The sequence below is a fragment of the Anomaloglossus baeobatrachus genome, chromosome 7 (genome assembly GCF_048569485.1).
Source record: "Anomaloglossus baeobatrachus isolate aAnoBae1 chromosome 7, aAnoBae1.hap1, whole genome shotgun sequence".
Classification (NCBI taxonomy): domain Eukaryota; kingdom Metazoa; phylum Chordata; class Amphibia; order Anura; family Aromobatidae; genus Anomaloglossus; species Anomaloglossus baeobatrachus.
This window is the reverse complement of record NC_134359.1, coordinates 304,296,010-304,417,905: the sequence shown is the minus strand read 5'-3', so window position 1 is coordinate 304,417,905 and position 121,896 is coordinate 304,296,010. Positions and strand designations below refer to the sequence as shown.

The following is a 121,896-nucleotide window of genomic DNA, read 5'->3' as shown; positions in this document are numbered from 1 at the left end:
TACAGATACTGAGGATTACACCCAGTATACAGGACAGGAGAAGTGGCACTGTGCAGTGTATATATACAGAGTAATACAGATACTGAGGATTACACCCAGTATACAGGACAGGAGAAGTGACTGTGCAGTGTATATATACAGAATAATACAGGTACTGAGGATTACACCCAGTATACAGGACAGGAGGAGTGGTACTGTGCAGTGTATATACAGAATAATACAGATACTGAGGATTACACCCAGTATACAGGACAGGAGAAGTGGTACTGTGCAGTGTATATATACAGAATAATACAGATACTGAGGATTACACCCAGTATACAGGACAGGAGAAGTGGTACTGTGCAGTGTATATATACAGAATAATACAGACACTGAGGATTACACCCAGTATACAGGACAGGAGAAGTGGTACTGTGCAGTGTATATATACAGAATAATACAGGTACTGAGGATTACACCCAGTATACAGGACAGGAGAAGTGGTACTGTGCAGTGTATATATACAGAATAATACAGACACTGAGGATTACACCCAGTATACAGGACAGGAGAAGTGGTACTGTGCAGTGTATATATACATGACAGGAGAAGTGGTACTGTGCAGTGTATATATACAGAATAATACAGGTACTGAGGATTACACCCAGTATACAGGACAGGAGAAGTGGTACTGTGCAGTGTATATACAGAATAATACAGATACTGAGGATTACACCCAGTATACAGGACAGGAGAAGTGGTACTGTGCAGTGTATATATACAGAATAATACAGATACTGAGGATTACACCCAGTATACAGGACAGGAGAAGTGGTACTGTGCAGTGTATATATACAGAATAATACAGATACTGAGGATTACACCCAGTATACAGGACAGGAGAAGTGGTACTGTGCAGTGTATATATATACAGAATAATACAGATACTGAGGATTACACCCAGTATACAGGACAGGAGAAGTGGTACTGTGCAGTGTATATATACAGAATAATACACATACTGAGGATTACACCCAGTATACAGGACAGGAGAAGTGGTACTGTGCAGTGTATATATACAGAATAATACAGATACTGAGGATTACACCCAGTATACAGGACAGGAGAAGTGGTACTGTGCAGTGTATATATACAGAATAATACACATACTGAGGATTACACCCAGTATACAGGACAGGAGAAGTGGTACTGTGCAGTGTATACATACAGAATAATACAGACACTGAGGATTACACCCAGTATACAGGACAGGAGAAGTGGTACTGTGCAGTGTATATATACAGAATAATACACATACTGAGGATTACACTCAGTATACAGGACAGGAGAAGTGGTACTGTGCAGTGTATATATACAGAATAATACAGGTACTGAGGATTACACCCAGTATACAGGACAGGAGGAGTGGTACTGTGCAGTGTATATATACAGAATAATACAGATACTGAGGATTACACCCAGTATACAGGACAGGAGAAGTGGTACTGTGCAGTGTATATATACAGAATAATACAGATACTGAGGATTACACCCAGTATACAGGACAGGAGAAGTGGTACTGTGCAGTGTATATATACAGAATAATACAGGTACTGAGGATTACACCCAGTATACAGGACAGGAGAAGTGGTACTGTGCAGTGTATATATACAGAATAATACAGATCCTGAGGATTACACCCAGTATACAGGACAGGAGAAGTGGTACTGTGCAGTGTATATATACAGAATAATACAGGTACTGAGGATTACACCCAGTATACAGGACAGGAGAAGTGGTACTGTGCAGTGTATATATACAGAATAATACAGATACTGAGGATTACACCCAGTATACAGGACAGGAGAAGTGGTACTGTGCAGTGTATATATACAGAATAATACAGACGCTGAGGATTACACCCAGTATACAGGACAGGAGAAGTGGTACTGTGCAGTGTATATATACAGAATAATACAGATACTGAGGATTACACCCAGTATACAGGACAGGAGAAGAGGTACTGTGCAGTGTATATATACAGAATAATACAGACACTGAGGATTACACCCAGTATACAGGACAGGAGAAGTGGTACTGTGCAGTGTATATATACAGCATAATACAGATACTGAGGATTACACCCAGTATACAGGACAGGAGAAGTGGCACTGTGCAGTGTATATATACAGAATAATACAGACACTGAGGATTACACCCAGTATACAGGACAGGAGAAGTGGTACTGTGCAGTGTATATATACAGAATAATACAGATACTGAGGATTACACCCAGTATACAGGACAGGAGAAGTGGCACTGTGCAGTGTATATATGCAGTATAATACAGATACTGAGGATTACATCCAGTATACAGGACAGGAGAAGTGGCACTGTGCAGTGTATATATACAGAATAATACAGACACTGAGGATTACACCCAGTATACAGGACAGGAGAAGTGGTACTGTGCAGTGTATATATACAGAATAATACAGATACTGAGGATTACACCCAGTATACAGGACAGGAGAAGTGGTACTGTGCAGTGTATATATACAGAATAACACAGAGACTGAGGATTACACCCAGTATACAGGACAGGAGAAGTGGTACTGTGCAGTGTATATATACAGAATAATACAGATACCGAGGATTACACCCAGTATACAGGACAGGAGAAGTGGTACTGTGCAGTGTATATATACAGCATAATACAGATACTGAGGATTACACCCAGTATACAGGACAGGAGAAGTGGCACTGTGCAGTGTATATATACAGAATAATACAGACACTGAGGATTACACCCAGTATACAGGACAGGAGAAGTGGTACTGTGCAGTGTATATATACAGAATAATACAGATACTGAGGATTACACCCAGTATACAGGACAGGAGAAGTGGCACTGTGCAGTGTATATATGCAGTATAATACAGATACTGAGGATTACATCCAGTATACAGGACAGGAGAAGTGGCACTGTGCAGTGTATATATACAGAATAATACAGACACTGAGGATTACACCCAGTATACAGGACAGGAGAAGTGGTACTGTGCAGTGTATATATACAGAAAAATACAGAGACTGAGGATTACACCCAGTATACAGGACAGGAGAAGTGGTACTGTGCAGTGTATATACAGAATAATACAGGTACTGAGGATTACACCCAGTATACAGGACAGGAGAAGTGGTACTGTGCAGTGTATATATACAGCATAATACAGATACTGAGGATTACACCCAGTATACAGGACAGGAGAAGTGGTACTGTGCAGTGTATATATACAGAATAATACAGACACTGAGGATTACACCCAGTATACAGGACAGGAGAAGTGGTACTGTGCAGTGTATATATACAGAATAATACAGATACTGAGGATTACACCCAGTATACAGGACAGGAGAAGTGGTACTGTGCAGTGTATATATACAGAATAATACAGAGACTGAGGATTACACCCAGTATACAGGACAGGAGAAGTGGTACTGTGCAGTGTATATATACAGAAAAATACAGGTACTGAGGATTACACCCAGTATACAGGACAGGAGAAGTGGTACTGTGCAGTGTATATATACAGAATAATACAGTATACATGTCAGAATAAATGATATTGTATCAGTTACGTACCGTGAGACTCCTTTGTCAGGCTGTTTCTTTTGGGCTGGTTTTCAGTATCTTCAGTTCTTTCACTTTCAGTTTTGGTCAGAAGGAGCGGAGGAAGATTCACAAACCAGACGATTGTTACAACAGAAGGTAACACGTTATTTACCTCCATGCAGGTGACATAGGACTGCAGGTGACATTTATAATATCTATACTCAGAGATATCACTGTGTTATCTGTGGTGTTACATAGGACTGCAGGTGACATCTACTACATTATCTGTACTCAGAGATATCACTGTGTTATCTGTGGTGTTACATAGGACTGCAGGTGACATCTACTACATTATCTGTACTCAGAGATATCACTGTGTTATCTGTGGTGTTACATAGGACTGCAGGTGACATCTACTGCATTATCTGTACTCAGAGATATCACTGTGTTATCTGTGGTGTTACATAGGACTGCAGGTGACATCTACTGCATTATCTGTACTCAGAGATATCACTGTGCTATCTGTGGTGTTACATAGGACTGCAGGTGACATCTACTACAGTATCTGTACTCAGAGATATCACTGTGTTATCTGTGGTGTTACATAGGACTGCAGGTGACATCTACTACATTATCTGTACTCAGAGATATCACTGTGTTATCTGTGGTGTTACATAGGACTGCAGGTGACATCTACTGCATTATCTGTACTCAGAGATATCACTGTGCTATCTGTGGTGTTACATAGGACTGCAGGTGACATCTACTACAGTATCTGTACTCAGAGATATCACTGTGTGATCTGTGGTGTTACATAGGACTGCAGGTGACATCTACTACAGTATCTGTACTCAGAGATATCACTGTGTGATCTGTGGTGTTACATAGGACTGCAGGTGACATCTACTACATTATCTGTACTCAGAGATATCACTGTGTTATCTGTGGTGTTACATAGGACTGCAGGTGACATCTACTACATTATCTGTACTCAGAGATATCACTGTGTTATCTGTGGTGTTACATAGGACTGCAGGTGACATCTACTGCATTATCTGTACTCAGAGATATCACTGTGTTATCTGTGGTGTTACATAGGACTGCAGGTGACATCTACTGCATTATCTGTACTCAGAGATATCACTGTGCTATCTGTGGTGTTACATAGGACTGCAGGTGACATCTACTACAGTATCTGTACTCAGAGATATCACTGTGTTATCTGTGGTGTTACATAGGACTGCAGGTGACATCTACTACATTATCTGTACTCAGAGATATCACTGTGTTATCTGTGGTGTTACATAGGACTGCAGGTGACATCTACTGCATTATCTGTACTCAGAGATATCACTGTGCTATCTGTGGTGTTACATAGGACTGCAGGTGACATCTACTACAGTATCTGTACTCAGAGATATCACTGTGTGATCTGTGGTGTTACATAGGACTGCAGGTGACATCTACTACAGTATCTGTACTCAGAGATATCACTGTGTGATCTGTGGTGTTACATAGGACTGCAGGTGACATCTACTACATTATCTGTACTCAGAGATATCACTGTGTTATCTGTGGTGTTACATAGGACTGCAGGTGACATCTACTACATTATCTGTACTCAGAGATATCACTGTGTTATCTGTGGTGTTACATAGGACTGCAGGTGACATCTACTGCATTATCTGTACTCAGAGATATCACTGTGCTATCTGTGGTGTTACATAGGACTGCAGGTGACATCTACTGCATTATCTGTACTCAGAGATATCACTGTGCTATCTGTGGTGTTACATAGGACTGCAGGTGATATCTACTACATTATCTGTACTCAGAGATATCACTGTGTGATCTGTGGTGTTACATAGGACTGCAGGTGACATCTACTACAGTATCTGTACTCAGAGATATCACTGTGTGATCTGTGGTGTTACATAGGACTGCAGGTGACATCTACTACATTATCTGTACTCAGAGATATCACTGTGTTATCTGTGGTGTTACATAGGACTGCAGGTGACATCTACTACATTATCTGTACTCAGAGATATCACTGTGTTATCTGTGGTGTTACATAGGACTGCAGGTGACATCTACTGCATTATCTGTACTCAGAGATATCACTGTGTTATCTGTGGTGTTACATAGGACTGCAGGAGACATCTACTACATTATCTGTACTCAGAGATATCACTGTGTTATCTGTGGTGTTACATAGGACTGCAGGTGACATCTACTACATTATCTGTACTCAGAGATATCACTGTGTTATCTGTGGTGTTACATAGGACTGCAGGTGACATCTACTACAGTATCTGTACTCAGAGATATCACTGTGTGATCTGTGGTGTTACATAGGACTGCAGGTGACATCTACTACAGTATCTGTACTCAGAGATATCACTGTATTATCTGTGGTGTTACATAGGACTGCAGGTGACATCTACTACATTATCTGTACTCAGAGATATCACTGTGTTATCTGTGGTGTTACATAGGACTGCAGGTGACATCTACTACATTATCTGTACTCAGAGATATCACTGTGTTATCTGTGGTGTTACATAGGACTGCAGGTGACATCTACTACATTATCTGTACTCAGAGATATCACTGTGTTATCTGTGGTGTTACATAGGACTGCAGGTGACATCTACTACATTATCTGTACTCGGAGAGATATCACTGTGTTATCTGTGGTGTTACATAGGACTGCAGGTGACATCTACTACATTATCTGTACTCAGAGATATCACTGTGTTACCTGTGGTGTTACATAGGACTGCAGGTGACATCTACTACATTATCTGTACTCAGAGATATCACTGTGTTATCTGTGGTGTTACATAGGACTGCAGGTGACATCTACTGCATTATCTGTACTCAGAGATATCACTGTGTTATCTGTGGTGTTACATAGGACTGCAGGAGACATCTACTACATTATCTGTACTCAGAGATATCACTGTGTTATCTGTGGTGTTACATAGGACTGCAGGTGACATCTACTACATTATCTGTACTCAGAGATATCACTGTGTTATCTGTGGTGTTACATAGGACTGCAGGTGACATCTACTACATTATCTGTACTCAGAGATATCACTGTGTTATCTGTGGTGTTACATAGGACTGCAGGTGACATCTACTACATTATCTGTACTCAGAGATATCACTGTGTTATCTGTGGTGTTACATAGGACTGCAGGTGACATTTATATTATCTGTACTCAGAGATATCACTGTGTTATCTGTGGTGTTACATAGGACTGCAGGTGACATCTACTACATTATCTGTACTCAGAGAGATATCACTGTGTTATCTGTGGTGTTACATAGGACTGCAGGTGACATCTGCTACATTATCTATACTCAGAGATATCACTGTGTTATCTGTGGTGTTACATAGGACTGCAGGTGACATTTATAATATCTGTACTCAGAGATATCACTGTGTTATCTGTGGTGTTACATAGGACTGCAGGTGACATCTACTACATTATCTGTACTCAGAGATATCACTGTGTTATCTGTGGTGTTACATAGGACTGCAGGTGACATCTGCTACATTATCTATACTCAGAGATATCACTGTGTTATCTGTGGTGTTACATAGGACTGCAGGTGACATTTATAATATCTGTACTCAGAGATATCACTGTGTTATCTGTGGTGTTACATAGGACTGCAGGTGACATCTACTACATTATCTGTACTCAGAGATATCACTGTGTTATCTGTGGTGTTACATAGGACTGCAGGTGACATCTGCTACATTATCTATACTCAGAGATATCACTGTGTTATCTGTGGTGTTACATAGGACTGCAGGTGGCCTCTACTACAGTATCTGTACTCAGAGATATCACTGTGTTATCTGTGGTGTTACATAGGACTGCAGGTGACATCTACTACATTATCTGTACTCAGAGATATCCCTGTGTTATCTGTGGTGTTACATAGGACTGCAGGTGATATCTACTACATTATCTGTACTCAGAGATGTCACTGTGTTATCTGTGGTGTTACATAGGACTGCAGGTGACATCTACTACATTATCTGTACTCAGAGAGATATCACTGTGTTATCTGTGGTGTTACATAGGACTGCAGGTGACATCTACTACATTATCTGCGGAGAATCCTTGTAGCTTTATATCTCAGCTGCCGCACTTTATGACCACTCCCTTCCTCTACATGAACTCGCTTTTACCGCTCTCCGATGTCGGTTATACATCTTCTATACTGACCACTCTGGTGAAGTTGTTCCAGTTCAAGCTGTGAACTCTCTTTCTGGAGAAGCTGTGAGCTCCCTTTCTGGAGAAGTTGTGAACTCTCTTTCTGGAGAAGCTGTGAACTCTCTTTCTGGAGAAGCTGTGAACTCTCTTTCTGGAGAAACTGTGAGCTCCCTTTCTGGAGAAGCTGTGAACTCTCTTTCTGGAGAAGCTGTGAGCTCCCTTTCTGGAGAAGATGTGAACTCTCTTTCTGGAGAAGCTGTGAGCTCCCTTGCTGGAGAAGCTGTGAACTCTCTTTCTGGAGAAGCTGTGAACTCTCTTTCTGGAGAAGCTGTGAACTCCCTTTCTGGAGAAGCTGTGAACTCTCTTTCTGGAGAAGCTGTGAGCTCCCTTTCTGGAGAAGCTGTGAACTCTCTTTCTGGAGAAGCTGTGAGCTCCCTTTCTGGAGAAGCTGTGAACTCTCTTTCTGGAGAAGCTGTGAACTCTCTTTCTGGAGAAGCTGTGAGCTCCCTTTCTGGAGAAGCTGTGAGCTCCCTTTCTGGAGAAGCTGTGAACTCTCTTTCTGGAGAAGCTGTGAGCTCCCTTTCTGGAGAAGATGTGAACTCTTTCTGGAGAAGCTGTGAGCTCCCTTTCTGGAGAAGCTGTGAACTCTCTTTCTGGAGAAGCTGTGAACTCTCTTTCTGGAGAAGCTGTGAACTCTCTTTCTGGAGAAGCTGTGAGCTCCCTTTCTGGAGACGCTGTGAACTCTCTTTCTGGAGAAGCTGTGAGCTCCATTTCTGGAGAAGCTGTGAACTCTCTTTCTGGAGAAGCTGTGAGCTCCCTTTCTGGAGAAGATGTGTACTCTCTTTCTGGAGAAGCTGTGAGCTCCCTTGCTGGAGAAGCTGTGAACTCTCTTTCTGGAGAAGCTGTGAACTCTCTTTCTGGAGAAGCTGTGAGCTCCCTTTCTGGAGAAGCTGTGAACTCTCTTTCTGGAGAAGCTGTGAACTCTCTTTCTGGAGAAGCTGTGAACTCTCTCTCTCTGGAGAAGCTGTGGGCTTCCTTTCTGGAGAAGCTGTGGGCTTCCTTTCTGGAGAAGCTGTGAACTCTCTTTCTGGAGAAGCTGTGAACTCTCTTTCTGGAGAAGCTGTGAACTCTCTTTCTGGAGAAGCTGTGAGCTCCCTTTCTGGAGAAGCTGTGAACTCTCTTTCTGGAGAAGCTGTGAGCTCCCTTTCTGGAGAAGATGTGTACTCTCTTTCTGGAGAAGCTGTGAGCTCCCTTGCTGGAGAAGCTGTGAACTCTCTTTCTGGAGAAGCTGTGAGCTCCCTTTCTGGAGAAGCTGTGAACTCCCTTTCTGGAGAAGCTGTGAACTCTCTTTCTGGAGAAGCTGTGAACTCCCTTTCTGGAGAAGCTGTGAACTCTCTTTCTGGAGAAGCTGTGGGCTTCCTTTCTGGAGAAGCTGTGAACTCTCTTTCTGGAGAAGCTGTGAACTCCCTTTCTGGAGAGGCTGTGGGCTACCTTTCTGGAGAAGCTGTGGGCTTCCTTTCTGGAGAAGCTGTGAACTCTCTTTCTGGAGAAGCTGTGAACTCTCTTTCTGGAGAAGCTGTGAACTCTCTCTCTGGAGAAGCTGTGGGCTTCCTTTCTGGAGAAGCTGTGGGCTTCCTTTCTGGAGAAGCTGTGCACTCTCTTTCTGGAGAAGCTGTGAACTCTCTTTCTGGAGAAGCTGTGAACTCTCTTTCTGGAGAAGCTGTGAACTTTCTTTCTAGAGAAGCTGTGGACTCTCTTTCTGGAGAAGCTGTGAACTCTCTTTCTGGAGAAGCTGTGAACTCTCTCTCTGGAGAAGCTGTGGGCTTCCTTTCTGGAGAAGCTGTGGGCTTCCTTTCTGGAGAAGCTGTGAACTCTCTTTCTGGAGAAGCTATGAACTCTCTTTCTGGAGAAGCTGTGAACTCTCTTTCTGGAGAAGCTGTGAACTTTCTTTCTAGAGAAGCTGTGGACTCTCTTTCTGGAGAAGCTGTGAACTCTCTTTCTGGAGAAGCTGTGGGCTTCCTTTCTGGAGAAGCTGTGAACTCTCTTTCTGGAGAAGCTGTGAACTCTCTTTCTGGAGAAGCTGTGAACTCTCTTTCTGGAGAAGCTGTGGGCTTCCTTTCTGGAGAAGCTGTGAACTCTCTTTCTGGAGAAGCTGTGAGCTCCCTTTCTGGAGAAGCTGTGAACTCTCTTTCTGGAGAAGCTGTGAACTCTCTTTCTGGAGAAGATGTGTACTCTCTTTCTGGAGAAGCTGTGAGCTCCCTTGCTGGAGAAGCTGTGAACTCTCTTTCTGGAGAAGCTGTGAACTCTCTTTCTGGAGAAGCTGTGAGCTCCCTTTCTGGAGAAGCTGTGAACTCTCTTTCTGGAGAAGCTGTGAGCTCCCTTTCTGGAGAAGCTATGAACTCTCTTTCTGGAGAAGCTGTGAACTCTCTTTCTGGAGAAGCTGTGAACTCTCTTTCTGGAGAAGCTGTGAGCTCCCTTTCTGGAGAAGCTGTGAACTCTCTTTCTGGAGAAGCTGTGAGCTCCCTTTCTGGAGAAGATGTGTACTCTCTTTCTGGAGAAGCTGTGAGCTCCCTTGCTGGAGAAGCTGTGAACTCTCTTTCTGGAGAAGCTGTGAACTCTCTTTCTGGAGAAGCTGTGAACTCCCTTTCTGGAGAAGCTGTGAACTCTCTTTCTGGAGAAACTGTGAACTCTCTTTCTGGAGAAGCTGCGAGCTCCCTTTCTGGAGAAGCTGTGAGCTCCCTTTCTGGAGAAGCTGTGAACTCTCTTTCTGGAGAAGCTGTGAGTTCCCTTTCTGGAGAAGCTGTGAACTCTCTTTCTGGAGAAGCTGTGAACTCTCTTTCTGGAGAAGCTGTGAACTCCCTTTCTGGAGAAGCTGTGAACTCTCTTTCTGGAGAAGCTGTGAACTCCCTTTCTGGAGAAGCTGTGAACTCTCTTTCTGGAGAAGCTGTGGGCTTCCTTTCTGGAGAAGCTGTGAACTCTCTTTCTGGAGAAGCTGTGAACTCCCTTTCTGGAGAGGCTGTGGGCTCCCTTTCTGGAGAAGCTGTGGGCTTCCTTTCTGGAGAAGCTGTGAACTCTCTTTCTGGAGAAGCTGTGAACTCTCTTTCTGGAGAAGCTGTGAACTCTCTCTCTCTGGAGAAGCTGTGGGATTCCTTTCTGGAGAAGCTGTGGGCTTCCTTTCTGGAGAAGCTGTGCACTCTCTTTCTGGAGAAGCTGTGAACTCTCTTTCTGGAGAAGCTGTGAACTCTCTTTCTGGAGAAGCTGTGAACTTTCTTTCTAGAGAAGCTGTGGACTCTCTTTCTGGAGAAGCTGTGAACTCTCTTTCTGGAGAAGCTGTGAACTCTCTCTCTGGAGAAGCTGTGGGCTTCCTTTCTGGAGAAGCTGTGGGCTTCCTTTCTGGAGAAGCTGTGAACTCTCTTTCTGGAGAAGCTGTGAACTCTCTTTCTGGAGAAGCTGTGAACTTTCTTTCTAGAGAAGCTGTGGACTCTCTTTCTGGAGAAGCTGTGAACTCTCTTTCTGGAGAAGCTGTGGGCTTCCTTTCTGGAGAAGCTGTGAACTCTCTTTCTGGAGAAGCTGTGAACTCTCTTTCTGGAGAAGCTGTGAACTCTCTTTCTGGAGAAGCTGTGGGCTTCCTTTCTGGAGAAGCTGTGAACTCTCTTTCTTGAGAAGCTGTGGGCTTCCTTTCTGGAGAAGCTGTGGGCTTCCTTTCTGGAGCTGTGAAGCTGTGAACTCTCTTTCTGGAGAAGCTGTGAACTCCCTTTCTGGAGAAGCTGTGAACTCTCTTTCTGGAGAAGCTGTGAACTCCCTTTCTGGAGAAGATGTGAACTCTCTTTCTGGAGAAGCTGTGGGCTTCCTTTCTGGAGAAGCTGTGAACTCTCTTTCTGGAGAAGCTGTGAACTCCCTTTCTGGAGAGGCTGTGGGCTCCCTTTCTGGAGAAGCTGTGGACTCTCTTTCTGGAGAAGCTGTGAACTCTCTTTCTGGAGAAGCTGTGAACTCTCTCTCTGGAGAAGCTGTGGGCTTCCTTTCTGGAGAAGCTGTGGGCTTCCTTTCTGGAGAAGCTGTGAACTCTCTTTCTGGAGAAGCTGTAAACTCTCTTTCTGGAGAAGCTGTGAACTTTCTTTCTAGAGAAGCTGTGGACTCTCTTTCTGGAGAAGCTGTGAACTCTCTTTCTGGAGAAGCTGTGGGCTTCCTTTCTGGAGAAGCTGTGGGCTTCCTTTCTGGAGAAGCTGTGAACTCTCTTTCTGGAGAAGCTGTGAACTCTCTTTCTGGAGAAGCTGTGAACTCTCTTTCTGGAGAAGCTGTGGGCTTCCTTTCTGGAGAAGCTGTGAACTCTCTTTCTTGAGAAGCTGTGGGCTTCCTTTCTGGAGAAGCTGTGAACTCTCTTTCTGGAGAAGCTGTGAACTCTCTTTCTGGAGAAGCTGTGGGCTTCCTTTCTGGAGAAGCTGTGGGCTTCCTTTCTGGAGAAGCTGTGAACTCTCTTTCTGGAGAAGCTGTGAACTCTCTTTCTGGAGAAGCTGTGAACTCTTTCTGGAGAAGCTGTGAGCTCCCTTTCTGGAGAAGCTGTGAACTCCCTTTCTGGAGAAGCTGTGAACTCTCTTTCTGGAGAAGCTGTGAACTCCCTTTCTGGAGAAGCTGTGAACTCTCTTTCTGGAGAAGCTGTGGGCTTCCTTTCTGGAGAAGCTGTGAACTCCCTTTCTGGAGAAGCTGTGGGCTCCCTTTCTGGAGAAGCTGTGGGCTTCCTTTCTGGAGAAGCTGTGAACTCTCTTTCTGGAGAAGCTGTGAACTCTCTTTCTGGAGAAGCTGTGAACTCTCTCTCTGGAGAAGCTGTGGGCTTCCTTTCTGGAGAAGCTGTGGGCTTCCTTTCTGGAGAAGCTGTGCACTCTCTTTCTGGAGAAGCTGTGAACTCTCTTTCTGGAGAAGCTGTGAACTTTCTTTCTAGAGAAGCTGTGGACTCTCTTTCTGGAGAAGCTGTGAACTCTCTTTCTGGAAACGCTGTGGGCTTCCTTTCTGGAGAAGCTGTGAACTTTCTTTCTAGAGAAGCTGTGGACTCTCTTTCTGGAGAAGCTGTGAACTCTCTTTCTGGAGAAGCTGTGAACTCTCTTTCTGGAGAAGCTGTGAACTCTCTTTCTGGAGAAGCTGTGAACTCCCTTTCTGGAGAAGCTGTGGGCTCACTTTCTGGAGAAGCTGTGGGCTTCCTTTCTGGAGAAGCTGTGAACTCTCTTTCTGGAGAAGCTGTGAACTCTCTCTCTGGAGAAGCTGTGGGCTTCCTTTCTGGAGAAGCTGTGGGCTTCCTTTCTGGAGAAGCTGTGAACTCTCTTTCTGGAGAAGCTGTGAACTCTCTTTCTGGAGAAGCTGTGAACTCTCTTTCTGGAGAAGCTGTGAACTTTCTTTCTAGAGATGCTGTGGACTCTCTTTCTGGAGAAGCTGTGAACTCTCTTTCTGGAGAAGCTGTGGGCTTCCTTTCTGGAGAAGCTGTGGGCTTCCTTTCTGGAGAAGCTGTGAACTCTCTTTCTGGAGAAGCTGTGAACTCTCTTTCTGGAGAAGCTGTGAACTCTCTTTCTGGAGAAGCTGTGGGCTTCCTTTCTGGAGAAGCTGTGAACTCTCTTTCTTGAGAAGCTGTGGGCTTCCTTTCTGGAGAAGCTGTGAACTCTCTTTCTGGAGAAGCTGTGAACTCTTTCTGGAGAAGCTGTGGGCTTCCTTTCTGGAGAAGCTGTGGGCTTCCTTTCTGGAGAAGCTGTGAACTCTCTTTCTGGAGAAGCTGTGAACTCTCTTTCTGGAGAAGCTGTGAACTCTCTTTCTGGAGAAGCTGTGAACTCTCTTTCTGGAGAAGCTGTGGGCTTCCTTTCTGGAGAAGCTGTGAACTCTCTTTCTTGAGAAGCTGTGGGCTTCCTTTCTGGAGAAGCTGTGAACTCTCTTTCTGGAGAAGCTGTGAACTCTCTTTCTGGAGAAGCTGTGAACTCACTTTCTGGAGAAGCTGTGGGCTTCCTTTCTGGAGAAGCTGTGGGCTTCCTTTCTGGAGAAGCTGTGGGCTTCCTTTCTGGAGAAGCTGTGAACTCCCTTTCTGGAGAAGCTGTGAACTTTCTTTCTAGAGAAGCTGTGGACTCTCTTTCTGGAGAAGCTGTGAACTCTCTTTCTGGAGAAGCTGTGGGCTTCCTTTCTGGAGAAGCTGTGGGCTTCCTTTCTGGAGAAGCTGTGAACTCTCTTTTTGGAGAAGCTGTGAACTCTCTTTCTGGAGAAGCTGTGAACTCTTTTTCTGGAGAAGCTGTGAACTTTCTTTCTAGAGAAGCTGTGAACTCTCTTTCTGGAGAAGCTGTGAACTCTCTTTCTGGAGAAGCTGTGAACTCTCTTTCTGGAGAAGCTGTGAGCTCCCTTTCTGGAGAAGCTGTGAACTCCCTTTCTGGAGAAGCTGTGAACTCTCTTTCTGGAGAAGCTGTGGGCTTCCTTTCTGGAGAAGCTGTGAACTCTCTTTCTGGAGAAGCTGTGAACTCCCTTTCTGGAGAGGCTGTGGGCTCCCTTTCTGGAGAAGCTGTGGGCTTCCTTTCTGGAGAAGCTGTGAACTCTCTTTCTGGAGAAGCTGTGAACTCTCTTTCTGGAGAAGCTGTGAACTCTCTCTCTGGAGAAGCTGTGGGCTTCCTTTCTGGAGAAGCTGTGGGCTTCCTTTCTGGAGAAGCTGTGCACTCTCTTTCTGGAGAAGCTGTGAACTCTCTTTCTGGAGAAGCTGTGAACTCTCTTTCTGGAGAAGCTGTGAACTTTCTTTCTAGAGAAGCTGTGGACTCTCTTTCTGGAGAAGCTGTGAACTCTCTTTCTGGAGAAGCTGTGAACTCTCTCTGGAGAAGCTGTGGGCTTCCTTTCTGGAGAAGCTGTGGGCTTCCTTTCTGGAGAAGCTGTGAACTCTCTTTCTGGAGAAGCTATGAACTCTCTTTCTGGAGAAGCTGTGAACTCTCTTTCTGGAGAAGCTGTGAACTTTCTTTCTAGAGAAGCTGTGGACTCTCTTTCTGGAGAAGCTGTGAACTCTCTTTCTGGAGAAGCTGTGGGCTTCCTTTCTGGAGAAGCTGTGAACTCTCTTTCTGGAGAAGCTGTGAACTCTCTTTCTGGAGAAGCTGTGAACTCTCTTTCTGGAGAAGCTGTGGGCTTCCTTTCTGGAGAAGCTGTGAACTCTCTTTCTTGAGAAGCTGTGGGCTTCCTTTCTGGAGAAGCTGTGAACTCCCTTTCTGGAGAAGCTGTGAACTCTCTTTCTGGAGAAGCTGTGAACTCCCTTTCTGGAGAAGATGTGAACTCTCTTTCTGGAGAAGCTGTGGGCTTCCTTTCTGGAGAAGCTGTGAACTCTCTTTCTGGAGAAGCTGTGAACTCCCTTTCTGGAGAGGCTGTGGGCTCCCTTTCTGGAGAAGCTGTGGGCTTCCTTTCTGGAGAAGCTGTGAACTCTCTTTCTGGAGAAGCTGTGAACTCTCTTTCTGGAGAAGCTGTGAACTCTCTCTCTGGAGAAGCTGTGGGCTTCCTTTCTGGAGAAGCTGTGGGCTTCCTTTCTGGAGAAGCTGTGAACTCTTTCTGGAGAAGCTGTGAACTCTCTTTCTGGAGAAGCTGTGTGTGACGGGGGTGTACAAGAGAGCAAAGGGTGGACGAGGCCGAGGAACGATCCAACAGGTTTATTAACAGGAATACAGGAACAGCACACGATTAGTCCACATAAAACAGATTCGGGGGCCCTTCCCGACAATCCTCGGACCGGATAACAAAGCAATCGTCCTTACAGTAGTCCAAAGAGTTCCACACAATCCCACGGGCCGCCACACAGGCCTAGCTCCGTCCGTGTCCACAGCCACCCAGGCTGGGGCTCCTGCTCTCTTCAAGTTTCAGCTCACTCTGAAGTTACAAAAGGGAAATGCATTGTCTGTGCTGCTTGACCAGCCCACCATGTTTGTTCAGGGGGTGGGGGTCACACATCCTATCATCAATGGTTTGGTCCATCACAGGGCTCCAATATGTCTGCCAGCCACAGTAGATGAAGGGATCCCCTGCTGTAAAGAACAATGACTATTCCTTCACTGGCCAATGCAATTACAGATTAGATACACAACTCTGGATAGAAGAGGACAGGCTATTTACATAATCACATTAGATGCCAAGACTACAATTGTATGAGAGAGACACATTGAGATCAGTAGCTCCCCCAAGAAAATACATGAATTACAACTAATACAACCAGGGAAATATACATATCATGACATAGTATCACAGCATATACAGTGAGAAGGTAAATTACATCTTCACAATCCCTCCCCCTCCCAACTTGTGTACGTACTAGGGACCTCTACAGGTCACTGGTTAAGTACACACAGGCAGAGCGTTACTTACATGTGGCTTCATGCAGCCACGAATTGGCATCGTAGCTCTCCCACATCATTGCCCAGGAGAACAGCTGCAGGCAGACCACCCATCACCCCAACCACACATCGCCTGACCCCAAAACCAAAGTTCAGATCCACAGTGGCTGTGGGAATAGTCCTCCATTGTCCACCAGCCAGTTCAATAACAATCCCAGGTCCTCTATGGATTGCCTCAGGCCGAACCACTCGGGGATCAGCCAGTGTGAGGAAAGCACCCGAGTCACAAAATCCAACAAGTCTCTGTCCATCCAGCACAACCTCCTGCAAGTGCTTACCTCGATGAGCAGAAGTCGTCATAACTGCGGGTCGTACCCCGTAAACTCCTGGTGGTGCAACATGGGGGGCTGAGTCACTAGGCCAGTCCTCACATAACGGTGCCACATCTTCCTCCATGGCACTGGGCTGTAAATAATTAACAATCCGATTGGGTGCAGGATCAGTCCTCATTTGAACAGCTGGGCAGGAGACTTGCCGATGCCCTGGCTGTCCACATTGATAGCATCTGAGCTGGGTCTCCCTCCATCCAAGGCGTCCTCTTGGGTAAGGGGTAGGGGAACTTGGAGGCCGGCTCCCACCTGAAGGTGCTGTAGGGGTTTGAGGATGATTCCTCCATGGCCTGGCTGGGCATGAGGCCTGCAAATGCCCGGGATGCCTACAAACATAACACCTGCGCTCTGTTACTTCCTCTCCCCGGCGTATTCCAGAAAGTGCAGTAGAAGCAACTGGAGGCACATTAACACGGGTATCAACATGTGGTGGCTTAGAGGAACGGGGAACAATGGGGACAGAATAACTGGGGGCATCCGGTGTTGTGGAGCTGTTAGGCGTCTCTCCATCCTCCAACAGAACCCTCCACTGAGGCTTGATGGTGAGAGCCTCATCAGCGAGAGCAGCAGCTTCCTCCACTGTCGCTGGTTTTCTCTCACGCACCCATTCCCGGATCTCAGCGGGGCACTGGGCAAAGAATTGTTCTTTTAGGATGACCTGCAGGAAGGTCTCCCAAGATAAGGCCTCCTCTGCCTCCAGCCAGCGATTACATATTTGTTTGAGTCTATGAGCATATATCTTAAAAGACACTTCCCCATCACAGGCTAAAGCACGGAACTGAGTCCTGTAAGTGTCTGGGGTCACAGCATAATGTTCTAGAATAGTCTGTTTAATATCCGCATACTCACAGTTCCACCGAGGGTCCATAGCTCTATAGGCTTCAGCAGCTCCCCCCTCTAGGAGCCCAACCAGATGCCGGACACGCTCCCTGTCCGGGACTTCCATTAATCGACACTGATGCTCAAAGTCCTGGAAGAAGCCCTCAATGTCGCCTGCAGCCTCATTAAACGGCTTAAAGTCTTTGCGGGACACCCTGGGAAGTTCCCTCATGATGGTTGCTGGGGTTACAGTCTGTCTGGAACCTCTCGCGGCTTCCACAGCGAGCTCCTTATCCAGCAGTGCCATCTCCTCCATCCTGCGCTCCTTCTCTTTAGCTCCACGCATGGCCTCCCTCTTATCTTCTATGGTGGCCTCATCTCCAAGCAGTGCCATCTCCTCCTTGTACCACACAACCCATTGACTTTTTTGGGTATTCACCTCCGGCTGCCGTCTTTCTTCCGTTTGCTGTGAGGATCCTTCCTCCACGTCATTTTGCGAACAGACTCCTTCTAGCGCCTCAATCAGCTGCTCCTTGGAGAGTCCTTTGAAACGAACTCCTACTTCACGGGCCATTGTTTGTAGGCTCACCACAGTCCAGTTCTTGTATTCTGAGGTTCTGATTCCAGATGTTAATGGGCCGTTGTCCTCCATTCCTTCTGCTCTGATCCCAGCGCTGCCAACCAGTTTGTGACGGGGGTGTACAAGAGAGCAAAGGGTGGACGAGGCCGAGGAACGATCCAACAGGTTTATTAACAGGAATACAGGAACAGCACACGATTAGTCCACATAAAACAGATTTGGGGGCCCTTCCCGACAATCCTCGGACCGGATAACAAAGCAATCGTCCTTACAGTAGTCCAAAGAGTTCCACACAATCCCACGGGCCGCCACACAGGCCTAGCTCCGTCCGTGTCCACAGCCACCCAGGCTGGGGCTCCTGCTCTCTTCAAGTTTCAGCTCACTCTGAAGTTACAAAAGGGAAATGCATTGTCTGTGCTGCTTGACCAGCCCACCATGTTTGTTCAGGGGGTAGGGGTCACACATCCTATCATCAATGGTTTGGTCCATCACAGGGCTCCAATATGTCTGCCAGCCACAGTAGATGAAGGGATCCCCTGCTGTAAAGAACAATGACTATTCCTTCAATGGCCAATGCAATTACAGATTAGATACACAACTCTGGAAAGAAGAGGACAGGCTATTTACATAATCACATTAGATGCCAAGACTACAATTGTATGAGAGAGACACATTGAGACCAGTAGCTCCCCCAAGAAAATACATGAATTACAACTAATACAACCAGGGAAATATACATATCATGACATAGTATCACAGCATATACAGTGAGAGGGTAAATTACATCTTCACACTGTGAACTTTCTTTCTAGAGAAGCTGTGGACTCTCTATCTGGAGAAGCTGTGAACTCTCTTTCTGGAGAAGCTGTGGGCTTCCTTTCTGGAGAAGCTGTGGGCTTCCTTTCTGGAGAAGCTGTGAACTCTCTTTCTGGAGAAGCTGTGAACTCTCTTTCTGGAGAAGCTGTGAACTCTCTTTCTGGAGAAGCTGTTGGCTTCCTTTCTGGAGAAGCTGTGCACTCTCTTTCTTGAGAAGCTGTGGGCTTCCTTTCTGGAGAAGCTGTGAACTCTCTTTCTGGAGAAGCTGTGAACTCTCTTTCTGGAGAAGCTGTGGGCTTCCTTTCTGGAGAAGCTGTGGGCTTCCTTTCTGGAGAAGCTGTGAACTCTCTTTCTGGAGAAGCTGTGAACTCTCTTTCTGGAGAAGCTGTGAACTCTCTTTCTGGAGAAGCTGTGAGCTCCCTTTCTGGAGAAGCTGTGAACTCCCTTTCTGGAGAAGCTGTGAACTCTCTTTCTGGAGAAGCTGTGAACTCCCTTTCTGGAGAAGATGTGAACTCTCTTTCTGGAGAAGCTGTGGGCTTCCTTTCTGGAGAAGCTGTGAACTCCCTTTCTGGAGAAGCTGTGGGCTTCCTTTCTGGAGAAGCTGTGAACTCTCTTTCTGGAGAAGCTGTGAACTCTCTTTCTGGAGAAGCTGTGAACTCTCTCTCTGGAGAAGCTGTGGGCTTCCTTTCTGGAGAAGCTGTGGGCTTCCTTTCTGGAGAAGCTGTGCACTCTCTTTCTGGAGAAGCTGTGAACTTTCTTTCTAGAGAAGCTGTGGACTCTCTTTCTGGAGAAGCTGTGAACTCTCTTTCTGGAAACGCTGTGGGCTTCCTTTCTGGAGAAGCTGTGAACTTTCTTTCTAGAGAAGCTGTGGACTCTCTTTCTGGAGAAGCTGTGAACTCTCTTTCTGGAGAAGCTGTGAACTCTCTTTCTGGAGAAGCTGTGAACTCTCTTTCTGGAGAAGCTGTGAACTCCCTTTCTGGAGAAGCTGTGGGCTCACTTTCTGGAGAAGCTGTGGGCTTCCTTTCTGGAGAAGCTGTGAACTCTCTTTCTGGAGAAGCTGTGAACTCTCTCTCTGGAGAAGCTGTGGGCTTCCTTTCTGGAGAAGCTGTGGGCTTCCTTTCTGGAGAAGCTGTGAACTCTCTTTCTGGAGAAGCTGTGAACTCTCTTTCTGGAGAAGCTGTGAACTCTCTTTCTGGAGAAGCTGTGAACTTTCTTTCTAGAGAAGCTGTGGACTCTCTTTCTGGAGAAGCTGTGAACTCTCTTTCTGCAGAAGCTGTGGGCTTCCTTTCTGGAGAAGCTGTGGGCTTCCTTTCTGGAGAAGCTGTGAACTCTCTTTCTGGAGAAGCTGTGAACTCTCTTTCTGGAGAAGCTGTGAACTCTCTTTCTGGAGAAGCTGTGGGCTTCCTTTCTGGAGAAGCTGTGAACTCTCTTTCTTGAGAAGCTGTGGGCTTCCTTTCTGGAGAAGCTGTGAACTCTCTTTCTGGAGAAGCTGTGAACTCTCTTTCTGGAGAAGCTGTGGGCTTCCTTTCTGGAGAAGCTGTGAACTCTCTTTCTTGAGAAGCTGTGGGCTTCCTTTCTGGAGAAGCTGTGAACTCTCTTTCTGGAGAAGCTGTGAACTCTCTTTCTGGAGAAGCTGTGGGCTTCCTTTCTGGAGAAGCTGTGGGCTTCCTTTCTGGAGAAGCTGTGAACTCTCTTTCTGGAGAAGCTGTGAACTCTCTTTCTGGAGAAGCTGTGAACTCTCTTTCTGGAGAAGCTGTGAACTCTCTTTCTGGAGAAGCTGTGGGCTTCCTTTCTGGAGAAGCTGTGAACTCTCTTTCTTGAGAAGCTGTGGGCTTCCTTTCTGGAGAAGCTGTGAACTCTCTTTCTGGAGAAGCTGTGAACTCTCTTTCTGGAGAAGCTGTGGGCTTCCTTTCTGGAGAAGCTGTGGGCTTCCTTTCTGGAGAAGCTGTGAACTCTCTTTCTGGAGAAGCTGTGAACTCTCTTTCTGGAGAAGCTGTGAACTCTCTTTCTGGAGAAGCTGTGAACTCTCTTTCTGGAGAAGCTGTGAGCTCCCTTTCTGGAGAAGCTGTGAACTCCCTTTCTGGAGAAGCTGTGAACTCTCTTTCTGGAGAAGCTGTGAACTCTCTTTCTGGAGAAGCTGTGAGCTCCCTTTCTGGAGAAGCTGTGAACTCCCTTTCTGGAGAAGCTGTGAACTCTTTCTGGAGAAGCTGTGAACTCCCTTTCTGGAGAAGATGTGAACTCTCTTTCTGGAGAAGCTGTGGGCTTCCTTTCTGGAGAAGCTGTGAACTCCCTTTCTGGAGAAGCTGTGGGCTCCCTTTCTGGAGAAGCTGTGGGCTTCCTTTCTGGAGAAGCTGTGAACTCTCTTTCTGGAGAAGCTGTGAACTCTCTTTCTGGAGAAGCTGTGAACTCTCTCTCTGGAGAAGCTGTGGGCTTCCTTTCTGGAGAAGCTGTGGGCTTCCTTTCTGGAGAAGCTGTGCACTCTCTTTCTGGAGAAGCTGTGAACTCTCTTTCTGGAGAAGCTGTGAACTCTCTTTCTGGAGAAGCTGTGAACTTTCTTTCTAGAGAAGCTGTGGACTCTCTTTCTGGAGAAGCTGTGAACTCTCTTTCTGGAAACGCTGTGGGCTTCCTTTCTGGAGAAGCTGTGAACTTTCTTTCTAGAGAAGCTGTGGACTCTCTTTCTGGAGAAGCTGTGAACTCTCTTTCTGGAGAAGCTGTGAACTCTCTTTCTGGAGAAGCTGTGAACTCCCTTTCTGGAGAAGCTGTGGGCTCACTTTCTGGAGAAGCTGTGGGCTTCCTTTCTGGAGAAGCTGTGAACTCTCTTTCTGGAGAAGCTGTGAACTCTCTCTCTGGAGAAGCTGTGGGCTTCCTTTCTGGAGAAGCTGTGGGCTTCCTTTCTGGAGAAGCTGTGGGCTTCCTTTCTGGAGAAGCTGTGAACTCTCTTTCTTGAGAAGCTGTGGGCTTCCTTTCTGGAGAAGCTGTGAACTCTCTTTCTGGAGAAGCTGTGAACTCTCTTTCTGGAGAAGCTGTGGGCTTCCTTTCTGGAGAAGCTGTGGGCTTCCTTTCTGGAGAAGCTGTGAACTCTCTTTCTGGAGAAGCTGTGAACTCTCTTTCTGGAGAAGCTGTGAACTCTCTTTCTGGAGAAGCTGTGAACTCTCTTTCTGGAGAAGCTGTGGGCTTCCTTTCTGGAGAAGCTGTGAACTCTCTTTCTTGAGAAGCTGTGGGCTTCCTTTCTGGAGAAGCTGTGAACTCTCTTTCTGGAGAAGCTGTGAACTCTCTTTCTGGAGAAGCTGTGAACTCACTTTCTGGAGAAGCTGTGGGCTTCCTTTCTGGAGAAGCTGTGAACTCCCTTTCTGGAGAATCTGTGGGCTTCATTTCTGGAGAAGCTGTGAACTCTCTTTCTGGAGAAGCTGTGGGCTTCCTTTCTGGAGAAGCTGTGAACTCCCTTTGTGTTTGTCTTTCTCCCCATGCTGTCTTATTGGAGTATTAAGACTAGCGTCTTACTGCCTTACTCACTAGCCAAGGGTCATCCAGGGCCTAGGCACGTGATTGCGCATGTGTCAGAAGGAGAGCAGGGTTCAGGCTCAGGTGAGTGTTAAGGGGCGATGCCTCATCCCCCACCCTATATCCTGCCTATTGCCTTTGTGTCGCCCTGGGCAAGCCAGGGGACACAGGTCACACACCACCACACCCCACACTCCAGGTAGGCACACCTGCTAACCAGAAATCCTTGTTGCCTTCCTCCAGAGTCTGATGATGCACACCAGGGGGTGGGCCAGGCGGTTGGCTCCGCCCACCAAGGAGCTCACAGCTCTGGAGGCAGGAAGTAACCAGGCAGTTAGCCCAGGGAGGGCAAGAGAAAGGAGAGAACTGTCAGGGAGGAGGAAGTGGAAGGAGTAAAGTGAAGCCCAGGCAGGGCAAGTGTGAGGAGTTAAAGGGAGAGTAAACAAGCAGTGAAAGTAAGAGAAGTGTAAAGGAGAGAAGCAAGTAAAGTGACAGAAGGAAAGAAAGCCTGGGAGCCCAGCTTTGTGTAGGGCCAGAACAACAAGGTCAGCGACGGCGGTGACTGTTTGGAGGGGGACAGTTTGGAAGTTCCTGGAAGGACCCCGTTGGCTGTGTGCCCGGTGGTCTGGAGCAGTGTTCCGAAGGACAGTCAGCACCAGGGCAGGGGCCTCTCGGACCCCGGCAAGGCTAGGAGTCGCCAAATTTGCCAAATCCGTCAGTGACGGGGACGCAGATCCCCCAGCAACCAAGTCCCGATTGACGGCAACAGCCCGACCATTACCGGGGAGACACCGCCACCGCCAGGGCACCAGTTTCCCCAGGGCCAGCGCCTGCGGGCAAAGTGTAGAGCTCCTCCGGCCCAGATTGCAGTCGGGGAGCGGGTAACCGGTGGGAATCCACCGCTACCATCAGACAACATAGGTGCAAGGAAGAGAAACGTCACCGTTACCTACCGGGAGTGCAGGTGCAGCCGTCTGTGGGACCGTCCTACCAGCCGTTGGTTTACCGTACAGACTGTGTCCGTGTGTCAGGCTGAGTGAGTACCATAGTGCCGCAAGGCACAGCGCTGCCCCCGCGTCCCTGCGCCCTCCAGGCCCTACACTTCACATCTCATCACCGGGCCCCGGGATCACCAACCCCTACCCACGGAGGGGCAACACAACACCTGGCTGCTCCGCAACACCATCCCCGGGACCCCCACACTGAGCAGCGGTGGTGCAATCACCACAACCGTGGGTGGCGTCACGAACTATAATAATCCCTTCACCCAACAAACATTTCCCCTTTCACTCACGGGCGAGGAGTGTCGCTCGAGACACCCCGGGATCCGGCCCACGGCTCGAGCCACCAGGAGCAACTGCCGGACCCGAGCAGAAGGGGTGAGCGCGGTGTGCTGACACCCTCCTCCCCGCCCGCGACAACTTGATCTCTCTTTTACCTTTTCCATTGTCCTCTCCTGTTGTTGCACCACCCGTGATCCTACCCGTGTGCGGAATCCAAGCTAAGCTTCAGCAGGGGGATCGGCCTGCAGAGGGGTTTTGGTCAGAGTTTCGCAGATGGGCCAGTGACACCAGGTGGAACAACCCTTCTCATAGATGCCATTTTTTTCAGGTCTGTCAGAAAGACTCAAGGACGCTCTGGTGTTGTATGAAGCTCCTGAGTCCTTGGAGGATACTATGGCTTTAGTCATACAGATTGACATACACATCAGAGATAGACCCATGATGACCCCTCCTCCAGTTGCACTCCCTAGGGGTATAATCCCTCCCGTAGGCTCTGATGCACCCATGCAGTTAGGCGGGGCCTCTCGATCTGGGCCTCCTGCGTTATGCCGGAGGGGTCCTTTTACTGGGGCCTGTCCTTCCGTACATAAACATAAAAAAAGTTAGAAAACTCCTGACCCCAGGTTGTGTGGAGGGTTACAACCTGTGCGTACAACATATCTCCTCCTCATGTGTGTCTCAGTATCCTACCAGAAGAGGTGGTCTTGGGTACAAAAACTGAGATCATTTCAGTTGTCTTGGATAGTGGTGTGGGGACCAATATGGTAAATTCAACAGCAGGGAGACGAAAAATCGACCGCAAACAGCTGCTATGCCAAACAATTTCTTTTATTTAGACGATTTTCTCCATAGGTGCAGGTAAAAATGCGGGAGGTGGCTTGGATGCGAGTCCCTCCACAGGACGACGGCCGTTTCGTCTGTAAGTCAGACTTCTATGGGTCCACGTCAGGGAGTGGCCGCACGCACCTTATAAAGGGGAGTGCATCCAGGCCACCGCCCCGCACGTTAAAAACAGAGGAATTAACCCATAACAGTGATTTACATGAATGAATACAAAACATCTCATTTAAAACATAATTATACAAACAATGTTGCATGCATTACTATACATATACAAAAAAGGAAAAATACCACTGACAAGGTACAAGGGCATTTTGTATCGTCAGATCCACACATAACACATTATATTCATGTTATTCTTTATTACTGACCTATCAATTCGTTTTTCAAATGGTATAAAATGTATCAAACACTCGCAGATCATTTACAAAAAACTGGTTTTTAAAAAAAAAAAAAAAAAAAACGTTTTTTTATAAGAAGACCACTAAGTCGTTGCGGTCATTTAACCCCAGGCTTCCCTGAGCTCCAAATTTTATTATCATCTTTGCTTCTTTTCGTAGCAATAATTTGTGGAGATCGCCCCCTTGTGGGGGTAGGGAAACCTGGATTAGTCCTGCAAACCGCAAGGTGTTAGGATTGCCTTCATGTGTTGTACGAATGTGTTCTATTAACCTAGGAGAACCTTTTCCTGTCGATATTGATTTGTAATGCTCTCTAAAGCGTACGTACATACACCTGATTGTCTTCCCTATATAGAATCTTCCACAGGGGCATACAATCACGTAAACCACATATTTCGTTTTGCAGGAGATGAACTGCCTTACTTGGTGAGAAAATGAACCAATTTGAACAGATGTACCGGTGAGATGCAAGGCACAATACCTGCAGTGGCCACAGCGAAAGTTCCCTACAGGGGAACATTTTTCCAGCCATGTGGATGGACAAGTCACTCTGTTCTTCACCAGTAGATCTTTCAAATTGTTACACCGTCTGTAAGAGACTAGGGGTCCTGCGTCTATCCTATCCTTCAAATCTGGATCGTTGGCAAGGATATGCCAATTCTTCTTTATGGCTTTTTTGATTACTCCATCTAAGGGGCCAAATCTGAAACTAAACATAAACCTATTAGCTTTTCTTACTAATACTCAGGTGGAAAAATTAATCCCTGAGTTCCCCACAAAACCCCACTGGTACGCTATACCCAAGATACATAAAGATAGTGTCAACCCCCCTGGCCGCCCAATAGTGGCTGGCATCGGCTCATTAACTGAGCCGTTGTCCCACTATCTTGATTGGTTATTGAGGCCTCTTATGAAAAGAATTCCTTCTTATTAGAAGGATAGCAATGATTTTGTGTCATTGTTGAGAGTAGAGATGAGCGAACCGGTCGCGGTTCGGCTCGAGGTTGGTTCGCCGAACGGACCTCCCGTTCGAGTTCGGTTCGTCGAACGTTCGACGAACCGAACTCGAACTGCATAGGAAACAATGGCAGGCAATCACAAACACAGAAAAACACCTAGAAAACACCCTCAAAGGTGTCCTAAAGGTGACAAACAACTCAAACACATTGGAAAGTGACAAGGACATATACTCATGCGAAAACAAAACAGCTGGACAAGGAAAAAGAGGAGGACACACATATATAGGCATGGCACGCCCTTCTAAAATCATGTAAAACACCGCAAGGTGACTCCAAGCGGAGTCTCCATTTTTTCCAAAAATTGGGCCACACACACACCCACCCCTTCAGTGGCAGCAGTTGTGCCCCAGTTGTACACTTCACAGCTACATTTGCATCAAGCACATTCAAAAATACGCCATTCTTATCCGTCCCCAGGATGACACCGGGGTAGGTAGCAAAGTCTTTCCTGATCCCAGCTCTGTTCATCTTGGCTTCTTTTAAAAACACATCAAGCAAGGGTTACTCCAAGCGGAGTCTCCCTTTTTTTCCAAAAATTGGGCCACACAGACACCCACCCCATCAGTGGCAGCACTTGGGCCCTAGTTGAAAACAGGATGTTTTGATTTGCATCAAGCACATTCAAAAATACGCCATTCTTATCCGTCCCCAGGATGACACCGGGGTAGGTAGCAAAGTCTTTCCTGATCCCAGCTCTGTTCATCTTGGCTTCTTTTAAAAACACAGCAAGCAAGGGTTACTCCAAGCGGAGTCTCCCTTTTTTTCCCAAAATTGGGCCCCACACACCATACCTCCCAACCGTCCCGGATACAGCGGGACAGTCCCTCTTCTGAGCCTTTGATCCCGGGTCCCGCCCGTGAGGCTGTTTGTCCCGGCTCCACCCACCCACTGTAGCCCCGCCTCGCTGTTTCTCCCTTCTACTATTCATTACAGAGCCGAGCGCGCACTTACTCCTGTGACTGCTGCTGAGGTATGAATCACCCCCTGCAGCAGAGCGACCCCCCCCTGCAGCAGAGCGACCCCCCCCCTGCAGCAGAGCCCCCCCCCCTGCACCAGAGCCGACCCCCCCAGTCCCGGAGCCTGCGTTTGTCTGCAGCTGTTCTCTGATTCCCCGTGTGCGGCTTCTCACTGCTGCAGACACGCGGGGAGTCAGGAAGCTGAGGAGACCGTGCAATCAGCGCTTCTCTCTCCTGCAGATAGCAGTGACAATAACCTATGCAGAGTGGCATCTGCAGGCTTCTATTACCGATCAGTGGTCTCCTGCCTGTGGAGCTGCTGGGTCCTAGCTTCCCAACAGCTTCAGCTCTGCTTTATCCTGGCTGCCCTACCAGTTAAAGGGAACATGTCAGCAGAAATTTCACAATAAAAATAAAAGATTCCCCTCTGCAGCTCCTGGGCTGCTTCTAGAAAGGTTCCTGTTGCTATTGTGCCCCCTTTGAGACCTACAAAAATACTTTATGAAGTCTTACCTTTTTGTATGCAAATGTGTTTTTATGGTCACGGGGGCGGGCTGTCTGGCGTCCGTTATTCCCCCTCCTGCCGCTTTACGCAGTCCCCCATTGCTCATTTACATACACAAGGACGCCTTCCTCATGTAACTGTCCTCCCGAAGTTTTGCGCATGTGAACGCTTTTTCAGGTGATTGCGCAGGCACGAGATTATGGGCGGCGCTGTGATTGTCATCAGCAGCGTTAACCAAGTACCCGCCCATAATCTCGTGCCCGCACTTTTCCCTCTGACTCCACCGTTATGCGCAAGTGCTGGCCATATGAACCATGTTACCTATTACTGCTTGCACGAGATTATGGGCGGGTACTTGGATGACTTTGCTGATGACAATCACAGCGCCGCCCATAATCTCGCGCCCATGGTAATAGGTAACGTGGTTCATATGGCCAGTGCTTGCGCATAACGGTGGAGGCAGAGTGAGAAGCGCGGGCACGAGATTATGGGCGGGTACTTGGATGACTTTGCTGATGACAATCACAGCGCCGCCCATAATCTCGCGCCCATGGTAATAGGTAACGTGGTTCATATGGCCAGTGCTTGCGCATAACGGTGGAGGCAGAGTGAGAAGAGTGGGCACGAGATTATGGGCAGGTACTTGGATGACGCTGCTGATGACAATCACAGCGCCGCCCATAATCTCGCGCCCATGGTAATAGGTAACGTGGTTCATATGGCCAGTGCTTGCGCATAACGGTGGAGGCAGAGTGAGAAGCGCGGGCACGAGATTATGGGCAGGTACTTGGATGACGCTGCTGATGACAATCACAGCGCCGCCCATAATCTCGCGCCCATGGTAATAGGTAACGTGGTTCATATGGCCAGTGCTTGCACATAACGGTGGAGGCAGAGTGAGAAGCGCGGGCACGAGATTTTGGGCAGGTACTTGGATGACGCTGCTGATGACAATCACAGCGCCGCCCATAATCTCGCGCCCATGGTAATAGGTAACGTGGTTCATATGGCCAGTGCTTGCACATAACGGTGGAGGCAGAGTGAGAAGCGCGGGCACGAGATTATGGGTGGGTACTTGGATGACGCTGCTGATGACAATCACAGTGCCGCCCATAATCTCGCGCCTGCGCAATCACCTCAAAAGCGTTCACACTTTGCACAGTGCTTACTCCCGCGAGAGTGGCACTGGGCATGCACAAAACTTCAGGAGGACAGTTACATGAGGAAGGCGTCCTCATGTATGGAAATGAGCAATGGGGGACGGCGTACAGCGGCAGGAGGGGGAATAACGGACGCCAGGCAGCCCGCCCCCGTGACCATAAAAACAGATTTGCATACAAAAAGGTAAGACTTCATAAAGTATTATTTTAGGTCTCAAAGGGGGCACAATAGCAACAGGAACCTTTCCAGAATGCAGCCCAGGAGCTGCAGAGGGGAATCTTTTATTTTTTTTGCTAAATTTCTGGTGACAGTTTCCCTTTAAAGGGAACCTATCAGGTGCAATCTGCACTCAGAGCCAGGAGCAGTTCTGGGTGTATATTGCTAATCCCTCCCTAACTGTCCCTGTATACACCAGCATAGATAAAGGCATCTATAGAAAAAGTATTTTTAAAGAGCTTATATCTTATGCTAATTAGCGCGGGGACTAGTCCCAAGGGCGTTACTTCACTTGGCTAGTCGGCTCATATAGCGTGTGAGTACTCACACAGGGGCGTAATAACATGCTAACATGCTATGCGAGCCGACTAGCCAAGTGAAGTAACGCCCTTGTGACTAGTCCCCGCGCTCATTAGCATAAGATATAAGATCTTTAAAAATATTTGTTCTTGATCTCTTTATCTATGCTAGTGTATACAGGGATGGTTAGGCAGGGATTAGCAATATACACCCAGAACTGCTCCTGGCTCTGAGTGCATATTGCACCTGACAGGTTCACTTTAAAGGGAACCTGTCACCAGATTTGGGGCCTATAAGCTGCGGCCACCACCAGCGGGATCTTATGTACACATTCTAACATGCTGCATACCTCCCAACCGTCCCGGATACAGCGGGACTTTCACGCTTTACGTTGTTTGTCCCGTTGCCACGGGCGGGACGGCCGGCTCCCGGGCTCCGCCCACCCACTCTCTCTCCGCCTCCCTGCTTTTCCCTCCTACCATCCTAGTAGACGTGGCATAGAGAGGAGCGCTGCCTGTGCTGCTGCTGGTACAGTAAACTAATCTCCCCAGCGCTGATTTCCCTCCCTCCCCCCTCACCCCCGGCCGGAGCCTGTCTGTGCGGTCGGCCGGCCGCCTGTCTGTGCGGTCGGCCCGCCACCTGTCTGTGCGGGCGCCCCCCGCCGCCTGTCTGTGCGGGCGCCCCCCGCCGCCTGTCTGTGCGGGCGCCCCCCTGCCGCCTGTCTGTGCGGGCGCCCCCCTGCCGCCTGTCTGTGCGGGCGCCCCCCTGCCGCCTGTCTGTGCGGGCGCCCCCCTGCCGCCTGTCTGTGCGGGCGCCCCCCCTGCCGCCTGTCTGTGCGGGCGCCCCCCTGCCGCCTGTCTGTGCGGGCGCCCCCCGCCGCCTGTCTGTGCGGGCGGCCCGCCGCCTCATTGTGCGGGCGGCCCGCCGCCTCTCTCTGCGGGCGGCTGGCCGCCTCTCTGTGCGGGCGGCCCGCCGCCTGTCTGTGAAGGCGGCCGGCCGCCTGTCTGTGAAGGCGACCGGCCGCCTCACTGTGGCTGCCTGCGTGTCCGTGCTGGAGGCCCGCCGGCTGCCTGCGTGTCCGTGCTGGAGGCCCGCCGGCTGCCTGCGTGTCCGTGCTGGAGGCCCGCCGGCTGCCTGCGTGTCCGTGCTGGAGGCCCGCCGGCTGCCTGCGTGTCCGTGCTGGAGGCCCGCCGGCTGCCTGCGTGTCCGTGCTGGAGGCCCGCCGGCTGCCTGCGTGTCCGTGCTGGAGGCCCGCCGGCTGCCTGCGTGTCCGTGCTGGAGGCCCGCCGGCTGCCTGCGTGTCCGTGCTGGAGGCCCGCCGGCTGCCTGCGTGTCCGTGCTGGAGGCCCGCCGGCTGCCTGCATGTTTGTGCTGAATGGGTGTGGATGGGGAGTGGATATGGGCGTGACTGTGAAATGGGTGTGGTTAGGGGGCGTGGCCTAAAAATTTGCCGCGGCGCGCGCAGCACTTGGGCCCTAGTTGCAAACAGGATGTTTTGATTTGCATCAAGCACATTCCAAATCCACAAGCATTTACTCTCCCCAGGATGACACAGGGGTAGTAAAGTCCTTCTGGATCCATGACTTGTTCATTTTGATGAACGTTAGTCTGTCCACATTGTCACTGGACAGACGCGTGCGCTTATCTGTCAGCACACACCCAGCAGCACTGAAGACACGTTCAGAAACAACGCTGGCAGCTGGACACGACAAAATCTCCAAGGCGTAACTAGAGAGCTCTGGCCATTTTTCTATGTTTGAAGCCCAAAAGGAGCAAGGCTCCAGTTGCACAGTCATGGCATCGATGTTCATTTGGAGATACTCCTGTATCATCCTCTCCAGCCGTTGACTATGTGTCAGACTTGTTGTCTCTGGTGGCCTTGCAAAAGAGGGTCTAAAAAAATTATGAAAAGATTCCATAAAATTGCTGTTACCGGCACCAGATACGGTCCTACTGGTACGGGTAGACTGGTGAAGATGACGAGACCGTCCCATGTTTGTCAAGTTACAACTGGGAGATTCCCTCCCTGCACCTGCACGGTTGTTTGGTGGAAAAGCCGAGCTAAGATCGAGTAACAGCTTCTGCTGATACTCCTGCATACGTGCGTCCCTTTCTATGGCTGGAATTATGTCACAAAATTTGGACTTGTACCGGGGATCTAATAGTGTGGCAATCCAGTAGTCATCATCACTTCTAATTTTGACAATACGACTGTCATGTTGGAGGTAGTGCAACAAGAAGGCGCTCATGTGTCTTGCGCAGCCATGCGGACCAAGTCCACGCTGTGTTTGTGGCATAGAGGTGCTACCCATTCTTTCTTCCTCTGACATCTCCCCCCAACCTCTTTCAACTGAAATTTGACCAAGGTCTCCCTCATCCGCTGAGTCTTCCATGTCCATGGACAGTTCGTCCTCCATTTCTTCATGTTCTCCTGCACCTTGCTCAACATTTCGCCTGCTACTATGCGCCCTTGTCGATCCCTGTTCCCCATGGTCCCATGCCTGCTGCGTTGGTGATGATGAACGTCTGGACCTTGGTGATGTTGTTGTCCCTTGCACATATGAATCCTCCTGTAGTTCCTCCCCTTCATGTTGTCCCACCCCCTGACTCCGAATAGTGTTTAGCGTGTGCTCCAGCATGTAAATGACTGGAATCGTCATGCTGATAATGGCATTGTCAGCGCTAAACATATTCGTCGCCATGTCGAAACTGTGCAGAAGGGTGCATAGGTCCTTGATCTGAGACCACTCCATCAGGGTGATCTGCCCCACCTCTGCATCTCGTTGGCCCAGGCTATACGTCATGACGTATTGCACCAGGGCTCTGCGGTGCTGCCACAGTCGCTGTAACATGTGGAGAGTTGAATTCCAGCGTGTCGCCACATCGCATTTCAGGCGATGAACCGGCAGGCCGAAAGACTTCTGGAGCGATGCAAGTCGCTCAGCTGCGGCGCTTGAACGCCGGAAGTGAGCAGACAGTTTTCGTGCCCTGTTCAGAAGGCCATCTAGGCCGGGATAGTGTGTTAAAAATTGCTGCACGACAAGGTTCAACACGTGAGCCATACAAGGTACGTGTGTCACCTTGCCCAGGCGAAGGGCCGCACCCAGGTTTGCAGCATTGTCGCACACGGCCTTACCAGGCTGCAGGTTGAGTGGAGACAACCATTTATTAAACTCGGACCGCAGAGCTGACCACAACTCCTCAGCTGTGTGACTCTTATTACCAAGACATGTCAAGCTAAAGACCGCCTGATGCCGTTGCGCTCTGCTGCCAGCATAGTAATGAGGGGTGCGTGATTCCTTCTGCGCAGTGAGAACGCTGGTGGCCTGACCAGGCAGGCTTGGGGCGGAGGTGGAGGACCCAGATGAGGTGGAGGATGCAGAAGCTGTGGCGGAACTTGGACAGACAGAGGATTGACACACAAGTCGTGGGGACGGCAAGACTTGTGCAGCAGACCCTTCACCATCTATCACCATAGTTACCCAGTGCCCAGTCAGCGACATGTAACGTCCCTGTCCATGCTTACTGGTCCAAGTATCGGTGGTGAAATGCACCCGTTGACACACAGAGTTTCTCAAGGAAGCGGTGATGTTGTGTGCGACATGCTGGTGTAGCGCGGGCACACCTTTCTTAGAGAAGTAGTGGCGACTAGGCATCTGGTACTGGGGCACAGCGACAGACATAAGCTCTCTAAAATCATGTGTGTCCACTAGGCGGAAAGGCAGCATTTCGGTAGCCAACAGCTTACAGAGGGATAGAGTCAACCTCTTAGCTTTGTCATGGGTCGGAGGAAGTGGCCTTTTATTTGACCACATCTGAGGGACAGAGATCTGGCTGCTGTGTGTAGACGGTGTTGAGTAGGGTGTCCCTGGAAAAATGCAGGTTTGTGAGGAAAGTTCAGGCGGAGACATGATGTTGCCTTCATCCAACGTTGGTGCTATCGATGTCTGAGAGAGCTGTACACACTCACTTGTTTCCCCTTCCAAACCAACTGACGACCTTACAAGCAAACTGCCTGTTGCGGTTACAGTGGTGGAAGTTTTGCGTGGAAAAACAGGTGTGACAGCTGTCCCCACAGTCCTAGAAGATGAAGAGCGCGCGGATGCACTGGAAGGGGCGGGCGGTGGATGGTTCGCTCCGCTAGCCGGCATTGCAGCACGGTGAGCTTCCCACCGGGACTTATGATATTTATTCATGTGACGATTCATGGAAGAAGTTGTCAAACTGCTGAGGTTTTGACCTCTACTAACAGAATCATGACAAATGTTACATATCACATGAGTTGGGCGATCTTTTTCGATGTGAAAAAAGGCCCAGGCTAGGCAAGGCTTAGAGGCCATGCGACCTGTTGATCCACCCCGAATAATGCTCATAGGCAGAGTGGTGGCTGAGGATGCAGTTGTAGACGTGCTACCAGTGCTCCGACTCTGTCCAGGAAGGCGCAAGGTAACTTCGTCGTCGGTTGCATCCTCCTCCACCGCCTCTGTTGACCTCCTCGAGTGCCTGACTGGGGGTTGACAGTAGGTGGGATCTAGACCGTCATCATCAATTGTTGTGTTTGCACTCCCCTCCCCCTCAGACCGAGCCTCTTCTTGCCCTGACCGAATATTTAAGTTGTCATCCCAATCGGGTATCTGAGTCTCATCTTCATCAGTATGTTCCTCATTGTCTATAACCACAGGTGTTACAGTTTGTGACAAAGGGTCAACATTATGCTCAGAAACTTGGTCCTCACGGCCTGAATCTGAGTCACAAAGGTTCTGGGCATCACTGCAGACCATTTCCTGTTCTGTACTCACTGTAGCTTGGGAGCAGACCTCTGATTCCCAGGCTATAGTGTGACTGAACAGCTCTGCAGACTCAGCCATCTAGGTTCCACCATACTGTGCAGGGCTGATGGAGACTTCAGAGCTGGGAGAAATCAAGTGTGATTGGGATGACAACTCAGAGGAATGGTGTTTTTTGGATGCGGTACTTGAAGTGGCTGAGAGGGCACTTGTTGGACCACTTGAGATCCATTCAAGCATTTTCCTTTTTTGCCCATCATCTACCTTTGTTCCTCTTGTTCGTGTCCGTAATAAAGGGAGCACATCAGATTGTCCACGGTAAGTAGTAGACATCTTACTTTTGCTAGTAGATGGTCTATCTTCAGCAGATGATAATGGAGCTTTGCCACCTTCCCCACTGACAAAACCTTTTTTGCCTTTTCCACCACGCATCTTCCCCTTTCCACCAGCATCTGTCATTTTGCCACTCATGTTGATTGTGACAAGATTGTGGACTGAAAATGTGGTAGTAAAAATTGAGAGGTGGTGAAGATTGCAGTGGTGGTCTAGCTTTATTAACAGCAGAATAATAAAGAATAAATATCCCTGACAATGTAACTTAGTTATAATGAGTTGGAGTGTGCAACGCAGGCAGACGTGCTGCAAATGTCTTTGCACTAGTGGGACTATAGCAAAGTCCAATAGCCACGTATAGGATGCCACTAGGTACACTGAGTGTGTGCTAGTATAATGGCTTAGTTATAATTAGTTGGAGTGTGCAACGCAGGCAGATGCGCTCTGCAAATGTCTTGGCACTAGTGGGACTATAGCAAAGTCCAATAGCCACGTATAGGATGCCACTAGGTACACTGAGTGTGTGCTAGTATAATGGCTTAGTTATAATTAGTTGGAGTGTGCAACGCAGGCAGACGTGCTGCAAATGTCTTGGCACTAGTGGGACTATAGCAAAGTCCAATAGCCACGTATAGGATGCCACTAGGTACACTGAGTGTTTGCTAGTATAATGGCTTAGTTATAATTAGTTGGAGTGTGCAACGCAGGCAGACGTGCTGCAAATGTCTTGGCACTAGTGGGACTATAGCAAAGTCCAATAGCCACGTATAGGATGCCACTAGGTACACTGAGTGTGTGCTAGTATAATGGCTTAGTTATAATTAGTTGGAGTGTGCAACGCAGGCAGACGTGCTGCAAATGTCTTGGCACTAGTGGGACTATAGCAAAGTCCAATAGCCACGTATAGGATGCCACTAGGTACACTGAGTGTTTGCTAGTATAATGGCTTAGTTATAATTAGTTGGAGTGTGCAACGCAGGCAGACGTGCTGCAAATGTCTTTGCACTAGTGGGACTATAGCAAAGTCCAATAGCCACGTATAGGATGCCACTAGGTACACTGAGTGTGTGCTAGTATAATGGCTTAGTTATAATTAGTTGGAGTGTGCAACGCAGGCAGATGCGCTCTGCAAATGTCTTGGCACTAGTGGGACTATAGCAAAGTCCAATAGCCACGTATAGGATGCCACTAGGTACACTGAGTGTTTGCTAGTATAATGGCTTAGTTATAATTAGTTGGAGTGTGCAACGCAGGCAGACGTGCTGCAAATGTCTTGGCACTAGTGGGACTATAGCAAAGTCCAATAGCCACGTATAGGATGCCACTAGGTACACTGAGTGTTTGCTAGTATAATGGCTTAGTTATAATTAGTTGGAGTGTGCAACGCAGGCAGACGTGCTGCAAATGTCTTTGCACTAGTGGGACTATAGCAAAGTCCAATAGCCACGTATAGGATGCCACTAGGTACACTGAGTGTGTGCTAGTATAATGGCTTAGTTATAATTAGTTGGAGTGTGCAACGCAGGCAGATGCGCTCTGCAAATGTCTTGGCACTAGTGGGACTATAGCAAAGTCCAATAGCCACGTATAGGATGCCACTAGGTACACTGAGTGTGTGCTAGTATAATGGCTTAGTTATAATTAGTTGGAGTGTGCAACGCAGGCAGACGTGCTGCAAATGTCTTGGCACTAGTGGGACTATAGCAAAGTCCAATAGCCACGTATAGGATGCCACTAGGTACACTGAGTGTTTGCTAGTATAATGGCTTAGTTATAATTAGTTGGAGTGTGCAACGCAGGCAGACGTGCTGCAAATGTCTTGGCACTAGTGGGACTATAGCAAAGTCCAATAGCCACGTATAGGATGCCACTAGGTACACTGAGTGTGTGCTAGTATAATGGCTTAGTTATAATTAGTTGGAGTGTGCAACGCAGGCAGACGTGCTGCAAATGTCTTGGCACTAGTGGGACTATAGCAAAGTCCAATAGCCACGTATAGGATGCCACTAGGTACACTGAGTGTTTGCTAGTATAATGGCTTAGTTATAATTAGTTGGAGTGTGCAACGCAGGCAGACGTGCTGCAAATGTCTTGGCACTAGTGGGACTATAGCAAAGTCCAATAGCCACGTATAGGATGCCACTAGGTACACTGAGTGTGTGCTAGTATAATGGCTTAGTTATAATTAGTTGGAGTGTGCAACGCAGGCATATGCGCTCTGCAAATGTCTTGGCACTAGTGGGACTATAGCAAAGTCCAATAGCCACGTATAGGATGCCACTAGGTACACTGAGTGTGTGCTAGTATAATGGCTTAGTTATAATTAGTTGGAGTGTGCAACGCAGGCAGACGTGCTGCAAATGTCTTGGCACTAGTGGGACTATAGCAAAGTCCAATAGCCACGTATAGGATGCCACTAGGTACACTGAGTGTGTGCTAGTATAATGGCTTAGTTATAATTAGTTGGAGTGTGCAACGCAGGCAGACGTGCTGCAAATGTCTTGGCACTAGTGGGACTATAGCAAAGTCCAATAGCCACGTATAGGATGCCACTAGGTACACTGAGTGTTTGCTAGTATAATGGCTTAGTTATAATTAGTTGGAGTGTGCAACGCAGGCAGACGTGCTGCAAATGTCTTTGCACTAGTGGGACTATAGCAAAGTCCAATAGCCACGTATAGGATGCCACTAGGTACACTGAGTGTGTGCTAGTATAATGGCTTAGTTATAATTAGTTGGAGTGTGCAACGCAGGCAGATGCGCTCTGCAAATGTCTTGGCACTAGTGGGACTATAGCAAAGTCCAATAGCCACGTATAGGATGCCACTAGGTACACTGAGTGTTTGCTAGTATAATGGCTTAGTTATAATTAGTTGGAGTGTGCAACGCAGGCAGATGCGCTCTGCAAATGTCTTGGCACTAGTGGGACTAAAGCAAAGTCCAATAGCCACGTATAGGATGCCACTAGGTACACTGAGTGTGTGCTAGTATAATGGCTTAGTTATAATTAGTTGGAGTGTGCAACGCAGGCAGACGTGCTGCAAATGTCTTTGCACTAGTGGGACTATAGCAAAGTCCAATAGCCACGTATAGGATGCCACTAGGTACACTGAGTGTGTGCTAGTATAATGGCTTAGTTATAATTAGTTGGAGTGTGCAACGCAGGCAGATGCGCTCTGCAAATGTCTTGGCACTAGTGGGACTATAGCAAAGTCCAATAGCCACGTATAGGATGCCACTAGGTACACTGAGTGTGTGCTAGTATAATGGCTTAGTTATAATTAGTTGGAGTGTGCAACGCAGGCAGACGTGCTGCAAATGTCTTGGCACTAGTGGGACTATAGCAAAGTCCAATAGCCACGTATAGGATGCCACTAGGTACACTGAGTGTGTGCTAGTATAATGGCTTAGTTATAATTAGTTGGAGTGTGCAACGCAGGCAGACGTGCTGCAAATGTCTTGGCACTAGTGGGACTATAGCAAAGTCCAATAGCCACGTATAGGATGCCACTAGGTACACTGAGTGTGTGCTAGTATAATGGCTTAGTTATAATTAGTTGGAGTGTGCAACGCAGGCAGACGTGCTGCAAATGTCTTTGCACTAGTGGGACTATAGCAAAGTCCAATAGCCACGTATAGGATGCCACTAGGTACACTGAGTGTGTGCTAGTATAATGGCTTAGTTATAATTAGTTGGAGTGTGCAACGCAGGCAGATGCGCTCTGCAAATGTCTTGGCACTAGTGGGACTATAGCAAAGTCCAATAGCCACGTATAGGATGCCACTAGGTACACTGAGTGTTTGCTAGTATAATGGCTTAGTTATAATTAGTTGGAGTGTGCAACGCAGGCAGACGTGCTGCAAATGTCTTGGCACTAGTGGGACTATAGCAAAGTCCAATAGCCACGTATAGGATGCCACTAGGTACACTGAGTGTGTGCTAGTATAATGGCTTAGTTATAATTAGTTGGAGTGTGCAACGCAGGCAGATGCGCTCTGCAAATGTCTTGGCACTAGTGGGACTATAGCAAAGTCCAATAGCCACGTATAGGATGCCACTAGGTACACTGAGTGTGTGCTAGTATAATGGCTTAGTTATAATTAGTTGGAGTGTGCAACGCAGGCAGACGTGCTGCAAATGTCTTGGCACTAGTGGGACTATAGCAAAGTCCAATAGCCACGTATAGGATGCCACTAGGTACACTGACTGTTTGCTAGTATAATGGCTTAGTTATAATTAGTTGGAGTGTGCAACGCAGGCAGACGTGCTGCAAATGTCTTGGCACTAGTGGGACTATAGCAAAGTCCAATAGCCACGTATAGGATGCCACTAGGTACACTGAGTGTGTGCTAGTATAATGGCTTAGTTATAATTAGTTGGAGTGTGCAACGCAGGCAGACGTGCTGCAAATGTCTTGGCACTAGTGGGACTATAGCAAAGTCCAATAGCCACGTATAGGATGCCACTAGGTACACTGAGTGTTTGCTAGTATAATGGCTTAGTTATAATTAGTTGGAGTGTGCAACGCAGGCAGACGTGCTGCAAATGTCTTGGCACTAGTGGGACTATAGCAAAGTCCAATAGCCACGTATAGGATGCCACTAGGTACACTGAGTGTGTGCTAGTATAATGGCTTAGTTATAATTAGTTGGAGTGTGCAACGCAGGCAGATGCGCTCTGCAAATGTCTTGGCACTAGTGGGACTATAGCAAAGTCCAATAGCCACGTATAGGATGCCACTAGGTACACTGAGTGTGTGCTAGTATAATGGCTTAGTTATAATTAGTTGGAGTGTGCAACGCAGGCAGATGCGCTCTGCAAATGTCTTGGCACTAGTGGGACTAAAGCAAAGTCCAATAGCCACGTATAGGATGCCACTAGGTACACTGAGTGTGTGCTAGTATAATGGCTTAGTTATAATTAGTTGGAGTGTGCAACGCAGGCAGACGTGCTGCAAATGTCTTGGCACTAGTGGGACTATAGCAAAGTCCAATAGCCACGTATAGGATGCCACTAGGTACACTGAGTGTTTGCTAGTATAATGGCTTAGTTATAATTAGTTGGAGTGTGCAACGCAGGCAGACGTGCTGCAAATGTCTTTGCACTAGTGGGACTATAGCAAAGTCCAATAGCCACGTATAGGATGCCACTAGGTACACTGAGTGTGTGCTAGTATAATGGCTTAGTTATAATTAGTTGGAGTGTGCAACGCAGGCAGATGCGCTCTGCAAATGTCTTGGCACTAGTGGGACTATAGCAAAGTCCAATAGCCACGTATAGGATGCCACTAGGTACACTGAGTGTGTGCTAGTATAATGGCTTCGTTATAATTAGTTGGAGTGTGCAACGCAGGCAGATGCGCTCTGCAAATGTCTTGGCACTAGTGGGACTATAGCAAAGTCCAATAGCCACGTATAGGATGCCACTAGGTACACTGAGTGTTTGCTAGTATAATGGCTTAGTTATAATTAGTTGGAGTGTGCAACGCAGGCAGACGTGCTGCAAATGTCTTGGCACTAGTGGGACTATAGCAAAGTCCAATAGCCACGTATAGGATGCCACTAGGTACACTGAGTGTTTGCTAGTATAATGGCTTAGTTATAATTAGTTGGAGTGTGCAACGCAGGCAGATGTGCTGCAAATGTCTTGGCACTAGTGGGACTATAGCAAAGTCCAATAGCCACGTATAGGATGCCACTAGGTACACTGAGTGTGTGCTAGTATAATGGCTTAGTTATAATTAGTTGGAGTGTGCAACGCAGGCAGACGTGCTGCAAATGTCTTTGCACTAGTGGGACTATAGCAAAGTCCAATAGCCACGTATAGGATGCCACTAGGTACACTGAGTGTGTGCTAGTATAATGGCTTAGTTATAATTAGTTGGAGTGTGCAACGCAGGCAGATGCGCTCTGCAAATGTCTTGGCACTAGTGGGACTATAGCAAAGTCCAATAGCCACGTATAGGATGCCACTAGGTACACTGAGTGTGTGCTAGTATAATGGCTTAGTTATAATTAGTTGGAGTGTGCAACGCAGGCAGATGCGCTCTGCAAATGTCTTGGCACTAGTGGGACTATAGCAAAGTCCAATAGCCACGTATAGGATGCCACTAGGTACACTGAGTGTGTGCTAGTATAATGGCTTAGTTATAATTAGTTGGAGTGTGCAACGCAGGCAGACGTGCTGCAAATGTCTTGGCACTAGTGGGACTATAGCAAAGTCCAATAGCCACGTATAGGATGCCACTAGGTACACTGAGTGTGTGCTAGTATAATGGCTTAGTTATAATTAGTTGGAGTGTGCAACGCAGGCAGATGCGTTCTGCAAATGTCTTGGCACTAGTGGGACTATAGCAAAGTCCAATAGCCACGTATAGGATGCCACTAGGTACACTGAGTGTTTGCTAGTATAATGGCTTAGTTATAATTAGTTGGAGTGTGCAACGCAGGCAGACGTGCTGCAAATGTCTTTGCACTAGTGGGACTATAGCAAAGTCCAATAGCCACGTATAGGATGCCACTAGGTACACTGAGTGTGTGCTAGTATAATGGCTTAGTTATAATTAGTTGGAGTGTGCAACGCAGGCAGACGTGCTGCAAATGTCTTGGCACTAGTGGGACTATAGCAAAGTCCAATAGCCACGTATAGGATGCCACTAGGTACACTGAGTGTGTGCTAGTATAATGGCTTAGTTATAATTAGTTGGAGTGTGCAACGCAGGCAGACGTGCTGCAAATGTCTTGGCACTAGTGGGACTATAGCAAAGTCCAATAGCCACGTATAGGATGCCACTAGGTACACTGAGTGTGTGCTAGTATAATGGCTTAGTTATAATTAGTTGGAGTGTGCAACGCAGGCAGATGCGCTCTGCAAATGTCTTGGCACTAGTGGGACTATAGCAAAGTCCAATAGCCACGTATAGGATGCCACTAGGTACACTGAGTGTGTGCTAGTATAATGGCTTAGTTATAATTAGTTGGAGTGTGCAACGCAGGCAGATGCGCTCTGCAAATGTCTTGGCACTAGTGGGACTAAAGCAAAGTCCAATAGCCACGTATAGGATGCCACTAGGTACACTGAGTGTGTGCTAGTATAATGGCTTAGTTATAATTAGTTGGAGTGTGCAACGCAGGCAGACGTGCTGCAAATGTCTTTGCACTAGTGGGACTATAGCAAAGTCCAATAGCCACGTATAGGATGCCACTAGGTACACTGAGTGTGTGCTAGTATAATGGCTTAGTTATAATTAGTTGGAGTGTGCAACGCAGGCAGACGTGCTGCAAATGTCTTGGCACTAGTGGGACTATAGCAAAGTCCAATAGCCACGTATAGGATGCCACTAGGTACACTGAGTGTTTGCTAGTATAATGGCTTAGTTATAATTAGTTGGAGTGTGCAACGCAGGCAGACGTGCTGCAAATGTCTTGGCACTAGTGGGACTATAGCAAAGTCCAATAGCCACGTATAGGATGCCACTAGGTACACTGAGTGTGTGCTAGTATAATGGCTTAGTTATAATTAGTTGGAGTGTGCAACGCAGGCAGACGTGCTGCAAATGTCTTGGCACTAGTGGGACTATAGCAAAGTCCAATAGCCACGTATAGGATGCCACTAGGTACACTGAGTGTTTGCTAGTATAATGGCTTAGTTATAATTAGTTGGAGTGTGCAACGCAGGCAGACGTGCTGCAAATGTCTTGGCACTAGTGGGACTATAGCAAAGTCCAATAGCCACGTATAGGATGCCACTAGGTACACTGAGTGTGTGCTAGTATAATGGCTTAGTTATAATTAGTTGGAGTGTGCAACGCAGGCAGATGTGCTCTGCAAATGTCTTTGCACTAGTGGGACTATAGCAAAGTCCAATAGCCACGTATAGGATGCCACTAGGTACACTGAGTGTTTGCTAGTATAATGGCTTAGTTATAATTAGTTGGAGTGTGCAACGCAGGCAGACGTGCTGCAAATGTCTTGGCACTAGTGGGACTATAGCAAAGTCCAATAGCCACGTATAGGATGCCACTAGGTACACTGAGTGTGTGCTAGTATAATGGCTTAGTTATAATTAGTTGGAGTGTGCAACGCAGGCAGACGCGCTCTGCAAATGTCTTTGCACTAGTGGGACTATAGCAAAGTCCAATAGCCACGTATAGGATGCCACTAGGTACACTGAGTGTTTGCTAGTATAATGGCTTGGTTAGAATGAGTTGTAGTGTGCAACGCAGGCAGACGCGCTCTGCAAATGTCTTTGCACTAGTGGGACTATAGCAAAGTCCAATAGCCACGTATAGGATGCCACTAGGTACACTGAGTGTTTGCTAGTATAATGGCTTGGTTAGAATGAGTTGTAGTGTGCAACGCAGGCAGACGCGCTCTGCAAATGTCTTTGCACTAGTGGGACTATAGCAAAGTCCAATAGCCACGTATAGGATGCCACTAGGTACACTGAGTGTTTGCTAGTATAATGGCTTGGTTAGAATGAGTTGTAGTGTGCAACGCAGGCAGACGCGCTCTGCAAATGTCTTTGCACTAGTGGGACTATAGCAAAGTCCAATAGCCACGTATAGGATGCCACTAGGTACACTGAGTGTTTGCTAGTATAATGGCTTAGTTATAATGAGTTGGAGTGTGCAGAGGACAAGAGGGTACAGTGGCAGGATTGTGGGGCTCTGGGTAGAGGAATGGAAGCCTGCCTTTCTATTCCCTCCTAATGGTGAAATGCAGGGAGGAAATCCCTGACCTGGGCTACACAGACGCTGTTGCTGTTTGCAGGACCTGTCACCTATGGCTCTCTGACCCTGCCGGTACGAGCCCTTAAAAGGACTGATAGAAAGTGCTCTCCCTAAGCTGTCTAACGCTGTGTATGGAGCGCATACAGCTGTATCGGCTATAGGACTCAGGAGGACGGAGCTGCGACAGTGATGTCTGACACCAAAGACGCAGAAGGCAGATAATGGCGTTCGTGAAGAAAATGTCCGGTTTTATAATGCAGGGACATGTGACATGGACATCCTATCACACATGCCGTTGCTTCTCTGGCTAAAAGTCCACTTAGCTGTGTGTGTGTCTGGGATTGGCTGACATGCTGGCCCGCCCCACAAGACGCGCGCGCTTAGGGAAGGAAGACAAGGAAAAAAAAAAAAATGGCGATCGCCATTATAGAAACAGCAGTGATCTGAAGGCGCTGTTCACGCACACTATACACTGAAATGTGATAATAGTTTGATTCACAGAGTGACTTACACTATTACAGCAGAAACCAAGCTAGGATTTAGCTGTTTTTTGGCTGCTAGAACCGTTCTCGAACGTTTCTAGAACTATCGAGCTTTTGCAAAAAGCTCGAGTTCTAGTTCGATCTAGAACATGCCCCAAAATCACTCGAGCCGCGAACTGGAGAACCACGAACCACGAACCGCGCTCAACTCTAGTTGAGAGGCTTCGTCTGGCAGGAGGGCTTCAGGCTGGTATCCATTGACGTGGAAAGCTTGTATACACGGATACCTCAGAACCTGGGCGTACAGGCAGTGAGGGATACGGTAGCGCGCAGTGGAAAAACGCAGTTGTACTGCGATTTTGTTGAAGAGGCTTTGGATTTTGTGCTTTCTAGAAATGCATTTATGTTCCTGGATAAGTGGTACGTTCAGTGCGGGGGTACTGCGATGGGTACCCCCGTATCGTGCGCCATGGCGAACATTTTTTTGGGTTTTTAAAGAGAGCACATACGTTTTTGTTAGCACAAACCCATTTCTCAAGCACGTAAAGTTGTTCCTCAGGTATGTGGACGACATATTCATGGTGTGGGATGGCACGGAGGAGGAGTTCACAGGCTTTGTCACCTACCTGAATGATACCAACACCATGAATATGTCTTTCACATCATGTTTTGGGGGCAACACTATAACATTTTTGGATATAGAGGTGGAAGTGAAGGATGGTTCAATATTGACAAAGATGTATAGAAAACCAACCGCCTCTAATTCGTTGCTGCACTTTAATAGTGCTCACCCCAATCATACTAAAGCAGCTTTACCTTACTCTCAGTTTTTGAGGTTAAGGAGGATCAATAATGTAAAAGAAATTTTTGAAGAACAGGCTGGAGATTTAAAATTAAGGCTATTGGCACGGGGGTACCCGAGTACATTGATCGATTCTGCCTATGACAAGGTGTGTTCTGAGAGTTCGGACGTTTTAGGCTTTAGTCAATCCCCTAGTGTCGGTGAATCGTCTTGTAGTCAAGTGAAGGCAAAAAGGATAAGAAAAACGAACAATGCCGCTAATAGGTTTATGTTTAGTTTCAGATTTGGCCCCTTAGATGGAGTAATCAAAAAAGCCATAAAGAAGAATTGGCATATCCTTGCCAACGATCCAGATTTGAAGGATAGGATAGACGCAGGACCCTTAGGGGCACTTTGCACACTGCGACATCGCAGGTGCGATGTCGGTGGGGTCAAATTGAAAATGACGCACTTCCGGCATCGCATGCGACATCGCAGTGTGTAAAGGCTGGATAATACGATTAACGAGCGCAAAAGCGTCGTAATCGTATCATCGGTGCAGCGTCGGTGTAATCCATGATTACGCTGACGCAATGGTCCGATGTTGGTCCTCGCTCCTGCGGCAGCACACATCGCTGTGTGTGAAGTCGCAGGAGCGAGGAACATCTCCTACCGGCCTCACTGCGGCTTCCGTAGGATATGCGGAAGGAAGGAGGTGGGCAGGATGTTTACATCCTGCTCATCTCCGCCCCTCCACTCTGATTGGCCGCCTGCCGTGTGACGTCGCAGTGACGCCGCACGACCCGCCCCCTTAACAAGGAGGCGGGTCGCCGGCCACAGGGACGTCGCACGGCAGGTGAGTGTGTGTGTGAAGCTGGCGTAGCGATAACTTTCGCTATGCCAGCTATCACCACATATCGCTGCGGCGACGGGGGCGGGCACTATCGCACTCGGCATCGCAGCATCGGGCTGCGATGTCGTAGTGTGCAAAGCCCGCCTTAGGCTCTTACAGACGGTGTAACAATTTGAAAGATCTACTGGTGAAAAACAGAGTGACTTGTCCATCCACATGGCTGGAAAAATGTTCCCCTGTAGGGAACTTTCGCTGTGGCCACTGCAGGTATTGTGCCTTGCATCTCACCGGTACATCTGTTCAAATTGGTTCTTTTTCTCACCAAGTGAGGCAGTTCATTTCCTGCAAAACGAAATATGTGGTTTACGTGATTGTATGCCCCTGTGGAAGATTCTATATAGGGAAGACAATCAGGTGTATGTACGTACGCTTTAGAGAGCATTACAAATCAATATCGACAGGAAAAGGTTCTCCTAGGTTAATAGAACACATTCGTACAACACATGAAGGCAATCCTAACACCTTGCGGTTTGCAGGACTAGTCCAGGTTTCCCTACCCCCACAAGGGGGCGATCTCCACAAATTATTGCTACGAAAAGAAGCGAAGATGATAATAAAATTTGGAGCTCAGGGAAGCCTGGGGTTAAATGACCGCAACGACTTAGTGGAATTCTTATAAAAAACCGTTTTTTTTTTGTTTTTTTTTAAAAACCAGTTTTTTGTAAATGATCTGCGAGTGTTTGATACATTTTATACCATTTGAAAAACGAATTGATAGGTCAGTAATAAAGAATAACATGAATATAATGTGTTATGTGTGGATCTGACGATACAAAATGCCCTTGTACCTTGTCAGTGGTATTTTTCCTTTTTTGTATTTGTATAGTAATGCATGCAACATTGTTTGTATAATTATGTTTTAAATGGGATGTTTTGTATTCATTCATGTAAATCACTGTTATGGGTTAATTCCTCTGTTTTTAACGTGCGGGGCGGTGGCCTGGATGCACTCCCCTTTATAAGGTGCGTGCGGCCACTCCCTGACGTGGACCCATAGAAGTCTGACTTACAGACGAAACGGCCGTCGTCCTGTGGAGGGACTCGCATCCAAGCCACCTTCCGCATTTTTACCTGCACCTATGGAGAAAATCGTCTAAATAAAAGAAATTGTTTGGCATAGCAGCTGTTTGCGGTCGATTTTTCGTCTCCCTGCTGTTGGATCCCCTAGCTGTCTGCTACCGACCAGCACGCTGCGCCTGAAACCAGCGCCACATGATAACCATCAGCACGTGAGCCACTGAACCAAAAGGTAAATTGAGGGCAGGCAGTGCAGGACTTGTTCTCGTTTGGCTGCAATATGGTAAATTCCCCCATGGTCTCTCCTGTACTATTTTGGTGAAGCTCATCCACATGTTTGCCATCAACTCTGCGCCTCTTGGCCAGGGGCCTTATGTGCCAATTGTGCATAACGCAAACAATCACAATGAGCTCATCTCTTGCTCTGCCCTTGAAGGATTTCCTACTCCTATAGTACTGGGTCTCCCCTGGTTGGTTATGCACAATCCTGTTGATTGGAAGTCCAGAGAGATATTTAGATGGGTGATTTCTGTATGAATATCTAACTGAATACTATTCTCTCCACCTCTCCACTAAAACCTTGCCCTTTTTTCTATCTGACTTGTATTCTCAGAAAATGAGGGTCAAGATCTGCCCCCCTCCCTCCCCATCATGCGTATGAGTGCCCCGTTAACCTGCTCCTTGGAGCAAAACTACCCAAATCCAGATGATACATTTTTTCTGGCCCTGAAAAGCTGGCTATGAAGGACTACATCTCTGAAAGTCTTGCAAAGTGACATCATAGACCCTCCTCTTCTCCCATGGTGGTGGGGTTAATCTTCGTTAAGAAAGAAGATTGAGGTTTATGTCCTTTTTCAGATTTTCATGAGTTCATTAGATTACTATCCGAGACCCTTATCACCTTCCACTCATTCCTGACTTATTTAATCAGATTATTGGAGCTAAATGGTTCTCCATGTTGGATATCAGAGGGGCTTATAATCTGATTAGAATTGGATAGTATGAGTGGAAAACGGCCTTTAATACTCCCTAAGAGCATTATGAAAATCTTTTCATGCCTTTTGGTCTCACTAATGCACTTGCCGTTTTTCAAGATTTCGTCATTATATTTTTCGTCCTGTGGTGGGCAGATTTGTGATTGTAGCTCTTGACGATATTTCGATTTGCTCTTCTGATATAGACTTGCATCAGATACACGCAAAACTTAAAATGTGTATTCACAGTATGGGAGGTTCAATTTTTGGGTTACCTGGTGTCATCTTTGGTTTTCCGGATAGGATCCTCTGAAAAATCTGAAAGCCTTAGGACGTTTTCTGGGCTTTACCAATCGCTTTTGGAAGTTTATTCAAACCTTTTCATCTATTTTCAAACCACTCACTGACATCAAGTGGTTGACCTTGCTCGTCTGGCATTTTCTTCTCTGAAGAAATGCTTTGTACTCATTCAGCCCGACGTTTCTCAACCATTTAGCTATCGGCCCATATCACTTTTCCCCTATGCCTCAAAACTACTGGAGCAGCATGACCATCATGAACTGTCCTCCCACCTCTCCTTCTGCTCCCTATTTGACCAGCTACAATCTGGCTTCCGACAGCATCATTCAACCGAAACTGCCCTGGCTAAAGTCACCTATGAGCTACTAACTGGAAAAGCCAAGCGACACTACTCTGTCCTCCTCCTCCTGGACCTGTCCTCTGCCTTCGACACAGTGGACCATTTCTTCCTACTTCAAATTCTCTCATCTCTGGGCATCACAGATTTGGCGCTATCTTGGATCTCTTCTTACCTAACAGACTGAACTTTCAGCGTCTCCCACTCTCACACCACCTCCTCATACACCCTCTATCCATCGTTGTCCCTCAAGATTCTGTTCTTGGACCTCTTGTTACGAATCGGCGGCGCCGCAGCCGCAAGCAGCCTTCTGTGGTTCCTGAGACGCCCAGGCGCCGGTCGTCGTTTTTGGCCGTGCCTCAGGTCGTCCAGCTGGCTGCTTTCTCCTCCACGTCTAAGTGTGGAGAGGCAGCTAGTGCGCATGCGTGTGCCGATGTACCCCAGCCAGGGCCTAAGTCCAGTGTTTTGCCTAGTGAGCATGCTCAGCCTGGCTGTGCCATTTCTGAGGTCAAGTCCTCGGTTCAGGCTACTGACTATGCTCCTACACTTAGTGCGAAAAGCCTCTTTGCACAGCTACTTGGACTTCGTGCCGTGTCTAAGTCCTGTGTTGTGCCTACTGAGCATGCTCGGGCACTTAGTGCATCAGAGGCTAGGTCCGGTAAGGACCTCACTGGGCATGTCCGTGAGGTGGCAGGCCCTGATAGGGGAGAGGGCATCAGGTGTCCTGATGACGTGGCCACTCCGGACTGGCTCGCGGAGACCCGCCTCTATGACCAGGCACCTCACCATTGGTCGTCAGACGATGATTAGTGAGGTGTTTGGGGCGTGGCTGCCATGAGGTCATCAGTGAGATGGTGGTTCCAGATAGGCTGCTGGTGATGTCTCTGATGATGTGGCACTCCGCAATTGACCCTAGGAGGTGCCATTGTCGTCCACCCTGGGTTTGGGGCGGACCCAGGTTATAAAAGGGGCTGGAGACAGCATGGCGGTGCGCAGTCTTCTTATGTCATTGCTTTGTGCACACCTCAATGCACTGAGTCTCTTTGCTGCCATAACCATTAGTTCTGGAAGCAGTAGGTAGGGTTAGGCGAATGGTGCCGGTCACGCCAAGATTCGTGGCTCAGCACATCAGGGTCAGGCGCCGTGCTTCCCTCCTGCCATTCCAGTCTTTCTGCAGCAGCCCAGTGGCATTAACTGGGCTGCGGCTATTGCGCCACCTGTCCGGTTGTGCCCCCTACGCGCACGGACAGAGTACCCCAGGACCCTTGTGGTGTTAACAGGGAGTTTCTGGGCTGGGTGTGTGACCCTGTTATCCTCTTTGGCTTCGCAGTCAACGCTACTGGTGTGACCACCTGGCCTGACGTGTCCTTCACAGACGTGGTCAATCGAGAGGTGACCAGAAACGCTAATCAGAGGACCGCTCGGCCTGACGTGTCCTACACACGTGGCAGACAGGGTGCTTTCGCGGCGGTCTTACGGTCAACGCTACCGGGTCACCACCCGGCCTGACGTGTTCCCTGTGTGGCGCCCTGGACAAGCCAGGGGCCACAGAGAACAACACCAACACACCCCACACTCCCGGTCAGGCACACCGAAGTCAGACACAAAACCCTTGTTGCCTTCCTCCAGGGGCTGATGTTCACACCAGGGGGTGGGCCAGGCAATTGGCCCCGCCCACCCAGGAGTTCACAGTCCTGGAGGTGGGAAAAGCAGGCAGATCAGTTTGAGAGTGGAAAGTGAGAGGAAGGAAAGTGGCAGTTGAGCAGACTGAAGTTGGTCCGGGTGTGTGGCCCGGATGGATCAGCAAGGTTGGCAGACGGTGGTGAACGTCTGCAGGAGTGGCCTATCGGAGTTTACCGTAAGGACCGTGGACGGGCGGTGGCCCGGCGGTACCGGAACGGTACGCAAAGAGAAGCCAGCACCATCTGGCAGGGGCTTACGGACCCCGGCAAGGCTAGGAGTCGCCGTGAATTTGCCAAATCCGTTAGCGAAGGGAACCTCCTGGGTTTCCCAGCAGCCAAGTCCCGACAGAAGGCAACAGTCCAACCGAGAGAGGGAAACACAGTCACCGCCAAGGCTAAAGTTCCCAGGGCCAGAGCCTGCGGGCAAAGGGGGCTCCTCCAGCCCATATCCAAGCTGGGGAGCGGGTTACTGGTGGGAACCCATTGGAACCGTTTACAGTATACAGGTGCAGGGAAAGACAGTCACCATCAACCTGCCGGGAGAAACAACACCGCAGCCGTTTGTGGGACCCGTCCATCCAGCCGTGTGTTTTACCGAGAACTGTGTCCTCATCATTGGCTGAGTGAGTACCACCGTGCCGTGCGGCACAGCGCTGCCCCCACGACCCTGCACCTCACCAGGCCCTGTAACCCGCCTGTCATCCATCCCTACCCCATCACCGGGCACCGGGACAACCAACCCCCTACCTACGGAGGGGAGAACTAACAACAAAGCTGCTCCTTGTCACCGCTCCCGGGATCCCCGTCTAGAGCAGCGGTGGTGTCACCAATATCACCACAACCGTGGGTGGCGTCACGAACAATATCCAAATCCCCACAATCAAATCCCCACCCTTTTCACTCACGGGCGAGGAACGGCGCTCGAGTCCCCGGGATCCGGCCCACCGCTCGAGCCACCACCGAGCAGCAGCCGCAGCAGCGGCCGGACCCGAGCAGTGGGAGAGCGCAGCGTCCCCTCCTCCGCCCGCGACACCTGCACATGTGGTCAGTGTAGTGCCAGGTACACCAAAATGCTAACTGGGTTGTCGTGCAGTCTGATGTGTCCCTACACACAGGTTTCCTGTGTTACCTCAGAGCCACCCAGCTCTGTATTCTCCGCCTAACCTTCGGGTTGCCAGCAGCTCCTTTGTCATCTGGAGCACGGTGGACCCCGACTGGCGATTGGGATATTTACCACCTTATCCTGATCTACCAGTTCCCCGTAACACCTCTGCTGTTCTCCATCTACACCTTTTGCCTGGGACAGCTCATAACGTCCTACAGTTTTCACTAACATCTCTACGCTGATGATACGCAGATCTACCTCTCTGGACCTGACATCACCTCCTACTAACCAGAATTCCACAATGTCTGTCTACTATTTCATCCTTTCTCTCAGTTAAATTTCTAAAACTTACCATGGACAAAACATAATTCATTATCTTTCCTCCTCCTCTCTCAAACCCCCTAACAGACCTATACATCAGAGTCAATGGCTGCTCACCCTCCCCAGTTACGCATGCCCGCTGCCGGGATAACCCTTGACTCTGCTCTCTCCTTGAAGCCACATATACAATCTCTTTATACATCCTGTTGTCTCCAACTCACAAAATATTTCCCAGATCCTTACATTTAACCAAGATTCTGCAAAAACACTAGTGCCGCCCTCATCATCTCCCATCTCAACTACTACAACATCCTGCTCTCTGGCCTTCCTTCTAACACTCTTACACCCTTCCAACCTATCCATAACTCTGCCTCACAATTAATCCACCTCTCTCCACTGCTATTCCCCTGTCTCACCTCTCTGCCAATCGATTTACTGGCATCCTATTGCGCAAAACTCCAGTTCAACACCCTAACCATGAAATACAAGGGTTATCGCCTGGTAAATGGCATCCATGTGCCTTCTTCTCTAAAAAATTATCGCCGGCTGAAAGGAACTAAGATATTGGTAATAGAGAACTATTGGCCATTTTTCCAAGTGTGAGGAGTGGCATCATTTTTTTGGAGGGGGCAGTTCACCCTGTCATGGTGATTACTCATCATAAAAATTTGTGATATCTTGAATCAACTAAACGTCTCAATCCTAGACAAGCTAGGTGGTTTTTATTTTTTACCAGGAACATCAACGCAGATGCTTTGTTCCAGAGTTTCCATGGGGAGGTAGTTCTGAGGACTCTGTTCCTATTCTACCATGAAGTGGTGGTCATTTCCTCCGTGTGCTCAAGTCTTGAGGTGTTGAAGGCTCAGGGAAACGTTCCTGCTTCCTAACCTTCCGGTAATTTTTTGTGCCTCTGTATTTGGGCCTCAAAATTTTAGGAGATCATAACTCGGTAGTGAAGCAACCTCAGACCTTGTTTCTTGTCATTTTTGGTGGACAAGGTTGCATCAAGATGTTATCGATTTTTGTGTCTACCTGTAATGTTTGTTCACTTTCTAGGACCCAGAATACTTGCCCGCCCGGGTCTCTCCTACCATTGGCTGTATCTGACAGACCATGGACACATCCATCTGTGGATTTCATTACCGACCTTCCTCCATCTGCTGGAAAAATGGTGATTTTAGTTGCGGTAGATTGGTTTAGTAAGAGGTCACACTATATTGCCATTTCTGCTCTTCCTAATGCAAAAACTTTAGCTCAGGTGTTTGTCAGTGAGATTGTGAAGGTTCATGGCGTTCCCTCCGATGGGGTGTCAGATAAGGGGATCCAGTTTGTATCTAAGTTTTGGAGGACTTTTTGTTTGTGTCTGGAGGTGCAATTATCTTTTCCTTTGGTTTTTCATCCTCAATGAAGGCTTAAATCAAAGTTTAGAGACTTATCTTAGATGTTTTGTGTCTCACAAACAGGAAGATTAATCATCTTACTTATCTTTTGCTGAGATTGCTTAAATAATCACCGCCATGAGTCTACTGGTAAAGATCACGTCTCACTAAATGACATCGCTGCGGAGTCACGGTTTTTGTGACGCAACAGCGATCTTGCTAGCGATGTCGCTGATGACCTGGCCCCTGCTGTGAGTTCGCCGGTCGTTGCTGAATGTCCTGGACCATTTTTTGGTTGTTGCTCTCTCACTGTGAAGCACACATCACTGTGTTTGACAGCAAGAGAGCAACAATCTCAATGTGCAGGGAGCAGGGAGCCTGCTTCTGGCAGCCTACAGTAAGCTGGTAACCAAGGTACATATTGGGTATCCAAGCGAGACACTTTGCTTAGTAACCCAATGTGTACCATGCTTACGTGCGCAGGGAGCCGGCTTCTGGCAGCTATGGATGTTGGTAACCAAGGCACATATCGGGTATCCAAGCAAAGCGCTTTGCTTAGTAACCCGATGTGTACCATGGTTCCGAAACACAGCATCGTTACACAGATCGCTGGTGGCTGATCTCTGATCGCTGTGGAGATCTGCCTGATTGACAGTTCACCAGCGACCATGAATCAATGCACCAACGATCCCTGCCAGGGCAGATCGCTGGTGGGATTGCTGGGTGCGTCGCTTAGTGTGACGGTACCCTAAGTCACCATTTTTTGGTGCATATAGTTTTCACCTGCAGTTTTGTGCTTTTAGCAGAGATGGGTCTTCAGGGGCTTCCTAAGGAGGAACTTTTTTCTTCGTCACTCTCTTCGATATGGCGAGAGGTACTGAACAATCTGAAAGTTATGGGGACAGATACACCTGGCTGATCAGAAACATTTGACAGGTCCGGACCTGTGTGTGACTAACAACATATGGCTGTGAAAATTCCTTCTTGGAAACAGGGTCCTAGATTCTTTGTTCCGTATAAGGTGGTCGCCGTCATTAATCCTGCGGCTTTTCACCTTGAGCTACCTCAAACACTTAAAATCCACAAATTATTTCATTGATCATTACTCAAAAAAAATATGTTGCTTCATGTGAACTGGCGCCCTTACCGATTCCTCCAGTCATTGTTGATGGTAATTTAGAATTTCAAGTGGCAAGAATTGTGGATTCCCGTTTTGTCCGCTGCTCTTTGCAATAATCTTCAGTGGTACACTGAAAGGTAATGGTCCGGAGGACAGAATGTGGGTACCAACATCGGAGGTTATCGCCACTAGGTTGGTGCATTCCTTCCTCAGCTGGATACACCTGGTCCTGAAGGTCCAGAGGCCCGTCATAGAAGGAGGGTACTGTCACGAGTGTGTCACACCCTGCTGTGATCTCTGGGGTATTTGGGATCAGAAGGGTACAGTGCGTGGCTGATTGCAGGTCCTCTTTACAGCCCGGTCAGCAGATTATCGTGAGTAGAGCTGAAGGGGTTAAGAGTTCCTTTCTTATCCTGCTGAGAATACTTGTAGCTTTATATCTCAGCTGCTGCACCTTATGTCCACTCACTTTCTCTAGATAAACTCACTCCTACTGTTATAAGAGGGGCTGCTGATAAGTCTTTGGCTTTACCAGAAAGAAATGAGATAGGATGAAGAAACTTTCCATTTCTTCCACACACTCTCCACTGATGACATCACACTTCTTACATCGGTATTCCATGTTCTGTAAGCCTAGCAAAAAGTAGGATTTCGGTTGTGCCACAAACCAGGCATCCGTAGCAGCCATGGCATCAGAAATGGTGTGAAATTTGACACTTTGAGGTGTTTCTTCAGGTTTGGAAACAGATGATAGTCGGAGGGAGCTAGATCTGGTGAATAAGGTGGGTGGTCACCAGCTGGAAGCCCGGCTCTGCCAGTTTTGCCGTGGTCGCTTGTGTAGTGTGAGCGGAGGCGTTGTCTTGCAGGAACAAGATTCCTTTGGACAGCTTGCCGCACTTTTTGGCCTTCAGAGCTGCCTTCAATTGGTCCAAAAGTTCAATGTAATACCTTGCATTGATGGTGGAACCCTTTTGAAGGTAGTCCACTAGCAGCACACCCTCCTTATCCCAGAACACAGACGCCATCACCTTAGTGGCTGATTTTTGCACCCTGAACTTCTTTGGACGAGGAGAACCACTGCGCCTCCACTCTTTTGACTGCTCCTTGTTTTGAGGGTCATACAAATAAATCCAGTTCTCATCCATAGTGACCGGTCGCTCCAGGAAGTTCTTATCAGTCCGGAAATGAGGACAAGTGGACCGGGAAGTTGTCACTCGCTGCTTCTCTGATCTGTTGTCAGACATTTGGGGACCCACTTTGCAGATCGCGTCCTCATGTCCAAATGTTCATGGAAACACGTTCACGGGAAATCCCCATGATGCCTGCTATTGCTTTAGCTGAAATTGGTGGATTCTCCAGTATGAGGTTCTGCACAGCATCGACGATCTCAGGAACAACAACCACTCTCGGGCGTCCAGGACGTTCCTCATCATTGGGGCTGAAGTGGCCTGGTTTATATATGGGAACTCAGTTCTTACCTGTGGAATATGAAGGGCATTGATCCCCCAATGTCTGCGACATATCACCATAAATATCCGCCGCGGACTTTCCTTGCAGAAACAAGAATGTATACCTCCTCTGCTCTCAGTTGTGTGAATATCACATTAGACTCCACCATTTTGTTTTCCCGCGTGCGTAGAACACTGTTGCCAGAAGCAACAAACACAACATTTTGAAAACATATATTAGACACATAATGCTTTCATGTGATGTAACATTCATTACCATAGAAACAAAAAAGATCACAAAGCCAAAGACTTATCAGCAGCCTTTTATAGATCTTCTATACTGACCACTTAGGGGAAGTTGTTATAGTTGAAGCTGTGAAAGCTCTTTCTGGAGAAGCTGTGGAGTTGCTTTGTTTATATTTTGTCCTGCTTCTTGTCTTATTGCAGTAGTAAGACTAGTGTCTTGCTGTCCTACTCACTAGCCAGGGCTAGCCCAGGGTCCACCAGGGCCTAGGCACATGAGTGCACATGGGAATGATGGGGGGGCAGAAGGATCCTTCTAGGGACGATAGGGAGTTTTAAGGGGTGATCCCTCTTCTCTCCTCCGATCACCAGGGCCTCCCTTTTACCTTATCTCTGGTGTTCCGCTGCTCTTGTACCCCACACTGATCGTTTTCTCTCCACAGCACATTATTCCAAGCGTCCCTGTCAGGCATCCGGTAGTCTGGAAATAACCCTTTAGGTCTATTAAGGCCCTGGTTACCCCAAGACTTCAGCCCTAAGAAGGGTTGTCCTCAGCTGTCCCTACGCAGAAGATACCCCAAATGTATCCCATGTGCCGTTTATTGTACCCTAAATATTTCATGTATTGATTGGCAAAATCTTATATTCATCTATTATATTTGTGTTATCAGAGGCGTCGTATGTGGGTGCTCCTGCCCCTGTACACGTCGTATTTGGGTGCTCCTGCCCCTGTACACGTCGTATGTGGGTGCTCCTGCCCCTGTACACGTCGTATGTGGGTGCTCCTGCCCCTGTACACGTCGTATTTGGGTGCTCCTGCCCCTGTACACGTCGTATGTGGGTGCTCCTGCCCCTGTACACGTCGTATGTGGGTGCTCCTGCCCCTGTACACGTCGTATGTGGGTGCTTCTGCCCCTGTACACGTCGTATGTGGGTGCTCCTGCCCCTGTACACGTCGTATGTGGGTGCTCCTGCCCCTGTACACGTCGTATGTGGGTGCTCCTGCCCCTGTACACGTCGTATGTGGGTGCTCCTGCCCCTGTACACGTCGTATGTGGGTGCTCCTGCCCCTGTACACGTCGTATGTGGGTGCTTCTGCCCCTGTACACGTCGTATGTGGGTGCTCCTGCCCCTGTACACGTCGTATGTGGGTGCTCCTGCCCCTGTACACGTCATATGTGGGTGCTCCTGCCCCTGTACACGTCGTATGTGGGTGCTCCTGCTCCTGTACACGTCGTATGTGGGTGCTCCTGCCCCTGTACACGTCGTATGTGGGTGCTCCTGCCCCTGTACACGTCGTATGTGGGTGCTCCTGCTCCTGTACACGTCGTATGTGGGTGCTCCTGCCCCTGTACACGTCGTATGTGGGTGCTCCTGCCCCTGTACACGTCGTATGTGGGTGCTCCTGCCCCTGTACACGTCGTATGTGGGTGCTCCTGCCCCTGTACACGTCGTATGTGGGTGCTCCTGCCCCTGTACACGTCGTATGTGGGTGCTCCTGCCCCTGTACACGTCGTATGTGGGTGCTCCTGCCCCTGTACACGTCGTATGTGGGTGCTCCTGCCCCTGTACATTATCTGGCCACTTCTGCATTTGGTGCATAAACTCTTCTGCTGCACTAGTGGAGTATTAGCAAGAACCACCAATGCTGGTATTCCTAGGCTTCCTAACAGGGCACCACACACACACACCTCAGCAGCCTTTTCTTTAACTTTTGGGGTCATTCATGATCGTGAGCCTGAGTGCTCCCTACTCTAAACATTTCAAGGTCATCACAAGTTTTGGGGTTCTCATCTCTCCTGATTTTCCAGTACTAGTTTTGGGATTCTGCATTATGTCCGCTCTCAGTTTTGGGGTTCTCATCTCTGCTGTGTCTCTGGTCTCAGTTTTGGGGTTTTCCTCTCTGCTGTGTCTTTGGTCTCATTTTTGAGGTTCTCATCTCTGCTGTGTCTCTGGTCTCAGTTTTGGGGTTCTCCTCTCTGCTGTGTCTTTGGTCTCAGTTTCGGGGTTCTCATCTCTGCTGTTTCTTTGGTCTCAGTTTTGGGGTTTTCATCTCTGGTCTCTGTTTTAGGGTTCTCTGCAGTGTCTCTGGTCTCAGTTTTGGGGTTCTCCTCTCTGCTGTGTCTCTGGTCTCAGTTTTGGGGTTCTCCTCTCTGCTGTGTCTCTGGTCTCAGTTTTGGGGCTCTCCTCTCTGCTGTGTATCTGGTCTCAGTTTTGGGGTTCTCTGCTGTGTCTCTGGTCTCAGTTTTGGGTTTCTCTGCTGTGTCTCTGGTCTCAGTTTTGGGGTCCTCTGCTGTGTCTCTGGTCTCAGTTTCGGGGTTCTCATCTCTGCTGTGTTTCTGGTCTCAGTTTTGGGTTTCTCGTCGCTGATCTTAGTTTTGGGGTTCTCCTCTCTGCTGTGTCTCTGGTCTCAGTTTTGATGTTCTCGTCTCTGCTGTGTCTCTGGTCTCAGTTTTGGGGTTCTATGCTGTGTCTCTGGTCTCAGTTTCGGGGTTCTCATCTCTGCTGTGTCTTTTTTTCATCTGATAAAGTCATGCAGGCAGTTACAATATAACTCCAGGAAACATCTTTTGGTTTCATTTTGAACTTTTCCCGTGAAGATTTAAGGTCTAGAGGCGTCTGGAGAGGTCGGTATCTGAGGGCTCTGCTATGATTGTGGGTTTAGCCCCTGCGATTTCCATGTGCTTGAATCTGATGGGGGTGTTTGTCCTGCCTGATGAGGTTGTATCAGTTGTATAAATGATCTGAGCGCAGAGAACGCGTCGCCACCTCGCACAACTCCTCTCTTCACAATCCATTGTCATTTACATTCTATCGTAAACGACGTAAAAGACGATGGTGCGTGCACTGAGTATTGGAGCATTGTGCTTGTGATGCGCCAAATATAAACCATGACGTGCCCCTGATTAATAAATCTGCCCCATGTGTCATGGAGATGGCAACTTCTGGCTGTAACAGTGAGGAGAAGTAGATCATAACAGGCGTTTCGCCTACTGCAGCGCTTCTTCTGGGGCTCTACATTGTGTGTGATGCTGTGTACTGGTAACTTGTGACATCTGATTATTGCCTGTGACACAATATATAATGCCTATGTATATTACTGTACAAGAAGGATGCAAACGTATATACAGTATATACAGAAATGCTCTAAACTGTCATTAATGATGGAGACTATTTGGCTTTTGTGATTTTATTTTTTTTCATCGCCTTCTTCCAAGAGTCAGATCAATGTAACATTTTCTGTCACTGTAGCTTTAAATGTGACCTTTAATTTCATCATATAAAGCGCAGAATCAGTGGATGCAGCTTTGTGAGGACGGGAGATTTGCAAAAGTTTTAGTTTTTAATGTTATCATTTATGGTGCATAAAATGTTTTTCTCTTTTTATTCCATTTTTTTTATAATGGTGACTGAAAAAAAGTAATTTCTGCTTACATTTATTTCCATACAGTGTAAACCCTTAGTTCCCTCCGCTCTCTATACAGACACATCTTCAGGTTTTTCCCTCCGCTCTCTATACAGACACATCTGCAGGTTTTTCCCTCTGCTCTCTATACAGACACATCTGCAGGTTTTTCCCTCTGCTCTCTATACAGACACATCTGCAGGTTTTTCCCTCTGCTCTCTATACAGTCACATCTGCAGGTTTTTCCTTCCGCTCTCTATACAGACACATCTGCAGGTTTTTCCCTCCACTCTCTATACAGACACATCTGCAGTTTTTTCCCTCCGCTCTCTATACAGACATATCTGCAGGTTTTTCCCTCCGCTCTCTATGCAGACACATCTGCAGGTTTCCCTCCACTCTCTATACAGACACATCTTCAGGTTTTTCCCTCCACTCTCTATACAGACACATCTGCAGGTTTTCCCTCCGCTATATATACAGACACATCTGCAGGTTTTCCCTCCGCTATATATACAGGCACATCTGCAGATTTTTCCCTCCGCTCTCTATACAGACACATCTTCAGGTTTTTCCCTCCGCTCTCTATACAGACACATCTGCAGGTTTTCCCTCCGCTATATATACAGACACATCTGCAGATTTTTCTCACTATCTGACATGAAATCAGAATAAATCTTTCCCATTTTCGGTTGATGAGGACCCAAAATTATTTCTATTTGCCAAATGCCGGAATAATGAGAGAGAGAGAGAGAGAGAGAATGTTTTCATGCTTTTTATTTCTGCAAAGTCAGAAATTTTCACACACTGAGTACTGTGCCTTTAAACAATATAGGACCGCCCATATGATGATGTCATGTCTTTGGAAGCTTCTGATAGGTTGATTGGCAACATCTGAGTTAATTAGAGACGCACCTGTGGATGTATTGTAACGCACACCTGAAACACACTGTAAGTGAAGAGCCCCACAAGGTAGACATAAGCAACTGACGCGTTTCCAGTGTGCGCTGCGTCCTATTTTTTTTTTTTCATTTTATTCAGCGGGTGGATTCATATTGAAATGTCAGTTCAGTGTCAATGTTGTAGTGTCGCAGTGTATAGTACAGGCGATCAAAGGATAAAGGTCCACGTCACCTAAGTGACAATACAAACAAAGAAATAAAAAAATATACATATTTGACATTGTCGGGTCCATAAAAGACCAATCTATATAAATATAAAATATATGAATTGTACATTAGACACGAAAAACAAACAGAATTACCATTTTTTGGTCAACGCACTCCTACCAAACAATTATTTCTAATGTTTCATTTATATAGCGCCATTATAGATTATGTATATGTATATATATATATAATAGACGTAGGAAAATCAAAACCCAAACACCACAAGCATTATTACAGTCATTTTCACCATTTATTCTCCGATGGAATTTTATTTCGGAAAAACAATTAAAAGTTTTGGCTTTTGGAAGAAAAAGAGAAACAGAAAATGACAGAGCAGAATCTGAGAGCGGTCAGGAAGGAGTTAATGATGTGTGATTTCCTTCGGAATGTTGGGTGTTGTTTCTTCTTTGTGCCAGATCTTTCCCGTTATCTTTTCCTGCCGGAGGTGAGAGCAGAGTCGGAGGAGGTCACGTTCTTTACATCCCAAACATCTGCCATTTCTTACCTACAATGCAGACTATGCGCTCCTGCAATTGTTTATGTGTTAATACTTCATCCTGTCCCTTACTTTATTCTGGGTCCCGAGAATGCAACCACTGAAGCAGACAAAGTTAAGGGGGCTTTACACGCTGTGACATCGCTAATGCAAAGTCATTGGGGTCACGGAATTGGTGACGCACATCCGGCCGCATTAGCGATGTTGCTGCGTGTGACACCGATAAGCGATTTTGCAGCGTTGCAAAAACGTGCAAAATCGCTCATCGGTGACATGGGGGTCCATTCTCAAAAATTGTTACTGCAGCAGTAACGAAGTTGTTCGTCGCTCCTGCGGCAGCACACATCGCTCAGTGTGACACCGCAGGAACGAGGAACCTCTCCTTACCTGCCTCCTGGACGCTATGCGGAAGGAAGGAGGTGGGCGGGATGTTACGTCCCGCTCAGCTCCGCCCCTCCGCTGCTATTGGGCGGCCGCTCAGTGACGTCGCTGTGACGCCGCACGGACCGCCCCCTTAGAAAGGAGGCGGTTTGACGGTCACAGCGACGTCGCCGGGCAGGTAAGTATGTGTGACGGGTCTGGGCGATGTTGTGCGGCACAGGCAGCGATTTGCCCGTGTCGCGCAACAGATGGGGACCGATATCGCAGTGTGTAAAGCCCGCTTAAGTCAGGGGTTAATCGTGCGGATGACGGATGTGAGACTGGGGAACATGCAGCTAACGCTCTTTAGGGGCCACATTAGGGGTGCTGGGCTTCTTCAGGTGTTCCCTGTTCTCAGTGACTGCCCAGCTATTTAGCTGAGCAGTCAGTCCTGATCTCTGCTTGTCATAGTTTCGCCCATTAGTGCATGCGGGCTCTGTTCGTCTTCTGATCTATTGCTGGTGGACCTTGGACCTCCTCTGACCATCCGTTTGCCTTGTCCTTTGCTCTGATCCTCTATCCTCCTGGTATTCTGACCCAGGCCTGTGACTTTACTCCGCTTTCATCTATCCCCTTAGTCCATTACATGCTCCCTTGGTATCTGATCCCAGAATGTTTGACTACCCAGCCTCATGCCACAATGAGACAGAGAAAGAGGTCTGGAGTCAGAGCCACTAGAGTCAAAATATTGGGTAAAAAGTGTAGGATTGTCCATTAGTGGGTAAGAGTCCAGTGTGTGTAGGGTGAGAAGCTCAGACGTACCCTGGGAACCGGAAGAAGTCACCCGTCCTTGAAAGAAGCTGTGGCTACTTACACCACCAATTGAGGAAGAAGAGTTATGAAATGTTTCTCATTGTGGCTTCCTTTCAAGGCTCCCAGAGAAGAGCTCAGTCCCAGGACTAGACAGCATTTTACATCCGATGCCCCTCGTTACCTGCGCTCACTGACAACTAACTCACATCTTCCTCTTGATTACATTCCAGAGGTTTATTGTCTATTATCCTTTTTTCAGTTTTAGGTTATCAGGGGTTTCAAATTGTAATCCAATTATTTGTTCTATCACCTTTTGGGTGTGAATATATATTCCTTCCCTCTGCTGGTATTTCCAGCTGGTGATATTCTCATTTGTCTGTCCTGTCACATTTTGGGTGTGGATATATATACCTTCCTCCTGCGGGTGATATTCTCATTTGTCTGTTCTATCACATTTTGGGTGTGGATATATATACCTTCCCCTGCTGGCATTTCCAGCTGGTGATATTCTCATTTGTCTGTCCTGTCACATTTTGGGTGTGGATATATATACCTTCCTCCTGCGGGTGATATTCTCATTTGTCTGTCCTGTCACATTTTGGGTGTGGATATATATACCTTCCTCCTGCGGGTGATATTCTCATTTGTCTGTTCTATCACATTTTGGGTGTGGATATATATACCTTCCTCCTGCGGGTGATATTCTCATTTGTCTGTTCTATCACATTTTGGGTGTGGATATATATACCTTCCTCCTGCGGGTGATATTCTCATTTGTCTGTCCTGTCACATTTTGGGTGTGGATATATATACCTTCCTCCTGCGGGTGATATTCTCATTTGTCTGTTCTATCACATTTTGGGTGTGGATATATATACCTTCCCCTGCTGGTATTTCCAGCTGGTAATATTCTCATTTGTCTGTCCTATCACATTTTGGGTGTGGATATATATACCTTCCTCCTGCGGGTGATATTCTCATTTGTCTGTTCTATCACATTTTGGGTGTGGATAAACAGCTCTGGCAAAACATGTAAGCAGTTCTTCTTTGATGGCTTGTGACTATCCATCTTCCTCTTGATTACATTCCAGAGGTTTTCAATGGGGTTCAGGTCTGCAGATTGGGCTGGCCCTTCATCCACACATTGATTGACCTAGCTGTGTGGCATGGCGCTTTGCCCTTTTCAGCTTTGCCCAACACCTGGTTGTCTAATGGTTAGACGGAGACCCGGAGAGGCATACAAGCCACAGTATCTTGCACCCACTGTGAAATTTGGTGGAGGATCGGTGATGATCTGGGGATGCTTCAGCAAAGCAGGACTTGTGCGGATTAAACTTTGCAAAGGACATATGAGTCAAGCCACATACAAGATTATCTTGGAAAAACAGCTGCTTCCTTCTGCTCAGGCAATGTTCCCCAACTCTGAGGACTGGTTTTTCCAGCAGGACAATGCGCCAAGCCACACAGCTAGGTCAATTAATTTGTGGATGAAGGACCACCACATCAAAACCCTGTCATGGCCAGCCCAATCTCCAGACCTGAACCCCATTGAAAACCTCTGGAATGTAATCAAGAGGAAGATGGATAGTCACAAGCCATCAAAGAAGAACTGCCTACATTTTTGCACAAGGAGTAGCATAAGGTCACCCAAAAGCCGTGTGAAGACTGGTGGAAAGCGGCCAAGACGCAGGAAAGCTGGGATTAAACATCATGGTTATTTCACAAAATATTGATTTCGGAATCTTCCTGAGATAAAACATTATTATATTGTTTCTAAATGATTATGAACTTGTTTTCTTTGCATTATTTGAGGTGAAAACCATGCATTGTTCTGTTATTTTCACCATTTCTCATTTTCAGAAAATAAATAAAAATGTATTGCTTGGAAATTCGGAGACGTCGTCAGTAGATTATAGAATAAAAGAGGAATTTACATTTTACTCAGAAATATAAAGAGAAAAATCTGAAAAACTGACAATTGTGCAGAGGACTCTTTATTTTTGCCAGATCTGTATATCCACACCCAAAATGTGTTAGGACAGACAAATGAGAATATCTGTGATGCCCTGGCCTATCAGGTCGTCACAGGTATTCTGCAACCTGCCCTTCTGCACAGTATCCACTCTCCTTAGTTATGGATCCTGGTTCTTTGGTGTTGCTAACAGCTTAGCCAATCAAAATCCTAGGAACACTTCCCACTTTAACCTACCAGACACTCCATTTGGGGGGCCTGAAGGGAATAGGGCCGCCCACATGGGGGGCTGGTAAGGGAAGAGTGAGGACAGTGACAGTTGAGCAGTGGAGTTGAGAGAGAGTTGAGCAGAGGAGTGGAGGTGAAGTGACTCTCTGGGAGGGAGAGGTCACAGAGCAGGGCTCCTGAGTACTAGGTGGCAGACGTTGGTCCGGGCCTGGTAGGAGCTGGAACCCCGGTCGCAGGGGACAGTGTCAAGGGGCATGGACTGCCGAGGAGGGCGGCCGGTGGCCTTGAGCTTTCACCAGGCAGGGGCCAGGGCACGACAGGGTACGTGGACCCCAGGCCGGAAAGTAGCTTCACGCGTTCCGGTAATTTGTTGTACTAGCGCACCGATGGGATAGGACTTTGCCACTACAATCCAAAGAAATCCTACTCATGAACCCTGAGAGCAAGCTCACTCCATTAGCCATACGGGTGAGCGGGACCCGAAGGGTTTTATACCCACGGGTCCAACAGAGACAAAGGTGCCAAGGACAGTGCCACAGGCTAACAGCAACACCTAGGGCACGGACCCAAGCGTGCTCCCTACCAGCTGCAGTGGTGCCCAGAAATCTGGTTTACAAGCTGTCGGTGTAGTTATTCCAGGACTGAGTGAGTACATTGGAAACCCCTGTTCCTATTCCCAATTGCACACCTAACTACCATCCCACCATCAACGGGCCCCAGGACATGAACCCCCTACCTACGGAGGGGTTAAACATCAGGCTGCCACACCATCGTCACCGGGCTCCCCAACGGCAGCGGTGGTCCCTCACATTACCACACACCATGGGTGGCTTCACGAACTTTCCAAAAAAACCCTTTACATATCTCCCCCCTCTTTTAATCGAGTGGCGGCGAGACCCCTCGAGCCACCGCGGATCCGGATCCGAGCAGCAGCGGTAGCCCGGCTGCTGGCACTGGGGCGGTACATATCACCATCAGGAAACACTAGCAGAGGGAAGGTATATACTGTATATTCACACCGAAACGGTGATAGGACAGACAATTGGAAACACCTGATAACCTAAAACTAAAAAAAGGATAACAGACAATAAACCCCCATAGAAAAGATGTATCTGCTGTGGCTCAGTGGACAGACAAGCCGACCACCAATCACAGAGCCAAGGGATTGAATGCTGAAGCATTACAATGACTTGTACAATGCAGTGATGCCAGGAGGAGTGCGGCATTCAATGGACGCTCATCTTCTCCCCGATCATTGGAATTATTGATTTGTATCCTTCCAGCTGGAATCTATGGCTGAGTGGTTTGGACTCATCGCTGTCTGGGGAGTAGTCCTGTAGTCGCAGCTGCTTGTTGTATATTGTAATCTGGGTTGAAGGGCACTGTTATCATATTTGCTGGAGCTTCTTTGATAAGGCTCCATTTTCAGGTACCATCAGGACGTAGATAGCATAGGGGTTTTCGGACTTATCCCCGTGATGATTATGACTCAATGCCTCCACTATTTCTTGACTTTACAGGAGATCCCATACCTAAAAAGATGCCGTGTGTTAATGGTGTAGTGGTCGGAATATTTTCGAGAGAGGATCCGACAAGTTACCAGTGGTTGATACATGAGGTGAAGTCTGTATCTGGGGTACAAGACGTGCGTCCGGTGACCATCACCAACACCTGGAGTCATTTTGACAAACGCGTCTCCGAATGCTCCTTCGCCATCCTGTATCACAGCAAGAGAAGAGGACGGCTCAATGTGACCGACGTGACGGACAGCCTGTACGATGATGAGCTACGGGTGCTATCTAGGGCATTGGGTAAGTTGTGGAGGTATTTATCACCATCATAAAGATCAGGACCTCGGTGGTAGAAGATCCAGGTCATCCTCAGTGTTTCTGTGGTTTGTGCAGGAAAGGAGAAAGTGATTGTGGTGATGGACCATGTGGAGAACAGAAGTGAGAAGCAGAAGACCCGAATCCTGAAGGAGCAGTCCAGTATAGGCAGACTGGCCAGTGATCTCTTACTCGCCAATGACAGACACACCAAGAAGCAAGAATTGCAGAATCTGAGAACTTCGATCAAACGTCACAGTAAGTAGAAATCTCCAGACTTTCCAATTTCTATTTCCACTGATCTGCTGCCATATTGTGTGCCCGACTTCTGCAAATTACTAGGAGAACTCACCGGTCAGATCCCATGAGATCAATGGCTTCCTAAGGAAGCAATGGACAAGTCTGGGCACCAGTGGGTTCTGCTAAATACTAGGGAGTAAAACGAGACAGACTGATTACTATGGACCTCATCTATAAGACTGTTGTTACAATGTATCGATAGCAACCGGACGGTCAGACCGGTCTCCACCGTTATTTTATCCTAATAACACACGGTGGAATCTGTGCAGATGCTTGTACCGGGGCGATGGTGGCACCAGAAAGGTTAAGATTTCAGGTGATTTATTGTCCTTATCGGACCTTTCATTTTTGTATATTTCTGAAACATTTCAGGAATTTACTTTCACTTTTTCTACCGGGGTGAGGGGGTGTGTGTGTGGGGGGGGTGTGTGCGTGTGGGGGTGTGGGTGTGTGTGTGTGTGGGGGTGTGGGTGTGTGTGTGTGGGGGTGTGTGTGCGTGTGGGGGTGTGGGTGTGTGTGTGTGTGGGGGGGGGGGCACATGAAGCATTTCCGAGAATTAGGATTTGACATTTGTGTCTTCCAAGTTTGATTTTCACGTTTTTTCTTTTACAGCTCGAAGATACAGGATCCCAGTAAGTAAAAATGGAAAATTATTTGTAATAAAGCATTATACGAGCCGTGCCACCGACTGCAAAGTGAAAATATCTCCTGGGTTTATAAGCGGCACTTTCCCATGTAGAGTCCAAGGTGATGACCGCAGGGCTCCTTCCTCAGTCTGGGGTGGTGCATTTGTTCCTCCGCGGCCGGGAGTGCGACACCTACTTGCGTCTTCACCTCCCCGTCGCCGGTCATTGTCGTAGACGTAGTTGGGTAACACATCACAGAAACAATTTTCCTTTTGACACAAAATTCATCTTCTCTATTTGGCGCATAATCTTCATGATAGATACCGTCATAAGAAACTTTCCCCGACAGACATGGCCGCTTTCCTCCTGTGTTCTCCCGTTCTGCTGCCGCTGCTCTATGGAGTCACCTTCTGTCCCGCCATCTCTCTGGTTAATATCCCTCCAGCGGCTGAGTCTGACTCCTGTGTTTCCTGTCTCTTGCAGCCATGTTTTTTGGACACAATGGAGGATTCCTCCTGAGGCCTGGGCAGACCCTGATACAGAGCTCGTTGTGCCAGGAACCTCTCTGCAGAACTCCCCTTCCAGAACTGACCTTCCAGAACTGACCTTCCAGAACTGACCTTCCAGAACTCACCTTCCAGAACTCTCCTTCCAGAACTGACCTTCCAGAACTCCCCTTCCAGAACTCCCCTTCCAGAACTGACCTTCCAGAACTCCCCTTCCAGAACTCCCCTTCCAGAACTGACCTTCCAGAACTGACCTTCCAGAGCTCCCCATCCAGAACTGACCTTCCAGAACTCCCCTTCCAGAACTGACCTTCCAGAACTCCCCTTCCAGAACTCTCCTTCCAGAACTCCCCTTCCAGAACTGACCTTCCAGAGCTCCTCATCCAGAACTGACCTTCCAGAACTCCCCTTCCAGAACTGACCTTCCAGAACTCCCCTTCTAGAACTGACCTTCCAGAACCGACCTTCCAGAACTGACCTTCCAGAACTGACCTTCCAGAGCTGACCTTCCAGAACTCCCCTTCTAGAACTCCCCTTCCAGAACTGACCTTCCAGAACTGACCTTCCAGAACTCCCCTTCCAGAACTCCCCTTCCAGAACTCCCCTTCCAGAACTGACCTTCCAGAACTCCCCTTCCAGAACTCCCCTTCCATAACTTACCTTCCAGAACTGACCTTCCAGAACTCACCTTCCAGAACTCACCTTCCAGAACTCACCTTCAAGAACCGACCTTCCAGAACTGACCTTCCAGAACTGACCTTCCAGAGCTGACCTTCCAGAACTCCCCTTCTAGAACTCCCCTTCTAGAACTCCCCTTCCAGAACTCCCCTTCCAGAACTGACCTTCCAGAACTGACCTTCCAGAGCTCCCCATCCAGAACTGACCTTCCAGAACTGACCTTCCAGAACTGACCTTCCAGAACTCCCCTTCCAGAACTCCCCTTCCAGAACTGACCTTCCAGAACTCCCCTTCCAGAACTGACCTTCCAGAACTCCCCTTCCAGAACTCCCCTTCCAGAACTGACCTTCCAGAACTCCCCTTCCAGAACTGACCTTCCAGAACTCCCCTTCCAGAACTGACCTTCCAGAACTGACCTTCCAGAACTGACCTTCCAGAACTGACCTTCCAGAACTGACCTTCCAGAACTCCCCTTCCAGAACTGACCTTCCAGAATTGACCTTCCAGAACTGACCTTCCAGAACCGACCTTCCAGAACTCACCTTCCAGAACTGACCTTCCAGAACCGACCTTCCAGAACTGACCTTCCAGAACTCCCCTTCCAGAACTGACCTTCCAGAACTCCCCTTCCAGAACTCCCCTTCCAGAACTGACCTTCCAGAACTCCTCTTCCAGAACTGACCTTCCAGAACTGACCTTCCAGAACTGACCTTCCAGAACTGACCTTCCAGAACCGACCTTCCAGAACTGACCTTCCAGAACCGACCTTCCAGAACTCACCTTCCAGAACTGACCTTCCAGAACCGACCTTCCAGAACCGACCTTCCAGAAATGACCTTCCAGAACTCCCCTTCCAGAACTGACCTTCCAGAACTGACCTTCCAGAACCGACCTTCCAGAACCGACCTTCCAGAACTCACCTTCCAGAACTGACCTTCCAGAACCGACCTTCCAGAACTGACCTTCCAGAACTCCCTTTCCAGAACTGACCTTCCAGAACTGACCTTCCTTCTAGCCTCACTAACTCTCTGCTCCTGCCACTGTGTTCCGTCTCCTAGGCAACGACTGTATCCATCTCTGTGTCCTAGGCAACCATTGTATCAATATCTGGGCTGCTAACACCTGCACATAACATTCTATCTACCACTTATGCCCCCTCCTGCTCACTTGCTCCCTACGTTGCACTAGTTCTTACCTTTAAAAATTCTAAATTATAATTCCCGTGGCTGATGCTCATCTATAGCTAACTCTATACTATCCTACTTACCAATCTTGTACTTTACATACTGTAGTAACAATACAACATTTCCCCGTACTAAATCCGTCACATGACATACATTATATACTGAGAGACAATGGGATGAAATCTAACCAAGACACATTAGGATACATATAGATACTGTATACATAAAACACCATATACACTCAGTAGGAGTGAGGCAATCTGCCCACCTCCTACATCCACACCGAGCGTCTCCCTCAATACAGTGTGTCAGTGCCGTGATCTCCCCCTGATGCAATGTGCCAATGCTGTGCGTCTCCCCCTGATGCAGTGTGTCAGTGCCGTGCGTCTCCCCCTGATGCAGTGTGTCAGTGCCTTGCGTCTCCCCCTGATGCAGTGTGTCAGTGCTGTGCGACTTCCCCTGATGCAGTGTGTCAGTGCCGTGTGTCTCCCCCTGATGCAGTGTGTCAGTGCTGTGCGTCTTCCCCTGATGCAGTGTGTCAGTGCTGTGCGTCTCCCCCTGATGCAGTGTGTCAGTGCCATGATCTCCCCCTGATGCAATGTGTCAATGCTGTGCGTCTCCCCCTGATGCAGTGTGTCAGTGCCGTGCGTCTCCCCCTGATGCAGTGTGTCAGTGCCGTGCGTCTCCCCCTGATGCAGTGTGTCAGTGCTGTGCGTCTTCCCCTGATGCAGTGTGTCAGTGCCGTGCGTCTCCCTCTGATGCAGTGTGTCAGTGCTGTGCGTCTTCCCCTGATGCAGTGTGTCAGTGCTGTGCGTCTCCCCCTGATGCAGTGTGTCAGTGCCGTGATCCCCCCCTGATGCAATGTGTCAATGCTGTGCGTCTCCCACTGATGCAGTGTGTCAGTGCTGTGCGTCTCCCCCTGATGCAGTGTGTCAGTGCCGTGCGTCTCCCCCTGATGCAGTGTGTCAGTGCCGTGCGTCTCCCCCTGATGCAGTGTGTCAGTGCTGTGCGTCTTCCCCTGATGCAGTGTGTCAGTGCCGTGCGTCTCCCCCTGATGCAGTGTGTCAGTGCTGTGCGTCTTCCCCTGATGCAGTGTGTCAGTGCCATGCGTCTCCCCCTGATGCAGTGTGTCAGTGCCATGCATCTCCCCCTGAAGCAGTGTGTCAGTGCCGTGCGTCTCCCCCTGATGCAGTGTGTCAATGCTGTGCGTCTCTCCCTGATGCAATGTGTCAGTGCCGTGCATCTCCCCCTGATGCAGTGTGTCAGTGCCGTGTGTCTCCCCCTGATGCAATGTGTCAATGCTGTGCGTCTCCCCCTGATGCAATGTGTCAATGCTGTGCGTCTCCCCCTGATGCAGTGTGTCAGTGCCGTGTGTCTCCCCCTGATGCAATGTGTCAGTGCTATGCGTCTCCCCCTGATGCAATGTGTCAGTGCCGTGTGTCTCCCCCTGATGCAGTGTGTCAGTGCCATGTGGTTCCCCCTGATGCAATGAGTCAGTGCCATGCGTCTCCCCCTGATGCAATGTGTCAGTGCTGTGCGTCTTCCCCTGATGCAGTGTGTCAGTGCTATGTGTCTCCCTCTGATGCAGTGTGTCAGTGCCGTGCATCTCCCCCTGATGCAGTGTATCAGTGCCGTGCGTCTCCCCCTGATGCAGTGTGTCTGTGCCATGCATCTCCCTCTGATGCAGTGTGTCAGTGCAGTGTGTCTCCCCCTGATGCAGTGTGTCAGTGCCGTGCATCTCCCTCTGATGCAGTGTGTCAGTGCCGTGCGTCTCCCCCTGATGCAGTGTGTCTGTGCCGTGCGTCTCCCTATGATGCAGTGTGTCAGTGCCGTGCGTCTCCTCCTGATGCAGTGTGTCTGTGCCGTGCGTCTCCCTCTGATGCAGTGTGTCAGTGCCGTGCGTCTCCCCCTGATGCAGTGTGTCTGTGCCGTGCGTCTCCCTCTGATGCAGTGTGTCAGTGCCGTGCGTCTCCCTCTGATGCAGTGTGTCAGTGCCGTGCGTCTCCCCCTGGTGCAGTGTGTCAGTGCCGTGCATCTCCCCCTGATGCAGTGTGTCTGTGCCGTGTGTCTCCCTCTGATGCAGTGTGTCAGTGCCGTGCGTCTCCCCCTGATGCAGTGTGTCTGTGCCGTGCGTCTCCCTCTGATGCAGTGTGTCAGTGCCGTGCGTCTCCCCCTGATGCAGTGTGTCAGTGCCGTGCGTCTCCCCCTGGTGCAGTGTGTCAGTGCCGTGCGTCTCCCCCTGATGCAGTGTGTCTGTGCCGTGCGTCTCCCTCTGATGCAGTGTGTCAGTGCCGTGTGTCTCCCCCTGATGCAATGTGTCAATGCTGTGCGTCTCCCCCTGATGGAATGTGTCAATGCTGTGCGTCTCCCCCTGATGCAGTGTGTCAGTGCCGTGTGTCTCCCCCTGATGCAATGTGTCAGTGCTATGCGTCTCCCCCTGATGCAATGTGTCAGTGCCGTGTGTCTCCCCCTGATGCAGTGTGTCAGTGCCATGTGGTTCCCCCTGATGCAATGAGTCAGTGCCATGCGTCTCCCCCTGATGCAATGTGTCAGTGCTGTGCGTCTTCCCCTGATGCAGTGTGTCAGTTCTATGTGTCTCCCTCTGATGCAGTGTGTCAGTGCCGTGCATCTCCCCCTGATGCAGTGTATCAGTGCCGTGCGTCTCCCCCTGATGCAGTGTGTCTGTGCCATGCATCTCCCTCTGATGCAGTGTGTCAGTGCAGTGTGTCTCCCCCTGATGCAGTGTGTCAGTGCCGTGCATCTCCCTCTGATGCAGTGTGTCAGTGCCGTGCGTCTCCCCCTGATGCAGTGTGTCTGTGCCGTGCGTCTCCCTATGATGCAGTGTGTCAGTGCCGTGCGTCTCCCCCTGATGCAGTGTGTCTGTGCCGTGCGTCTCCCTCTGATGCAGTGTGTCAGTGCCGTGCGTCTCCCCCTGATGCAGTGTGTCTGTGCCGTGCGTCTCCCTCTGATGCAGTGTGTCAGTGCCGTGCGTCTCCCTCTGATGCAGTGTGTCAGTGCCGTGCGTCTCCCCCTGGTGCAGTGTGTCAGTGCCGTGCATCTCCCCCTGATGCAGTGTGTCTGTGCCGTGTGTCTCCCTCTGATGCAGTGTGTCAGTGCCGTGCGTCTCCCCCTGATGCAGTGTGTCTGTGCTGTGCGTCTCCCTCTGATGCAGTGTGTCAGTGCCCTGCGTCTCCCCCTGATGCAGTGTGTCAGTGCCGTGCGTCTCCCCCTGGTGCAGTGTGTCAGTGCCGTGCGTCTCCCCCTGATGCAGTGTGTCTGTGCCGTGCGTCTCCCTCTGATGCAGTGTGTCAGTGCCGTGCGTCTCCCTCTGATGCTGTGTGTCAGTGCCGTGCGTCTCCCTCTGGTGCAGTGTGTCAGTGCCGTGCGTCTCCCCCTGGTGCAGTGTGTCAGTGCCGTGCGTCTCCCCCTGATGCAGTGTGTCTGTGCCGTGCGTCTCCCTCTGATGCAGTGTGTCAGTGCCGTGCGTCTCCCTCTGATGCAGTGTGTCAGTGCCGTGCATCTCCCTCTGATGCAGTGTGTCAGTGCCGTGCGTCTCCCCCTGATGCAGTGTGTCAGTGCCGTGCGTCTCCCTCTGATGGAGTGTGTCAGTGCCGTGCGTCTCCCTCTGATGCAGTGTGTCAGTGCCGTGCGTCTCCCCCTGATGCAGTGTGTCAGTGCCGTGCGTCTCCCCCTGATGCAGTGTGTCTGTGCCGTGCGTCTCCCCCTGATGCAGTGTGTCAGTGCCGTGCGTCTCCCCCTGATGCAGTGTGTCAGTGCCGTGCGTCTCCCTCTGATGCAGTGTGTCAGTGCCGTGCGTCTCCCTCTGATGCAGTGTGTCAGTGCCGTGCGTCTCCCCCTGATGCAGTGTGTCAGTGCCGTGCGTCTCCCCCTGATGCAGTGTGTCAGTGCCGTGCGTCTCTCTCTGATGCAGTGTGTCAGTGCCGTGCGTCTCCCCCTGATGCAGTGTGTCAGTGCCGTGCGTCTCCCCCTGATGCAGTGTGTCAGTGCCGTGCGTCTCCCCCTGATGCAGTGTGGTGGTATGGCAATGGCTGGAGTTTCTACTTTATGGACTTTTCTTTTTATCTCTGTTTTAGAAACTTGCCATCTTTCTTCTCCTTTTCATTTTTGTTTTGATTATAATAATTGTCTTTACACTGCCTGGAGCGGAGATCGCAAGTACTACACCGGGATATTCCACCGTGACCGCCACACCCGGGATTGCCACCGTGACCTCCACACCCGGGAACTTTACCGTGACCTCCACACCCGGGATTGCCACCATGACCTCCACACCCGGGATTGCCACCGTGACCTCCACACCCGGGAACTTTACTGTGACCGCCACACCCGGGAACTTTACCATGACCGCCACACCCGGGAACTTTACCGTGACCTCCATACCTGGGAACTTTACCGTGACCTCCACACCTGAGAATGCCACCGGGACTCCGATCACCACCTCCAATTCTACTTTTAATGGCATCCTCTATATACTCTTTAATACAACGGCCGCGGCCAGAAATGCTACAGTGTAACCTATATCATGTGGGGACGTCTCACTTTGTAAGACCCTATATCTGCTTTGTTAACCTCGTGATGTAAAGATTCACCGCTCATTTTCTACAATCGTCTCTTATATCAATGACACAAAGTTATTTTCAGACCAGAATTTGTCTCTCCATATTAAATGTTTTGTTATTATCATAGGCAGGAATACACCTCTATATACAGCTAATTGCACAGGATCCACCATTCATAATAGGTGATGTCACAGCTCACCTCCTCCCCCTCCTCTCTATACATGAGATAACACAGGCTCTACCATTCACAATAGGTGATATCACAGCTCACCTCCTCCTCCCCTCCCCCTCTGGTGACAGTGAGGGGCATTCAGCAGATGCCCGGGACAGTTGATGAAATCACATCCACTTTGCTTGGATGGTTAAACACAGCAGAATTTCTGAGCAAAAAAAACAGCACAAAGAACGCAGCATTTACACTACATGTGAACACGGAGTAAATGTCCAAGAAACGTGGATGTGATTCCATGAAACCTCCACCCTCTGAGCATCTGAAGATGCTGCTGCACTCGGCTTCTATGTGGATCCTGGAAAAAACGCAAGTAAAAAACACGTCTCTGCTTTCTTAGATGCAGGATCAAAGCTTTTCTGTACCAATAAATAACCATTAAAGCGATGTATAGGTTTTGAAATACAGGGAAGTAAAGTTTGTAAAATGTGCAGCTTTTTGATTGGCAGCAGCTGCTGATCAGCCAATAGCTGGGGGTATTCATAATGATTCCTGCCCCCTGCCTGTCCGTCCTCCTCCCCTTACCTGTTATTTACAGTCCCTGACAGAAGTTCTGTCGCTTCTCCATATTATGTAAATAAAAGCTTATAACCTGACTTTAAATTCATCCATTGGTTTTATAAATTACTCTTTTGAAATCTGAAACCCTCCCAAATTTGGTTGAGGTGATGAAAATAAAGTTGCTGCAAATCTGAAATATTGATCATTTAATGAACACAGAATGGTCAGATTTTGGCAAGACAAAAGTTTTGTTGCCAACAGAAAGTAATGTGAAATTCAAACAAATAATTAACTTCTAATACAAAGATATGTGGCATAACATTGGTGAATGAAGTTGTGGCTATTAGAGCCATATTTAATATTTTGTGTGACTTCCATGAGCTTGAAGGACAGCATCCATGCGGATCAACAATGATTCATACAATGTATTGATGAAGTCATCGGGAATAGCAGAGAATGCATCTTACATGCCTCCCAGATTTCATCTAGAGTCTTTGGTTTTGTCTTCCAAGCTTCCTCTTTCATCCTACCCCAAACATGCTCAATGATGGTCCTGTCTGGTGACTGGGCTGGCCGGTCCTTGAGCACCTTGATCTTCTTTGCCAGGAGGAACTTTGTTGTAGAGATGGATGTATGAGATGGAGCACCATCCTGCTGCAGAATTTGACCCTTTTATGATTGGGAATGTAAGAGGTAGCTAACACTTCTTGATATTTTAGGCTATTGATATTGCCTTCCTTCTTGCAAATGTTTCACACACCCCCCTATACTGAATGTAACCCCAGACCATGATCTTTCCACCACCAAACCTAACTGTTTTCTGGATACATACGGGCTCCAGTAGGTCTCCTGCAGTATTTGCGGCGGCTGTTGCGTAAGTAACTGAAGATTCATCAGAGAAATCCACCTTCTGCCACTTTTCCAGCGTCCATCTGTTTAGCAGGCTGTGGGACTTGGCAAATGCCACATGGTTTTTTAATTGCCTTTTGTTTAGTGGTGGCTTCTGCACACTGATTCAACCATGGAGGCCATTTCAAGACAGAATCCTACAAACTCTTCTAGGTGACACAGGGACTTGAGGTGACCAGGCCTGTTGGAGCTCTGCTGCAGTGGAAAAGGGGCTGGCATTAGATTTTCTAACCAACAAACGTTCCTCCTGAGTAGTTGTCTTGCAGGGTCTGCCGGACCTGGACTTGTCAAAACCATCTCCAGTCTCTTCAAATCTTTTTTTAATTCTTTGTACTTGATGCTGAGACACATTAAAGATGCCAGCCACCTCTGCAGTGGATCTGGTCTTCAGCCTCTTGATAATCAAGGCTTTGGTCACAGGCTGGATTTTTGGCATGTTGTCAGAGGTCAAGTTGCAGCACACAGCACAGCAGTGTGCCAGGACAGCACAGCAGTGTGCCAGGACAGCAGTGTGCCAGGACAGCACAGCAGTGTGCCAGGACAACAGCAAGCCAGGACAGCAGCGAGCCAGGACAGCACAGCAGTGTGCCAGGACAACAGCAAGCCAGGACAGCAGCGAGCCAGGACAGCACAGCAGTGTGCCAGGACAACAGCAAGCCAGGACAGCAGCGAGCCAGGACAGCACAGCAGTGTGCCAGGACAACAGCAAGCCAGGACAGCAGCGAGCCAGGACAGCACAGCAGTGTGCCAGGACAACAGCAAGCCAGGACAGCAGCGAGCCAGGACAGCACAGCAGTGTGCCAGGACAGCAGCAAGCCAGGACAGTACAGCAGTGTGCCAGGACAGCAGCGTGCCAGAACAGCAGCATTCATCTCACTGTCCCGCAAGTATGTTCATATGCTCTGCCCACCTGCTATAAAACTATATCAAACAATTGGTGGCACAGTGGAGTTTAATTTGGGTGATGGCAGGGAGAGCATATGAACATACCTGTGGGATGGTAAGATGAATGCTGCTATCCCGGCACGCTGCTATCCCGGCACGCTGCTGACCTGGCACGCTGCTCTCCTGGCACGCTGCTATCCTGGCACACTGCTGTGCTGTCCTGGTTCGCTGCTGTCCTGGCACGCTGCTATCCTGGCACACTGCTGTGCTGTCCTGGCACGCTGCTGTCCTGGCACGCTGCTATCCTGGCTCGCTGCTGTCCTGGCACGCTGCTGTCCTGGAACACTGCTGTCCTGGTTCACTGCTATCCTGGCTTGCTGCTATCCTGGCTCGCTGCTGTCCTGGCACACTGCTGTCCTGGCTCGCTGCTATCCTGGCACGCTGCTGTCCTGGCACGCTGCTGTCCTGGCTCGCTGCTGTCCTGGCTCGCTGCTGTCCTGGCTCGCTGCTATCCTGGCTTGCTGCTGTCCTGGCTCGCTGCTATCCTGGCTCACTGCTATCCTGGCTCGCTGCTATCCTGGCTTGCTGCTGTCCTGGCACTCTGCTGTCCTGGCTCGCTGCTATACTGGCTCGCTGCTGTCCTGGCACGCTGCTGTCCTGGCTCACTGCTATCCTGGCTCGCTGCTATCCTGGCTTGCTGCTATCCTGGCTCGCTGCTGTCCTGGCACACTGGTGTCCTGGCTCGCAGCTATCCTGGCTCGCTGCTATCCTAGCTTGCTGCTGTCCTGGCTCGCTGCTATCCTGGCTCGCTGCTATCCTGGCTTGCTGCTGTCCTGGCATGCTGCTGTCCTGGCACACTGCTGTCCTGGCTCGCTGCTATCCTGGCTCGCTGCAATCCTAGCTCGCTGCTGTCCTGGCACGCTGCTGTCCTGGCACGCTGCAGTCCTGGCTCGCTGCTATCCTGGCTCGCTGCTGTCCTGGCTCGCTGCTATCCTGGCTCGCTGCTGTCCTGGCACGCTGCTATCAGCTTGTTCCTCCACTCTGGTGTCCAGCATCTGTTCTCCAGCCGATTGCAACCTGCACTCTGCAATAAGCTGTTCCTGGAGGCTGTCTCCACTTCTGTTGTTAACCCACGCAGCGCGCACTCCCACAGTTACAACGAAAGCAGAAGATGTGAGGGTGCATTCGCCATCCTCGCAGCAGCAGCAAGGATAGAGTAACCCTTCCTTTACACTTCATAAATACTTGTACTTAGTGTTGGTATCACATGAAATCCCGATAAAATAGTGGCATTGGATATGTGTCAAGCTTGGAGACCTCCTTCAGCTTCCAGAAGTCATTGCAAAACCGCCATTCTCTGTCCGGTTCTGGCATATGGACATATGGACCAGCCACTCTTGGAGTCCTCAATCACTCCTAGGTCAAACATCTATTTTACTTCCCTTAAGTTTACATCTCAGCAAGCCTCGGGCATCCGATTTGGCTTCAAACTTACTTGAACATTAGGTTCCATGAAGATCTCATGTTCTATGACTGCAGTACAACCTGGCAGTTCTGAGAACAAGTCTCTGTTCCAATGAAGCAATTCTCGGCACTGCTACTTTTGGGCCTGTGCCATAGCCTCTCCCATCTTGACTGGTGCTCTAATCCTGGTTTGGGAGGAGATCCCTTAGGAGAACATCCGCCACCTCACCAAAGCATGCCCAGCCATTGTAGGGAACCCATACAGGCACATGGAGGCCACACATTACTGAGCCTCATCAGGAACATGCCCATATGTTGTAGGGAACTCATACAGGCATATGGAGGCCACACATTACTGAGCCTCATCAGGAGCATGCCCAGATGTTGTAGGGAACCCATACAGGCACATGGAGGCCACACACAGGGCCGTATTTACCATTAGGCACCCGTGGTCCCGTGCCTAGGGCGGCAGGATGCAGGGGGCGGCACCTTCTAGCAGTAAAAAAAAAAAAAAAATTTTTTTTTTTTTTTTTTTTACACATTCATTAAATCCACTGTATTTTCGGAGGGGGGAGGGGCGCACTTTATTTATTTGTATAAATAAATGTATTTACCATTAGGCACCCGTGGTCCCGTGCCTGGGGCGGCAGGATGCGGGAGGGCGGCACCATGCGGGAGGGCGGCACCTTCTAGCAGTAAAAAAAAAAAAAAAAATTTTTTTTTACATATCCATTAAATCCGCTGTATTTTTGGAGGGGGGAGGGGGGAGAGGCGCACTTTATTTATTTGTATCCACGTCAATTAAGACGCGAATGCAGACAAACTGCAGCGGCCGGGCACAGAGAGCTGATTGACCCCGGAACTGCCGGCGCCTGCACTTCCGGGGTCACAGGCGCGCCAATCAGCTCCTTCCTCTGTGCTGCGTCCAATGCTGTATGGATTTCACATGCAGAGCTCACAGCAGGACGCCGCATTGGACGCCGCGATGGAAGCCGGTGTCAGAAGAGGATACTCACGTGAGCCAGGAAGATGACGGCGGGCCCTGGAGCAGGTAAGTGCTCGCAGAGCTGAAGATTCATAAGGAGCGTGGGGGTGTCTCTAATGCAGACTGGAGATCTGCGTATGGGGTGGGAGGAGAGAGGCTGATACTGGGGGAGACTTGGGGGAAGAGAAGCTGATACTGGGGGAGGCTGGGAGGAGAGTATGATGCTGGGGGAGGCTGGGAGGGGGAGGCTGATGTTGCGGAAGGCTGGGATGGGGGAGGCTGACGCTGGGGGAGGCTGGGAGGAGGGAGGCTGATGCTGAGGGAGGCTGATGGTGGGGGAGGCTGGGAGGAAAGAGGCTGATGCTGGGGGAGGCTGGGAGGAGAGAGGCTGATGCTGGGGGAGGCTGATGCTGGGGGAGGCTGGGAGGAGGGAGGCTGATGCTGAGGGAGGCTGATGCTGGGGGAGGCTGGGAGGAGAGAGGCTGATGCTGAGGGAGGCTGAAGCTGGGGGAGGCTGGGAGGAGAGAGGGGGAGGCTGGGAGGAGGGAGGCTGACACTGAGGGAGGCTGATGCTGGGGGAGGCTGGTGCTGGGGGAGGATGATGCTGGGGGAGGCTGGGAGGAGGGAGGCTGATGCTGGGAGGAGGGAGGCTGATGCTGAGGGAGGCTGGGAGGGGGGAGGCTGGGAGGAGAGAGGCTGATGCTGGGGGAGGCTGGGAGGAGGGAGGCTGATGCTGAGGGAGGCTGATGCTGAGAGAGGCTGATGCTTCGGGAGGCTCGGAGGAGAGAGGCTGATGCTGAGGGAGGCTGATGCTGGGGGAGACTGGGAGGAGAGAGGCTGATGCTGGGGGAGACTAGGAGGGGGGAGGCTGATGCTGGCGGAGGCTGATACTGGGGGAGGCTGGGAGGAGGGAGGCTGATGCTGAGGGAGGCTGATGCTGGGGGAGGCTGGGAGGAGGGAGGCTGATGCTGGGGGAGGCTGATGCTGGGGAAGGCTGGGAGGGGGGAGGCTGGGAGGGGGGAGGCTGGGAGGAGGGAGGCTGGGAGGAGGGAGGCTGATGCTGAGGGAGGCTGATGCTGGGGGAGGCTGGGAGGAGAGAGGCTGATGCTGGGGGAAGCTGGGGAAGAGAGGCTGATGCTGGGGGAAGCTGGGGGAGAGAGGCTGATGCTGGGGGAAGCTGGGGGAGAGAGGCTGAAGCTGGGGGAGGCTGGGGAGAGAGAGGCTGAAGCTGGGGGACGCTGGGGGGAGAGAGGTTGATGCTGGGGGGGCTGGGGGGAGAGAGGCTGATGCTGGGGGAGAGGCTGCTGGTGAAGGCGGGGGGAGAGCGGCTGCTGCTGGGGGAATGGGAGAGAGGGGCCAATCCTAGAGACAGAGGACAAGGGTTGAGGGATAGTGCAATGACAAAATCGATGGCGGGGGAGTGTAAGGACTCAGAATGAGAGGGGGGCAGCATTGGGAGCTCATTATGGAGAAGGGGCAGCATGTGTGGGCTCAGTATGGAGTGGAGCAATGTAGGGGAGTCAATATCAAGAGTGGGGTAGTGTGTGTGTGTGTGTGTGTGTGTGTGTGTGTGTGTGTGTGTGTGTGTGTGTGTGTGTGTGGGAGGGTGTCTCAGCATAAGCGTTAGTGTGGTGGTCTTAGGATGAGTGGGGCAGCATGGAGGTGTCATTATGAAAAAGAGGAAGGCAGCATTAGGAGCTCATGGAGAGGGGCAGCATGCATGGGACATTGTGAGGAGGGAACAGCATGCATGGGAAACTGTGAGGAGGGGGCAGCATGCATGGGACACTGTGAGGAGGGGGCAGCATGCATGGGACACTGTGAGGAGGGGGCAGCATGCATGGGACATTGTGAGGACGGGGAAGCATGCATGGGACATTGTGAGGAGGGGGAAGCATGCATGGGACATTATGAGGAGGGGGCAGCATGCATGGGACATTGTGAGGGGGGACAGCATGCATGGGACATTGTGAGGAGGGAGCAGCATGCATGGGACACTGTGAGGAGGGGGAAGCATGCATGGGACATTGTGAGGAGGGAACAGCATGCATGGGACATTGTGAGGGGGGACAGCATGCATGGGACATTGTGAGGAGGGAGCAGCATGCATGGGACACTGAGGAGGGGGCAGAATGCATGGGACATTGTGAGGAGGGGGCAGCATGCATGGGACATTGTGAGGAGGGGGCAGCATGCATGGGACACTGAGGAAGGGGCAGCATGCATGGGACACTGTGAGGAAGGGGCAGCATGCATGGGACATTGGGAGGAGGGGGCAGCATGCATGGGACATTGGTAGGAGGGGGCAGCATGCATGGGACATTGGGAGGAGGGGGAAGCACGCATGGGACATTGTGAGGAGGGGGCAGCACGCATGGGACATTGTGAGGAGGGAGCAGCATGCATGGGACATTGTGAGGAGGGGGAAGCATGCATGGGACATTGTGAGGAGGGAGCAGCATGCATGGGACACTGTGAGGAGGGGGCAGAATGCATGGGACATTGTGAGGAGGGGGCAGCATGCATGAGACATTGTGAGGAGGAGGCAGCATGCATGGGACACTGTGAGGAGGGGGCAGCATGCATGGGACACTGTGAGGAGGGGGCAGCATGCATGGGACACTGTGAGGAAGGGGCAGCATGCATGAGACATTGGGAGGAGGGGGCAGCATGCATGGGACATTGTGAGGAGGGGGCAGCATGCATGGGACATTGTGAGGAGGGGGCAGCATGCATGGGACATTGTGAGGAGGGAGCAGCATGCATGGGACATTGTGAGGAGGGGGCAGCATGCATGGGACATTGTGAGGAGGGGGCAGCATGCATGGGACATTGGGAGGAGGGGGCAGCAGCAAGCATGGGACATTGTGAGAAGGGGGCAGCATGCATGGGACATTGTGAGGAGGGGGCAGCATGCATGGGACATTGGGAGGAGGGGGCAGCAGCATGCATGGGACATTGTGAGGAGGGGGCAGCATGCATGGGACACTGTGAGGAGGGGGCAGCATGCATGGGACATTGTGAGGAGGGAGCAGCATGCATGGGACACTGTGAGGAGGGGGCAGCATGCATGGGACATTGTGAGGAGGGGGCAGCATGCATGGGACATTGTGAGGAGGGGGCAGCATGCATGGGACATTGTGAGGAGGGGGCAGCATGCATGGGACATTGTGAGGAGGGGGCAGCATGATGTGAGGTCAATGTGCAGATCATATTTCATAATTGAGGAAGGTGTGGTGGGTATAATTTATAAGGGAGGGCAGTGTGTAGTTTATTAGGGGCAGTGTGACAGTCACACTATATAAGTGGGGACGGTTTGGTGGGAATATTTTATACTCATGCTATGTTTTGATGTGCCTGTGGTGATCCCCATTGGGGGGGTTAGTGCCCTTCGTTTCTCATTGATACTTTTTCAAGTGTTTTACAGAGTAGATCTGCCTTAAACAGATGTCGTGTGCGAAAACTCAGTGTTACGTTGTCACTAAGGGGCGCGACCACTTAAAGTGCCTAGGGCAGCACGAAGGCAAAATACAGCCCTGGCCACACACACTACTGAGTCTCATCAGGAGCATGCCCAGATGTTGTAGGGAACTCATACAGGCACATGGAGGCCACACATTACTGAGCCTCATCAGGAGCATGCCCAGATGTTGTAGGGAACTCATACAGGTGTGACGCCCTGGGCAAGCCAGGGGTCATAGGTCACTGCACCATCACACCCTACACCCCAGATAGGCACATCAAAGCTACCAAAATCCTTGTTGCCTTCCTCCAGAGACTAATGTTCACACCAGGGGGTGGGCCAGGCGGTTGGCTCCGCCCACCGAGGAGTTGACAGCTCTGGATGCGGGAAACCCATGGAGTCAGCTCAGGGAAGAGCTTGAGAGTGGAAGTCTAGCTGAGGGCTAGAGTGGAGTCCAGCTAGGGCAGTGAAAGTGAAAAGAAGTAAAGTGAAGTGGTAAAGGAGGAGTAAGAGAAGCTGAAGGAAGGTGAAAGGTGACAGAAAGAAAGCCTGAAGTGAGTCCAGCTGTGTGCAGGACAGGGTCAGCAAGGTCAGCAACGGCGGTGACTGTCTGAAGGGGTGACCGTTTGAAGTTCCTGGAAGGACCGCGGACGGGAAGTGGCCCGGCGGTCTGGAGCAGTGCACGAAGGACAGTCAGCACCAGGGCAGGGGCCTCTCGGACCCCGGCAAGGCTAGGAGTCGCCAAATTTGCCGAATCCGTCAGTGAAGGGGACGTAGATCCCCCAACAACCAAGTCCCGATTGAAGGCAACAGCCCAACCATTACAGTAGAGACACCGCCACCGCCAGGGCACCAGTTTCTAGGGGCCAGCGCCTGCGAGCAAAGAGTAGAGCTCCTCCGGTCCAGCTTGAAGCCGGGGAGCGGGTTACCGGTGGGAACCCATCGCTACCAACACAGGAACATTAGGTGCAGGACAAAGGGACATCACCGCTACCTACTGGGAGAGCAAGTGCAGCCGTCCGTGGGGACCGACCAACCAGCCGTGTGGTTTACCGTAAAACTGTGTCAACGTCTCAGGCTGAGTGAGTACCACGGTGCCGCAAGGCACAGCGCTGCCCCCGCGTCCCTGCGCCCACCAGGCCTTGCATCACCCACTTCATCACCGGGCCCCGGGATCACCAACCCCTACCCACGGAGGGGCAACACAACACCTAGCTGCTCCACATCACCACTCCCGGGATCCCCATATTGAGCAGCGGTGGTGCTACAAATCACCACAACCGTGGGTGGCGTCACGGACAATAAACAATCCCCACACCCAAATACCCCTTTCACTCACGGGCGAGGAGCGCCGCTCGAGAACCCCCGGGATCCGGCCCACAGCTCGAGCCACCACTGAGCAGCGGCAGCCGCCGGACCCGAGCAGAGGGGTGAGCGCAGTGCTGACACCCTCCTCCCCGCCCGCGACAACTTGGCGTCACGAACAGGATCCTACCGCTCTGCCGTTTGGTAGAGGTGCGCCTTGTTACCGCCGGAGGTATCCGGCTGAAAAATTTCAGAAGCCGCCACCTTTGGCGCGAAAAGTCCCCGCTCGAGCGTCTTCTCGAGCAGCCAAGGCGCGAAGGTCAAAACCCCGCCCTAAAAGGGGAGTGGCTAAAGAGAAGCTAAGGGGGACGCGATGGCAGCAGGCTGCATGTAACCGAAGCTTTAAAAGCAGGGACGCCAGGACTCTGCAGATATACCGTTCCTGGAAGTAGAAGAAGTCACCATGTGGATGCCGTCCCGCGACACCGTAGCCCCCGCGCCTGGAACCGCGGCGTGGGTGGAAATCCGGACTGCGCAGCTCTACCAATGGCTGCAGGTTAGGATGCAGCTCCTCATGGAGGAGTGGGAGACCGACATGGCGGACGTTATAGCCACCGTGCGGAGACGCGAGGAGGAGGCGGAGAAAGGGAGGGTGAGTGACCCACGCCCCGGCTGAGGGACCCGGTCCAAGCCCTCTCCCCCCGCTGCCTCCCTCGCCACCCGTTCCGGAGGCCGTGACCCCGACATTAGGCCTGCTACCACCGCAACCGGTAGCAATACCCAGCGTCCCCGCCCAGGCGGGCCGACCTGTAGCCGGAGCCCGTAGCAAGCCGGAGGTGTTGCCGTGGAAGGTCCCGAAGGTTGAACTGGAGGCATCCCCTGAGAAGTCCCCCGAGCCGGAGCCGATGACCCGCTCCGAGCCAACGGCCCAGCAGCGGAAAGCCCCTAAGCCCATCCCCCACACCTCGGCTGAGGTAGCGCCGGGTTGCAGCTGTAAGGCAGCGCCCAAGGCCAAGACACCGCGGGACATGCCGCCCAGATTCCTGACAGTGGGCAACGTCCAGGATGTCCCGCGGGGCCCGACCCGTGCGCCGGAGCTCACAGCAGCCCCGTATTGGGATAGGGAGCCGGTACCGTTGGGCCTGGAGATCGGCGAACGGGAGAGAAAGAAGGCTGAGCTGGTGGCCAGAGCGATCAGGGAGAAGGAGAACCTCCGCCAGGCCACGTTCCGTGTCCGGGGACCGCTGTACGAGGGGCAGGTGAGGCGGTTTGATGTCCGCCGGGGCTACGGGTTTATTTATGAACCGGGCCTGGAGGCCGAAGTGTTTGTAGCCCGGCGGGATGTGAATGCCCACCTGCCTGAAGAACATCCCGGCCGCAACCTGATGCCGGGCGACATCGTGCAATACACCCGGCACTGTGGGGAGCGGGGGTGGTTCGCGCTGGACGCTAAGTTAAGGGGCAGCCAGGAGTCCCGAGTGAGCGCCGCGCCCCCTCCCTTGGAAGAAGCTGAAAGTCCGGAGTAGGGCAGCGGAGCACCGCTGCGCAGTCCCCGTTGGGACCAAAGACTGAGTTTGTGTTTGTTGAAAAGTTGGAAAATGATAAGAAAAATGATTACCGTGTACTTCACCTGATTGTCTACAGTGATTTGCAACCGGCCGGAGCCGGCACCGTTGTCCCCGTGGGGACCGTTTAAAAAGTTTGCATGGAGAACTTTCCATGGACAAGCCCGTGAACTTGCAGGGCAACCACAAACGTTAGTGGCTTGTAAATAAGTTGTTTACCGTTACCATTTTCCGCAATGCCGCCTCCGGAGAGGCAGGTTGGAGGGAGGGCCCGCAGTAGAGCCGGCTGGGGCCCAGCCGCCAAAGGAACCGGTGGCTACCCTCTGGAGGGGAAGGACAGATCCCGCTCGGGTACCGTGTGCTGGACTGTGGGTCAAGGGGTGCTGCCTGGGTTTTAGGGGCAGCATCAGGGCCAGGTTACTTGGGTGGGAGAGAGCGGAAACCGTAACCGTAAACCGTTTGAAACGTTAAAGTAATGTGCCTCCCGTATGGGATGAATTATTAAAAATGTATATATGTTACTGTTTACTTTTTAAGCATTTTCAGAAAAATAAAACCGGTGTTGGACCGGCAGCCCGCGGACGGTCTGCATTTTGCTAAGGGGGAATGTGACGCCCTGGGCAAGCCAGGGGTCACAGGTCACTGCACCATCACACCCTACATCCCAGATAGGCACATCAAAGCTACCAAAATCCTTGTTGCCTTCCTCCAGAGACTGATGTTCACACCAGGGGGTGGGCCAGGCGGTTGGCTCCGCCTACCGAGGAGTTCACAGCTCTGGAGGCGGGAAACCCAGGGAGTCAGCTCAGGGAAGAGCTTGAGAGTGGAAGTCTAGCTGAGGGCTAGAGTGGAGTCCAGCTAGGGCAGTGAAAGTGAAAAGAAGTAAAGTGAAGTGGTAAAGGAGGAGTAAGAGAAGCTGAAGGAAGGTGAAAGGTGACAGAAAGAAAGCCTGAAGTGAGTCCAGCTGTGTGCAGGACAGGGTCAGCAACGGCGGTGACTGTCTGAAGGGGTGACCGTTTGAAGTTCCTGGAAGGACCGCGGACGGGAAGTGGCCCGGCGGTCTGTAGCAGTGCACGAAGGACAGTCAGCACCAGGGCAGGGGCCTCTCGGACCCCGGCAAGGCTAGGAGTCGCCAAATTTGCCGAATCCGTCAGTGAAGGGGACGTAGATCCCCCAACAACCAAGTCCCGATTGAAGGCAACAGCCCAACCATTACAGTAGAGACACCGCCACCGCCAGGGCACCAGTTTCTAGGGGCCAGCGCCTGCGGGCAAAGAGTAGAGCTCCTCCGGTCCAGCTTGAAGCCGGGGAGCGGGTTACCGGTGGAAACCCATCGCTACCAACACACGAACATTAGGTGCAGGACAAAGGGACATCACCGCTACCTACTGGGAGAGCAAGTGCAGCCGTCCGTGGGGACCGACCAACCAGCCGTGTGGTTTACCGTAAAACTGTGTCAACGTCTCAGGCTGAGTGAGTACCACGGTGCCGCAAGGCACAGCGCTGCCCCCGCGTCCCTGCGCCCACCAGGCCTTGCATCACCCACTTCATCACTGGGCCCCGGGATCACCAACCCCTACCCACGGAGGGGCAACACAACACCTAGCTGCTCCACATCACCACTCCCGGGATCCCCATATTGAGCAGCAGTGGTGCTACAAATCACCACAACCGTGGGTGGCGTCACGGACAATAAACAATCCCCACACCCAAATACCCCTTTCACTCACGGGCGAGGAGCGCCGCTCGAGAACCCCCGGGATCCGGCCCACAGCTCGAGCCACCACTGAGCAGCGGCAGCCGCCGGACCCGAGCAGAGGGGTGAGCGCAGTGCTGACACCCTCCTCCCCGCCCGCGACACAGGCACATGGAGGCCACACACACTACTGAGTCTCATCAGGAGCATGCCCATATGTTGTAGGGAACTCATACAGGCACATGGAGGCCACACATTACTGAGCCTCATCAGGAGCATGCCCAGATGTTGTAGGGAACTCATACAAGCATATGGAGGCTACACATTACTGAGCCTCATCAGGAGCATGCCCAGATGTTGTAGGGAACCCATACAGGCATATGGAGGCCACACACACTACTGAGTCTCATCAGGAGCATGCCCATATGTTGTAGGGAACTCATACAGGCACGTGGAAGCCACACATTACTGAGCCTCATCAGGAGCATGCCCAGATGTTGTAGGGAACCCATACAGGCACATGGAGGCCACACATTACTGAGCCTCATCAGGAGCATGCCCATATGTTGTAGGGAACTCATACAGGCACATGGAGGCCACACATTACTGAGTCTCATCAGGAGCATGGCCAGATGTTGTAGGGAACCCATACAGGCACATGGAGGCCACACACTACTGAGCCTCATCAGGAGCATGCCCATATGTTGTAGGGAACCCATACAGGCATATGGAGGCCACACATTACTGAGCCTCATCAGGAGCATGCCCATATGTTGTAGGGAACTCATACAGGCACATGGAGGCCACACATTACTGAGTCTCATCAGGAGCATGCCCAGATGTTGTAGGGAACCCATACAGGCACATGGAGGCCACACATTACTGAGTCTCATCAGTAGCATGCCCAGATGTTGTAGGGAACCCATACAGGCACATGGAGGCTACACATTACTGAGCCTCATCAGGAGCATGCCCAGATGTTGTAGGGAACTCATACAGGCACGTGGAGGCCACACATTACTGAGCCTCATCAGGAGCATGCCCAGATGTTGTAGGGAACTCATACAGGCATATGGAGGCCACACATTACTTAGCCTCATCAGGAGCATGCCCAGATGTTGTAGGGAACCCATACAGGCACATGGAGGCCACACATTACTGAGTCTCATCAGGAGCATGCCCAGATGTTGTAGGGAACCCATACAGGCACATGGAGGCTACACATTACTGAGCCTCATCAGGAGCATGCCCAGATGTTGTAGGGAACTCATACAGGCATATGGAGGCCACACATTACTGAGCCTCATCAGGAGCATGCCCAGATGTTGTAGGGAACCCATACAGGCACATGGAGGCCACACATTACTGAGTCTCATCAGGAGCATGCCCAGATGTTGTAGGGAACCCATACAGGCATATGGAGGCCACACATTACTGAGCCTCATCAGGAGCATGCCCAGATGTTGTAGGGAACTCATACAGGCACGTGGAGGCCACACATTACTGAGCCTCATCAGGAGCATGCCCAGATGTTGTAGGGAACTCATACAGGCACATGGAGGCCACACATTACTGAGCCTCATCAGGAGCATGCCCAGATGTTGTAGGGAACTCATACAGGCACGTGGAGGCCACACATTACTTAGCCTCATCAGGAGCATGCCCAGATGTTGTAGGGAACTCATACAGGCACGTGGAGGCCACACATTACTGAGCCTCATCAGGAGCATGCCCATATGTTGTAGGGAACTCATACAGGCACGTGGAGGCCACACATTACTTAGCCTCATCAGGAGCATGCCCAGATGTTGTAGGGAACTCATACAGGCACATGGAGGCCACACATTACTGAGCCTCATCAGGAGCATGCCCAGATGTTGTAGGGAACTCATACAGGCACGTGGAGGCCACACATTACTTAGCCTCATCAGGAGCATGCCCAGATGTTGTAGGGAACCCATACAGGCACATGGAGGCCACACATTACTGAGCCTCATCAGGAGCATGCCCATATGTTGTAGGGAGGTCATACAGGCATATGGAGGCCACACATTACTGAGCCTCATCAGGAGCATGCCCACATGTTGTAGGGAACTCATACAGGCATATGGAGGCCACACATTACTGAGCCTCATCAGGAGCATGCCGACATGTTGTAGGGAACTCATACAGGCATATGGAGGCCACACATTACTGAGCCTCATCAGGAGCATGCCCACATGTTGTTGGGAGGTCATACAGGCATATGGAGGCCACACATTACTGAGCCTCATCAGGAGCATGCATGAAAATCCCGATAAAATACATTTATGTTTGAGAGTGTAATATGAAAATAATGTATAAAAGTTCAAGGGGTATGAATATTTTTCAAGGCACTGTACATCTGTGATATACAGGGTAGTATTACACCACTGATTGCAAATTGTACAACTGAATCCAAATTCTGAATACAAGGCTTGTTTCAGTTTGTAAATTTATGTGTGATCCTTGTTTGTGTCTTTGGGACGTGACTTTTTTTTTTATTTTTAAGAGAAATATCCCAAATCCTGAAACTTAAGCACAAGTGTTTAGGTGACAAAGTGTCAGTAATAATTTGTTGAACCCTGTTTGTTCCTCCAATTGTCTGATGTTACATGTACACGCTGAGCACAGCTCGTTACAGGGACGTGAAGCTTCCTACATTTTCTGGTTCAATCGGATTGTCATCGCCATTCAGCGAAGCGGCAAATAAGACTGTGTGTGCCCCTAATAACATGATAGAGATCACGTCCGTACGTGTAAGAGAAGCCCCCGAGACAAAGTATCAGACGTACCTCTCATTGTCTCCAAAAAATAACTGTATTACATTATCCTCACTCCATTATACAGGCATTTTTTTGGGCATATATCATAGCATCCTAATTAGCTCAGCTTATCTCTTACATAGGGCTGCCATTCACTTATATACAGTGCCTTACAAAAGTATTCCCCCCCCCCTTGAATTGTTTAACCTTTTCCCACATTTCAGGCTTCAGACATAAAGATAAAATGTGAATGTTCTGGTGAAGAATCAACAACAAGTGACACAATTGTGAAGAGGAAGGAAATTTATTGCTTATTTTATACTTTTATAAAAAATAAATAACTGAAAATTGGGGCGTGCAATATTATTCATCCCCTGTAAGGTAATACTTTGTAGCGCCCCCTTTTGCTGCGATTACAGCACAGTCTCTTGGGGTATGTGTCTATCAGTTTTGCACATGGAGAGGGTGAAATTCTTGCCCATTCTTCCTTTGTAAACAGCTGGAGCTTCAGTTCAGAGTTTTCAGCTCTTTCCACAGGTTCTCGATTGGGTTCAGGTCTGGACTGTGACTTGGCCATTCTAACACCTGGATACGTTTATTTGTGAACCATTCCATTGTAGATTTTGCTTTATGTTTGGGATCAGTGTCTTGTTGGAAGACAAATCTCCATCCCAGTCTCAGGTCTTTTGCAGACTCCAACAGGTTTTCTTCAAGAATGGTCCTGTATTTGGCCCCATTCATCATCCCATCAATTTTAACCATTTTCCCTGTCCCTGCTGAAGAAAAGCAGGCACAAACCATGATGCTGCCTCCACCATGTTTGACAGTGGGGATGGTGTGTTCAGGGTGATGAGCTGTGTTGCTTTTACATATCGTTTGGCATTGTGCCCAAATAGTTTGATTTTGGTTTCCTCTGAGCAGAGCACCTTCTGCCACATGTTTGGTGTCTCCAGGAGGCTTGTGGCAAACTTTAAACAACACTTTTTATGGATATCTTTGAGAAATGGCTTTCTTCTTGCCACTCTTCCATAAAGGCCAGATTTGTGCAGTGTACGACTGATTGTTGTGCTATGGACAGACTCTCCCACCTCAGCTGTAGATCTCTGCAGATCATCCAGAGGGATCATGGGCCTCTTGGCTGCACCTCTGATCAGTCTTCTCCTTGTGTGAGATGACAGTTTGGATGGAGGCCGGGTCTTGGTAGATTTGCAGGGGTATGATGCTCCTTCCATTTCAATATGATCGCTTGCACAGGGCTTCTTGGGATGTTTAAACTTCTGGAAATTTTTTTGTAACCAAATCCGGCTTTAAACTTCTTCCCAACAGTATCCTGGACCTGCCTGTTGTGTTCCTTGGTCTTCATGATGCTCTCTGCGCTTTACATAGAACCCTGAGCCTATCACAGAGCAGGGGCATTATACAGAGACTTGATTACACACAGGGGCTTATATTTATCATCATCAGTAATGGGGATGAATAATATTGCACGCCACAATTTTCAGTTTATTATTTTTTACATAAGTGTAAAATAATCAATAAATTTCCTTCATCTTCACAATTGTGTCCCACTTGTTGATTCTTCACCAGAACATTCACATTTTATCTTTATGTTTGAAGCCTGAAATGTGGGAAAAGGTGAAAAATTCAAGGGGCTGAATACTTTTGCAAGGCACTGTATATTCTACTGGCTAAAGGTTAGTGTCCTATGCACACACATACATTTGTTAGTTTCATATTACGAAACCTCTTACTTTCACTTTTAACAAACAGTATATTGACTCTTATCCAAAACAAACAGTGCCTGTCTCTGCTTTGCTCCAAGGGCAGACAAGACAGTTACATAGTTACTTAGGTTGAAAAAAGCCCTAGGTCCATCTAGTTCAACCTTCCTCCACCAATCATACATTTTGTCCCTACACAAAGGTAAGATGGAGTCTAAATTTAATAAAATAGATCCACCTCTCTCAAGATTTTGTAAAAATATGGAAAGGAAGTATTTCAATAAATGGAAACATGATAAATAAAATGGTGGTATCACCTGACGCATTTCGGACAGAGTCCTTAACCCCTTCACGTCCAATGACGTGGTGATCTCCCGTGGCTGCTGCGTTGAGCTAGTGGTGATCTCTGCACATGTCTGCTGATTTGAACAGCAGACATGTGCGCCTCACAGGCGCAGGTGGATCCGCAATCCACTCGCACCTGTCATCCCTTTAAATCACACTGGCAAAATGTGACAATGCGATATAAAAGGCCGCAGCAGGGCCCTGTTATGAGATCACAAGAAGCTGATGGTTGCCATGGTAGCACAGGGTCATGTGATGACTCCTATTGCTATTATGATGTAGTTCCTCTTACAGCCAGCAGAGCAGTGGCTGAAACAGAAGACAAGCATTTCTCTTGATCAGAACTGTGCAGCTCTGATCAGCAGAAATTAATGAGAGATTAAACTGCTGATCCTGATGGTCCCCTAGGGGGGCCTAGTAAAATACATTTTAAAAAAGTAAAAAAAAAAAGCTTTGAAAAATATTAAAAAATAAAAACAACCTAAAAGTTCAAATCACCCCCATTTTCCCCATTGAAAAGTATAGGGTTAAAAAAATAAAAAGTATACACATATTTGGTATCGCCATATATATACCATAGATATATATATATATATATATATATATATATATATATATATATATATATATACATATATATATATGTATATATAAATATATATATATATACATATATAGATAGATAGATATTCAGAAATGATCTTTCAAAATAAAAACTCAAGTATTCTGATCAGTAAACGGCGTAGCGGCAAAAAAATTCCAAACACCAAAATTATGTTTTTTGGTCGTCGCAAATTTTGCGCAAAATGCAATAACAGGCAATCAAAATGTAGCATATGTGCAAAAATGGTACCATTAAAAATGTCAGCTCAAGGCACAAAAATAAGCCATCACTGAGCCATAGATCCCGAAAAATGAAAACACTACAGGTCACGGAAAATAGTGGAAAAAGTGCGCCACTTTTTTTTGGACAAACCTGAATTTTTGTAACCCATTAGATAAAAGTAAACCTATACATGTTTGGTATCTACGAACTCATATCAACCTGAGGCGTCACACCGACACATCCGTTTTACCATATAGTGGACACGATGAAGAAATTACCCCAAAAACAATCGTGCAATTGCTCTTATTTTTGCAATTTTTGCGCACTTGGAATTTTTTGCCTTTTTTCCAGTACACTATATGGTAAAACTAATGATTTAATTTAAAATTTCAACTCGTCCTGCAAAAAAACAAGCCCTTATATGGCAATATTTGCGGAAAAATAAAGAAGTTAGGGCTCTCAGAAGAAAGGGAGCAAAAAACGAAAATCGGAAGATCGCCCGGCGGTGAAGGGGTTAATTGTAGGGAAATCCTACGATTAAAGGACTCTGTCCAAAATGCGTCGGGTGATGCCGCCATTTTGTTCATCATGTTTTAATTTATTGAAATAAATGGACGTTTTATCATCGGGGCTGGACGCGATACTTCCTTTCCCTGTTGTATTTCGTGGACGCCAGCCACATGTATCCACGCACCTAACCTGCAGGCCGGAGAATTATCATCGGTGCGTGATCACTAATAACGGATCATTGTTCTTCTTTTTTATTCATTTGTACAGACATGTTGACTTTGTTTTTCACCTTCTATAGAAGGTCTCGTGTCATTTTTGGAATCCCTGATGCGATACATCTCCCACCATGGCCAATGGACATGACAGGGCGATATTAAGAATAATAGTATATTTTTTATTTCTATAGCGCCAACATATTCCGCAGCACTTTATATTTTAGAGGCAACATATGCAAACAATATCAGACATTACAGAATAATAGAAACAGAGTCCCCATAAACAGAGCCATCAAAGTAGACACAGAGTCAACCCGATTAAGGGTGCCGGTGTGGAGGTAGCTTGTTTGTTTAAACGTAATAAAAATATCTGTGTATGTAAGTAATCAAAATATAGATGTAGTTGCATAATTATCTGTCTGTCTATGTAGCAATTGCACAGACCTATAATATAATTCAAAGCTGTATAGTCATGAAGGGGTTACCAAGAATAAGTGAACAGATGTACAAACGATGGAAGTCTTTTAATGATGAGTAAAAGTCTTATCAGTAGTGTTCACATAGAAAGAATGTGTAAGGAACAAAGATGTGTTTTATAATATGCTGTGAGAAATTAAGGAGTGAAATACTCCCTGTTCAGCTTCAAGGCTTGTCACGAACCACCGGGGGGGTCACTCAGAAATCCCCCGCGCTGGCTACCAGTACGTCACAATCGGGGGGTAACAAGTGGGGGTCCCCCTCCTTTATACCTCCCGACAGACAGGCAGAGCACGTGACGCGCTCTCTAGCGCCCCTCTTATAGTCAGGCCAATTATGGAATTGCCCGACAATAAGCAAGGAGGCCGCTATACTACTTATGCCGATTATTGAAGGGTCCCCGGTGAGAGTAGGGTATATATTCCCCCGACCTCCGCGGGCGGAATATATAAAATCTCCCCGAATCTCACTGGCCTCCCCACAATAATCCTTGGCACAACTCGCTGCCACCAACCGCTTCACGGTAACTATTAGCCGAACACACAGACGTGGGATTCAAGATCGAGATAACAGAGCAGCCCAAGATTAATTATATAATTTAATCAGCCTAAAGCACACTAGAACTACAATATATACAATAGGGAATCTACAGAATATACATATGTCAGAGTACAGTTACAGATAAAGCATGGTTTACAAACAGGTATGCAATTCAATCAGTTACCTTGTGCGTCTGGCCACAGGGGGGCGCTGTAGACCAGGTTTCTAGGAACTCCCACAGATGTTTCCTGCACGTGACCCCCAGCGAAAGAACACTGGAAAATGGCCGAAGTAGGGTTATCAACCTGGGCAAATCCAGGTCCCCTCCTACCTTAGTGACCTCAGAGGGAGCACTGCTCCACCCCTGGCTGGAGTTATGGACAATCCACAACATGGAATATGGGCCATAACTTGGCCTGGGAGCGTCGTAGGCGGACGCCGACGCTCTCATTGTGACAGCTATGAATTTAGCTACAGAACGAGAGGACTCATGACTTGTCTACTAGTTCCCCATTGGCTGATATCACGCCTGGGGTATTTCCCAAGCTCCCGCTCCCATAAAAAGGGTGTGCCAGCATCGTCCGCATGCGGAGACACCATTTTTATGGTTGCCATATTTATCGGAAATATGGCTTGCGAGATATGAACCATTTTTTACTGGAGTCGTTCTGTCTGGATACTTCCAAGCTTGCTAATTAGATAGCAGCTCCTACCACAGGGTCACGGCAGGGAGTCCTCCTGTGTCCATTGTTCCCACATCATCTCATCTCCATATCACAGGAGATGGCCATGGAGGTGTAACACCTTCACAGATGCTGGACATTGAGAACAAGAAGGGAGGGGGGCACTGCCAGGGAGTGATGAGCGATTATGACTGGAAGTCATAATTCATCGTCATATCCCGGGATTTGCCTCACACCTCCCCCCTTTTGAGGGCGCTAGGGGGCAGCACACTCCGGTGTTCCCCCGTGCGCCCGTCCGCGACCTCTCCTTGTCGGGACAGCCCGTCTGCGTTACCGTGGTCACGGCCCCTTTTGTGGCGAATGGTGAAGTTGTATTGCTGGAGCGCAAGGCTCCATCGCAACAATCGCCCATTCGTCCCAGAGACGGTGTGCAACCAGCTGAGGGGATTGTGGTCCGTCTCCACGATGAAGTGGCGCCCGTATAGATAGGGTTGCAGACGCTGCAGGGCCCACACTATGGCCAGGCACTCCTTCTCCATCGTGGAATAGGCCACTTCCCTTGGTAACAGCTTCCTGCTCAGGTACAAGACTGGGTGCTCTTGGCTCGCAGAGTCCACCTGGCTGAGCACCGCACCGAGGCCGAAGTCACTGGCGTCGGTCTGTACTACAAACGGCCGCGTGAAGTCGGCTGCCTGTAGCACGGGCGGGCTGGACAGGGCGTCCTTTAGGGCCTGGAAGGCTGTCTCGCAGTCCATTGTCCAATCGACTGCAGAGGGCAGCTTCTTCTTGGTGAGGTCCGTCAAGGGCTTTGCCAGGCTACTATAGCGTGGAACAAACCTCCTATAGTACCCAGCGGTCCCCAAGAAGGACATCACCTGCTTCTTGGTCCTGGGGGTGGGCCAGGATGCGATGGCCTCCACTTTCTCAGGCTCGGGCTTCAGTGTTCTCCCACCTACCCGGTGACCGAGGTACTGGACCTCGCTCATGGCCAGCTGACACTTTCTCGGCTTGATGGTCAAACCTGCCCGGTGGATCCGCCTGAGCACCTGTGCTAGATGCTCTAGGTGGTCCTCCCAGGTGGGACTGAAGACGGCAATGTCATCCAGGTACGCGGCCGCGTACCCTTCAAGTCCCGTGAGCAGGGTGTTGACCATCCGCTGGAAGGTGGCAGGGGCATTCCTCATCCCGAATGGCATCACCGTGGACTCGTACAGTCCAAATGGGGTAATAAAGGCAGAGCGTTCCCTGGCCTTGCGAGTCAGGGGGATCTGCCAATATCCCCGGCTCAGGTCCATGATGGTCAGGTACTGAGCCCCGGCCAACTGATCGAGCAGGTCATCGATGCGTGGCATTGGGTACGCATCGGCGACCGTGACAGCATTGAGCCCCCTGTAGTCCACGCAGAACCGAGTGGTTCGGTCCTTCTTAGGGACGAGGACTACAGGCGAGGCCCAAGCGCTGTTGGATGCCTGGATCACCCCCAGCTTCAGCATCTCGTCAATCTCCTGGCGCATGTGTTGCTGCACCTCCAGGGAGACCCGATATGCTGAATGCCGGATCGGGGGATGATCCCCAGTGTCCACGTGATGGACAGCCAAGTCAGTCCTTCCGGGCTGGTTGGTAAACAACCCCCGGAAGGGGAGGAGGGTGGCCCACAGCTGGGACCGTTGGTCCTCCAAGAGCTGGTGGCCAACCTCCACATCCTCAATGGATCCGCCGGCCCTAACCTGGGCTAGCATATCCAAGAGGGTTTCCGCTTCTCCCTCCTCGGGCAGGTTGCACACGGGGAGCGCACACGCCTCCCGCTCATGATGTGCCTTCATCATGTTCACATGGAAGGGCTTCCGCCTTCCACGGGCAGGGTCCAGGGTGACCAGGTACGTCACAGGGTTGAGCTGCTGGTACACGAGGTATGGGCCTTCCCAGGCTGCCTGAAGCTTGTCCTGTGGTACGGGGACCAGTACCCACACCTTTTGACCCACTTGGTAGATCCTCTCACAAGCGTTCTGGTCGTACCAACGCTTCTGATCGGCCTGGGCTTGAGCCATATTGTCGTGTACCAGTTGCGTCAAGGCCTGCATTTTGTCCCGGAAGCGCATGACATACTCGATAACCGACACTCCAGGGGTGGCCAAATCCCCTTCCCAAGCCTCTTTCACCAGAGCCAGGGGGCCCCGCACACGTCGCCCGTACAGGAGCTCAAACGGTGAGAATCCTGTTGAGGCCTGTGGAACCTCCCGGTAAGCAAATAACAGGTGTGGGAGATACCGCTCCCAGTCACGCCCATGGGAGTCGACCAACATCTTAAGCATCTGCTTTAAGGTGCCATTAAACCGCTCGCACAGGCCATTAGTCTGTGGATGGTACGGGCTGGCCACCAGATGTCGCACCTGGACTTGCTTACAGAGGGCCTCCATCAGCTGGGACATGAATTGGGTCCCCCGGTCAGTGAGCATTTCCTGGGGAAAACCCACTCGGGAGAAAATCTCCAGCAATGCGGTGGCCACCTTGTCAGCCCGAATGGACGACAAGGCCACTGCTTCTGGGTACCGGGTGGCATAGTCCACTACCGTCAGTATGAAGCGTTTCCCGGAGCTGCTGGGGATGGCCAGCGGGCCGACCAGATCCACAGCCACCCTCCTGAAAGGCTCATCGATGATTGGCAGAGATACTAGTGGGGCTTTGGGGTGTGGCCCCGCCTTCCCCACTCTCTGACAGGTTTCACACGAACGGCAGTAGGCAGCCACATCGGCCCCCATTTTTGGCCAGTAGAAATGCTGGTTTAACCTGGCCTTGGTCTTAGCGATCCCTAGGTGTCCGGCCATCGGAATCTCATGTGCGATCCGCAACAACTCCGTCCGGAACGGATAGGGTACCACCAACTGTCGGTCCCTGGGCCACGCCTCCGGTGAACCCTGCTGGACCGTGGCCCGGTGCAGCCGTCCTTGGTCCCAGACCACTCGCTCCGGGTCCGAGTCCGAGGGAGGCTGTGCCGCCTGCTCCTTAAGAGCTTTCAGGCTGTCGTCAGCTTCTAACGCTGCCTGAAACCCCTGACTAGATGTGGCCAGAATCGACGAGACTGTCACATCTTCGGTCAGTACCCCGGGACCTGTGTCCTGGCCTCCACCTGACTCGGCTGCCACTTGGTCAGAAGGGGAAGAGCTATCGGACCTCCGGGAGGCCCCTTGGCTTCCAGCACTCCCACTGCGGGTGACAGCGGCCACAGCCGCTGCGACCGTGGGTCGTGCCTGCTCCTCCTCCGTTCCTGACCAAGTCGCCGGTTCAGGCAGACCGACCTGGCTTCCTGACACCCCGGTTGTGGGGGAACCCTGCACCGAGATCTTACCTGGGAGCACTTCCGCTCCGGGACCGGCCCCAATCTCACCTGCCTGTTCCCCTCCTGCAGCAACAGAACCCCGCTGTGAAATCTCTGGGGACCCCACATTTGCTGTGGTAGCCCCCACCCCACACACTGGTCCTCCCCCTGCAGCACCCTGCTCTCTGCTTATCCCTGCAGAGGGCAGCAGATCCCAGCTCACAGGCTGATTACTTGTAGAGGCATTGTCACACCTTTCTCTGACCCCCTCCCCTGTCACAGCTGCAGCTGTGTGTGTGTCTATGGTGTCTGTGCAAGCAGAAATATCAGAGTTCACTCCCCCCTCTCTCACATCATTCATAGATAACACATTAACATTGTCAGGAGTCATGTCCGTACTGGCTGAAGGTTCAGCCCTTGGTGGGGGCCCAAACTGGGAGGTTATCTGCCCCAAATCTGTCCCAAGTAGCACGTTTGCGGGGATCCGATCAGTTACCCCCACCTCCCTCACCCCTCGCCCTGCGCCCCAGTCCACATAAATGTCAGCAACAGGCAGCGCCGGGTCAATGCCTCCAATCCCGGAGACAGCGAGGGTTTTTCCAGGGATCAAGTCTTGGGGGGACACCATCTCAGGCCGCACCAGAGTCACCTCCGAGGCGCTGTCTCGCAGTCCTATGGTCACAGACCGGCCGACGGTGACAGGTTGGAAGCTGTCCAGGGACCTACCACCACCCCCACCCACACAATACACCTTGGGCGGCCCTTGGGACGGGGACGGAGCCGGGGCCTTGGGACGCTGAGGGCACATGGCCTTGAAGTGTCCAGGTAGGTTGCACTGGTGGCACCGTCTTGGTTCTGCCACGGGCCTGGAGAGGGGAGTTGAGGGGGACACCCCCTGCAGTCTAGGGGCAGGTGGGGCAGTCGCAGAGTTCATCTTACCCCCTCTCCAGGTGCTGCTGGTGGCTGCTCTCCTGGCCTCAGGAGCCCGATTGTTGGTGTAGTCATCGGCCAGGGCAGCTGTAGCCGTGGACCCCTTTGGCTTCTGGTCTCGGATGAACTGGCGGAGATCCTCAGGGCAGTTCCACAAGAGTTGCTCCGTGATGAACAAGTCCAGGATCTCCGGTCCGGTGGAAAGCTGCAGGCCTTGGGTCCAGTGGTCGGCAGCTCGGGCAAGTGCCCGCCGGTGGTCAGCCCAGGAGTCCTTTGGTCCCTTCTGTAGGCTCCGGAACTTCTTGCGGTAGGACTCTGGAGTGAGGTTGTACTGTTGGATCAGGGCCCGCTTGATGGTGTCGTAGCCCTGATCTGCCTCAGCAGGCAAGTCCCCAAGGATATCCAGGGCCTTACCCCTTAAACGGGGGGTCAGGTATTTGGCCCACTGGTCCTTGTCCAGATGGTGCTGCAGGCAAGTCCGTTCAAAAGCAGTCAAGAAAGAGTCCAAGTCTCCATCCTTCTCCAGCACTGGGAAGTCCTCAACACGGACCTTTGGAAGTTTGGTGTCTTGAAGGTCACGTGTGGCTGATGAGGGCCGGAGCTGAGCTAGCTGCAGCTGGTAGTCACGCTCTGCCTGGCGCTCTTCACGTGCTGCTTGCCGCTCCGCAGCCTCACGCACTGCTTGCCGCTCCGCAGCCTCAGCGTCACGCGCTGCCTGTCGCTCACGCTCGGCCATGAGTATCTCGTAGGTATCCCGGTCTCCAGCCTGGAGAAGGGCCATAGCCATTTGAAGAAGGCTATCCGAGCCTCCCAGGCTCGGTGGAATGGCACGTGGTGATCTGCGGCCCGCTGCGGAGCCTGGTGATTCACTGTCCATTGCAGAGCGGAGGGCTGGCATCTGGCTCGTTGAGGACCCTTGGGCGAGCTCCTCCTCATTTTGTCCAGCAGTGCCAGGTTGTGCGATGTCCTCTGCAGAGCTGTTCTCTGGCGTCGGGCTCTTGGAGGGCTCGTGGACAACCTCCTCATCGTCTCTGGCCTGAGCATCGGCCATTCCTTTGGCTTTGCTCCTGGTGCTCTCAGCCATTCTTGCAGACTTTGGTCACTGACACAGAACTGACACCTGATGCCTCCACACACCTTACAGTATCTGCACTCTGACACTCTAGTGTTGAGCTAGTCTGAAGACCCCAGCAGCCACAGCTGCTGCAGGCAGTCTTTAGTGTCTGGGAGTATGGGTCTCACACTCACACACACTATTATCTCGATCCCACCGCTATGCCACCAATATGTCACGAACCACCGGGGGGGTCACTCAGAAATCCCCCGCGCTGGCTACCAGTACGTCACAATCGGGGGGTAACAAGTGGGGGTCCCCCTCCTTTATACCTCCCGACAGACAGGCAGAGCACGTGACGCGCTCTCTAGCGCCCCTCTTATAGTCAGGCCAATTATGGAATTGCCCGACAATAAGCAAGGAGGCCGCTATACTACTTATGCCGATTATTGAAGGGTCCCCGGTGAGAGTAGGGTATATATTCCCCCGACCTCCGCGGGCGGAATATATAAAACCTCCCCGAATCTCACTGGCCTCCCCACAATAATCCTTGGCACAACTCGCTGCCACCAACCGCTTCACGGTAACTATTAGCCGAACACACAGACGTGGGATTCAAGATCGAGATAACAGAGCAGCCCAAGATTAATTATATAATTTAATCAGCCTAAAGCACACTAGAAACTACAATATATACAATAGGGAATCTACAGAATATACATAGGTCAGAGTACAGTTACAGATAAAGCATGGTTTACAAACAGGTATGCAATTCAATCAGTTACCTTGTGCGTCTGGCCACAGGGGGGCGCTGTAGACCAGGTTTCTAGGAACTCCCACAGATGTTTCCTGCACGTGACCCCCAGCGAAAGAACACTGGAAAATGGCCGAAGTAGGGTTATCAACCTGGGCAAATCCAGGTCCCCTCCTACCTTAGTGACCTCAGAGGGAGCACTGCTCCACCCCTGGCTGGAGTTATGGACAATCCACAACATGGAATATGGGCCATAACTTGGCCTGGGAGCGTCGTAGGCGGACGCCGACGCTCTCATTGTGACAGCTATGAATTTAGCTACAGAACGAGAGGACTCATGACTTGTCTACTAGTTCCCCATTGGCTGATATCACGCCTGGGGTATTTCCCAAGCTCCCGCTCCCATAAAAAGGGTGTGCCAGCATCGTCCGCATGCGGAGACACCATTTTTATGGTTGCCATATTTATCGGAAATATGGCTTGCGAGATATGAACCATTTTTTACTGGAGTCGTTCTGTCTGGATACTTCCAAGCTTGCTAATTAGATAGCAGCTCCTACCACAGGGTCACGGCAGGGAGTCCTCCTGTGTCCATTGTTCCCACATCATCTCATCTCCATATCACAGGAGATGGCCATGGAGGTGTAACACCTTCACAGATGCTGGACATTGAGAACAAGAAGGGAGGGGGGCACTGCCAGGGAGTGATGAGCGATTATGACTGGAAGTCATAATTCATCGTCATATCCCGGGATTTGCCTCACAAGGCTGAAGTAGCTTTTCTGTATAATTAAGTTTTTTCAAAATGCACGAGCTCAGTTGATGACGCTGCCTGAAGGAGAGAACATGTCTGTGTGTTTATTGTCTGATACATTGATATATCGGCACTGATATACAGCTAATACGGCACCGTCTCTGAATATCCTAAAGGAAGACTCCATTAGCAGTTTTAACCCAAATTCCTCCCTTGACACCGGCACTGCTCATGGCAGATATCAACTCAGGAGGACAGGAGTATTTGTGCAAAAAGGTGAAAATCTCTAATCAAAATCCCACACAAAACAAGATATCAGAAATAAAATGCTACCATATAAAATGGGGACATAATGTTTTATGGGTCATGAGACTTCAACACATAATGAACCCTCCTAGGTCCACAAGATGATATATGGGTTTAATTAATATCAAGGAGTAGATACTGTCGGAGGGAAGAGAATATACAATATTAGATCAAATGAACCCATAGGGACTGTAAAGTGCAAGTGCAGGAGGCTGGACCAAAGCCCTGAATCACCATGGTCTCTCCAACCAAAGGTAAAAAGGTAAGGAGGGGTCATGATGATCACTAGATCATAGACCTCAACACAATGTAGATAGCCAAACAGATACGTATTGGATGTATACCAAATGATCTTTCCAAAGTCATGTAGTCACACAATGGACTTAACAAGGCAATCAAAAAAGGAAAGAGCCATACTTCTTATTTAAAGTGCAAGTGCAATGAGGGTAGTCCAGTTCCTAAAGTGCAAGTGCAATGAGGGTAGCCCAGTTCCTAAAGTGCAAGTGCAATGAGGGTAGCCCAGTTCTTAAAGTGCAAGAGCAATGAGGGTAGCCCAGTTCCTAAAGTGCAAGTGCAATGAGGGTAGCCCAGTTCCTAAAGTACAAGTGCAATGAGGATAGCCCAGTTCCTAAAGTGCAAGTGCAATGAGGGTAGCCCAGTTCTTAATGTGCAAGTGCAATGAGGGTAGCCTAGTTCCTAAAGTGCAAGTGCAATGAGGGTAGCCCAGTTCTTAAAGTGCAAGTGCAATGAGTGTAGCCCAGTTCCTAAAGTGCAAGTGCAATGAGGGTAGCCCAGTTCCTAAAGTGCAAGTGCAATGATGGTAGCCCAGTTCCTAAAGTGCAAGTGCAATGAAGGTAGCCCAGTTCCTAAAGTGCAAGTGCAATGAGGGTAGCCCAATTCCTAAAGTGCAAGTGCAATGAGGGTAGCCCAGTTCCTAAAGTGCAAGTACAATGAAGGTAGCCCAGTTCCTAAAGTGCAAGTGCAATGAGGGTAGCCCAGTTCCTAAAGTGCAAGTGCAATGAGGGTAGCCCAGTTCCTAAAGTGCAAGTGCAATGAGGGTAGCCCAGTTCCTAAAGTGCAAGTGCAATGAGAATAGCCCAGTTACTAAAGTGCAAGTGCAATGAGGGTAGCCCAGTTCTTAAAGTGCAAGTGCAATGAGTGTAGCCCAGTTCCTAAAGTGCAAGTGCAATGAGGGTAGCCCAGTTCCTAAAGTGCAAGTGCAATGATGGTAGCCCAGTTCCTAAAGTGCAAGTGCAATGAAGGTAGCCCAGTTCCTAAAGTGCAAGTGCAATGAGGGTAGCCCAGTTCCTAAAGTGCAAGTGCAATGAGGGTAGCCCAGTTCCTAAAGTGCAAGTACAATGAAGGTAGCCCAGTTCCTAAAGTGCAAGTGCAATGAGGGTAGCCCAGTTCCTAAAGTGCAAGTGCAATGAGGGTAGCCCAGTTCCTAAAGTGCAAGTGCAATGAGGGTAGCCCAGTTCCTAAAGTGCAAGTGCAATGAGGGTAGCCCAGTTCCTAAAGTGCAAGTGCAATGAGGATAGCCCAGTTACTAAAGTGCAAGTGCAATGAGGGTAGCCCAGTTCCAGTCCCACATCAGTCTAGAGTCCCCATATAATGACACAGGATTACCACCAATGCACATTTCGCGCAGGCATTATTGCTTTTTCAAGGAGGGGAGCCTTAGTGGTAAATGCACTCAGGTAGTTCTTAAATAGCCCCTCCATTAGAGCGAGCTAGTAAACCGGTGCAGTGTGCCGGCCGCTGAAGCAGAAGTCACATTGAGTGTGCAGGGAGCTCGTCTCGCCCCTGGTAACGTTACCCATATGGATAATAGGGACGCGTTTCCTTAGTGACCGCCAGAGCAGAAGTTGTCATTAGTCCCGAAAGTAACGCCTCCTGGCTATGTTGCCTATACTCAGTGATAGGGACATATCTCCTTGGTGACCGCCGAAGCGGAAGTCGTCATCGATCCCGGAAGTTCCGCCCCGCTACTTGGCCGGAGAACCTCACATGGCCTCAGGGACGCGTCACCCTGGTAACCACGCTCCACCACTCACGGCCAAGTCGGGCAGAGAACATGCACCATAGGATCCCCAGGTGCATATCCGCTACCCAAAATTAGTGATTTTGAATAAAGATTTTCACCTTTTTGCACAAATACTCCTGTCCTCCTGTGATGATTACACAATAACACAATTCAACAGAAACTAAGAGGAGTGAGGGTCCGGCTCACAAGCTACGATCTATGAGGGAATGGGGGCACAAAAGGTAAGTGGTGAAAATGCTTGTATTGTCTGGTCTGGCCATCATTCACATATCGCTGCATGGACCGGTCACCAACCAGTATGTACAAATGCAGGTACAGACGGCTATTACGTGCATGGAGGGGTAATTTTGGAAGAACAAAAAAAAAGAATAGTTAGATAAGAGAGGTGAGATAATAGACCGGTCTGAAGAAAAACATTTTTATTGCCTGCCTAAAAGTGTGGATATTGGAAATGATTCTAATTGTCCTGGTTAACGCGTTCCAGAGAATTGCAGCAGCTCATGAGAAGTCTGAAGATGATGGTGGAAGGTTTGGATTATAAAGATTAAAAGTCTTAGGTCATTAGTGGATTGGAGGGCATGGGTAGGGTGATAGACAAAGAAGAGGAGGAGATGTACAGAGGTGCAGCACTGTGGAGAGGACGGGTAGGTGATAGACAAAGAAGAGGAGGAGATGTACAAAGGTGCAGTACTGTGGAGAGGATGGTAGGTGATAGACAAAGATGAGGAGGAGCTGTACGGAGGTGCAGCACTGTGGAGAGGATGGTAGGTGATAGACAAAGATGAGGAGGAGCTGTACGGAGGTGCAGCACTGTGGAGAGGATGGTAGGTGATAGACAGAGATGAGGAGGAGATGTAGGGTGGTGCAGCACTGTGGAGAGGACGGGTAGGTGATAGAGATGAGGAGGAGATGTAGGGGGTGCAGCACTGTGGAGAGGACAGGTAGGTGATAGAGATGAGGAGGAGATGTAGGGGGTGCAGCACTGTGGAGAGGACGGGTAGGTGATAGAGATGAGGAGGAGATGTAGGGGGCTGCAGCACTGTGGAGAGGACGGGTAGGTGATAGACAAAGAAGAGGAGAAGATGTACAGAGGTGCAGCACTGTGGAGAGGATGGTAGGTGATAGACAAAGATGAGGAGGAGATGTAGGGTGGTGCAGCACTGTGGAGAGGACGGGTAGGTGATAAAGATGAGGAGGAGATGTAGGGTGGTGCAGAACTGTGGAGAGGACGGGTAGGTGATAGAGATGAGGAGGAGATGTAGGGGGCTGCAGCACTGTGGAGAGGACGGGTAGGTGATAGAGATGAGGAGGAGATGTATGGAGGTGCAGAACTGTGGAGAGGATGAGTAGGTGATAGAGATGAGGAGGAGATGTAATGTGGTGCAGCACTGTGGAGAGGACGGGTAGGTGATAGAGATGAGGAGGAGATGTAGGGTGGTGCGGAACTGTGGAGAGGATGAGTAGGTGATAGAGATGAGGAGGAGATGTAGGGTGGTGCAGAACTGTGGAAAGGACAAGTAGGTGATAGACAGAGATAAGGAGGAGATATAGAGTGGTGCAGCACTGTGGAGAGGACAGGTAATTGATAGACAAAGATGAGGAGGAGATGTAGGGTGGTGCAGCACTGTGGAGAGGACGGGTAGGTGATAGACAGATGAGTAGGAGATGTAGGGTGGTGCAGAACTGTGGAGAGGACGGGTAGGTGATAGACAGAGATGAGGAGGAGATGTAGGATGGTGCAGCACTGTGGAGATGATGGGTAGGGTGATATATTGAAATGAAGAGGAGATGTAGAGTGGTGCAGAACTGTGGAGAGGATGAGTAGGTGACAGACAAAGATGAGGAGGAGATGTAGGGTGGTGCAGCACTGTGGAGATGATGGGTAGGGTGATATATTGAAATGAAGAGGAGATGTAGGATGGTGCAGCACTGTGGAGATGATGGGTAGGGTGATATATTGAAATGAAGAGGAGATGTAGGGTGGTGCAGCACTGTGGAGAGGATGGGTAGGTGATAGACAGAGATGAGGAGGAGATGTAAGGTGGTGCAGAACTGTGAAGAGAACGGGTAGGTGATAGACTAAGATGAGGAGGAGCTGTATGGTGGTGCAGCACTGTGGAGAGGACAGGTAGGTGATAGATAGAAGAGTAGGAGATGTAGGGTGGTGCAGAACTGTGGAGAGGACAAGTAGGTGATAGACAGAGATGAGGAGGAGATGTAGGGGGTGCAGCACTGTGGAGAGGCCGGGTAGGTGATAGAGATGAGAAAGAGATGTAGAGTGGTGCTGCACTGTGGATAGGATAAGTAGGTGATAGAGATGAGAAGGAGATGTAGGGCGGTGCAGCACTGTGGAGAGGCTGGATAGGTGATAGAGATGAAAAAGAGACGTGGGGTGGTGCCGAACTGTGGAAAGGACAAGTAGGTGATAGACAGAGATGAGGAGGAGATGTCGGATGGTGCAGCACTGTGGAGAGGACGGATAGGTGATAGAGATGAGGAGGAGATGTAGGGGGTGCAGAACTGTGGAGAGGACGGGTAGGTGATAGAGATGAGGAGGAGATGTAGGGGGTGCAGCACTGTGGAGAGGACAGGTAGGTGATAGAGATGAGGAGGAGATGTAGGAGGTGCAGCACTGTGGAGAGGACAGGTAGGTGATAGAGATGAGGAGGAGATGTAGGGGGTGCAGCACTGTGGAGAGGACAGGTAGGTGATAGAGATGAGGAGGAGATGTAGGCGGTGCAGCACTGTGGAGAGGTTGGATAGGTGATAGAGATGAGAAAGAGATGCAGAGTGGTGCTGCACTGTGGATAGGATAAGTAGGTGATAGAGATGAGGAGGAGAAGTAGGGGGCTGCAGCACTGTGGAGAGGACGGGTAGGTGATAGAGATGAGGAGGAGATGTAGGGGGCTGCAGCACTGTGGAGAGGACGGGTAGGTGATAGAGATGAGGAGGAGATGTAGGGTGGTGCAGCACTGTGGAGAGGACAGGTAGGTGATAGAGATGAGGAGGAGATGTCGGATGGTGCAGCACTGTGGAGAGGACAGGTAGGTGATAGAGATGAGGAGGAGATGTAGGGTGGTGCAGCACTGTGGAGAGGACAGGTAGGTGATAGAGATGAGGAGGAGATGTCGGATGGTACAGCACTGTGGAGAGGACAGGTAGGTGATAGAGATGAGGAGGAGATGTAGGGGGTGCAGCACTGTGGAGAGGACGGGTAGGGTGATAGAGATGAGGAGGAGATGTAGGGTGGTGCAGCACTGTGGAGAGGACGGGTAGGTGATAGAGATGAGGAGGAGATGTAGGGTGGTGCAGCACTGTGGAGAGGACAGGTAGGTGATAGAGATGAGGAGGAGATGTAGGGGGTGCAGCACTGTGGAGAGGACAGGTAGGTGATAGAGATGAGGAGGAGATGTAGGGGGTGCAGAACTGTGGAGAGGACGGGTAGGTGATAGAGATGAGGAGGAGATGTAGGGGGTGCAGCACTGTGGAGAGGACAGGTAGGTGATAGAGATGAGGAGCAGATGTAGGGGGTGCAGCACTGTGGAGAGGACAGGTAGGTGATAGAGATGAGGATGAGATGTAGGGTGGTGCAGCACTGTGGAGAGGACGGGTAGGTGATAGAGATGAGGAGGAGATGTAGGGCGGTGCAGCACTGTGGAGAGGACAGGTAGGTGATAGAGATGAGGAGCAGATGTAGGGGGTGCAGCACTGTGGAGAGGACAGGTAGGTGATAGAGATGAGGAGGAGATGTAGGGTGGTGCAGCACTGTGGAGAGGACAGGTAGGTGATAGAGATGAGGAGGAGATGTAGGGGGTGCAGCACTGTGGAGAGGACAGGTAGGTGATAGAGATGAGGAGGAGATGTAGGGGGTGCAGAACTGTGGAGAGGACGGGTAGGTGATAGAGATGAGGAGGAGATGTAGGGGGTGCAGCACTGTGGAGAGGACAGGTAGGTGATAGAGATGAGGAGGAGATGTAGGGGGTGCAGAACTGTGGAGAGGACGGGTAGGTGATAGAGATGAGGAGGAGACGTAGGGGGCTGCAGCACTGTGGAGAGGACGGGTAGGTGATAGAGATGAGGAGGAGATGTAGGGGGCTGCAGCACTGTGGAGAGGACGGGTAGGTGATAGAGATGAGGAGGAGATGTAGGGTGGTGCAGCACTGTGGAGAGGACAGGTAGGTGATAGAGATGAGGAGGAGATGTCGGATGGTGCAGCACTGTGGAGAGGACAGGTAGGTGATAGAGATGAGGAGGAGATGTAGGGTGGTGCAGCACTGTGGAGAGGACAGGTAGGTGATAGAGATGAGGAGGAGATGTCGGATGGTACAGCACTGTGGAGAGGACAGGTAGGTGATAGAGATGAGGAGGAGATGTAGGGTGGTGCAGCACTGTGGAGAGGACAGGTAGGTGATAGAGATGAGGAGGAGATGTAGGGGGTGCAGCACTGTGGAGAGGACAGGTAGGTGATAGAGATGAGGAGGAGATGTAGGGGGTGCAGAACTGTGGAGAGGACGGGTAGGTGATAGAGATGAGGAGAAGATGTAGGGGGTGCAGCACTGTGGAGAGGACAGGTAGGTGATAGAGATGAGGAGCAGATGTAGGGGGTGCAGCACTGTGGAGAGGACAGGTAGGTGATAGAGATGAGGAGGAGATGTAGGGGGTGCAGCACTGTGGAGAGGACAGGTAGGTGATAGAGATGAGGAGGAGTTGTAGGGGGTGCAGCACTGTGGAGAGGACAGGTAGGTGATAGAGATGAGGAGGAGTTGTAGGGCGGTGCAGCACTGTGGAGAGGACAGGTAGGTGATAGAGATGAGGAGCAGATGTAGGGGGTGCAGCACTGTGGAGAGGACAGGTAGGTGATAGAGATGAGGAGGAGATGTAGGGTGGTGCCGCACTGTGGAGAGGACAGGTAGGTGATAGAGATGAGGAGGAGATGTAGGGGGTGCAGCACTGTGGAGAGGACAGGTAGGTGATAGAGATGAGGAGGAGATGTAGGGGGTGCAGAACTGTGGAGAGGACGGGTAGGTGATAGAGATGAGGAGGAGATGTAGGGGGCTGCAGCACTGTGGAGAGGACGGGTAGGTGATAGAGATGAGGAGGAGATGTAGGGGGCTGCAGCACTGTGGAGAGGACGGGTAGGTGATAGAGATGAGGAGGAGATGTAGGGTGGTGCAGCACTGTGGAGAGGACAGGTAGGTGATAGAGATGAGGAGGAGATGTAGGGGGTGCAGAACTGTGGAGAGGACAGGTAGGTGATAGAGATGAGGAGGAGTTGTAGGGGGTGCAGCACTGTGGAGAGGACAGGTAGGTGATAGAGATGAGGAGGAGATGTCGGATGGTGCAGCACTGTGGAGAGGACAGGTAGGTGATAGAGATGAGGAGGAGATGTAGGGTGGTGCAGCACTGTGGAGAGGACAGGTAGGTGATAGAGATGAGGAGGAGATGTCGGATGGTACAGCACTGTGGAGAGGACAGGTAGGTGATAGAGATGAGGAGGAGATGTAGGGTGGTGCAGCACTGTGGAGAGGACAGGTAGGTGATAGAGATGAGGAGGAGATGTAGGGGGTGCAGCACTGTGGAGAGGACAGGTAGGTGATAGAGATGAGGAGGAGATGTAGGGGGTGCAGAACTGTGGAGAGGACGGGTAGGTGATAGAGATGAGGAGGAGATGTAGGGGGTGCAGCACTGTGGAGAGGACAGGTAGGTGATAGAGATGAGGAGCAGATGTAGGGGGTGCAGCACTGTGGAGAGGACAAGTAGGTGATAGAGATGAGGAGGAGATGTAGGGGGTGCAGCACTGTGGAGAGGACAGGTAGGTGATAGAGATGAGGAGGAGTTGTAGGGGGTGCAGCACTGTGGAGAGGACAGGTAGGTGATAGAGATGAGGAGGAGTTGTAGGGCGGTGCAGCACTGTGGAGAGGACAGGTAGGTGATAGAGATGAGGAGCAGATGTAGGGGGTGCAGCACTGTGGAGAGGACAGGTAGGTGATAGAGATGAGGAGGAGATGTAGGGTGGTGCAGCACTGTGGAGAGGACAGGTAGGTGATAGAGATGAGGAGGAGATGTAGGGGGTGCAGCACTGTGGAGAGGACAGGTAGGTGATAGAGATGAGGAGGAGATGTAGGGGGTGCAGAACTGTGGAGAGGACGGGTAGGTGATAGAGATGAGGAGGAGATGTAGGGGGTGCAGCACTGTGGAGAGGACAGGTAGGTGATAGAGATGAGGAGGAGATGTAGGGGGTGCAGAACTGTGGAGAGGACGGGTAGGTGATAGAGATGAGGAGGAGATGTAGGGGGCTGCAGCACTGTGGAGAGGACGGGTAGGTGATAGAGATGAGGAGGAGATGTAGGGGGCTGCAGCACTGTGGAGAGGACGGGTAGGTGATAGAGATGAGGAGGAGATGTAGGGTGGTGCAGCACTGTGGAGAGGACAGGTAGGTGATAGAGATGAGGAGGAGATGTCGGATGGTGCAGCACTGTGGAGAGGACAGGTAGGTGATAGAGATGAGGAGGAGATGTAGGGTGGTGCAGCACTGTGGAGAGGACAGGTAGGTGATAGAGATGAGGAGGAGATGTCGGATGGTACAGCACTGTGGAGAGGACAGGTAGGTGATAGAGATGAGGAGGAGATGTAGGGTGGTGCAGCACTGTGGAGAGGACAGGTAGGTGATAGAGATGAGGAGGAGATGTAGGGGGTGCAGCACTGTGGAGAGGACAAGTAGGTGATAGAGATGAGGAGGAGATGTAGGGGGTGCAGCACTGTGGAGAGGACAGGTAGGTGATAGAGATGAGGAGGAGTTGTAGGGCGGTGCAGCACTGTGGAGAGGACAGGTAGGTGATAGAGATGAGGAGCAGATGTAGGGGGTGCAGCACTGTGGAGAGGACAGGTAGGTGATAGAGATGAGGAGGAGTTGTAGGGGGTGCAGCACTGTGGAGAGGACAGGTAGGTGATAGAGATGAGGAGGAGTTGTAGGGCGGTGCAGCACTGTGGAGAGGACAGGTAGGTGATAGAGATGAGGAGCAGATGTAGGGGGTGCAGCACTGTGGAGAGGACAGGTAGGTGATAGAGATGAGGAGGAGATGTAGGGTGGTGCAGCACTGTGGAGAGGACAGGTAGGTGATAGAGATGAGGAGGAGATGTAGGGGGTGCAGCACTGTGGAGAGGACAGGTAGGTGATAGAGATGAGGAGGAGATGTAGGGGGTGCAGAACTGTGGAGAGGACGGGTAGGTGATAGAGATGAGGAGGAGATGTAGGGGGTGCAGCACTGTGGAGAGGACAGGTAGGTGATAGAGATGAGGAGGAGATGTAGGGGGTGCAGAACTGTGGAGAGGACGGGTAGGTGATAGAGATGAGGAGGAGATGTAGGGGGCTGCAGCACTGTGGAGAGGACGGGTAGGTGATAGAGATGAGGAGGAGATGTAGGGGGCTGCAGCACTGTGGAGAGGACGGGTAGGTGATAGAGATGAGGAGGAGATGTAGGGTGGTGCAGCACTGTGGAGAGGACAGGTAGGTGATAGAGATGAGGAGGAGATGTCGGATGGTGCAGCACTGTGGAGAGGACAGGTAGGTGATAGAGATGAGGAGGAGATGTAGGGTGGTGCAGCACTGTGGAGAGGACAGGTAGGTGATAGAGATGAGGAGGAGATGTAGGGGGTGCCATGTTGTGGAGAGGATGGGTAGGTGATAGTCAGAGATGAGGAGGAGATGTAGGGGGTGCCATGTTGTGGAGAGGATGGGTAGGTGATAGACAGATGAGGAGGAGATGTAAGGGGTGCAGCACTGTGGAGAGGACAGGTAGGTGATAGAGATGAGGAGGAGATGTAGGGTGGTGCAGCACTGTGGAGAGGACAGGTAGGTGATAGAGATGAGGAGGAGATGTAGGGGGTGCAGCACTGTGGAGAGGACAAGTAGGTGATAGAGATGAGGAGGAGATGTAGGGGGTGCAGCACTGTGGAGAGGACAGGTAGGTGATAGAGATGAGGAGGAGTTGTAGGGGGTGCAGCACTGTGGAGAGGACAGGTAGGTGATAGAGATGAGGAGCAGATGTAGGGGGTGCAGCACTGTGGAGAGGACAGGTAGGTGATAGAGATGAGGAGCAGATGTAGGGGGTGCAGCACTGTGGAGAGGACAGGTAGGTGATAGAGATGAGGAGGAGATGTAGGGGGTGCAGCACTGTGGAGAGGACAGGTAGGTGATAGAGATGAGGAGGAGTTGTAGGGGGTGCAGCACTGTGGAGAGGACAGGTAGGTGATAGAGATGAGGAGGAGTTGTAGGGCGGTGCAGCACTGTGGAGAGGACAGGTAGGTGATAGAGATGAGGAGCAGATGTAGGGGGTGCAGCACTGTGGAGAGGACAGGTAGGTGATAGAGATGAGGAGGAGATGTAGGGTGGTGCCGCACTGTGGAGAGGACAGGTAGGTGATAGAGATGAGGAGGAGATGTAGGGGGTGCAGCACTGTGGAGAGGACAGGTAGGTGATAGAGATGAGGAGGAGATGTAGGGGTGCAGAACTGTGGAGAGGACGGGTAGGTGATAGAGATGAGGAGGAGATGTAGGGGGCTGCAGCACTGTGGAGAGGACGGGTAGGTGATAGAGATGAGGAGGAGATGTAGGGGGCTGCAGCACTGTGGAGAGGACGGGTAGGTGATAGAGATGAGGAGGAGATGTAGGGTGGTGCAGCACTGTGGAGAGGACAGGTAGGTGATAGAGATGAGGAGGAGATGTAGGGGGTGCAGAACTGTGGAGAGGACAGGTAGGTGATAGAGATGAGGAGGAGTTGTAGGGGGTGCAGCACTGTGGAGAGGACAGGTAGGTGATAGAGATGAGGAGGAGATGTAGGGGGTGCAGCACTGTGGAGAGGACAGGTAGGTGATAGAGATGAGGAGGAGTTGTATGGGGTGCAGCACTGTGGAGAGGACAGGTAGGTGATAGAGATGAGGAGGAGTTGTAGGGCGGTGCAGCACTGTGGAGAGGACGGGTAGGTGATAGAGATGAGGAGGAGATGTAGGGGGTGCAGCACTGTGGAGAGGACAGGTAGGTGGTAGAGATGAGGAGCAGATGTAGGGGGTGTAGCACTGTGGAGAGGATAGGTAGGTGATAGAGATGAGGAGGAGATGTAGGGGGTGCAGAACTGTGGAGAGGACGGGTAGGTGATAGAGATGAGGAGGAGATGTAGGGGGTGCAGAACTGTGGAGAGGACGGGTAGGTGATAGAGATGAGCAGGAGATGTAGGGCAGTGCAGCACTGTGGAGAGGACGGGTAGGTGATAGAGATGAGGAGGAGATGTAGGGGGTGCAGCACTGTGGAGAGGACAGGTAGGTGATAGAGATGAGGAGGAGATGTAGGGGATGCAGAACTGTGAAGAGGATGGGTAGGTGATAGAGATGAGGAGGAGATGTAGGGAGGTGCAGCACTGTGGAGAGGACGGGTAGGTGATAGAGATGAGGAGGAGTTGTATGGGGTGCCGCACTGTGGAGAGGACAGGTAGGTGATAGAGATGAGGAGGAGATGTAGGGGGTGCAGCACTGTGGAGAGGACAGGTAGGTGATAGAGATGAGGAGGAGATGTAGGGGGTGCAGCACTGTGGAGAGGACAGGTAGGTGATAGAGATGAGGAGGAGATGTAGGGGGTGCAGCACTGTGGAGAGGACAGGTAGGTGATAGAGATGAGGAGGAGATGTAGGGGGTGCAGAACTGTGGAGAGGACGGGTAGGTGATAGAGATGAGGAGGAGATGTAGGGGGCTGCAGCACTGTGGAGAGGACGGGTAGGTGATAGAGATGAGGAGGAGATGTAGGGCGGTGCAGCACTGTGGAGAGGACGGGTAGGTGATAGAGATGAGGAGGAGATGTAGGAGGTGCAGCACTGTGGAGAGGACAGGTAGGTGATAGAGATGAGGAGGAGATGTAGGGGGTGCAGCACTGTGGAGAGGACGGGTAGGTGATAGAGATGAGGAGGAGATGTAGGAGGTGCAGCACTGTGGAGAGGACGGGTAGGTGATAGAGATGAGGAGGAGATGTAGGAGGTGCAGCACTGTGGAGAGGACGGGTAGGTGATAGAGATGAGGAGGAGATGTAGGTTATCCCTATCATGTATGTGGGTGAGAGATCAGTGACCCAAAGACATTTAACCCTTTTGATAACACTCTTTGATGCCCATTTTTGTGCCCCTTGTATGTGTTGTAGCTGCGTCCACATTTCTCTCCTCGGGGCTCCGCACGGTTTTCTATTTTATCAATGTGATCAGTTTTGCTCATTATTAAACTTGTAAACAAACTTACAAGAAAAGTTTTCAAATAGGAGGTTGCAAAATAAGTGAAAACCGACATCTGCCGTGAAAATGTCACTGGACGAAGAGGAAAACAAGTGCAGCCTCGAGAGGACACAGACACTTTCACTTCTACATTGTCGCCTGACGAGGAAACAAGCAGGTAACAAGCAGGTAAGAGGATAGAGAAAGGGGGAGAATAGCGGGTGTGGTGCCACCTGCCTACATGTGGGGCCATGTGATCTCCAATCTGTGCCCCCCATGAATATCTGCATTGTCCAGAGCCCCCACTGCAGACCCCGGAGCCGGAGGATCCACAGAAACCAACAAACAGTACAGGGAGTCAGGTCATTATCAGCTGTGACTCTCGGCTGGCCACGTCTCCACATTGTGGAGAGACTTCCCTGTAGCCTGTATTCTGCAGAGTCGTTGCTCGGTCATTAGCTGTGACTCTCGGCTGGCCACGTCTCCACATTGTGGAGAGACTTCCCTGTAGCCTGTATTCTGCAGAGTCGTTGCTCGGTCATTAGCTGTGACTCTCGGCTGGCCACGTCTCCACATTGTGGAGAGACTTCCCTGTAGCCTGTATTCTGCAGAGACGTTGCTCGGTCATTAGCTGTGACTCTCGGCTGGCCACGTCTCCACATTGTGGAGAGATTTCCCTGTAGCCTGTATTCTGCAGAGTCGTTGCTCGGTCATTAGCTGTGACTCTCGGCTGGCCACGTCTCCACATTGTGGAGAGACTTCCCTGTAGCCTGTATTCTGCAGAGTCATTGCTCAGTCATTAGCTGTGACTCTTGGCTGGCCACGTCTCCAGCTTGTGGAGAGACTTCCCTGTAGCCTGTATTCTGCAGAGTCAGTGCTCGGTCATTAGCTGTGACTCTCGGCTGGCCACGTCTCCACATTGTGGAGAGACTTCCCTGTAGCCTGTATTCTGCAGAGTCAGTGCTCGGTCATTAGCTGTGACTCTCGGCTGGCCACGTCTCCAGCTTGTGGAGAGATTTCCCTGTAGCCTGTATTCTGCAGAGTCAGTGCTCGGTCATTAGCTGTGACTCTCGGCTGGCCACGTCTCCAGCTTGTGGAGAGACTTCCCTGTAGCCTGTATTCTGCAGAGTCGTTGCTCGGTCATTAACTGTGACTCTCGGCTGGCCACGTCTCCAGCTTGTGGAGAGACTTCCCTGTAGCCTGTATTCTGCAGAGTCAGTGCTCGGTCATTAGCTGTGACTCTCGGCTGGCCACGTCTCCAGCTTGTGGAGAGATTTCCCTGTAGCCTGTATTCTGCAGAGTCGTTGCTCGGTCATTAACTGTGACTCTCGGCTGGCCACGTCTGCAGCTTGTGGAGAGACTTCCCTGTAGCCTGTATTCTGCAGAGTCAGTGCTCGGTCATTAGCTGTGACTCTCGGCTGGCCACGTCTACAGCTTGTGGAGAGATTTCCCTGTAGCCTGTATTCTGCAGAGTCGTTGCTCGGTCATTAACTGTGACTCTCGGTTGGCAACGTCTGCAGCTTGTGGAGAGACTTCCCTGTAGCCTGTATTCTGCAGAGTCGTTGCTCGGTCATTAGCTGTGACTCTCGGCTGGCCACGTCTCCACATTGTGGAGAGATTTCCCTGTAGCCTGTATTCTGCAGAGTCAGTGCTCGGTCATTAGCTGTGACTCTCGGCTGGCCACATCTCCAGCTTGTGGAGAGACTTCCCTGTAGCCTGTATTCTGCAGAGTCAGTGCTCGGTCATTAGCTGTGACTCTCGGCTGGCCACGTCTCCAGCTTGTGGAGAGACTTCCCTGTAGCCTGTATTCTGCAGAGTCGTTGCTCGGTCATTAGCTGTGACTCTCGGCTGGCCACGTCTCCAGCTTGTGGAGAGACTTCCCTGTAGCCTGTATTCTGCAGAGTCGTTGCTCGGTCATTAGCTCTGACTCTCGGCTGGCCACGTCTCCAGCTTGTGGAGAGATTTCCCTGTAGCCTGTATTCTGCAGAGTCGTTGCTCGGTCATTAGCTCTGACTCTCGGCTGGCCACGTCTCCAGCTTGTGGAGAGATTTCCCTGTAGCCTGTATTCAGCCGAGTCAGTGCTCGGTCATTAGCTGTGACTCTCGGCTGGCCACGTCTGCAGCTTGTGGAGAGATTTCCCTGTAGCCTGTATTCTGCAGAGTCGTTGCTCGGTCATTAACTGTGACTCTCGGCTGGCCACGTCTGCAGCTTGTGGAGAGATTTCCCTGTAGCCTGTATTCTGCAGAGTCGTTGCTCGGTCATTAGCTGTGACTCTCAGCTGGCCACGTCTCCAGCTTGTGGAGAGACTTCCCTGTAGCCTGTATTCTGCAGGGTCAGTGCTCGGTCATTAGCTGTGACTCTCGGCTGGCCACGTCTCCAGCTTGTGGAGAGATTTCCCTGTAGCCTGTATTCTGCAGAGTCGTTGCTCGGTCATTAACTGTGACTCTCGGCTGGCCACGTCTGCAGCTTGTGGAGAGACTTCCCTGTAGCCTGTATTCTGCAGAGTCAGTGCTCGGTCATTAGCTGTGACTCTCGGCTGGCCACATCTCCAGCTTGTGGAGAGACTTCCCTGTAGCCTGTATTCTGCAGTCGTTGCTCGGTCATTAGCTGTGACTCTCGGCTGGCCACGTCTCCACATTGTGGAGAGATTTCCCTGTAGCCTGTATTCTGCAGAGTCAGTGCTCGGTCATTAGCTGTGACTCTCGGCTGGCCACGTCTCCAGCTTGTGGAGAGACTTCCCTGTAGCCTGTATTCTGCAGAGTCAGTGCTCGGTCATTAGCTGTGACTCTCGGCTGGCCACGTCTCCAGCTTGTGGAGAGACTTCCCTGTAGCCTGTATTCTGCAGAGTCGTTGCTCGGTCATTAGCTGTGACTCTCGGCTGGCCACGTCTGCAGCTTGTGGAGAGACTTCCCTGTAGCCTGTATTCTGCAGAGTCGTTGCTCGGTCATTAGCTCTGACTCTCGGCTGGCCACGTCTCCAGCTTGTGGAGAGATTTCCCTGTAGCCTGTATTCTGCAGAGTCGTTGCTCGGTCATTAGCTCTGACTCTCGGCTGGCCACGTCTCCAGCTTGTGGAGAGATTTCCCTGTAGCCTGTATTCTGCAGAGTCAGTGCTCGGTCAATAGCTGTGACTCTCGGCTGGCCACGTCTCCACATTGTGGAGAGATTTCCCTGTAGCCTGTATTCTGCAGAGTCGTTGCTCGGTCATTAACTGTGACTCTCGGCTGGCCACATCTCCAGCTTGTGGAGAGACTTCCCTGTAGCCTGTATTCTGCAGAGTCAGTGCTCGGTCATTAGCTGTGACTCTTGGCTGGCCACGTCTCCAGCTTGTGGAGAGACTTCCCTGTAGCCTGTATTCTGCAGAGTCGTTGCTCGGTCATTAGCTGTGACTCTCGGCTGGCCACGTCTCCAGCTTGTGGAGAGATTTCCCTGTAGCCTGTATTCTGCAGAGTCGTTGCTCGGTCATTAACTGTGACTCTCGGCTGGCCACGTCTCCAGCTTGTGGAGAGACTTCCCTGTAGCCTGTATTCTGCAGAGTCAGTGCTCGGTCATTAGCTGTGACTCTCGGCTGGCCACGTCTCCAGCTTGTGGAGAGACTTCCCTGTAGCCTGTATTCTGCAGAGTCAGTGCTCGGTCATTAGCTGTGACTCTCGGCTGGCCACGTCTCCAGCTTGTGGAGAGACTTTCCTGTAGCCTGTATTCTGCAGAGTCGTTGCTCGGTCATTAGCTGTGACTCTCGGCTGGCCACGTCTGCAGCTTGTGGAGAGACTTCCCTGTAGCCTGTATTCTGCAGAGTCGTTGCTCGGTCATTAGCTGTGATTCTCGGCTGGCCACGTCTCCAGCTTGTGGAGAGATTTCCCTGTAGCCTGTATTCTGCAGAGTCGTTGCTCGGTCATTAGCTCTGACTCTCGGCTGGCCACGTCTCCAGCTTGTGGAGAGATTTCCCTGTAGCCTGTATTCTGCAGAGTCAGTGCTCGGTCAATAGCTGTGACTCTCGGCTGGCCACGTCTCCAGCTTGTGGAGAGATTTCCCTGTAGCCTGTATTCTGCAGAGTCGTTGCTCGGTCATTAGCTGTGACTCTCAGCTGGCCACGTCTCCAGCTTGTGGAGAGACTTCCCTGTAGCCTGTATTCTGCAGAGTCAGTGCTCGGTCATTAGCTGTGACTCTCGGCTGGCCACGTCTCCAGCTTGTGGAGAGACTTCCCTGTAGCCTGTATTCTGCAGAGTCAGTGCTCGGTCATTAGCTGTGACTCTCGGCTGGCCACGTCTCCAGCTTGTGGAGAGACTTCCCTGTAGCCTGTATTCTGCAGAGTCGTTGCTCGGTCATTAGCTGTGACTCTCGGCTGGCCACGTCTGCAGCTTATGGAGAGACTTCCCTGTAGCCTGTATTCTGCAGAGTCGTTGCTCGGTCATTAGCTCTGACTCTCGGCTGGCCACGTCTCCAGCTTGTGGAGAGATTTCCCTGTAGCCTGTATTCTGCAGAGTCGTTGCTCGGTCATTAGCTCTGACTCTCGGCTGGCCACGTCTCCAGCTTGTGGAGAGATTTCCCTGTAGCCTGTATTCTGCAGAGTCAGTGCTCGGTCATTAGCTGTGACTCTCGGCTGGCCACGTCTCCAGCTTGTGGAGAGATTTCCCTGTAGCCTGTATTCTGCAGAGTCGTTGCTCGGTCATTAACTGTGACTCTCGGCTGGCCACGTCTCCAGCTTGTGGAGAGACTTCCCTGTAGCCTGTATTCTGCAGAGTCGTTGCTCGGTCATTAGCTCTGACTCTCGGCTGGCCACGTCTCCACATTGTGGAGAGATTTCCCTGTAGCCTGTATTCTGCAGAGTCGTTGCTCGGTCATTAACTGTGACTCTCGGCTGGCCACGTCTCCAGCTTGTGGAGAGACTTCCCTGTAGCCTGTATTCTGCAGAGTCAGTGCTCGGTCATTAGCTGTGACTCTCGGCTGGCCACGTCTCCAGCTTGTGGAGAGACTTCCCTGTAGCCTGTATTCTGCAGAGTCGTTGCTCGGTCATTAGCTGTGACTCTCGGCTGGCCACGTCTCCAGCTTGTGGAGAGATTTCCCTGTAGCCTGTATTCTGCAGAGTCGTTGCTCGGTCATTAACTGTGACTCTCGGCTGGCCACGTCTCCAGCTTGTGGAGAGACTTCCCTGTAGCCTGTATTCTGCAGAGTCAGTGCTCGGTCATTAGCTGTGACTCTCGGCTGGCCACGTCTCCAGCTTGTGGAGAGACTTCCCTGTAGCCTGTATTCTGCAGAGTCAGTGCTCGGTCATTAGCTGTGACTCTCGGCTGGCCACGTCTCCAGCTTGTGGAGAGACTTTCCTGTAGCCTGTATTCTGCAGAGTCGTTGCTCGGTCATTAGCTGTGACTCTCGGCTGGCCACGTCTGCAGCTTGTGGAGAGACTTCCCTGTAGCCTGTATTCTGCAGAGTCGTTGCTCGGTCATTAGCTCTGACTCTCGGCTGGCCACGTCTCCAGCTTGTGGAGAGATTTCCCTGTAGCCTGTATTCTGCAGAGTCGTTGCTCGGTCATTAGCTCTGACTCTCGGCTGGCCACGTCTCCAGCTTGTGGAGAGATTTCCCTGTAGCCTGTATTCTGCAGAGTCAGTGCTCGGTCAATAGCTGTGACTCTCGGCTGGCCACGTCTCCAGCTTGTGGAGAGATTTCCCTGTAGCCTGTATTCTGCAGAGTCGTTGCTCGGTCATTAGCTGTGACTCTCAGCTGGCCACGTCTGCAGCTTGTGGAGAGGCTTCCCTGTAGCCTGTATTCTGCAGAGTCGTTGCTCGGTCATTAGCTGTGATTCTCGGCTGGCCACGTCTGCAGCTTGTGGAGAGACTTCCCTGTAGCCTGTATTCTGCAGAGTCAGTGCTCGGTCATTAGCTGTGACTCTCGGCTGGCCACGTCTCCAGCTTGTGGAGAGACTTCCCTGTAGCCTGTATTCTGCAGAGTCGTTGCTCGGTCATTAGCTGTGACTCTCGGCTGGCCACGTCTGCAGCTTGTGGAGAGACTTCCCTGTAGTCTGTATTCTGCAGACCTCATAGAATCCCCTCTGCTTATCGTGTAGCACCTTGTACATTTACTCTCCACCCCGGCCGGTGCCCAGGATCTCTGTGCCACACGTAGCGAGGGTGGGAAATGCCCTTTGTTGAGTTTTTCATTGTTGTCATCTATGGCTAGTAAATGTGAATGTGAAGGTCCAGCAGATTTCGAGCAGATTTGGAGCAGATTTGGAGCAGATTCGGAGCAGATTACACTACTCTCCGGAGGTGCAAAATTGAGGCCGGGTGCAAATTCCAATCAAGACGAACTCTTCTCTCCTCTGATGCCCAATACTATTGTCATGATACATGCATGGTTTTGCTGTTCCTGAGCCGGTGCATGTGTCCTGCCTCCGGGGTTTAGGTCTGTTGGGAGGGGTGTGTTCATTCTGGCCTCGTTCGGGGGTCACGCCGCCACATGTTGGTGCTGCTTTCTCCGGGACACCGCCAGTGATATTTACGGCTCTGCTGTGTGCTCCGTTCCTGTGAGAAGTTTTCTGTTTCTAGTCCTTCTACCCGGTACTGTTCGTCCTGACCTCCTTCCTCTTGCCCGACCAAACATCCGTCCCTCCTGCCCGACCTGACCTCTGTCCCCCCGATCTGACCTGACCGCCATTTCCCTGGCCTCTCCTGATCTTTGTTCCTCCTGTAGGTCCATATCTCCGTCCCTCCTACCCGACCTTTCCGTCATACCTCCCTGTCCTCCGGACTCTAGTCCTGTTCCGTGTTCTCCGTTCCCTCCTATGTGCTTACTTGCTCTCCCGGTATTCGACCTCGGCTCTGTTCTTTGACTTTGGCTTGTTTTCTCCTCGGTACAGACGTAACATCCCGGCATAGACCCTGATTGATCGACTACCCCTGCTCTACCTCTAGTGGGCTTCTGTCTAACGGCACTCAGAGGTTATTTTCCTACCTGAGTCCCTGCGCCCCCTAGTGGTAGCCTGAGAACTATACAGTATATACATTTGGAGCAGCGCACACACCGTGGGACACTGGATACGAGTCCAAACACATAAATTAGTTTTCTCTTCTCGCATTTAGTGAGGTTTGAGGAAAGTCAGAGAGGAACAGCAATGTGTGGTGATATGCCCCTCATCAGGATGTATCTCCACCTGGTGCCGGCCTGGACTTCTGCATTTATTGACATGTAACAGTTTATGAGATCGTATTGATGGAGCAGAACAGGCGCATCTTAGTGTAGACCTCACTCCACAACTTTTGCTCAATTAGGCCTTAGACTGACGTTATATACTTGTAACGCCTGCCTGGATCAACAGACCCAGGAGGGCTGTAATGGGGAGGCTAGAGGGAAGCCACTCACCAAGCAGGACCCCCAGAACCCTGAAACCCTTTAACCCCTATACAGGGATTTGGAATTACACAGGGCCCTGGTGATCACTGCATGTGGAAGGCTGCAGTCCGATGAGAGTAGTCGTCAGGCAGGGTCAAACCAGGAATAGCAGAACAGGGACAGAATCGGCAGGCAAGGACGTAATCAGGAAACGTAGCAGAGGTCAAATCCGGATCGGGCAGCGAGGTACAAAAACAGCAGCAGGAGGGTAGTCAGAAAACACGCAGACGTCAGCACACAGGAATCACACAACAGAATAGGGCGGATCAGGAGCCAGGAAATCAGAACTATCTCTGGCAGAGGTCAGCAGACAGGAGGGGAGCTAAGAAGGGTGTGGTGTCTTCCCATTGGCTGTAGCTGAATGATGGTACTTCAGCTGGGAGACACCCGCTACCCACAGTCAGCTAGCGGTACTGCAGATCCCAAGATAACCCAGCCCAGTGGATGATCAGAGCCTGCGCCCACCGGTGCCGCTGGCATCGACTCCTCTCCCATCACCAGCACCATCTACGGCAGGAACATGGCGTTACCTGGTGATTGGAGTAGAAGTCGATGGAGCGGATTCCGGTGGTGACGTAACAATACTGCAGGACGGCCGCATAGAGTAAGGGGCAGATAGCTGTATACACGGGTCCAGGCCAAGGGGTTGTATTCACCAAAAGTAACCAGTGTATAAGACATTGTCATGAACGGCCCTCTGCTGCCCCCTATTGTCAGGACAATTATACCATTGACAGACGATTAATGATCGAGGCAGCGGCTGTGTCCTCTACTAGGCTGATTACTGGGGCGCTGACAGTGAGCGCATAGTATATACTCAACTGAGTCCAGCATGGAATATATACAGTGGTGTGATAGGTTTTGCCATGTTTTGCATACTCCTCACACTTCAATGTTTCCGATCAACAAACAAATGTAAATATTAGAGAAATATAACACAAGTAACACACAATGCAGATTATAGA

General features: G+C 50.3%; 1 protein-coding gene across 1 annotated transcript; it reads left to right on the top strand.

The window, feature by feature from the left end:
- Window positions 1-3,718: 3,718 nt before the first annotated feature.
- On the top strand, window positions 3,719-73,857 carry LOC142246565 (uncharacterized). The gene is made up of 5 exons (XM_075319632.1): window positions 3,719-3,754; window positions 64,859-65,149; window positions 65,243-65,422; window positions 66,077-66,096; window positions 72,553-73,857. Exons 2-5 carry the CDS (start codon window positions 64,879-64,881, stop codon window positions 72,991-72,993), a joined length of 912 nt encoding a protein of 303 aa, XP_075175747.1. The 5' UTR covers window positions 3,719-3,754; window positions 64,859-64,878; the 3' UTR covers window positions 72,994-73,857.
- The last annotated feature ends 48,039 nt before the right edge of the window (window positions 73,858-121,896 follow it).

Bases quoted from the DNA above. Each gene is read 5' to 3' on its own strand.
- LOC142246565 (XM_075319632.1), top strand. From the start codon at position 64,879: ATGCCGTGTGTTAATGGTGTAGTGGTCGGAATATTTTCGAGAGAGGAT. The intron at 65,150-65,242 runs GTAAGTTGTGGA...TGGTTTGTGCAG, and splicing joins GGTGCTATCTAGGGCATTGG to GAAAGGAGAAAGTGATTGTG. The intron at 66,097-72,552 runs GTAAGTAAAAAT...TCTCTGTTTTAG, and splicing joins CTCGAAGATACAGGATCCCA to AAACTTGCCATCTTTCTTCT.